At 42.3% G+C, this 144,179-nt stretch overlaps 6 protein-coding genes across 12 annotated transcripts in view; 2 read left to right on the top strand and 4 right to left on the bottom strand.

Moving 5' to 3' along the window:
* Positions 1-880: 880 nt before the first annotated feature.
* Positions 881-7,708, bottom strand: LOC106562284 (interferon regulatory factor 8). Of its 4 annotated transcripts, none has more exons than XM_014127061.2 (9): positions 7,486-7,708; positions 7,039-7,212; positions 4,929-5,112; positions 4,549-4,640; positions 4,188-4,296; positions 3,408-3,455; positions 2,891-3,295; positions 2,578-2,693; positions 881-2,035 (listed from the first exon to the last, which is right to left on the bottom strand). In XM_014127061.2, exons 2-9 carry the CDS (start codon positions 7,210-7,212, stop codon positions 1,838-1,840), a joined length of 1,326 nt encoding a protein of 441 aa, XP_013982536.1. In that variant the 5' UTR covers positions 7,486-7,708; the 3' UTR covers positions 881-1,837. The 4 variants fall into 4 exon arrangements, with proteins under 4 accessions (XP_013982536.1, XP_013982534.1, XP_013982535.1 ...); XM_014127059.2 differs by having other exon boundaries at positions 4,540-4,640; XM_014127060.2 differs by having other exon boundaries at positions 4,549-4,643.
* A 15,492-nt stretch (positions 7,709-23,200) lies between these two features.
* LOC106562285 (dual specificity protein phosphatase 22-A) lies at positions 23,201-59,578 on the bottom strand. Of its 4 annotated transcripts, none has more exons than XM_045689185.1 (8): positions 59,254-59,577; positions 56,886-56,919; positions 55,761-55,843; positions 53,644-53,693; positions 32,560-32,634; positions 32,299-32,470; positions 31,406-31,435; positions 23,201-24,463 (listed from the first exon to the last, which is right to left on the bottom strand). In XM_045689185.1, the coding sequence occupies exons 1-8, from the start codon at positions 59,272-59,274 to the stop codon at positions 24,263-24,265; spliced, it is 666 nt and encodes a 221-aa protein (XP_045545141.1). In that variant the 5' UTR covers positions 59,275-59,577; the 3' UTR covers positions 23,201-24,262. The 4 variants fall into 4 exon arrangements, 3 of the variants coding, with proteins under 3 accessions (XP_045545141.1, XP_013982537.1, XP_013982542.1); XR_006757527.1 differs by lacking the exon at positions 31,406-31,435 and adding an exon at positions 29,039-29,946 and having other exon boundaries at positions 24,212-24,463; positions 59,254-59,578; XM_014127062.2 differs by lacking the exon at positions 31,406-31,435 and having other exon boundaries at positions 59,254-59,574.
* A 467-nt stretch (positions 59,579-60,045) lies between these two features.
* LOC106562286 (cytochrome c oxidase subunit 4 isoform 1, mitochondrial) lies at positions 60,046-67,174 on the bottom strand. Its single transcript, XM_014127068.2, has 5 exons — positions 66,898-67,174; positions 64,349-64,425; positions 63,822-63,986; positions 61,561-61,692; positions 60,046-60,363 (listed from the first exon to the last, which is right to left on the bottom strand). Exons 2-5 carry the CDS (start codon positions 64,422-64,424, stop codon positions 60,227-60,229), a joined length of 510 nt encoding a protein of 169 aa, XP_013982543.1. The 5' UTR covers position 64,425; positions 66,898-67,174; the 3' UTR covers positions 60,046-60,226.
* An 819-nt stretch (positions 67,175-67,993) lies between these two features.
* Positions 67,994-77,287, top strand: LOC106562287 (ER membrane protein complex subunit 8). Its single transcript, XM_014127069.2, has 5 exons — positions 67,994-68,538; positions 68,826-68,902; positions 68,995-69,064; positions 69,168-69,262; positions 76,347-77,287. Exons 1-5 carry the CDS (start codon positions 68,326-68,328, stop codon positions 76,504-76,506), a joined length of 615 nt encoding a protein of 204 aa, XP_013982544.2. The 5' UTR covers positions 67,994-68,325; the 3' UTR covers positions 76,507-77,287.
* A 5,196-nt stretch (positions 77,288-82,483) lies between these two features.
* psf2 (DNA replication complex GINS protein PSF2) lies at positions 82,484-92,468 on the top strand. Its single transcript, NM_001140217.1, has 5 exons — positions 82,484-82,640; positions 82,963-83,077; positions 83,236-83,335; positions 83,484-83,610; positions 90,883-92,468. The coding sequence occupies exons 1-5, from the start codon at positions 82,551-82,553 to the stop codon at positions 91,012-91,014; spliced, it is 564 nt and encodes a 187-aa protein (NP_001133689.1). The 5' UTR covers positions 82,484-82,550; the 3' UTR covers positions 91,015-92,468.
* A 10,077-nt stretch (positions 92,469-102,545) lies between these two features.
* Positions 102,546-144,179, bottom strand: part of LOC106562196 (genetic suppressor element 1) — a 220,292-nt gene continuing 178,658 nt past the window's right edge. The window contains 9 exon segments of the mRNA XM_045689186.1: positions 102,546-105,537; positions 105,883-105,986; positions 106,816-107,148; positions 110,404-110,766; positions 111,008-111,121; positions 112,261-112,377; positions 112,380-112,530; positions 112,609-112,638; positions 112,640-112,722. Of these exon segments, the coding sequence (XP_045545142.1) occupies positions 105,397-105,537; positions 105,883-105,986; positions 106,816-107,148; positions 110,404-110,766; positions 111,008-111,121; positions 112,261-112,377; positions 112,380-112,530; positions 112,609-112,638; positions 112,640-112,722 (1,436 nt within the window). The 3' untranslated portion in view covers positions 102,546-105,396.

Below are 144,179 nucleotides of genomic sequence, written 5' to 3' on the forward strand. Positions count from 1 at the left end.
GCACACGCACACACACACACACAAATGTATCCGAGCCAGTACGGTAGTGTGAATCAGGCACAAGTCAAGTGAAATAGATTACCTAGACTGTTTGTGATGAGAGTGTGCGAGTATGTGTGGCATGTTAGCAATGTTTTGTTGCTGATTTCCAAATAAATAAGTGCTGAATGATCTGAGAACTATAATATCTGTGTGGGTGTGAAGTGGAACTGAGAGTGTGGTGTGGGGGGGTGCGCATGTTTGCGTTTTGTGTAGGTTGTTCTTTTGTACTTGAGTGGTTTCTGATGAATAGAGATGGGAGAATAGGCCATTCTCTAGAAGTTGCCAGCAATAAGAAGAACAAATAATGAATCCCCCACAGAAAGAATGGGGAGATCACAATGACCTTTGTCTCTCTTCTTCTGCTCTCATCCTCGTTTCTCCATCAGCCATGTCTTACTCACTGGGGATGTCCTAGGCACTAGTTTCCTTCCTCTATAGAAAATGTTGGCTGTTGTTCCATCACTAATATACTCATTCACTCACTCAGACACCCGTGATTTCACTTGTGGGATGTAAGTTCACTTGTGGGATGCATGTGAAGGAGTATTGTGACAAAGAGTGCTACTGCCATGGAACAGTCGGTGGTGGCTAGTATGGGTACACTTCTCTGGAAGATGCTTTTTTAGGCTGTAGCTTTGAAAGTATTCAATCAAATACACACACACAGAAATAATATGTAATTTTACCATTTATTCTGGCCTATGGTGTGCGGAATAGTTTTAGCTGTGGTTTTCAAGCCATCATCAAAGTCTCAATCAATGATACTTTCAGTAAGTGACATCTTCATTAATATTGCTGTATAACAGCTCATAAATAAAAAGCGAGCCAAATGAAGAGATTCACTGAAAAGTTTGATATTTATTTCAAAGTTTGAAAAATGAATTCAGAGTAAAACAGTGAGCAGAATACGATAGTAAAACCTATCTATATCAAATACAATCCAAGCAATCATGTTGCTGTTAAACTCTCTCATACAGTATAAGAAAAATATGTTTCTACAGTACAAATAGAACAAATGTAAAAGTGAAGGACATTCTACATATAAAGAAAATAGGTAATCTGGTGTACTTTTAGTTATGCTGGCCCTTGATTGTCCATGTTTAAATGTATATACACTGTGCTATGATGACTAGTATGGCGTATTGGATTGAATATCAATCAAAATTTCCATGATAAAAAATACATTAAAAGCAAGTGAGAAATCTGACAAACAAATCACACAAAAGCTAGTCAATCGATAGACACACAAATTCTAATATAACACTCAACACTTCAGGGTTTATTCAATCAACTTTACTGCTGTAGTAAATTAACCACATGTTGTTTAAATATTAATAGTGATGACCTTGATGATAGTAGGTTTACAAGACAGAATAGTTCAAATCACTATTTATTCTGAATTGTATTACATTTTAACAGTTTTTTTCTGGATTGGGGGAAACATGTGGTGTACTTACTGGGGTGGTACATTTGATGAGTAAACCCTTTAATACCTTTACAGCACCATTTGTAATACAGTTGTATAGTACTTCCCTTTCTTGAAACGCAGTGCCTCTGTAACACCCAAGCTGCATAGCTTTGGGTCCTATCAGTTCACACCTTGCAAGTGTTGGCTTTGTTCTGAGCCTCTATCCCATCTCTTTCTCCATTCATCAAAGTATGTCCTTGCTCACTGGCTCTGAAGAATTGAAAAGCATTGGAATGGTGTAAGCAACACCTGAAAGGTGTGACACCATATGTCATGTCAGTCCTTTCTTGTTATATCAATGAGGGGGAGTGAAGGAAGGTGCTCTGTTCAGGCGGTGATGGGCATGTTGTCCCTGTAGCAGGCTGCCCTCTGGGGGGCGGTGTAGCTACACAGGTCCTGGTAGATCCGGGCCATCTGCTCCCCGGCCTGCAGCTCGTCTGACTGGATCTCCAGGTTTGGACTGCTGTACTGGGAACGACGCATGCTCACCGCATCCAACAGCTGCTGGCAGTTCACTGGAGTGACCTGTGGCCGAGCACAGACAGAGAAAGAAGGAGAGAGGGAGAGAAGGAGAGGGGGAACTGTAAGCTCAGTCTGCCAGCTTCTGACAGTAGACTGGAGTGATCTGAACACAACCAGACAGGGAGAGAAGAAGAGAGGTAACTGTTAGCTCAGTTTGTATTTTTATGGTACACTCTTAGAAAAAAAGATGTTATCTAGAACCTTAAAGGGTTCTTCGACTGTCCCCATAGGGGAACCCTTTGAATAACCCTTTTTAGTTGCAGGTAGAACACTTTTGGTTCCAGGTAGAACCCTTTTAGGTTCCATGTAGAACCTTTTTGTAGAGGGTTCTACATGGATCCCAAAAGGGTTCTACCTGGAAGCAAAAAGGGTTGGGGACAGCCCGAAGAACCCCTTTGGAACCCTTTTTTCTAAGAGTGTAGTGGTGCCCTTTTGACCAAATCACCTTGAAGACTAAAGTTACCTCTATTTACTCAAACCCATTCTGGGACTGTGCAGGGGGATACCACATGTTTCAGTGATCCAGGGGATATAACCTCTGTTACCTGGACGATGATAAGTTTGCTCTTGGCTGTGCTGAGGTTATGAAGCTCCTCCCCAAAACACAGGGTCACAATGGGGTCAGGGGCGGGAAGCTGGCCCTCCTGGTACAGCTGGAGAGCTGGGACAAACAAAGCAGACAGAGAAGAACTTATTACACAGACAGAGAATGCTTCATCATAACTGCACACTGATGAGTGAAGGCATGTACTCCAAAGAGTATATGTCTGTCAGTCAAGAGTACATGTATTCCTGTCCTCTTCAGAGCACAACATCCTAAATCAACAACAAAAACAACATGAGTTCCTTTCTCCTCACCTTGGAGGAACCTTCCTGTGTCAAAAATCTTGACCACAGCATCTCTCTCCAGTTTGCAGGGCCCCCCAGGGCTGTAGTGGGGGCCCAATCCCCCCAGCCCGCTCCAGAACACACGGCTCTGGCACAGCCTCTTGATGAAGATGCCCTCGCGGTTGGCACGGACCAGCACGCCCCTCTCCAGGTGGCCCAGGAGCTTGCGGGTGACATGGCGTTGGCGCTCAACCTCGATGAGTTCAGCGGGAGGGAAACAGACGTTCTGCAGGCTGTCTGGGAGACCGTAGGGGGACCTGTGCTGGACCAAGGGAGGCTGACCCGGAGAGATACGACAGCCATCAGCATGAGATGTCACCACGCTGTCCATCAGCTTCCCGCCATAGAAGAAGTTAATGATCATCTGGGAGAAAGCTGGAAACAGAGGGAGGAAAGTGTTGAGTAAGCCACCGCATTGTCTTCCATTAAGTCTCGCAGAGGAATGGAAATAAATACATCTGTATTTAGAAATACTGAGGAAACATACCGGCATTGAAAGAACCCATCGGCGAGGGATCTTGATGCCCCGGGAAGACTGCAGGGTAATAAAAAGAAAAAGATAACTGACTTTGTGGTATAGATGTTTTCAATTCTGAAATTCAAACATTGCCTTCCTCTTACATATGCAGCATGCTCGTTAAGATGCAATGACCTTGAGTGACCGTGAAAAACATCTGACCCCTCTATCATGTCATGATTTGTCATTTCATCAAAAAATACAGCCCGTCAAGCACAACAGACTCACAGGCGGTGTGACCAAGACAAAAACACCATAGTAAGCAAAGTGCTAAAGGAAATGAGCAAATCCTTCCCCCTCTAGAATTCTAGAATCATGTAAACAAGCTTGTGTTAGAAGCCATAACTGCAAGGTAATGTCGCAGTTTTGCATCGCTATAGATACGCAGTTATTTTTAAAACGTATAAATCTCCACCTGTCACAAAGGAGGAACTGTAGCCTCATGCTGTAGCCTCATAGAACATACCACAATAATGCCCACTTTGATGCAGGACACATAAACATGCAAGTTTCTCTACACAATGTCCTCATGGCAAACAGCTAGACAGATACTTTTAACAAAGGACAATATGATGTATAGGCATTTGCTAACTCTAATTGAATTGATCAGATAATTGACATATGTTCCAGTCGCCACTGTATGAAAGTGTTTAAATGGACATGACACCACTGCATGTTGGCGATACTCCACTAGATTGGATGACACTGCTAAAGAGAAGAACCGTTGACTGAGTGGAGAAGGACCCTTACCACTGACGCTGCCCTGGGACCAGTACTCTGGGCTGGGCTGCATCCTACAGCCATCCTCCTGGGGAGAGTGGCTCCTCTTGATGATGCCAAGGTACTCATCACTGGAAGACTGACAATGGAATGACACACCATGCAATTAGTCTCTAATAACCATACATCAACAACCATACATATACAAGTTGCTTTAGAAACAGAAGAGGTAATAGTTGATAGTGGAGGATAGAGAGACAGAAAAGGAGGGAAAACTTGACAGACATTAAAACAAGAAAACAGAAAAACAGAGTGTGAAGTCGGTGAGAAATATAGACAGAAAGAGGAATGGAAGAAATGGATGGAAATAAGAAAAGCATACCTGTTTTACCTCTTTCATGAGTTCCTCCAGGTCTGCAGAGCTGCAGTCCATGTCAGTAGTGTCACCAGGGCTAGATGTCAAAGCTGCTGCTGCACTTTTACCTGCTGGAGCAGAGAGGACAGCATGGTTGTTAGTCTTATTATCACAGCTATTCTTTCTATTTACTACGGAAAAGGTTGACGGTCAAATGTAAATCAAGTTTTAGCAGAAAGTTGTCTTTGTCCGGATTTCTGAGTTTTCAACTCTGATCAAGGCAACATCCTGCTGCTGAAACATTAGTGACTTTTAATAAATCATTTGCATTGGCGCAATTTGACTCTACATCCATTCAATACAGGTGTTTATAATGTTTATTATTCTAATGTCTCCACAGTGAAATATGAACTCACTCTTCTGCTCCTCCTCGGGGACGATGCGGTACACCTTGTAGGGCTCAGAGATGTCCAGCTGGGACCTGTCTCCCACCTCCTCGAAGTCGGGGCTCTTATTGAGGGCACACCGCAGCCTGGTCTTCCATGTAGCAGGCTCAGCCTTCTCCCCCTCCTTAAACTTCCCCTTAAACACAGCCCAGGCCTGCAGGGAGGGAGCAGGTGCATTAGAACGAGAGCCATAGTAACATACATCCAAACATAACACATACCTGCTGGTGCTATCAACAACTTGTTATATTGAAAAAGGTCTGGAACTGAATGATAGAGATTACAAAAGTCCACGATGAAGCCATGCATAGAAGTAATTACAACTCAACTACTTTGATAGCGAGAATACAATTAATCACATGATAAATACAGGTAGGTTACATAAAACAAAGGTTGAATTGTAATGACATGAAACTGGATAGGTTCTGATTTAAATGATTTGTTAACTGTTAAGTTATAATTACATATAATTACACAAAGATATTAGATTTTCAATGTAATTTTTCTCTGCTTGTCTTATTATGACCATGGGCTCTATTTTAGCTGGCTCCAAGGAGGCGCAAGTGTCAAATGCAGATTAGTTTGCAATTTCATCATGTAAAAACTGGTACACTGGCACTTTCCAGCCATAACGCCAGGTTCAGCAATTTACCTGTCTAAAATCAGCTCACTTGCACTGAGGTAGGAGGGGTGGCAATATTTGAGGTGTGTCCTTAAAAACAAGCGCAAAAGTGACAATTTCATGGAGCGCAAATGGGATGTTAAGACTCACAAAAAGCAGGTTTTAACAGTAACACAGTTGATAATGGCATGGATTTTGAGCGGTAGCCTATCCAGGCATGATGCACAGTGCCCATGGAAGAGAGATGTGCTTTTTATGCCAGTGAATCTCTTATTTAGAAACATAAAAAAACGATTGGTTTCATTTACTTTAATTATATATTTTTTTTCATGAGCATAGCCTAACCTCCCCTTATTCAAGGCTGATTTAGCAGCATTGCATAGATGCATATTTTTTATCCTGGCCATTATCCAAGTAGCCTATGGATAAAGGGGTTTTAAATGGTCTGCTGAGAGTGCGTAGAAATATTTTGGAGGCTTTCGCCCTCATGCTTTTTCATTTTTCACAATTCACATACAATTCACATACCTACGTAGTTCATTTCGCTTGTTCAAGTATCCATCCTCATCTCCACAGAGTGCATTTCATCTGGTTACCAAAGACATGCTCCTCCAAATGTATTTAAATTATTGAGTCCTATAATGCATTATCAAAGGTAGGCCTAGGCTATATTTTGCTTATTGATAACGTGCCTCACACATACAATGCGATTTGCGGGAACCTAGTATTTTTTATTTTAGGAGAAGTGCGAGGCGTAAAGACATGTAGGCTATAAGCTAGGCTCATTGAAGCCAATTACAACACTGGTGACTGACAACATTTCAAACATAGGCTATTGAGCTAACTCTTTTTTTTACTGTTGCTATTACTCATTACTAGCCTATGCTATTTTATGAGCCGTAGTATCAATCCACAATGGACAAGCAGGAATTGGAGTAGATGGCAATGCAAAGATCATCAATAACCTACAGAACTTGAGACAAATGCATGCATTATTAAGCCATGGAATGCGTTGAGTGGCCAAGCCCTTGTCACACCTACAACTTGTTTATTCATCAAAACCCAGCCCTTTCGTGCCACTGCCAGCTATTGTGCTTATAATTCTGGCTGTGAAAACAGCACAAATATTTCTGACACACCCCCAGAACAAGAGATACTGCCAGCACTGAGGTTTAGTATTGTGTTATGTTTGCCCCATGACTCATAGATCAACGTATTGTCAATTATGTCATCATACTCTGCAATTAATGTGTAGCCTACAGGTGGTGAGAATGTGTTAGTTAAACCAACAAAACGTAATTCACACCTGCTCTATTTGTAGGCGCGGAAAAAAAGTGTGTTATATGTGCCTCTCCAAAAGTCGTGCGGAAGGCTACACATATCGGTGATCTAAATATACTCTAAAAATCCACCGCTATCAACACAATCCTCGTTTGAAATTTGTGTCAATGAACCTACCTTGAAGATAGAAGCGTCGACCTCCTGGTTGTAATCCTGCTTCCCAGCATGTTTCCAGGGGATACGGAACATAGTGCGGCTGTCATCCTCCCAGACCAGCCCCGGGTACTGGCCGCTGTGGATCTGCTCAACTAGCCACTGTTTCAGCCTCCGACCGCCCGGGTTTACTGACATCTGTCATAAACATTCATAAGACATGTCACTGTATGAGCTGAACGTTTGTTTTAATTTTATGCTTGTTTGTGATAATTAGGAACTTATTTCAAGAGAGAGCGAGACAGATATAGAGGGAGGGGGGGAGAGAGAGACAAAGAGAGCAAAAAGTAAAACAAGATAATAATGGTTTATTATTTCAAAACAACTATCATTTTCTAATAGCCTACGTTTTTATATAGGTAGCAAAGGGAACACGCTTGAAGAGTTTAAACAAAGACAACTAAATCTTACCTTTTGTTTTTGTATCGATACGTATTTTAGATATCCTTGAGATATCCTTCAAATAGCTTATTGACGACTATTGTTAAACCTTAATACCAAGTCGATGTCTCAGCGTCAATAGAATAAGTCTTTACTCGCATAACAGTTTAATATCTTCTTTCAGATGAATGAAGCATTGACTGCAAGCTGATTGGACGGATGCGTTTGATTTGTATCCAATAAGGTTTGGGAAATACTTATAGACAACCCAATCCGGAAGTCTTGTTCTTCGACGCAGAGGCATTTACAAGAAATCATCTGACAGGAGATATCGTAGGGTCTATGCCACAGTTGGCTACAGACGGCGGGGTATTGAACAATCCTGGATAATAATTAGTAAAGGATAAAGGGGATTTCACAGCGTCATAAAATACATTTTACTGTAAAAGTTGGCCCAACAGGTATTGTTCGTTACTAATCAAATCAAATCAAATTTATTTATATAGCCCTTCGTACATCAGCTGTTACTAAAACCCCACTTGTGCAGGTTTTACTACAGTTTAGGCTACATTCAAACATAGGCAGGGTAACGTTCAGGTTGACTGATATGTACGCTGAAATAGATGCAATTATAGTGTTTATCATGTTACCATGTTAATTCGTTTTTATTTCGTGAGTATAAGAGTGTAAAAAAAAAATAAAATACAAAGTCTCTAATGCCAACGTGCTTATTCATAGGCCTTATACTGAAAGGACTATACACTGAGTGTACAAAACATTAAGAACACCTTCTCTTTCCATGACATTTACTGACCAGGTGAATCCAGGTGAAAGCTATGACCTATAATTGATGTCACCTGTTAAATCCACTTCAATCAGTATAGATGAAGGGGAGAAGACAGGTTGAAGGATTTTTAAGCCTTGCGACAATTGAGATATGGATTGTGTATGTGTGCCATTCAGAGGGTGAATTGGCAAGACAAAATATGTAAGTGCCTTTGAATGGGGTATGGTAGTAGCTGCCAGTTACACTGGTTTGAGTGTGTCAAGAACTGCAACGCTGATGGGTTTAATCTTATTGGCAGATGATCTCTTGATGTACAGTTTAAGTCGGAAGTTTAAATACACTTAGGTTGGAGTCATTAAAAAAATTTCAACCACGCCACAAATTTCTTGTTAACAAACTATAGTTTTGGCTAGTCGGTTAGAACATCTACTTTGTGCATGACACAAGTAATTTTTCCAACAATTGTTTACAGACAGATTATTTCACTTATAATTCACTGTATCACAATTCCAGTGGGTCAGAAGTTTACATACACTAAGTTGACTGTGCCTTTAAACAGCTTGGAAAATTCCAGAAAATGATGTCATGGCTTTAGAAGCTTCTGATAGGCTAATTGACATCATTTGAGTCAATTGGAGGTGTACCTGTGGATGTTTTTCAAGGCCTACCTTCAAACTCAGTGCCTCTTTGCTTGACATCATGGGAAAATTAAAAGAAATCAGCCAAGACCTCAGAAAAAAAATTGTAGACCTCCACAAGTCTGGTTCATCCTTGGGAGCAATTTCCAAACGCCTGAAGGTACTACGTTCATCTGTACAAACAATATTATGCAAATATAAACACCATGGGACCACGCAGCCATCATACCGCTCAGGAAGGAGACGCGTTCTGTCTCCTAGAGATATACTTTGGTGCGAAAACTGCAAATCAATCCCAGAACAACAGCAAAAGACCTTGTGAAGATACTGGAGGAAACAGGTAGAAAAGTGTCTATATTTACAGTAAAAAGAGTCCTATATCGACATAACCTGAAAGGCCGCTCAGCAAGGAAGAAGCCACTGCTCCAAAACCGCCATAAAAAAGCCAGACTACGGTTTACAACTGCACATTGGGACAAAGATCATACTTTTTGGAGAAATGTCCTCTGGTCTGATGAAACAAAAATACAACTGTTTGGCCATAATGACCATCGTTATGTTTGGAGGAAAAAGGTGGATGCTTGCAAGCCGAAGAACACCATCCCAACTGTGAAGCACTGGGGTGGCAGCATCATGTTGTGGGAGTGCTTTGCTGCAGGAGGGAACTGGTGCACTTCACAAAATAGATGGCATCATGAGGCAGGAAAATTATGTGGATATATTGAAGCAACATCTCAAGACATCAGTCAGGAAGTTAAAGCTTGGTCGCAAATGGGTCTTCCAAATGGACAATGACCCCAAGCATACTTCCAAAGTTGTGGCAAATGGCTTAAGGACAACAAAGTCAAGGTATTGGAGTGGCCATCACAAAGCCCTGACCTCCCTCCTATAGAAAATTTGTGGGCAGAACTGAAAAAGCGTGTGCAAGAAGGCCTACAAGCCTGACTCAGTTACACCAGCTCTGTCAGGAGAAATGGGCCAAAATTCACCCAACTTATTGTGGGAAGCTTGTGGAAGGCTACCCAAAACATTTGACCCAAGTTAAACAATTTAAAGGCAATGCTACCAAATACTAATTGAGTATATGTAAACTTCTGACCCACTGGGAATGTGATGAAAGAAATAAAAGCTGAAATAAATCATTCTCTACTATTATTCTGACATTTCACATTCTTAAAATAAAGTGGTGATCCTAACTGATCTAAGACAGGGAATGTTTACAAGGATTAAATGTCAGGAATTGTGAAAAACTGAGTTTAAATGTATTTGGCTAAGGTGTATGTAAACTTCCGACTTCAACTGTACCTGACCAATATTGAAAACTCAATGCACCCTTTGCAAAAAATATTTACATAATATTAGAAAATCTCAGGATATAATATTAACACGGAAAAAAACAAAATAATGGAAATAGGATTTTTTTTTTAAATACTCACGATATACAGCAATACTTTAAGTGCACCACAAAAAATATAAAATACTTAGGATACTTAATAAGTGACAACAAACTACAAATATATACAGATAACTTTATTCCATTACTCAACAATATGAAAGCAGATCTAATTAAATTCAATTGTCTTCCCATAAATCTTACAAGTAGAATAAACTCTTTAGAATGGCATAGCTGACTAAGTTTTTGTATTTATTTTTGGTAATACCAATACAATACCAACCGAAGACGGTCTTAAAAAAAAGTGTACTCAGTCATAACAGACTTTATATGGGAAAATAAAATGCATAGAATAAAAAGGAAAGTTTTACATCTTCCTAAATTTGAGGTTGGTTTTAACCTTCCAGACTCAGTAAAGAGGAAAAATGGGTACATACTGAAGATGCGCATGCTCATCCCCAGAATCTTTTCACGTGTCTATTTTCAAAGAATAAAGCTAAGAACACTATCACAACATGGAAGAAAATTAAACGTATTCTAGAAGAACCAATATCACTTCTTAAAAACACAACCTTATGGAACAATCCTTGGAGAGCTTTTCAGAATTCACAGATAAATTAGTCAACATGGAAAACTAAAGGCATAGAAACCGGAATTGACTTGGTAACAGGAAATACATTTATTTCCATGACAGAATAAAAAATCCATGCAACTTAAAAGTGAGATATCACAAAACGTATATATTTGAAAACTTTTGGGCATCAGGGCAACCTTGAGGGAATCTTATTTGAGTCGGATAAAGGATGTTCATATGATCGGGAAGATAAACGCACGAGGTGGCTAAAAACAGACCTCCCTCCCATCTTCCACCAGCTTGCTACCTATGGCCCGGCTAGCTGTCTGAATCTCACTGGACCCTTTGATCACTCGGCTAAGCATGCCTCTCCTTAATGTCAATATGCCTTCTCCATTGCTGTTCTGGTTAGTGTTTATTGGCTTATTTCACTGTAGAGCCTCTAGCCCTGCTCATTATACCTTATCCAACCTCTCAGTTCCTCCACCCACACATGCTATGACATCTTCTGGTTTCAATGATGTTTCTAGAGACAATATCTCTCTCATAATCACTAAATGCCTAGGTTTACCTCCTCTGTACTCACATCCCACCATACCTTTGTCTGTACATTATACCTTGAAGCTATTTTATCGCCCCCAGAAACCTGCTCCTTTTTCTCTCTATTCTGGACGTCACAGACGACCAATTCTTATAGCTTTTAGCCGTACCCTCATACTTATTCTTCTCTGCTCCTCTGGGGATGTAGAGGTGAATCCAGGCCCTGCAGTGCCTGGCTCCACTCCTACTCCCCAGGCGCTCTCTTTGATGACTTCTGTAACCGTAATAACCTTGGTTTCATGCATGTTAACATTAGAAGCCTCCTCCCTAAGTTTGTTTTATTCACTGCTTTAGCACACTCTGCCAACCCGGATGTCCTAGCTGTGTCTGAATCTTGGCTTAGGAAGTCCACCAAAAACTCTGAAATCTTCATCCCTAACTACAACGTTTTCAGACAAGATAGAACGACCAAAGGGGGCGGTGTTGCAATCTACTGCAGAGATGGCCTGCAGAGTTCTGTCCTGCTATCCAGGTCTGTACCCAAACAATTTGAACTTCTACTTTTAAAAATCCACCTCTCCAAAAACAAGTCTCTCACCGTTGCCGCCTGCTATAGACCCCCCTCGGCCCCTAGTTGTGCTCTGGACACCATATGTGAACTGATTGCCCCCATCTATCTTCAGAGCTCGTGCTACTAGGTGACCTAAACTGGGACATGCTTAACACCCCAGCCATCCTACAATCCAAGCTTGATGCCCTCAATCTCACACAAATTATTAATGAACCCACCAGGTACAACCCCAAAGCCGCAAACACTGGCACCCTCATAGATATCATCCTAACCAACGTGCCCTCTAAATACACCTCTGCTGTTTTCAACCAAGATCTCAGCGATCACTGCCTCATTGCCTTCCTCTCCATCTTAAATAAGCATGCCCCTTTCAAGAAATTTAGAACCAGGAACAGATATAGCCCTTGGTTCTCCCCAGACCTGACTGCCCTTAACCAACACAAAAATATCCTGTGGCGTTCTGCATTAGCATCGAACTGCCCCCGCGATATGCAACTTTTTAGGGAAGTTAGAAACCAATACACACAGGCAGTTAGAAACGCCAAGGCTAGCTTTTTCAAACAGAAATTCGCTTTGTGCAACTCCAACTCTAAAAAGTTCTGGGACATTGTAAAGTCCATGGAGAATAAGAACACCTCCTCCCAACTGCCACTGCACTGAGGATAGGAAACTCTGTCACCACCGATAAGCCCACTATAATTGAGAATTTCAATAAGCATTTTTCTACGGCTGGCCATGCTTTCCACCTAACTACCCCTACTGCATTCAACAGCACTGCACCCCCACAGCTACTCGCCCAAGCCTCCCCCATTTCTCCTTCTCCCAAATCCATTCAGCTGATGTTCTGAAAGAGCTGCAAAATCTGGACCCCTACAAATCAGCTGGGCTTGACAATCTGGACCCTTTCTTTCTAAAATTATCTGCCGAAATTATTGCAACCCCTATTACTAGCCTGTTCAACCTCTCTTTCGTGTCGTCTGAGATTCCCATAGATTGGAAAGCAGCTGCTGTCATCCCCCTCTTCAAAGGAGGTGACACTCTTGACCCAAATTTCTACAGACCTATATCAATCCTACCCTGCCTTTCTAAGGTCTTCGAAAGCCAAGTCAACAAACAGATTACCGACCATTTCGAATCCCACCGCACCCTCTCCGCTATGCAATCTGGTTTCAGAGCTGGTCATGGGTGCACCTCAGCCACGCTCAAGGTCCTAAACGACATCGTAACCGCCATCGATAAGAAACAATACTGTGCTGCCGTATTCATTGACCTGGCCAAAGCTTTTGACTCTGTTAATCACCACATCCTCATCGGCAGACTCAGTAGCCTTGGTTTCTCAAACGATTGCGTCGCCTGGTTCACCAACTACTTCTCTGACAGAGTTCAGTGTGTCAAATCGGAGGGCCTACTGTCTGGACCTCTGGCAGTCTCTATGGGGGTACCACAGGGTTCAATTCTTGGGCCAACTCTTTTCTCTGTATACATAAATGATGTCGCTCTTGCTGCTGGTGAATCTCTGATCCACCTCTACACAGACGACACCATTCTGTACACTTCTGGCCCTTCTTTGGACACTGTGTTAACAACCCTCCAGACGAGCTTCAATGCCATTCAACTCTTCTTCCGTGGTCTCCAACTGCTCCTAAACACAAGTAAAACTAAATGCATGCTCTTCAACCGATCGCTGCCTGCACCTGCCCGCCTGTCCAGCATCACTTCTCTGGACGGTTCTAACTTAGAATTTGTGGACAACTACAAATACCTAGGTGTCTGGTTAGACTGTAAACTCTCCTTCCAGACTCACATCAATCCTCTCCAATCCAAAGTGAAATTGGCTTCCTATTTCGCAACAAAGCATCCTTCACTCATGCTGCCAAACATACCCTCGTAAAACTGACCATCCTACCAATCCTCGACTTCGGCGATGTCATTTACAAAATAGCTTCCAATACCCTACTCAACAAGCTGGATGCAGTCTATCACAGTGCCATCCGTTTTGTCACCAAAGCCCCATATACTACCCACCACTGCGACCTGTACGCTCTCGTTGGCTGGCCTTCGCTTCATAATCGTCGCCAAACACATTGGCTCCAGGTCATCTACAAGACCCTGCTAGGTAAAGTCCCCCCTTATCTCCGCTCACTGGTCACCATAGCAGCACCCACCTGTAGCACGCGCTCCAGCAGGTATCTCTCTCTGGTCACCCCTAAAGCCAACTCCTCCTTTGGTCGTCTCTCCTTCCAGTTCTCTGCTGCCAATGACTGGAACGAACTACAAAAATCTCTGAAACTGGAAACACTTATCTCCCTCACTAGCTTTAAGCACCAGCTGTCAGAGCAGCTCACAGATCACTGCACCTGTACATAGCCCATCTATAATTTAGCCCAAACTACTACCTCTTCCCCTACTGTATTTATTTATTTTATTTATTTTGCTCCTTTGCACCATATTATTTATATTTTATCTCTGAACTTTCTTCAAACTACAAATCTACCATTCCAGTGTTTTTCTTGCTATACTTTATTTACTTTGCCACCATGGCATTTTTTTGCCATTACCTCCCTTATCTCACATCATTTGCTCACATTGTATATAGTCTTATTTTTATTTTTTTCTACTGCATCATTGATTGTATGTTGTTTTACTCCATGTGTAACTCTGTGTTTTTGTATGTTGTCGAACTGCTTTGCTTTATCTTGGCCAGGTCGCAATTGTAAATGAGAACTTGTTCTCAACTTGCCTACCTGGTTAAATAAAGGTGAAATAAATAAAAATAAATAAAAAATATACAAAACCTAGAGAGCATATCCAACTGACAATCTCTTAGAAAAAAATATAAACTGTTGAAACCAAGACTTTAAAAAATTGATGTTGGCACAAAATGGAAGGAAAGTTGGAGCATAACTAATGAAATTACAGCTAACAAAAATGTACGCTTAATCCAGTTTAAGATGATGTATAGAATTTATTATACAAGAGACAAAATTCACAAATTCTACATTACAATGGCAGAATAATGTCTTAAGTGTAAAACGAATAATGACTCAATAATCCATGCTTTGTGGATGGAGCTAGAAAGTTGGCTGTCAGAAGTATTACAATGAAAACTTAATTTTTATCTGTCTGTCTGTATATTTCAAGACATGGCATAGTGAGATACCCGATGGGTGGGACAATTATCTTCTCATCATTCATCTTGAAAAAATGGATACAGAAAACTTGGAAATCAATCAATCCACCATCATTAACACAATGGAAAAATTGAATGATTTATTATTTAAATATTGAAAGTGCGTGGGCTATGGAGGGGGGAAAAATTGTGCAGTTTCAGGCCATGTTGAAAGTGATTCGGGCACTGGAGATGGGGGTGTGTGCTAGTGGGTCTGGCCAGGTCAGGTGGGATGTAGTTAATGTTTGTATGATGTTGTCATTTATGTGTATGTTTTCTATTGTTTATAAAATCTTACAAAAAAAAAGAATGGTTCACCACCCAAAGGACATCCAGCCAACTGTGGGAAGCATTGGAGTCAACATGGGCCAGCATCCCTGTAAAACGCTTTCGACACCTTGTAGTCCATGCCCCGACGAATTGAGGCTGTTCTGAGGGCAAAAGGGGATGCAAGTCAATATTAGGAAGGCATTCCTAATGTTTTGTATACTCAGTTTATATGCAAAAAAAAAGCCTGCCTCACATCAGATAGCCGATTTCATCTGACTAACATTAAAACTTTATTCTACACAGCAATGGTTCAGTGGTTTCAACAGGTACTGCAGGGCTGAATATTAGAGGAGAGGGTTAACTTGTTGTGCCCAATCCTCAGTATTGTGATCACACAGCCTTAGTATGTATCATTTCGAAACTAAGAAAAGCAGTTGTGGTGGAGGTAAGGTCCCATGTCCAGGGTGCGTTTTGAGGATTTGAGCCATGTCGTGGTCTGGCCTCACCTGTACGGAGAGGGGGACTGTTTGGGGAAGCTGGGGGTGGCATGGTCTCTGGGTCAGAGAGGGACTTCTCACTGAGGGGAACAGAACAGAACACTAATTGTTACTACTGTGTCCATGCCAGTCTGGGGTGGCACAGCGAAGGCACTCTGTCTCTGACCAACCCTCCATCTCTGGGTCTTTCCCTAACACATACACAAATCAAATTTTATTTGTCACATGTGCAGAATACAACAGGTGTAGACTGAATAGTGAAATTCTTATTTATGCTCCCTTCACAACGATGCAGAGTAAAAAAAATATATAACACAAGAGGAAAAAAATACACAAGAATGGAGCTACACTACATGACCAAAAGTATGTGGACACCTGATCGTCGAACATCTAATTTCAAAATCATGGGCATTAGTATGGAGTTGGTCCCCCCTTTGCTGCTATAACAGCCTCCACTCTTCTGGGAAGGCTTTCCACTAGATGTTGGAACATTGCTGCGGGGACTTGCTTCCATTCAGTCACAAGAGCATTAGTGAGGTAGATCAGTGATGTTCGGCGATTAGGCCTGGCTCGCAGTCTGCGCTCCAATTCATCCTAAAGGTGTTCGATGGGGTTGAGGACAGGGCTCTGTGCAGGCCAGTCAAGCTCTTCCACACCGATCTCGACAAACCATTTCTGTATGGACCTCGCTTTGTGCACAGGGGCATTGTCATGCTGAAACAGGAAAGGGCCTTCCCCAAACTGTTGCCACAAAGTTGGAAACACAGACTCGCTAGAATGTCATTGTATGCTGTAGTGCAGTGGTTCCCAAACTTTTTATAGTCCCGTACCCCTTCAAACATTCAACCTCCAGCTGCGTACCCCCTCTAGTAGCATGGTCAGTGCACTCTCAAATGTTGTATTTTGCCATCAATGTAAGCCTGCCACACACACACTATACGATACACTTATTAAACATAAGAATGAGTGTGAGTTTTTGTCACAACCCGGCTGGTGGGAGGTGACAAAGTGCTCTTATAGGACCAGGGCACAAATAATAATATAATAATATTCAATAATTTTGCTGTTTATTTAACCATCCTACATATAAAACCTTATTTGTTCATAGAAAATTGTGAATAACTCACCACAGGTTAATGAGAAGGGTCTGTTTGAAAGGATGCACATAACTCTGCAATGTTGGGTTGTATTGGAGAGAGTCTTAAATCATTTTCCACACACAGACTGTGTCTGTATTTAGTTTTCATGCAGTGAGGGCCGAGAATCCACTCTCACATAGGTACATGGTTGCAAAGGGCATCAGTGTCTTAACAGCGCGATTTGCTAAGGCAGGATACTCTGAGCGCAGCCCAATCCAGAAATCTGGCAGTGGCTTCTGATTAAATTCAATTTTCACAGAACCGCTTGTTGCAATTTTGATGAGGCTCTCTTGTTCAGATATCGTTAAGTGAACTGGAGGCAGGGCATGAAAGGGATAACGAATCCAGTTGTTTATGTCATCCGTTTCAGGAAAGTACCTACGTAAATGCACTCCCAACTCACTCAGGTGCTTCACTATATCACATTTGACATTGTCCGTAAGCTTGAGTTCATTTGTATACAAAAAAATCATACAATGATGGAAAGACCTGTGTGTTGTCTTTGTTAATTGCAGACTTAGAAGAGCTCCAACATCTTAATCATAGACTCAATTTTGTCCCGCACATTGAATATAGTTGCGGAGAGTCTCTGTAATCCTAGATTCAGATTATTCAGGCGAGAAAAAACATCACCCAGATAGGCCAGTCGTGTGAGAAACTCGTCATCATGAAAGCGGTCAGACAAGTGAAAATTATGGTCAGTAAAGAAAACTTTAAGCTCGTCTCTCAGTTGAAAAAAATGTGTCAATACTTAGCCCCTTGATAACCAGCGCACTTCTGTATGTTGTAAAAGTGTTACATGTTCGCTGCCCATATCATTGCATAGTGCAGAAAATACACGAGAGTTCAGGGGCCTTGCTTTAACCAAGTTAACCATTTCCACTGTAGTGTCCAAAACGTCTTTCAAGTTGTCAGGCATTCCCTTGGCAGCAAGGGCCTCTCGGTGTATGCTGCAGTGTACCCAAGTGGCGTCGGGAGCAATTGCTTGCATGCGCGTTACCACTCCACTATGCCTCCCTGTCATGGCTTTTACGCCATCAGTACAGATACCAACACATCTTGACCACCAAAGTCCATTTGATGTCACAAAGCTGTCCAGTACTCAAAAAATATCCTCTCCTGTTGTCCTGGTTTGCAGAAGAGGATGTCTTCATTAATTGACCCCCCCATAAATGTAACGGACACATACCTGGAGCTGTGCCAGGCCCGCCACGCTGTTGACTCATCCAGCTGTAATGCATAGAATTCACTGGCTTGTATGCGAAGCAGTAATTGTTTCAAAACATCTTCTGCCATGACACTGATGCGTTATGAAACAGTGTTGTTTGATGAAGGCATTGTCTGTATAGTTTTTTGGGCCTTTTCCCCCAGCATTGTCCCAGCCATATCCACGGCAGCAGGAAGAATTAAGTCCTCCACAATAGTATGGGGCTTGACTGTCCTAGCCACTCGGTAGCTCACCATATAAGACTCTTCTTGCCCCTTCTTATTAATGGTATCTTTTGCTTTTATACATGCCTTACTACTTGAAAGTCATCTTAATTCTCACTCAAAAAACTCCCATGGCTTATTTTTCAAATTGGCATGTGTTGTTTCTAAAAGTCTGAAGGCTTCATCGAGTTGTGAGATAGTACTTTTGCACATATAACACACAGTGGCTGAGGAAAGGCACTACTCCCAATATATGTGAACCCCACATCAATGTAGTTCTTATCATATTTGCACCTCTTCGATGGTCCAACGTCCCTGTCTGTTGTTCGGTGTTTTCCCGGGTAAGGGGGCAGTACTGTATCTCTTCAGCTGCATCAGATTCACAACTGTCAGTGTCCATGCTAGCTGGGCTAACAACAAATGTAGAATTACTGATGCCATCATTGGATGTGCTCGTGGAAGCAGAACAACTTGTGTCGTCGACAGGTGCAGGTGTAGTACTCCTGGTAGTAGCAGTACTACCAGTAGAGCTGGTATGTGTCTGTGGACGCAGGCCTTACTTTTTTTAACCATTTATCAATTTTTGAGCAAACGGAAAGAGCAGCAGCTATGTTTGGCTACATACGGACCGTTAGTGGAATTCCCGCGAGAGAGTAACAGGTAATGTGATTGGATGTTAATTATTTGACTAGGCTACCTGTATTTGATATTGTGTTGTTATTTTGCTGAACACCAGATGGTTTCATTTTATTTTTGGAAGTGAAATGAGGCTACTCAGGCTACTCAGCCAACTGTATAGCCCCGTTGGAAAATAGAAATGGACTGTCTGAAAATGTGAAGAATTATTATTTTTTAATCATTTTTTATTTGGATGATTCTTTTTTTACGTGAATCACATTTTTATTTGGCGTACCCCCGACGGCATTGAGTGGACTGCATACCACAGTTTGGGAATACCTGCTGTAATGTTAAGATTTTTCTAATGTGCCTAGCCCGAGTAACAGCCCCAGACCATTATTCCTCCTCCACCAAACTTTACAGTTGGCACTATGCATTGGGGCAGGTAGTGTTCTCCTGGCATCCGCCAAACCCAGATTCTTCTGTTAGACTGCCAGATGGTGAAGCGTGATTCATCACTCCAAAGAATGCGTTTCCACTGCTCCAGAGTCCAATGGCAGCAAGCTTTACACCACTACAGCCGACGCTTGGCATTGCGCATGGTGATCTTAGGCTTGTGTGCTGCTGCTCGGCCATGGAAACCTATTTCATGGAGCTCCAGACAAACAGTTATTGTGCTGATGTTGTTTCCAGAGTTTGGTACTCAGTAGTGAGTGTTACAACAGAGGACAGACAATTTTTTATGCGCTATGCGCTTCAGCACTCGGCGGTCCTCTTCTGTGAGCTTGTGTGGTCTACCACTTCGTGGCTGAGCCTTTGCTGTTCCTAGACGTTTCCACTTCACAATAACAGCACTTACAGTTGACCGGTGCAGCTCTAGCAGGGCAGAAATTTGACGAACTGACTTGTTGGAAAGGTGGCATCCTATGATAGTGCCACATTGAAAGTCACTGAGCTCTTCAGTAAGACCATTCTACTGCCTTTGTCTATAGAGATTTCATAGCTGTGTGTTCGATTTTATACACCTGGCAGCAACAGATGTGGCTGAAATAGCCGAATCCACTCATTTGAAGGGGTGTCCACATACTTCTATATAGGTTGTCACGTTGGTTGAATAAATAAGCGGACCAAAGCACAGCGTGCGTAGAGTTCGAGATTTTAGTGAAACTTCAAAGCAACAAATAAATAAACTAACGTGCTGTTCGTAGTGCACATAGCACTAAACAAAGACAATATCCCACAAGGCAGGTGGGAAAAGGACCACACTAAGTATGATCCCCAATTAGAGGCAACGATCATCAGCTGCCTCCAATTGGGAACCATACTCACACCAACATAGAAATTAAAGACTAGAACACCCCCTAGTCACGCCCTGACCTAAAACACCATAGAGAACCCCGAGGGCGCGATTTGAATATCCCTTGAAGCATAGACAAGACGATTATTAAGAAGTGGAAGGTGTATGGCACCATCAAGACAGTGCCTGGATCAGGCTGTCCCGCTAAACTTGATGACTGAGCAAGTAGGAGACTGATCAGAGAGGCTACCAACAGTCCAATGGCAACTTTGAAAGAGCTACAGGCTTTAATAGCCAAGACTGGTCAAAGTGTGCATGTGACAACAATATCCAAAGCATTCCACAAATCTGGCATGTATGGTAGGGTGGCATGAAGGAAGCCATTACTCAAGAAAGTCCTACTTGAATCCCATTTGAAGTATATAAAAAAACACTTGGGAGATTCTGTAACCGTGTGGCCAAAATGTTTGTGGTCTGACAAAACTAAAATGAAACTATTTGGCCTAAATGTAAAGCGTTACGTTTGGCGCAAACCCAACACATCAGCCAAAGTACACTATCCCTAATGTGAAGCATGGTGGTGGCAGCATCATGTTATGGGGATGTTTCTTATCGTCAGGGACTCATCAGGATAGAAGGTAAAATTAACAGAGCAATGTACATAAAAGGTGTGATCAATGAAGACATTCTCTACAACCATCCATGCAACAACAAAAAATATAATTACAATATAGGTGTACTGTCTGTAATAAAATGTAAGAAATTAAATGAAACAAATGAAATCAATGAAAATAAAACATAACGTTTAGCACGCATTCATTTGCATCAAGCCTGTCTTGAGCGTTTGGCCATAAATTCCCATCCACATCACAGTGAATGTCCTCATTGTTCATGCACCACGGGAAAAAGCTTTTGGTATGGCAAATCCAAGCTTGACATTTGGTCTGCATTGATGTCATAACATGCCTCATCCATGGCCAGGAGGGTGTCACGCTCATGGGGATGTCATCGTTCTCCTCAATGGCCTGCTTTATTTCAGACAGTCGTATGTCATTCCTGGCCCTCACCATGTCCACCACTGCCCACTCCTGCTGGTCGGTCAGCACACGGCCACGGCCACCACCATGGGGTCTTCTGTCAAGTCTGACTGTAGAACCGAGTATACTGTCAATAGATCATACTGTAAGAATACTGTAACATTTTATGTGAATTTACATGCATTACAATATCAATATCAGCCTTCCCTGTGGCTCAGTTGGTAGAGCATGGTGTTTGGTAGAGCATGGTGTTTGCAACGCCAGCATGGTGTGTGCAACGCCAGGGTTGTGGGTTCGATTCCCACGGGGGGCCAGTACAAAAAAAAAAAAAAATGCATGAAATGAAATGAATGCACTCACTACTGTAAGTCGCTCTGGATAAGAGCGTCTGCTAAATGACTAAAATGTAAATTTACTGTAAACGTAATGGAAAAGCATAGTGCGTATCCTGCAGACTTACCGGTTTTCTTGGCGAAATGTTCTCATTATCAAATTGACAAATTGATCTTTTTAGATCGGGGTGAACTAATTTGGCAGCCTATGCCATGGTAAGGCTTCTGTTTGCCACATGGTCAATGACGATGACCCGGGCTTCATTAGACACAACAGTTCCCTGACGGGGCCCATGCCCACGTCTTCGACCTCTTATTGTTTTAAAAAACAGCCTTTTTGAGATGTTTTGAGTTGTGAAATTTTACCACATATTTGCGAAAATAGTCCCAAAGTGATTAAAAAAATCAGTGTTTCCCAAACAGCTCTAAAGCACTGACACAACAAAGTGTGAAAAAAGTTCAAGGGGGTGTAGACTTTCTATAGACACTGTACATGAAGGCAGGGTAAAGTGACTAGACATCAGCATAGATAATAATGTATTAGAGGTAGATATGTACATGAAGGCAGGGTAAAGTGACTAGACATCAGCATAGATAATAATGTATTAGAGGTAGATATGTACATGAAGGCAGGGTAAAGTGACTAGACATCAGCATAGATAATAATGTATTAGAGGTAGATATGTACATGAAGGCAGGGTAAAGTGACTAGACATCAGCATAGATAATAATGTATTAGAGGTAGATATGTACATGAAGGCAGGGTAAAGTGACTAGACATCAGCATAGATAATAATGTATTAGAGGTAGATATGTACATGAAGGCAGGGTAAAGTGACTAGACATCAGCATAGATAATAAGAACATAAACAACATAGTAGCAGCAGCATATGATGTGTAGAAGTGTATGCGTGTGTGTGTGTGTGTGGCGCGTATGTAAATGTGTGAGGGTTTTGTGTGAGAGTGTCAGTGTAGTGTGTGTGTATATATAGTCTTGTGAGTGTGCATAGAGTCAGGGTCAGTGTGGATAGTCCTGGTAACCACTAATCAACTATGTAGCAGTCTTATGGCTATTTAGCAGTCTTATGGCATGGGGATAGAAGCTGTTGCAGAGCCTGTTGGTCCAAGAGCTGATGTTCCGGTACCATACACTTTCAAGCACAAGCTCTCTCTATCTCTCGCACACACACATGTATGTGTTGACACACACACACACACACACACACACACACACACACACACACACACACACACACACACACACACACACACACACACACACACACACACACACACACACACACACACACACACACACACACACACACACACACACACACACACACACACACACACTAGTTTTGTTATGATTTGTTACGATAATACTTCGGTTTGTAGCCAGCCTTATACAATTGTTGTAAGGTTGCTTCAGCCTCAATTACAGGATGCTGCTTTGGCTTCATAATAGTATTTATTAGCATATTTTTTTGGCAAACAATGAAAGTGTACATTACAATATTAATAAAGCAGATACATACACTATGATACAACATAATTTGTACCACTAAACATTTAACAAAGATCTTAAAAGAAGAAGAAGATTTACAGTAGATTTTAGGAAGACCTCATATTATGGCTTTGGGCTGTAATGATCCTTCATTTTACTAACTGGAATGAGGCATTCATTTTCTATGGCAAAGCTGCTGTTATTTAAAGCTTTATCACATGCAGGTATACAGTAGCTGGATCAGCTTAAATTAGGGCGGAGAGCATCTTATGTTCATTCATATGTCCATTCAACCCTCAACACCAATCAGATCCTCCATCTAACCAGCGGACTGCATTTAACATGATGTAATCATGGTACCATGTAATAACATTTTGATAAACATGTTAATAATAATTGATTAAAATGTAATGTTATGTGCAGGACTTTTTCCTGATCATGTGACCTAACCAGGTCCTAGTTATAGGTCTTAGGCAGATGATTACGAAAAAAAACTGCTAGTCCTACGATTCTTTATCTGTTTGGCCTTAAAAGTTGACCCGTTGGGTTTAGAGATGAGTTGAGGTTATAGGACAGGTGAAGCCTCATGGTAGTATGTGGCTGTAAGGTCAAGGTGTTGAGGTGTGGAGGTGTTTGGACTAAGGCTTCAGTGAGCATCAGAGCTCCTGATCAGGCTGCACTAAGGTCAGTTCAGTGGTGAAGGTGGCGAGGGACATGGGAGGTAGTGCAGTGGTGAGAGAGTCAGTTAGCCAATGCCCCCAAAATAACCCTATGCACTTGGGACCTGTAAGTCTATCAGAGGGCAGGGTGGAGCTATCCCCATATTGCTTAGGACTAGAGTCTGGAGAATGTCTTGGTCAAGTGAAACCCCTGGCCCTACTTACACCCATCCGATCCTTTCAGATCTAAGTGCCTAGGGGTGATTTTGGGACTGGGCCATTGTCTCACTCTCCAGGCAGGCCTGAGCTGGAGGTTGGTGGGACCAGGGAGACTCGAGGCCCCTTGGTTCATCTGTTGCCCCCAGAGCCGTTGTAGGCATTGTAGGGTAGAGGGTAGACACTGGAGGCCTGGTTCATCCAGCCGTGGTCCCCTCCTCTCCTCTGGTTCTCCTGCTGCTGCTGCTCTATGTACTGGTTCAGCAGTGCTCCCACCTGCTCCTGGTCCTTGAAGGGACTGGGGCGGAAACTGGCCCGCAGCCACGCCCGGTACTGGAGAAAAGAAAGAAAGAAAGAAAGAAAGAAAGAAAGAAAGAAAGAAAGAAAGAAAGAAAGAAAGAAAGAAAGAAAGAAAGAAAGAAAGAAAGAAAGAAAGAAAGAAAGAAAGAAAGAAAGAAAGAAAGAAAGAAAGAAAGAAAGAAAGAAAGAAAGAAAGAAAGAAAGAAAGAAAGAAAGAAAGAAAGAAAGAAAGAAAGAAAGAAAGAAAGAAAGAAAGAAAGAAAGAAAGAAAGAAAGAAAGAAAGAAAGAAAGAAAGAAAGAAAGAAAGAAAGAAAGAAAGAAAAGAGACCATGTTCGATGGTTCAGATCAATTAGTGTTCTATGGTCCCCCAAGGGTGGGATGTCAGAACAGAGTGTTCTGGTGTCAGAGAAGAGTGCTCTGGTGTCAGAGAAGAGCAGAGTGGGCTGGTGTCAGAAAAGATCAGAGTGGGCTGGTGTCAGAAAAGAGCAGAGTGGGCTGGTGTCAGAGCAGAGCAGAGTGGGCTGGTGTCAGAGCAGAGCAGAGTGGGCTGGTGTCAGAGCAGAGCAGAGTGGGCTGGTGTCAGAGCAGAGCAGAGTGGGCTGGTGTCAGAGCAGAGCAGAGTGGGCTGGTGTCAGAGCAGAGCAGAGTGGGCTGGTGTCAGAGCAGAGCAGAGTGGGCTGGTGTCAGAGCAGAGCAGAGTGGGCTGGTGTCAGAGCAGAGCAGAGTGGGCTGGTGTCAGAGCAGAGCAGAGTGGGCTGGTGTCAGAGCAGAGCAGAGTGGGCTGGTGTCAGAGAAGAGCAGAGTGGGCTGGTGTCAGAGAAGAGCAGAGTGGGCTGGTGTCAGAGAAGAGCAGAGTGGGCTGGTGTCAGAGCAGAGCAGAGTGGGCTGGTGTCAGAGCAGAGCAGAGTGGGCTGGTGTCAGAGCAGAGTGGGCTGGTGTCAGAGCAGAGTGGGCTGGTGTCAGAGCAGAGTGGGCTGGTGTCAGAGCAGAGTGGGCTGGTGTCAGAGCAGAGTGGGCTAGATCAATCTCTGTGTGTGGTTGGCAAACGGATGGCAGACATTCCTGAAAACGAGGGACTTTCCTCGACAGCTCAGAGAGCCATAAGAGGTCCAACAGCTACGACCCCAACACACTCACTCTGGCTTTAACAACATTGTTTCTGGGCTTTATCCCAACTTGAGTTCTGTGCACGTAAATCATGCATTGATGTCATTGCATGTGTAACTTGTGAAAATTCAAGTTACACATGCTGATCTCAAGATGAGATGTGACCTTCTATGAGGAGTGTAAGTATCATATCCTTACACAGACAATGTCCTCTAAAATGGCCTAGTGTCTGTGTTTTCTGGGTTTAACGGTACACAGGGATTAGTCCTGGTTAGAGGGCCTCGAGGAGGCAGCAGGGGTTGGGTGGGAAACCCCTGGCAGAAGTCTCAGGTCTTTAGCCCAGCGGTCAATGGGTCCACATAGGGACCAGTGAGAGCTGAGGAAAGGGTGGGGAAAGCTAGCTCTGAATCAGAGCTTTACCAGGAACCTGCCTCCACTTCTGTCACTTCTCCTCTGACATTTCTGCTCACACAGTAGCTACAGGGCTCTCAGCAAAAACAGATCTAGGACCAGCTTAGATTGTAGTGACTGTGCAAGTGATGTCTCCCAATTCCATTGAAGCTTGTAGAAAAGTACACTTTACAAAAAAGGACTTAGGCAAATTGCAATTGGTTCAGAACAGGGCAGCACGGCTGGCCCTTGGATGTAGACAGAGAACTAATATTAATAATATGCATGTCAATCTCTCCTGGCTCAAAGTGAAGGAGAGATTGACTTTATCACTGCTTGTATTTATGAGAGGTATTGACATGTTGAATGCACTGAGCTGTCTGTTTGAACTACTGGCACACAGCTCAGACACCCATGCATACAACACAAGACATGTCACAAGAGGTCTCTTCACAGTCCCCAAGTCCAGAACAGACTATGGAAGGTGCACAGTACTAAATAGAGCCATGACTACATGGAATACGTGGTAGTGGTGGAGTAGGGGCCTGAGGGCACACAGTACTAAATAGTGCCATGACTACATGGAATACGTGGTAGTGGTGGAGTAGGGGCCTGAGGGCACACAGTACTAAATAGTGCCATGACTACATGGAATACGTGGTAGTGGTGGAGTAGGGGCCTGAGGGCACACAGTACTAAATAGTGCCATGACTACATGGAATATGTGGTAGTGGTGGAGTAGGGGCCTGAGGGCACACAGTACTACATAGTGCCATGACTACATAGAATATGTGGTAGTGGTGGAGTAGGGGCCTGAGGGCACAAGGTACTACATAGTGCCATGACTACATGGAATATGTGGTAGTGGTGGAGTAGGGGCCTGAGGGCACACAGTGTGTTGTGAAATCTGTGAATGTATTGTAATGTTTTTAAAATTGTATAAACTGCCTTAATTTTGCTGGACCCCAGGAAGAGTAGCTGCTGCCTTGGCAGCAGCTAATGGGGATCCATAATAAATACAAATACACAAGAAATTGTATTTTAACGATATTGTTTTTTATTTCTTCTTTTCATATGTGTTCTATTTCTATGTCAGTCCTGGTGATTCTGTAAGTGTGACACACCATATGTTAATTGAACATTACCCAGCCCTCCTCTTACCAGAGTGGAACCACAGCCTGTGGGACATGCTCCATCTTGCCCTTATAGTAAATCTCTAACCATTTACGTCAACAAGTCCAACAGACCATCCAGATCTGCGGTTTCTGGAGGGAATCCAGGAAATAACCATCTAATCATTTGTTGTGAAACACCATATACAGTGGAGCAAAAAAGTATTTAGTCAGCCACCAATTGTGCAAGTTCTCCCACTTAAAAAGATGAGAGAGGCCTGTAATTTTCATCATAGGTACACGTCAACTATGACAGACAAAATGAGAAAAAAAATCCAGAAAATCACATTGTAGGATTTTTAATGAATTTATTTGCAAATTATGGTGGAAAATAAGTATTTGGTCACCTACAAACAAGCAAGATTTCTGGCTCTCACAGACCTGTAACTTCTTCTTCAAGAGGCTCCTCTGTCCTCCACTCGTTACCTGTATTAATGGCACCTGTTTGAACTTGTTATCAGTATAAAAGACACCTGTCCACAACCTCAAACAGTCACACTCCAAACTCCACTATGGCCAAGACCAAAGAGCTGTCAAAGGACACCAGAAACAAAATTGTAGACCTGCACCAGGCTGGGAAGACTGAATCTGCAATAGGTAAGCAGCCTGGTTTGAAGAAATCAACTGTGGGAGCAATTATTAGGAAATGGAAGACATACAAGACCACTGATAATCTACCTCGATCTGGGGTTCCACGCAAGATCTCACCCCGTGGGGTCAAAATGATCACAAGAACGGTGAGCAAAAATCCCAGAAGCACACGGGGGGACCTAGTGAATGACCTGCAGAGAGCTGGGACCAAAGTAACAAAGCCTACCATCAGTAACACACTACGCCGCCAGGGACTCAAATCCTGCAGTGCCAGACGTGTCCCCCTGCTTAAGCCAGTACATATCCAGGCCCGTCTGAAGTTTGCTAGAGAGCATTTGGATGATCCAGAAGAGGATTGGGAGAATGTCATATGGTCAGATGAAACCAAAATAGAACTTGTTGGTAAAAACTCAACTCGTCGTGTTTGGAGGACAAAGAATGCTGAGTTGCATCCAAAGAACACCATACCTACTGTGAAGCATGGGGGTGGAAACATCATGCTTTGGGGCTGTTTTTCTGCAAAGGGACCAGGACGACTGATCCGTGTAAAGGAAAGAATGAATGGGGCCATGTATCGTGAGATTTTGAGTGAAAACCTCCTTCCATCAGCAAGGGCATTGAAGATGAAATGTGGCTGGGTCTTCCAGCATGACAATGATCCCAAACACACAGCCCAGGCAACGAAGGAGTGGCTTCGTAAGAAGCATTTCAAGGTCCTGGAGTGGCCTAGCCAGTCTCCAGATCTCAACCCCATAGAAAATCTTTGGAGGGAGTTGAAAGTCCGTGGTGCCCAGCGACAGCCCCAAAACATCACTGCTCTTGAGGAGATCTGCATGGAGGAATGGGCCAAAATACCAGCAACAGTGTGTGAAAACCTTGTGAAGACTTCCAGAAAACGTTTGACCTGTGTCATTGCCAACAAAAGGTATATAACAAAGTATTGAGATAAACTTTTGTTATTGACCAAATACTTATTTTCCACCATAATTTGCAAATAAATTAATTAAAAATCCTACAATGTGATTTTCAGGATTTTTTTCTTCTCATTTTGTCTGTCATAGTTGAAGTGTACCTATGATGAAAATACAGGCCTCTCATCTTTTTAAGTGGGAGAACTTGCACAATTGGTGGCTGACTAAATACTTTTTTGCCCCAGTGTATATTGCGAAATAGGATGAACTGAATGTATCTCTGAAAGAAATATGGAATTATGTTCCATTTCAGTAACGCAATATGAATACAAAGAGGGAACTGTAGATTATAAGGAGACAAATAAAATTGTTCACACTAGTGTGAGCCTAATGAACCTAAACATTCAGTTTCTTTTTGCTTCAGTTGTCACATACCTTTTGGCACCTGTGTGTTCACTAATCAAGGTTATGCAGCTTAGATGTGTTCCACACTGCTGGGCTTCTGGTAGACAGGTGTTGAACAGCACATCATGGGCTTCTGGTAGACAGGTGTTGAACAGCACATCACAGGCTTCTGGTAGACAGGTGTTGAACATCACATCATGGGCTTCTGGTAGACAGGTGTTGAACATCACATCATGGGCTTCTGGTAGACAGGTGTTGAACATCACATCATGGGCTTCTGGTAGACAGGTGTTGAACATCATGGGCTTCTGGTAGACAGGTGTTGAACATCATGGGCTTCTGGTAGACAGGTGTTGAACAGCACATCATGGGCTTCTGGTAGACAGGTGTTGAACAGCACATCATGGGCTTCTGGTAGACAGGTGTTGAACATCACAGGCTTCTGGTAGACAGGTGTTGAACAGCACAGGGCTTCTGGTAGACAGGTGTTGAACAGCACATCATGGGCTTCTGGTAGACAGGTGTTGAACAGCACATCATGGGCTTCTGGTAGACAGGTGTTGAACAGCACATCATGGGCTTCTGGTAGACAGGTGTTGAACATCATGGGCTTCTGGTAGACAGGTGTTGAACATCACATCATGGGCTTCTGGTAGACAGGTGTTGAACATCACGGGCTTCTGGTAGACAGGTGTTGAACATCACGGGCTTCTGGTAGACAGGTGTTGAACATCATGGGCTTCTGGTAGACAGGTGTTGAACATCACGGGCTTCTGGTAGACAGGTGTTGAACATCACGGGCTTCTGGTAGACAGGTGTTGAACATCATGGGCTTCTGGTAGACAGGTGTTGAACAGCACATCATGGGCTTCTGGTAGACAGGTGTTGAACAGCACATCATGGGCTTCTGGTAGACAGGTGTTGAACATCATGGGCTTCTGGTAGACAGGTGTTGAACATCACGGGCTTCTGGTAGACAGGTGTTGGATGGAGTGGTAGGTGGCTACTAGTATCAATGCATAGCCACCAATGTGATAGTCCAACAAAAGATTGTAATGCGTATTTATTTAGTGATGTTCTTATAAATAACCTATACACTACTGTAATAAATTATAGGTAAACAAACTAGTGGCACATTATTTACATTAGATGGGTAATCATGATGTACAGTGTAATTTTTACGTTATATCAAAATAGTATTACAGACTTCCCATCATAAATTCAGGAGTTCCAGATGAACCAAGAAAGTTCCCATGTCTGGTAATAGAGAAGAGTTGTGTTGAGGTGTGTCACTGTGAAGTATGTATCCACCCACACAACCTTCAGGTGTCACAGCAACTCCCACACATTACCTCCATCCATAACCAGCCATACAACATACTCAAACCTCTTTACAAGAACATGCACTGTGTTACAAAAATACACTCCAAGGAAGGTAGAATGAACAGTTAGACTACATATGACAAGGACAGACGGGAGACTTGAGTACCAAACCCAGCTTTGAGTCAGACTCTCCACCATCCCTTTATCAGTTTTCACTTCCGGATCATCAATTCATGAGAAAAGGATTACTCAAAATTGGAACAAATTATGTCAATTTCAGTTTTGTTTGCTTGAAAACGCCTCTCTGCTTTGAATCCATTCAAAGTAATTCAAAGTCAAAACTGAGAAACAATGATCTGGACACAACCCCTAAGACACTATCACACTTACTGAACCTTCCGCTCAACAAAACACCCACGTAATAACGCATTTATAATCATTTTTAACAACAGACATGCCTTAGTTGTATCAGTGTTTTAGGCAAAGTGTTGTGAAATAAAAAAAAAATACAATTGATCACCCCTATATACAATACTAGATAAAACTATTGGTATGACAATAGCAAATTCTCTCTAAGACACAGTCATGGGAAAAGCATGATGAAAGGAATCCCATTTCCCCTTTGATCCTCAAAATCACTGTCAACTCAACCAAACAATAAGAACAACAACAAATATTTCTTTCTTCTGTGAAGACATTTTGCAAGCCTCTGACAGTAATTACAGTCACGTGATGGTTAGTACCAGGCTAATGCAATTTCAGCAAGCCCCTCCAGTTCCCCTTCTGTATACGACACACACGTCCTGACTACCACTGGCTGGGTGCATGTCATCAGCTAGAGAGACAAAGCCCTTCTCAGCAACCTCCATACACAGCTCTCTTTGCAGCATGTTCTAGAAACGTGTGTGTGTGTGCATCTGTGCGTGTGCATGTCACACATCATTTCACAGGTTTGAAGTCTGATGTGTGTGGAAATAGCTGCCCCACAACAGGAAAGCCATTTTCTCACACCACTACATCTTCTGTGAATAATATGCAGATGGATATAAATAAACTGACAACACAGATACTCACTTTGAAACCAGCAAACACTTTGGTGTAGATCTAGTGACATGAGAGTGAAGGAGGTTGAAGTCACGGTTAATATACACGATGATGGTACTTCTAATTAAATAACTTATGTATTTCTGGTGGACCAGACAAAAGGCACATAGTAACAGTTTACACAGGATCTAATAGTCTTCTGTTGGCCTCAATACATCGAGGGTTCATAACCCATCTCAGGCATAACAGCAAGTCCAGACAAGCCATCAGCCATCACAGAGATCATCTCCCAGTATGATGAGTTTAGGAAGATCCCTGGTAGGTCATATAAAGTTGAGACAGGCAACCAGGAAGGATGGGCTCCAGGTTTACTGTCAGAGACCCACCTCCATCCACAGAAGTGAAAGTAAACCAAAAGTATGAACCTGACAGGGCAGGAGTGGCCTTGTAAAAAACAGCTGCATCATTAATGAGTGGGAGTAAGTGGGAGTAAGCTAACAGTTTGGCTTCCGAGTGGGTGTTAGAGAAAAGGTGGGCCTTAACCGGCATTCTTCTTACTCACTGAAATTGTTCACCGTTGATAGGCCTGAACTATGCAAGTCTAAATATTACACCTGAGCTGTGTTACAGGCTGTTTTTCTGCCCACATTGAATTGCGGGAAGCTGTAGAATAATAATAATAATAATTTGGGGTTGCTTATATTTGTCCTGTTATTTGTTGCATATCCCAACTCCCCCTGAGACACCCGCAGAGAGTGGGGTCACGTCCAGGGTCACCAATGTACAGCACCCCTGGATCATTAAGGGTTAAGTGCCTTGCTCAAGGGCACAGCGACTATATTTTTGTGGTTAGGGGACATCATTATGTTATCTATACAGGGTGTGTGTATGTATATTGTGTGTTTCAATGTGTATGTAACTACCTCTGTGACTTGGTTCATCTGGTACTCCTGTAGTTGATGTTGGAAGCCATAATTCGGGCCTACGAAGGAACGCACAGCCTTGACAGCCGACAGACACTCCTCCCAGCTGTAGGTGGTGACGGTCATCAGGTAGGCCACCACCATGGTAGTACTACGGGACACACCGGCCAGGCTGCATTATGGGACAGGGAGAGCATAGTCATGAGGGGTCAGGTACGGTCAACAGAAAGTTAGTGGTTTATGGTTAGGTGGTGTAAGTACCAGTGCACCAGACAGGCCCCTCCATTTAGACGACATTCGTGGATGAACCTGATGCTCTCTTTGAAATGCTGTGACCTGCAAAGACAAAAACACATAGCCTTATAGGTACAGAATAAACAGTGTAGTGTAAAAAGTGTATCGCTGATCATATCAGGATGTGGATTGTCTTGTCATAGGTGAGACTAGGGCTGTTAAGATGACCATATTACCGCCACACCGGCGGTCACGAGTCATGACCATTTAGTCACGGTAATTAGGCTTCTCCAAGCTCTGATGCTGCCGATGGTCATTAGTAGCCTACCTAACTTGCTAACTGCTTGGTACTCAGCACTCTTTTGTCCCTCTAATCCCTTTGACATCAATGCAAAATGTATTTGAAAATCTAAATCAAGCACTTCATGACAGCCCATGAGCTCATGTTGTGCAACATTTCTATAGGCTATGCAATTGCATGAGAAAATAGAGTGATGGCCTCTATTAAAAAGAGGAGGATCACATCAGCCTTCTATAGGCTAGGCCTACTATAGTTATTTCTCAACTTTCCTAATACTAAGCAAATTGATTATATTTACAACAGGAGTATAGCCTACCTGGCTGGCATGAAAATAAATAAACCACGAGAAAAGCATCCTCCATTCGCTATTTAAGTGCATAGATTACATGTATTTTTTCCCCCTGCCCCTGTTTCAAGACAGGGGTATGATAAATCAAAACTTCCCACATATATTATTTAGTAAATGTAAAGACAAGATTAAATCAAGAATAGTCTGATGGGTGACAATATTAGCCTATCACTTGTGAATGATTCCCAGATTAAGGCAAGAAACAGTGCATGGCTTTTTTGGGGGACTTTTTCAAATCATAGTCGCACACCTCATGTAGCCTAGCCCATAGGCCTATATGTTTTGATAAGGTTTGCATCACAACTGAAATGGCCAAATAACTTCTTAAAATGAAGCACATTAATCAGTTTTACAATGGGTGAGAGACTAACTGGCATACATATGCAGCGCATGAGTTTCAAGTTTGGGGAAAATAATTTTCACCATAAAAATTTACTTTTATAATAAAAGCATTACATTCATCATCGCATTTGCGGTCACTTTTGAGAATGGTGTTTTCCTGCTAATGGAAGATTTGCGTTTATAGCCTACTACGGTGTGCACATTGCTGCGCTTATAGTGTGAAGAAATAGCCTAATAGTTTAGCAACATTTTAAGCTACATTTTCGGGAGAAGGGAATTATAATTATTATATTCAGCCCAAGGGCACAATGGCCACTGGCTGCAAAATACATCGATTTTTGACATTACAGCCACACAAAGGGGATGCGACCGGAACCTTCTATGTATTATCAAGTGCTTGTCAAATTGTGAATGAGAGACTGGTGAAGTGTGTACAGCTTGTGCAAAAAACAAAGCAGAGCTCGTGCCTTTTTCATGCAACTTTTTTCAAATCATCATTAGAGTCGCATCATGCAGCCTTAGAATGTATTAAACATCAGAACATATAGCCCAATGTTTGTATCACAACCAAAGTTACATAAATAACTCGAAATTAAGTATTTAGGAGTACCTGTTTCTTTGTTAACCACTCAACACAGAATAACTGCATATTTGCATTCCTTTAAAATGTTTGGAGAAAATATCCTTTCTATTTTATTCAGCTATGTTGAATTGTATTCTTCATACTATACAATAATGTAAAACAATGCCGCAGAATTCTAAGCAAATCTTGTCTGCTAAATGAACTAGTGTAGCCCACAGCCATATGGCACAGCCAGATCAGGGCCTAACATAAGGACAACTCAGAGTATGCTATTATGTTCTTCTGAAATAGACTTCATTTTCTTCATATCATGTTTCTTTTGATCTGTCTAAAATACGTAACGGATTTATTGTGATGGTGTAGGCTATATTACATGGATTTATTAGACTTTTTAAAATGTAGATGTTCCAATGGTCTGCATCAGTGTGGAAGCCAGGAGAGTCTAAAACGTGTTTATGTTAATTAACGGTCAATTACTTGACAATCACTGGCTGACAAAATGTCATGACAGTCACAGCCCTCAGTGAGACCAGATCTATAACTATATAAATAGATTTCAGGTCACATTTTATGGGATATGAGAAGGAACAGGAAGAAGTGAAACTAAGGTGTAAAAGTCATCTGGACCCCATCTCTGCACAGCACAAGTTACTTCAATCCGTTTCATCTTAGTCATGACGTCCAGATAGATACCTGTCCTGTCTTATACCCAAGTAACCATGTATCTGTGTCCAATCATCACATCACTGGGAAGTCCCAGGGCATATTTTCTATAGTTCAGTAATTTAGCAGATGCTCTTATCTAGAACATTTACATTTAAGTCATTTAGCAGACGCTCTTATCCAGAGCGACTTACAAATTGGTGCATTCACCTTATGATATCCAGTGGAACAACCACTTTACAATAGTGCATCTAAATCTTTTAAGGGGGGGGGGGGGGGTAGAAGGATTACTTTATCCTATCCTAGGTATTCCTTAAAGAGGTGGGGTTTCAGGTGTCTCCGGAACGACTTACATTCGTGCATTCATCTTAAAATAGCTACTGTAGGTGAGACAACACATCACAATTGGATGAAGTACATTTTTCCCTCAACAAAGTATTTATCAGCAAAGTCAGTGCTAGTAGGAAAAGACATAACGATGTTATGGAGGGCGAAGGGATGGGTAGCTTACTCTGGAGATGGTGGTGGAAGTGATCCGCCCTATACAGTTGTCTTGTTTAGTAGCACTCTCCACTGGACACTACTAGGAGAACCAACAAGTATTTTCTATTCAACTTCCACTGTCATCCAAGAAAGTCATAATATCTCTCATACAACCCGTTGGTTTGTCAATTCAAGCACCTTTGATAGGACTGTGAGGTAATGAGAGTATAGGGGACTCCTATATGGCTTCCCCTCCCAGACTTTACAACCACTATCATTCCATCTTTAGAGATCATCTTTTCATGTAGATCAATACAGCATACACCAACTAACATTCTCCTTCCATCTACCATATACTGTGTCTTGATCTGTTTTTTGGTGTTGGTGTATGACTACCACACCAAACACTATTGGGAAATCGTAGTGAAGCGTTGCGCAATAGGAGAGTCATATGGTGGGGAGCATTGTCCTCTAACAGCAAAGGCTGCTTGGTTACCCAACCAACTCAACAGCCAGGGGCTAAAATAGATGGATTGCACGTTCCCTCCTTCTCACTTGGAGCCAAACTCTTGCTGAAAGATGTCTCCTCAGCACTTTTCAAATTATTTCTGGTCCAGCAGTTTCCGGCTATCTTGTTAAATGTGCAGAAATGTATTAGGTGGCGATTATTTTGTGTTTTGACAGGCTGAACTCCAAATGAAAACAAAAATAATTAGGATCTTACACCGAGTATACAAAACATTAAGAACACCTGCTCTTTCCATGACAGACTGACCAGGTGAATCCAGGTGAAAGCTATGGTCCCTTGTCTAGGAGATACACAATCCGTGTCTCAAGGCTTAAGAATTTTTCTTTAGCCTGTCTCTGCCCCTTCATCTACACTGATTGAATTGGATTTAACAAGTGACATCAATAAGGGACCATAGCTTTCACCTGGATTCACCTAGTCAGTCTGTCATGGAAAGAGCAGGTGTTCTTAATGTTTTGTATACTCGGTGTAAGATCCTAATTCTTTTTGTTTTCATTTGGAGTTCAGCCTGTCAAAACACAAAATAATCGCCACCTAATACATTTCTGCACATTTAACAAGATAGCCGGAAACTGCTGGACCAGAAATAATTAGAAAAGTGCTGAGGAGACATCTTTCAGCAAGAGTTTGGCCATTCAGAGGGTGAATGGGCAAGACAAAATAGTGCCTTTGAAAGGGGTATGGTAGTAGGTGCCAGGTGCACCGGTTCGTGTCAAGAACTGCAATGGGGGGGTTGGTATACTCAGTGTATATTTAAGCAATAAGGCCCAAGGAGGTGTGGTATATAGCCAATATACCACGGCTAAGGGCTGTTCGTGGTATACTGGCCATATATCACAAACCCCCGAGGTGCCTTATTGCTATTATAAACTGGTTACAAACGTAATTAGAGCAGTAAAAATACATGTTTTGTCATACACGTGGTATACGGTCTGATATACCACGGCTGTCAGCCAATCAGCATTCAGGGCTCGAACCACCCATATTAAAATCACAAATGAAGGACAGTGGCAAACTGTATGGTTGTATCCAAACAAAGACTCTGTGGTGCTTTAGTTTTGTGATATCTGGTAACTGAAGATATAGGACATGTCCACCTGATTCTAATTATAATTCTTGGATCTTGAGTGTTTAATAAAACAACACGAAGTGGGGGTCAGGTCCGCATCCTACCACAATCATTTGACACACTGAGACTCATCAGGAGCTCACAGATATTTATTTATTTCACCTTTATTTAACCAGGTAGGCCAGTTGAAAACAAGTTCTCATTTACAACTGCGACCTGGCCAAGATAAAGCAAAGCAGTGCGACAAAAACAACAACACAGAGTTACACAAAGTCCAAGCCCCTAGGGCCCCTAGCTATGTCAGTCCCTGGCCTGGTCTCTAAAAGCGGGGAACAGGGGGACGTGATGAAACCAGCGGGACGACCGTTAGCCCTGTTTTCCCAGCCTAGGGATTGTGACAGAGAGGGACTATAATAGGCCTGGTGACCGTGGCACAGCAGGATGTCACAGCAAGGCTTCCTTCCTGCTGCCTGCAGACCAGTTGGTTGCGACAGGGGGGTCAGAGGCACCCCAACCCAACAACAACATCCCCTCCTCCCCAACCTCCAACCACCCTCATCATTATCATCATCATCATCATCTCTCCTTCTTATTTTCCTCTGAGAAGACAAGTGATTGACAGACTGAGTTATGCTCTGCTTGCGGGAGGTTTAAAAAAAATACTTAGTAGTCGCGTTACGGAGAATGTCTAACACTAGTGTCTGTCTCTTTCTGACTGACTGGCAGACAGGGTGTTTCTGTCCAGGTATGAAAAGCAGGGTAGGACATCCCACCCTGGAAGTTATCCTTACTGCGCTACACAGCGTGCTACAATACTAATGTAATGAGCAGTAATTAATGTGGACAGTGGACACAGAACAAACTCAACAGATGGTGCTGGTCATAGGTACCAGGGGAGTAGCTAGCTCTCTCTTATAGGAGCTCTAATAGTGGTGCGTGGCACAAAGGTTATGGCTAAAGTATGACTAAAGACCAGAGTTGAATAACTGAAACCGGGTTACTGAGATTTACTGCCCAAACCAACTCCCTTTTCCTGGAGTAAATAACTGAGAAACCGGTAGATTATAATAAATGATTTATACGAACAGCATGACGTGAAATGGAACTGTTACATTATATGTGATGTATAAATCTGGCTTCTCTATGGCCTTCTATTTGATATCTGCTGGACCAATCATCTCGCCATGGTAACTTTTTTCTTGTGACAGGTAGACCCTACATTTGCTGCAGCATTGCCTATGGTAGAGTAATATAGGGACTGAATACACATCTAATTTATACATCTCCATCTGGCTTTCGGGGGTCACCAATTTTTTTGTAAAGATTATTTTATTTATTTCTTGCAGCTGCAGGGTTTTAAAACAGCCTATCACTCAAATATCGTTGCTCTCTCACAGTCTCTCTCTCTCCATCAATTATATTCAAATTTCATTTAAAAATAGATAATCCATAAAAAAAAATACACACACACACACACACACACACACACACACACACACACACACACACACTACCAGTCAAAGGTTTGGACACACCTACTCATTCCATGTTTTTTCTTTATTTTTACTATTTTCTACATTGTAGAATAATAGTGAAGACATCAAAACTATGAAATACCACATATGCAATCATGTAGAAACCAAAAAAGTGTTAAATAAATCAAAATATATTTTATATGAGATTCTTCAAAATAGCCACCCTTTGCCTTGATGACAGCTTTGCACACTTTTGGCATTCTTTCAACCAGCTTCATGAGGTAGTCACCTGGAATGCATTTCAATTAACAGGTGTGCCTTGTTAAAAGTACATTTGTGCAATGTTTAATCCTTCTTAATGCGTTTGAGGTAATCAGTTGTGTTGTGACAAGGTAGGGTTGGTATACAGAAGCCCTATTTGGTAAAAGACCAAGTCCATGTTATGGCAAGAACAGCTCAAATAAGCAAAGAGAAACGACAATCCATCATTACAAGATCAGTCAATACGGAACATTTCAAGAACTTTGAAAGTTTCTTCAAGTGCAGTCGCAAAAACCATCAAGCGCTGTGATGAAACTGGCTCTCATGAGGACCACCACAGGAAAGGAAGACCCAGAGTTACCTCTGCTGCAGAGGATAAGTTCATTAGAGTTGCAGCCCAAATAAATGCTTCACAGAGTTCAAGTAACAGACACATCTCAACATCAACTGTTCAGAGGAGACGGTGTGAATCAGGCCTTCATGGTCAAATTGCTGCAAAGAAACCCTGACTAAAGGACACCAATAAGAAGAGACTTGCTTGGCCAAGAAACACGAGCAATGGACATTAGACTGGTGGAAATCTGTCCTTTTGTCAGATGAGTCCAAAATTGAGATTTTTGGTTCCAACCGCCATGTCTTTGTGAGACGCAGAATAGGTGAATGCTGTGGTAGCCATGCTGGTTAAGTGTGCCTTGAATTCTAAATAAATTACCGACAGTGTCACCATCAAAGTACCCCCACACCATCACACCACCTCCTCCATGCTCCATGGTCGGAGCCACACATGTGGAGATCATCCGTTCTGCAGCGATACGCCATCCCAACTGGTTTGTGATTAGTGGGACTATCGTTTGTTTTTCAACAGGACAATGACCCAACACACCTCCAGGCTGTGTAAGGGCTATTTGACCATGAAGGAGAGTGAGGGAGTGCTGCATCAGATGACCTGGCCTCCACAATCACCCGACCTCAACCCAATTGAGATGGTTTGGGATGAGTTGGACCGCAGAGTGAAGGAAAAGCAGCCAACAAGTGCTCAGCATATGTGGGAACTCCTTCAAGGCTTTTGGGAAAGCATTCCAGGTGAAGTCGGTTGAGAGACTGCCAAAAGTGAGAATGCCAAAATGCCAAAAATGCCAAAATCAAGGCAAAGGGTGGCTACTTTGATGAATCTAATATATATATTTTTTTAATTTGTTTAACACTTTTTTGGTTACTACATGATTCCATCTGTGTTATTTCATACTTTTGATGTCTTCACTATTATTCTACAATGTAGAAAATAGTAAAAATAAAGAAAAACCCTTGGATGAGTAGGTGTGTCCAAACTTTTGACTTTCAGGAAATAAATCCAATGCAGTACTAGCTTTATATTTAGAGAATGAATGATGGGTTTATGCATAAGCTTCTAACTTATAGCCTCTGTCTTTGGCGCAATATGTACCTCCGCTCCACTGGCCTCTCTCCTTAATAAAAAACGCTCCTTAGCTCTTGTTGTCCCAGAAAAAGCTTGCCAGACATTTTTGTTGTTGTTGCATTTGTTATATTTGAAGAGGGATGCAAGCTCTTGTTTGCTGAACGTTAAATACAGTAGCCAATAGAACTCACCGGGAGTTTAAAAGAAGAGAGAACAGGCAATGGTGGTAGGCTAAAGCAGTTATTTGTTCAGACCCATAACCATTCAATCTTCGTGAAGAAAAGTGAAAGCCATCTGGATCTGATTCTAGCCCAACATTATTCAAGCATGTCATTACAATGAAGATAAAGACAATGAAACGTATTTCATTTAACTCTTGAAAAAAATAAGGAATGAAGCAACAACAGAGAGAGAGAGAGAGAGAGAAGAGGAGGCTAAAATGCACATCGCACAACATTAGGGGAACTATTATTAAAGGTATATATGCTAATTAAAGAAATTTATATTAGGGCTGTTATGGTGACCATATTACCACCACACAAGTGGTCACGAGTCATGACGGCAGTAAAATTACAGGTGACCGTTTAGTCATGGTAATTAGGCTTCTCCAAGCTCTGATGCTGCTGATGGTCATTAGTAGCCTACCTAACTGCCTGATTCTCAGCACTCTTTTGTCCCTCTAAATCACTCTGACATCAATGCAAATGTAATTGAAAATATAATCAAACACTTCATGAGAGCCCATGAGCTCATGTTGTGCAACATTTCTATAGGCTATGCAATTGCGTGAGAAAACAGAGTGATGGCCTCTATTAAAAAGAGGAGGATCCCATCAGCTTTCTATAGGCTAGGCCTACTATATTTATTTCTCAACTTTCCTAATATTAAGCACATTGCTTCTCTTTACAACATGAGTATAGCCTACAAAGCTGGCATGAAAATGAACCACAGGAAAAGCATCCTCCCTTCGCTATTTACGTGCATAGATGTATTTTTTCAATAATGGTCTATTCTAAATCAAATAAAATGTCACACATATATTATTTAGTATTTGAAAAGACAAAATTAAATCAAGAATAGTCTGATGGGTGACAATAGTAGCCTATCACTTGTGAATTATATATTATCACTTGATGCCCCGCTTAAGTCAAGAAACAGCGCATGCCTTTTTTTTTGTGACTTTATCAAATCGTAGTCGCACACCTCATGTAGCCTAGCCCATAGACCTATAGGTTTTGATAAGGTTTGTATCACAACTAAAGTGGCCAAATAACTTCTTAAAATTAAGCATATTAATCCGCTTTACAACGGGTGTAGAGCCAAACTGGCATACATACGAAGCGCGTGAGTTTCAAGTCTGGGGAAGGTCACCTTCACCATAGAAATGCACCTTAATAATAAAAGCATTACATGCATAATTGCAGTGGCGGTTCTAGTTTGTATGGCTCCCTCGGCGAACCCCCCCTTCAGCACCATTCTGCACTAACTGTCATTTTTTTTAATCAGACATTTGGAACAACACACCTTTTATTTCACCTTTACTTAACCAGGTAGGCTTGTTGAGAACAAGTTATCATTTACAACTGCGACCTGGCCAAGATAAAGCAAAGCAGTGCGACAAAAAACAACAACAACACAGAGTTACACGTGGGATAAACAAAAGTACAGTCAATAACACAATAGAAAAATATATATACATTGTGTGCAAATGGAGTAAGGAGGTAAGGCAATAAATAGGCCATAGTAGCGAAGTAATTACAATTTAGCAAATGAACACTGGAGTGATCGATGTGCAGATGAGGATGTACAAGTAGAAATACTGGTGTGCAAAAAAGCAACAAAAAAAAAGTTAATAAAACAATATGGGGATGAGGTAGGTAGTTGGGTGGGCTATTTACAGATGGGCTGTGTACAGTTGCAGCAATCGGTAAGCTGCTCAGATAGCTGATGCTTAACATTAGTGAAGGAGATATAAGTCTCCAACTTCAGCGATTTTTGCAATTCGTTCCAGTCATTGGCAGCAGAGAACTGTAAGAAAAGGCGGCTAAAGGAGATGTTGGCTTTGGGGATGACCAGTGAGATATACCTGCAGGAGCGCGTGCTATGGGTGGGTGTTGTTAAGGTGACCAGTGAGCTGAGATAAGGCAGAGATTTACCTAGCAAAGACTTATAGATGACCTGGAGCCAGTGGGTCTGGCGACGAATACGTAGCAAGGGCCAGCCGACAAGAGCATACAGGTCGCAGTGGTGGGTGGTATATGAGGCTTTGGTGACAAAACAGATGGCACTGTGATAGACTGCATCCAGTCTGCTGAGTAGAGTGTCGGAGGCTATTTTGGAAATGACATTGCCGAAGTCGAGGATCAGTAGAATAGTCAGTTTTACGAGGGTATGTTTGGCAGCATGAGTGAAGGAGGCTTTGTTGCGAAATAGGAAGCCGACTCTAGATGTAATTTTGGATAGGTGATGCTTAATATGAGTCTGGAAGGAGAGTTTACAGTCTAGCCAGACAGTTGAAGAGCATGCATTTGGTTTTACTAGCGTTTAAGAGCAGTTGGAGGCCACGGAAGGAGTGTTGTATGGCATTGAAGCTTGTTCGGAGGTTTGTTAACCTGTTGGGTCTAGGGGGCAGCATTTGCACGTCTGGATAAAAAAAATGTACCCGATTTAATCTGGTTACTAATCCTACCCAGTAACTAGAATATGCATATACTTATTATATATGGATAGAAAACACTCTAAAGTTTCTAAAACTGTTTGAATGGTGTCTGTGAGTATAACAGAACTCATTTGGCAGGCAAAACCCTGAGACATTTTCTGACAGGAAGTGGATACCTGATGTGTTGTATTGACTTTAAACCTATCCCATTGAAAAACACAGGGGTTTAGGAATATTTTGGCACTTCCTATTGCTTCCACTAGATGTCACCAGCCTTTACAAAGTGTTTTGAGTCTTCTGGAGGGAGATCTGACCGAACAAGAGCCATGGAACGATGATGTCCCATTAGACACCTGGCGCGCGAGTTCATGTTGGGTACCCTCGTTCCAATACGTTATAAAAGAGTATGCATTCGTCCACCTTGAATATTATTCGTGTTCTGGTTAAAAAAGGCCCTAATGATTTATGCTATACAACGTTTGACATGTTTGAACGAATGGAAATATATTTTTTCCCCTCGTTCATGACGAGAAGTCCGGCTGGCTTACATCATGTGCTAACGAGACGGAGATTTTTGGACATAAATGATGAGCTTTTTTGAACAAAACTACATTCGTTATGGACCTGTGATACCTGGAAGTGACATCTGATGAAGAGAATCAAAGGTAATGGATTATTTACATAGTATTTTCGATTTTAGATCTCCCCAACATGACGTCTAGTCTGTATCGCAACGCGTATTTTTCTGGGCGCAGTGCTCAGATTATTGCAAAGTGTGATTTCCCAGTAAGGTTATTTTTAAATCTGGCAAGTTGATTGCGTTCAAGAGATGTAAATCTATAATTCTTTAAATGACAATATAATATTTTACCAATGTTTTCTAATTTTAATTATTTAATTTGTGACGCTGACTTGACTGCCGGTTATTGGAGGGAAACGATTTCCTCAACATCAATGCCATAGTAAAATGCTGTTTTTGGATATAAATATGAACTTGATAGAACTAAAAATGCATGCATTGTCTAACATAATGTCCTAGGAGTGTCATCTGATGGAGATTGTAAAAGGTTAGTGCATCATTTTAGCTGGTTTTATGGTTTTGGTGACCCTGTCTTTGACTTGACAAAACATTACACACAACTCTTGTAAATGTACTGTCCTAACATACTCTAAATTTATGCTTTCGCCGTAAAACCTTTTTGAAATCGTAAAACGTGGTTAGATTAAGGAGATGTTTATCTTTCAAATGGTGTAAAATAGTTGTATTTTTGAAAAATTTGAATTTTGACATTTATTTGGATTCAAATTTGCCGCTCTTGAAATGCACCTGCTGTTGATGGAGTGCACCACGGGTGGCACGCTAGCGTCCCACCTAGCCCCAAGAGGTTAACACAGTGTCCAAAAAAGGGCCAGAAGTATACAGAATGGTGTCGTCTGCGTAGAGGTGAATCAAGGAATCACCCGCAGCATTGATATATACAGAGAAAAGAGTCGGCCCGAGAATTGAACCCTGTGGTACCCCATAGAGACTGCCAGAGGTCCGGACAACAGGCCCTCTCCGATTTGACACACTGAACTCTATCAGAGAAGTAGTTGGTGAACCAGGCGAGGCAGTCATTTGAAAAACCGAGACTGTTCAGTCTGCTGATAAGAATACAGTGATTGACAGAGTCGAAAGCCTTGGCCAGGTCGATGAAGAAGGCTGCACAGTACTGTCTTTTATCGATGGCGATTATGATATTGTTTAGTACCTTGAGCGTGGCTGAGGTGCACCCGTGACCAGCTCGGAAACCGGATTGCACAGCGGAGAAGGTACGGTGGGATTTGAAATGGTCAGTGATCTGTTTGTTAACTTGTCTTTCGAAGACTTTAGAAAGGTAGGGCAGGATGGATATAGGTCTGTAACAGTTTGGGTCTAGAGTGTCACCCCCTTTGAAGAGGGGGAAGACCGCGGCAGCTTTCCAATCTTTAAGAATCTCGGATGATACGAAAGGGAGGTTGAACAGACTAGTAATAGGGGTTGCAACAATGGCAGCAGATACTTTTAGAAAGAGAGGGTCCAAAATGTCTAGCCAAGCTGATTTGTAAGAGTCCAGGTTTTGCAGCTCTTTCAGAACATCTGCTATCTGGATTTGGTTGAAGGAGAGGGGAGGGGAGGCTTGGGCAAGTAGCTGCGGGGGATCCGGAGCTGTTGGCCGGGGTTGGGGTAGCCAGGAGGAAAGCATGGCCAGCCGTAGAGAAATGCTTGTTGAAATTCTCGATTATCGTGGATTTATCGGTGACAGTGTTTCCTAGACTCAGTGCAGTGAGCAGCTGGGGGAGGTGCTCTTATTCTCCATGGACTTTACAGTGTCCCAAAACATTTTGGAGTTAGAGCTACAGGATGCAAATTTCTGTTTGAAAAAGCTAGCCTTTGCTTTCCTAACTGACTGTGTGTATTGGTTCCTGACTTCCCTGAAAAGTTGCATATATCGCAGGGACTATTCGATGCTAGTGCAGTACACCACAGGATGTTTTTGTGCTGGTTGAGGGATGTCAGGTCTGGAGTGAACCATGGGCTATATCTGTTCTTAGTTCTACATTTTGAAAGGGGCATGCTTATTGAAGATGGTGAGGAAATTACTTTTAACCTCTATGGGCTAGGTGGGACGCTTGCGTCCCACCTACTCAACAGCCAGTGTAATCCCGTGGCGCGTTATTCAAATACCTCACCATTTTAAAGACAAGACTCTCGTTAATCTAACCACACTGTCCGATTTCAAAAAGGCTTTACAACGAAAACAAAACATTAGATTATGTCAGCAGAGTACCCAGCCAGAAATAATCAGACACCCATTTTTCAAGCTAGCATATTATGTCACATAAACCCAAACCACAGCTAAATGTAGCACTAACCTTTGATGATCTTCATCAGATGACAACCCTAGGACATTATGTTATACAATACATGCATGTTTTGTTCAATCAAGTTCATATTTATATCAAAAACCAGCTTTTTACATTAGCATGTGACTAGCATGTGACTAGCATTCCCACCGAACACTGCCGGTGAATTTACTAAATTACTCACAAAAAACATAACAATTATTTTAAGAATTATAGATACAGAACTCCTCTATGCACTCGATATGTCCGATTTTAAAAAAGCTTTTCGGTGAAAGCACATTTTGCAATGTTCTCAGTAGATAGCCCGGCATCACAGGGCTAGCTATTTAGACACCCAGCAAGTTTAGCACTCATCAAAGTCAGATTTACTATAAGAAAAATGTTATTACCTTTGTTGTCTTCGTCAGAATGCACTCCCAGGACTTCTACTTCAATAACAAATGTTGGTTTGGTCCAAAATAATCCATCGTTATATCCAAACAGCGGCGTTTTGTTCGTGCGTTCAAGACACTATCCTAAAGGGTAAATAAGGGTGGCGAGCATGGCGCAATTCGTGACAAAATAAATCTAAATATTCCATTACCGTACTTCGAAGCATGTCAACCGCTGTTTAAAAATCAATTTTGATGCCATTTTTCTCATAAAAAAGCGATAATATTCCGACCGGGAATCTGCGTTTAGGTAAACAGACAAAGGAAAAGAAAGGATTCGGTCGATGCGGGCACGCGCCTAAGCCCATAGTACTCTGAGTGGCCACTTGCCAAAAGCGATAAAGTGTTTCAGCCAGAGCCTGCCTCGATATCGTTCAGCTTTTTCCCGGGCTCTGAGAGCCTATGGAAGCCGTAGGAAGTGTCACGTTATTGCACAGATCCTGAGTCTTCAATAAAAAGAGCCAAGATGAAACACTACTTCTCAGACAGGCCACTTCCTGCTTGAAATCTTCTCAGGTTTTGGCCTGCCATATGAGTTCTGTTATACTCACAGACACCATTCAAACAGTTTTAGAAACTTTAGGGTGTTTTCTATCCAAAGCCAATAATTATATGCATATTCTAGTTACTGGGCAGGAGTAGTAACCAGATTAAATCGGGTACGTTTTTTATCCGGCTGTGTCAATACTGCCCCCTAGCCCTAACAGGTTAAAGAACAACCAGGCATCCTCTACTGACGGGATGAGATCAATATCCTTCCAGGATACTCGGGCCAGGTCGATTAGAAAAGGCCTGCTCGCAGAAGTGTTTTAGGGAGCGTTTGACAGTGATGAGGGGTGGTCGTTTGACCACGGACTCATTGTGGACGCAGGCAATGAGGTAGTGATCGCTGAGATCCTGGTTGAAAACAGCAGAGGTGTATTTGGAGGGCAAGTTGGTCAGGATAATATCTATGAGGGTGCCCATGTTTACGGATTTAGGGTTGTGCCTGGTGGGTTCCTAATTTGTGTGAGATTTAGGGCATCTAGCTTAGACTGTATGGCGGCCGGGGTGATAAGCATATCCCAGTTTAGGTCACCTAACAGAACGAACTCTGAAGATGGATGGGGGGCAATCAATTCACATATGGTGTCCAGGGCACAGCTGGGAGCTGAGGGGGGGTCTATAACAGGCAGCAATAGTGAGACTTATTTCTGGAGATATTCATTTTTAAAATTAGAAGCTCGAACTGTTTGGGCATAGACCTGGAAAGTATGACAGAACTTTGCAGGCTAACTCCTCCCCCTTTGGCAGTTCTATCTTGATGGAAAATGTTGTAGTTGGGGATGGAAATCTCCGAATTTTTGGTGGCCTTCCTAAGCCAGGATTCAGACACGGCAAGGACATCAGGGTTGGCGGAGTGTGCTAAAGCAGTGAGTAAAACAAACAAGGAGGTTTCTGATGTTAACATGCATGAAACCAAGGCTTTTACGGTTACAGAAGTCAACAAATGAAAGCGCCTGGGGACACACAGGGCCTGGGTTAACCTCTACATCCCCCGAGGAACAGAGGACGAGTAGGATGAGGGTACGGCTGAAGGCTATCAAAACTGGTCCTCTAGTGCGTTGGGGACAGAGAATAAAAGGAGCAGATTCCTGGGCGTGGTAGGATAGATTCAGGGCATGATGTACAGACAGGGGTATCGTAGGGTGTGGGTACAATGGAGGTAAACCTAGGGATTGAGTAACAATAAGAGAGGTTGCATCTCTGGAGGCACTAGTTATGCTAGGTGAGGTCGTCGCATGTTTGGGAGGTGGGGCAAAAGAGCTATCTGAGGCATGTTGAGTGGTACTAGGGGCTCTGCAGTAAAATAAAACAATGATAACTACCCTAAACAACAGTTTACAAGACATATGGACATTAGAGAGAGACATAAAGCGAGGCATAAAGCAATCACAGGTGTTGATTGGGAGAGTTAGCTAAGACAACAACGGGTAAGACAACAGCAGCTAATCAGCTAAGACAACCACAACAGGTAAAAAGGCGATAGCTACACACAGAGCCTGAGTTTGAGGCTGGGGCCGACAGATGAACAAAATGGAGTACCGTGATTAATGAACAGTCCAGCAGGCATCAGCTAAGTAGCCAAGTGATCACAGGATCCAGTGAACAGCAATAGATGAAACAGGGACGCCGTTAGGCAATCGTTACTGCGCTAGCAAGCTGGAGACACGGCATTCATAAAGTTAGCAGGCCGGGGCTAGCAGAAGCGTCTTCACCGACGTCCAGCAAAGGCCGGTTGAGGGCACATTGGACAGAATTACGTCGGTGGACCAGTCGTGATGGATCGGCAGGGCTCCGTGTCGACAAAGGGTCCAGGCCAATTGGCAAAAGAGGTATTGTAGCTGGAGTAATTCTGTTTGCTAGCCGGGAGATGCGCCTGGCTCGAGGCTAACTGGTGCTAGCTTCGGGACAAGGGCGTTAGCCATTATAGCCACTCGGTAGCAGCGAGGTAAATAAATAATCATAACATTTAAAACTATATAAATATAAAAATACATACAAAAATAAGACTCATAAATATCAAAAAGAAGTAATAAAGACAAATAGAAACAAAATTGTGTTGATTTGGCACTTGAGCATCAATACATAACCCATCCCCCAACACTGTCAACCAAGAGTCAAGACTAAACCAATTCACCTTGGTGGTGTGCATACTTGCTTTTATATTATTCTTAACGATTTCACCACAAACAAGAAACAAATGCTATAAATTGTCTGTGAAACTATATATTCACAGTATTATGAAGGAATTGTGGTTTATTTGGTAGCATTTCGTAGTGTGATTGACTTTACTAATTGCATTAGTACTGTACAAAGTTAGAGGTGCGCTATTTGATAAGATTCCCTCGCTCCCCCTACCTCAGGCTTCCAGTGGGGAGACCTGAGTTCAAACTACGCCCAACACCCTCCCCATCTCGTACTTCTGAGTGGGAGACCTTCCAAGGCAGTAGCCTGCCTAGCTCACAAACGAGAATCAGGGTGCCCAGTCCGACAATGTTAATTGATCCACAGTCCCAAATGGTGACATGATATCATTGACGTGACATGCAAATGAGCGATAGAAAACCGATCGCGCGGCCGGTGCCGCCCCCGGGAAGATGCAGCCCTGGGTGGCTGCCCATGTCGCCTATACCTAAATCCGCCACTGCATAATCGCATTTGCGGTCACTTTTGAGAATGGTGTTTTCCTGCTAATGGAAAATGCGCGCTTATAGCCTACTGCTGTGTGCGCATTGCTGCGCCTATAATGTGAAAAACTAGCCTAATAGTTTCTCAACATTTTAAGCAAAACATTCTGATCAGTTGCGTCAGGCACATTGCTTAAAACAGGTTTTTTTTTATGCTAGTGGTTGGATTCATTTGGGATCTATCACATCCCACAACTGTCCCAGACTATGTTTGGAATATTTATTTCTCACACAGAGTAGGTCAACTTTTGTACTATGGGGATAGTAGATTGACATAGGCTAGTGCTTTTGCTGTTCGTTAGGCCTACTCATCTTGTTGGCTGACGAAAAGCAAATGTGGACAGTTATTCCAATATCTTCAACATGCACCTGGGAATTGGATACGGACGTGCGCAGATGCATCCCAGATGTGTCCATCTTCACTTGTGACCTGTGAGAAAGACCGTCACAGAGCCATGTGAGTGAGAGGTGCTTCGGCAAGCAGAAGGGAATTATAATAATTATATTCAGCCCAAGGGCACAACGGCCACTGGCCGCAAAAGGCATGGATTTGAGGCATGGAGTTATTTGCTTGACAATCACCAGGTGACAAAATTTTCATGACAGCCACATCCCTAATAATAATAATAATAATGAATAATTACAAATTAAATCAAATTCGCTAGCCTATAATTGCAACTTTGTAGGCCACATGTCCTGCACCAGCAACATATGTTCTCTCCCAGCTTCATGGTTTGAACAAGGTGCGTAATTCTAGTCCATATAATACAATACAATACAGTAATACAGTCTACACTCAAAAAGATTACTGGCGCTTGTTTCATTTATTTAGCCAAGAGAGCATAGCTACATCTATCGGCTTATGTTTTTCTGTCCCGCATAATGTGCGGCTATGTATTGGATAACGACACAATCATTTGGGCTTAGGCTCATAAAATGTCTTTAATGCAGAGCTCATAAAATGTCTTTAATCAGGCTCAGGTAGCATCAGGCTTGAATTTTCATGCCGATCAAAGCTCTAATCTATTCCAGACATACTTGCCCAGTGTACAAAATATTGTTCTTTCTATGACATAGACTGACCAAATGAATCCAGGTTAGAGGTCGACCAACTATGATTTTTCAATACCGATATCTATTATTGGAGGTACAAAAAAAGCCGATACCGATTAATCGGCTGATTTTTATACATATATTTGTAATAAATGACAATTACAACAATACTGAATGTACAATGAACACTTTTATTTTAACTTAATACATAAATAAATCTATTTAGTCTCATAAATAATGAAACGTGTTCAATTTGGTTTAAATAATGTAAAAACACAGTGTTGGAGAAGAAAGTAAAAGTGGAATATGTGCCATGTAAAAAAGCTAACATTTAAATTCCTTGCTCAGAACATGAGAACATATGAAAGCTGGTGGTGCCTTTTAACATGAGTCTTCAATATTCCCAGTTAAGAAGTTTTAGGTTGTAGTTATTATAGGAATTATAGTACTATTTCTCTCTATACCATTTGTATTTCATATACCTTTGACTATTGGATGTTCTAATAGGCACTTTAGTATTGCCAGCCTAATCTCAGGGGTTGATAGACTTGAAGTGATAAACAGCGCTGTGCATCCCAACATTGCTAAGAGCTGCTGTTTGAATGAATGCTTACGAGCCAGCTGCTGCCTACCACCGCTCAGTCAGACTGCTCTATCAAATATCAAATCATATCATATACTTAATTATGATATGACAAACACACAAAAATACGAGCCTTTGGTCATTAATATGGTCAAATCCGGGAACTATCATTTCGAAAACAAAACGTTTATTCTTTCAGTGAAATACGCAACCGTTCCGTATTTTATCTAACGGGTTGTATCCCTAAGTCTAAATATTGCTGTTACATTGCACAAACTTCAATGTTATGTCATAATTATGTAAAATTCTGGTAAATTAATTACGGTCTTTGTTAGGAATAAATGGCCTTTCAACAGTTGGCAACGAGCCAGGCGGCCCAAACTGCTGCATATACCCTGACTCTGCTTGCACTGAACGCAAGAGAAGTGACACAATTTCCCTAGTTAATATTGCCTGCTAACATGAATTTATTTTAACTACATATGCAGGTTTAATACTTGTGTATTGATTTTAAGAATAGGCATTGATGTTTACGGTTAGGTACATTACTGCAACGATTGTGCTTTTTTCGCGAATGCGCTTTTGTTAAATCAAGTTGAAGTAGGCTGTGATTCGATGAGAAATTAACAGGCACCGCTTTGATTATATGCAATGCAGAACAAGCTAGTTAACCTGGTAATATCATCAACCATGTGTAGTTAACTAGTGATGATGTGAAGATTGATTGTTTTTTTATAAGATAAGTTTAATGCTAGCTAGCACCTTACCATGGCTCCTTGCAGCCACAAGGTCCTTTTGATGCTGCACTCGCGTAACAGGTGGTCAGCCTGCCACGCAGTCTCCTCATGGATTGCAGTGTAATCGGCCATAATAAGCTGTTTACCGATTGTTATGAAAACTTGAAATCGGCCCTAATTAAATCGGCCATGACCTCTAATCCTGGTGAAAGCTATCATCACTTAATGATATCACTTGTTAAATCCACTTCAATCAGTGTACAAGAAGGGGAAGAGACAGGTGGAAAAATGATTTTTAAGCCTTGTGACAATTGAGACATGGATTGTGTATGTGTGCCATTCATTGGGTGAATGGGCAAGACAAAATATTTAAGTGCCTTTGAACAGGGTATGGTAGTAGATGTCAGGTGCACCAGTTTGAGTATCAAGAACTGCAACACTGCTGGATTTTTTTCACGCTCAACAATATTCTGTGTATATCAAGAATGGTCCACTACCCAAAGGACATCCAGTTAACTGTGGGAAAGCATTGGAGTCAACATGTGCCAGCATTCCTGTGGAATGCTTTCGACACCTTGTAGAGTCCATGCTCCAATGAATTGAGGCTGTTCTGAGGGCAAAAGGGGGAGCAAGTCAATATTAGGAAGGTGTTCCTAATGTTTGGTACACTCAGTGTATATGTTTTACATGCTTTGGAATGACACTTCCGGTTTTGGAGGGAAATATCAGGTGCCCGAGAGAAAAGTGATTTATTCTCGGGATGGAACATTTTTTAAATACCGGGAAAATATTCATCTAAAGACTGAATGTGAAAGTGATAATGGCATGGGTGGAAGGAGGGACACCCACACAGAGCAGAGCAGAGCTGAGGAGAACGCTCTCAGTGCTACAGGGACTCTACCCTCAGCTGTCAAGTCACTTGGAGAGACATCACAGGGTTACCATGTGATGCTAGGGCGACTCTGACACTACTTTTATTTTCAAATAACCACAATGTGTAATCAAGTGACATGAAAGACATGCCTCCAATGACTACAACAACACTAGAGTCGGAGTCCCTTACTACTGAAATGATTCTCGTGTGTTTCAGCATTTGTACTATTATTTTCATGGGTTGGAACCGGTTCAGGGAACAGAACCGAAAACCGGAAAATAATGGCATTTTTCAAGGAACAGAAATGGAACCGGGAATGAAAGTGATCCATACTGTTCTGGAACAGAACCTTTATTTTAAAAGCAAGGACACCCTTTAATAACGTTATTTTACGTTCCAGGCATTTTCTTTTCTTCGGTTCCAACCTGATTAGTTTTTATTTTCAACTGTTACATTTCTGCAACTTGTTTTATGACATTTTCAGTATTTATACTAAATGGTAGTATGCCAATGGCGACCCACCAAACATGAGAGCAGCTTTGAGACAGAGAAGTAAATGTTTTTGTCTGCTGCTATAATGACAGAGGGGGACTTGATAACACACGTGAAGCAGCAGCAGTCTATCTAGCTCATTTCACACAGTGGTGATGGGGTCTATATAAAACTACAGCCATTTAAAATACTGCACCATCTCCACACTCTTTCCTGGTCTGATAGCCAAGCCAGACAAGTCAAACTGAGATGTCTTTCTCTCAGAGTCCTTTAGACTTTCAGGTCTTATTATTATTGATCCCTGACTTGATACTGTAGGTACCTTGTTAATCTACATTTCATTTACATTTTTTCAGTCATTTAGCAGACGCTCTTATCCAGAGCGACTTACAGTAGTCTGTATCTCTACCTGATACATATTGTATGAACCTTTAAAAGACTTCCAGGCTTATTTCAGTTGTTTCAACGACAAAGTGACTAATCTACTCTTCCTGCCTGCGTGACACCCTGGAGTCACAAACTGAAGATTTATGTTCAACTGATGTTGTTGAAACAATATGACACATGAGTCATGTCTTGTTCACAGGAAGAAAAGAGGGACCTCTGACGATGGTACACAGTGGAGTGGCTTGTGTTGGTGGATTTCTTTGACAATGAATGGCGTGTGTGTGTGTGTGGGGGGGGGGTAACTCACAGGTTCTGGCTAGACGCATCAGCTGCGTGGATACACAGGTAGGTCATGTCCTGTGAGAGGTAAACAAAAAGGAGTACAAACACAAAGGTCAGTTTTGTTCTGCACACAACACATACCATCTACATGGATTCACAGTACTGTTTATCAGCTGTATATCATTCACTTTCCGACAATTAGCATAGTAATTAGTAGGTAAGGTGTGTGGTCATCAACTGCACATTGTTGTTGGATGAGTCAAGTAAATGCACACACATACTCAACTGAGTACTATAAATGGACCCCATAGGTCAAATAAAACAAATATTTGATGCTTCAAGTAGAGTGAGGTGCTTTAATGAACAGTTTAAGCTTTGTCTAAAGCAGCGGTCCCCAACCTTTTTCTGCCACGGACAGGTTTAATGTCAGACAATATTTTCACGGACCGGCCTTTAAGGTGTGGCGGATAAATACACCAAATAATATGATACGACCGGCATAAAAACGGTGGTATTTTTTAAATATAATAATAAACGTGAATCCACTGTGTACTCGTATGCACCTTTATTAGCAGCGTCCTCGTAACATCGCACTAACAACATAACATGAGTAACATCCTCTCTGCCCCTAACGCTCTCTGGTCGCTATGGTAACGTTTAAACATGCCTTAAAAATAAGATACAACACAAAAACAAATATAAAGTGCATGAAAAATACAACTCATCATAACGCTAAATCAGTGGGAGCCCTGAGCTTGTTTCTCTGCAACGAGACGGTCCCATCTAGGGGTAATGGGAGACAATGCCACCCGAAGTGTGTTGCTAATGTCCAGTCTACTCCGTCATTTTGTTTTGGTTGCTGTCACTGCAGAAAATCCCGCTTCACACAAATAGGATGTCGGAAATGGCAACAGGGTTTTCAGTGCTGTTGTGGCGATCTCAGGGTATTATGCCATGACTTTAATCCAGAACACCAGCAGAGTCTCGAACATACTTTTAAGGCCGCCGTCATTTGCGATCTCCAGCAGTTGATCTTCTTCTTGCATAGACATGCTGGATTCACCTGGTTTGTTGACAAATGGGTCGCGGATCCATTCCTTGGCAGTTCGTGGGTCTTTTGTGGTTGGGAAGTAGCGCTCAAACTCTTTTAAAAGCAAAGACAGGTGATCGTGCACCAGCTGGGACAATGAAGGCTCGGGCTCAGTCTCTTCCAAAATCCCCGCGAATGTTTGAAACATGTCAAATATACCTCTGTTCACGCGCCGTCCCCACAAACCCAGTTTGGCTTTAAATGCAGCTACTTTATCTGCTAACTTGAAGACAGTTGTCATTTTCCCCTGAAGTGACCGATGAGTTCATCGAGCAGGTTGAATATGTGGCACAAGTAAGCGAGTTTTGCGACCCATTCCTCGTCACTGAAATGTGCTGCCAGCGGTGACTTTTTTTCTGAGAGAAATCTCTGCAGCGGCTCTCGTAATTCAAACACTCTGGCCAGATATCTCCCTCGGGATAACCATGTTATTTCTGTGTATAAGAGAAGGTGTCTGTGCTCCGCGTTCATTTTTCAAAATAAAACATTGTTCAGACTCAGATAATAAATAAAACGGAAATAATGTAAGTTATTTATTCTTTCTCTGCGGCCCGGTACCAAATGACCCACGGACCGGTACCGGTCCGCGGCCCGGGGACCGCTGGTCTAAAGTTCTACAGCCCAATGTCACTGGTATGTATTAAACTGAGACACCACTACCCCCAGCTGGCTTCAACTGTGTACTACAAAATCTATGTTTTCCACTTCTACAAAATGATGTCATACTGTACAGATTTCATTACACTACACAATTTCCATGAATCAAATCCAAGGAACTGAATACTGACCCAAAATGTTATTAGACGTCTCCCTAGAATTTGAGACAAAATCCCATATTCACTGACTGAGTATGAGGAAGTTAAAAATCATTTCAATGTTTAAGTCTGACTCATGTAAGACTTGTTATTCAAGGTTATAGTCAATGATCATGAAATCCCATTTTCAGTTCTTGACCAACTAAACCAGAATGAAGCCTACTCAAGACACAATAATTTATTCAGTCTGTCTGTGAAACTGGCCTTGTGTCCTCTATGGCCGCCTGCCCCACTCACCTCCAGCACGGGTTTAGCATTGTTGTACACAGACAGGATGTGGGTGATGTTGTTCTGGGACAAACTTTCTCTGTTCTCAGAGTCTGGGAAAAGACAAAGGGAGGGAGAAAATGTCTATCAGTGATTCTTCTCAGTGAATTTCTATGAGACCCTCAGTAGACAAAGCAATGCCATAATAAGAGAGGAAATGCATCATTTGAAGTGTTTAAGACCCAGGAGTGGCTTGCCCAGAAGCAGCATCTGTGACTGTGTAGCTGTAATTTGGGTAGCAATCATTTGGCCTTGTCACTTAAAGCTATTTTCACTGTGTGAGCAGTACTTGGACCATCTTGTGAAGCCATCATCAGTATGGCTAAAATTATAGCAGGGTAGATGTCACATTAAGCTGGTAGGGCAGAAACCCCCTTGGCTGAGGAGCAGAAATATTGCCCAATATTGTACATGATGTATGTGTTTGCCTTAAACATTTTGTGACTTTTCTTTTGATTAATCCCCAACATTACCAGAGGGAGTAAATATGCCATATTCTACTGATGGATACAGTATGATGCATGCAGCAACCTTAATTCAGGCCATGCCTTAGTTCATTGAGCCAAAAAGTTATTAGACGTCTTTCTAGAATTTGAGACAAAATCCCATATTCACTGACTGAGTATGAGGAAGTTAAAATTCATTTCAATGTTTAAGTCTGACTCATGTAAGACATGTTATTCAAGGTTATAGTCAATGATCATGAAATCCCATAGCCATAACCTGTGAGTTACACACCCCCCCCCCCACACACACACACCATTCATTGTCAAACAAATCCACCAACACAAGCCACTCCACTGTGTACCATCTTCTACTCTATTTTGATCTATACATAACTATAGTCCACTCACTAGATATTCTTGTTATCTCTCCCTTGTAGCATTTGACCATACCTGCAGGTAACGTATCAACAACATAAGGACAGAGAACGTAAAGCTCACGTGCATCAATAACAGAAGAAAATGCCTGAGTCTCTTTGAAAGCTGCCCTGGATTCAAGCAAGCTGCTGCTGAGTGTTGTCTCTTGGGTGGGATGCCTGACTGTGCAACATATAAAACAACTGAATGGATTTCAACAGAATCTTGTTCTCACCTCTGATATTTCCCAGGTAGAGCCCATCAACAACCTGCAAATAGGAAAACAAAGAGACATTTCACTAGTTAGATATTCACAATTTGAGCATGGCCTTAACCTTAGCGATGCCCCTCATCTATGGTCGTAGACGTATTCAGGTGTCCAGTTTGGTCAAACAGTATTTTCCCAATTGAAAAAACAAACAGGAACCGTTCTCATAGCTAAGTCAAGCCTTATAGGGCATGTAATACATAGTATTGCCTGACATGACTGGGAGTGAGGAGCACTGAACCAACTCTGATGGTTAAGGCCATGTTGACACAAAGCTGTGTAATAAAGCTGTAGCGATCCGATCATGATCTCATCTAGACATTACAAGACTCCTGCATTATTTAAGACTTCAAAATAAAAAGTATATGCCTGCCTATGATGTTGTGTCCTCTGAAATTCAGATAAGCTTAGAGCTTCAGTCAGGGTGGAATTACAGTGGATTCCAGAGGTGCTTCTGGACACTCCCATCACTGTTAACGGGACACTAAGAAGTGTAATATATACAGTACCAGTCAAAAGTGGACACACCCACTCATTCCAGGGTTTTTCTTTATTTTTACTCTTTTCTACATTGTAGAATAATAGTGAAGACAAAAACTATGTAACAACAGATTCTTCAAAGTAGCCACCCTTTGCACACTCTTGGCATTCTCTCAACCGACTTCACCTGGAATGCTTTTCCAACAGTCTTGAAGGAGTTCCCACATATGCTGAGCACTTGTTGGCTGCTTTTCCTTCACTCTGAGGTCCAACTCATCCCGAAACCATCTCAATTGGGATGAGGTTGGGTGATTGTGGAGGCCAGGTCATCTGATGCAGCACTCCATCACTCTCCTTCTTGGTCAAATAGCCCTTACGCAGCCTGGAGGTGTGTTGGGTCATTGTCCTGTTGAAAAACAAACGATAGTCCCACTGAGCGCAAACCAGATGGGATGGCGTATCGCTGCAGAATACTGGGATAGCTATGCTGGTTAAGTGTGCCTTGAATTCTAAATAAATCACCACAATGACACCAGCAAAGCAATCCCACACCATCATACCTCCTCCTCCATGCTTCATGGTGGCAACCACACATGCAGAGATGATCCGTTCACCTACTCTGTCTCACAAAGACACAGCGGTTGGAACGAAAAATCTCATATTTGGACTCATCAGACCAAAGGAAAAGATTTCCACTGGTCTAATGTCCATTGCTCGTGTTTCTTGGCCAAGCAAGTCTCTTCTTCTTATTGGTGTCCTTTAGTAGTGGTTTCTTTACAGCAATTTGACCATGATGGCCTGATTCACGCAGTCTCCTCTGAACAGTGGATGTTGAGATGTGTCTGTTACTTGAACTCTGTGAAGCATTTATTTGGGCTGCAACTCTAATGAACTTATCCTCTGCAGCAGAGGTAACTCTGGGTCTTCCTTTCCTGTGGTGGTCCTCATGAGGGCCAGTTTCATCACAGGGCTTGATAGTTTTGGCGACTGCACTTGAAGAAACTTTCAAAGTTCTTTAAATTTTCCGCATTGACTAACCTTCATGTCTTAAATTAATGATGGACTGTCATTTCTCTTTGCTTATTTGAGCTGTTCTTGCCATAATACGGACCTGGTATTTTGCCAAATAGGGCTATCTTCTGTATACCACCCCTACCTTGTCACAACACAACTGATTGGCTCAAACATTAAGAAGGAAAGAAATTCCACAAATTAACTTTTAACAAGGCACACCTGTTAATTGAAATGCATTCCAGGTGACTACCTCATGAAGCTGGTTGAGTGAATGCCAAGAGTGCATAAAGCTGTCATCAAGGCAAAGGGTAGCTACATTGAAGAATGTCAAATATATTTTAATTTGTTTAACACTTTTTTGGCTACTACATGATTCCATGTGTTATTTCATAGTTTTGATGTCTTCGCTATTATTCTACAATGTAGAAAATAGTAAAAATAAAGACAAAACCTTGAATGAATACATGTGGCCAAACCCTTGACTGGTACTGTATATACAAAATATTTAAACACCCAACGATTGACAGATGACAACACGGGCTTTAAAACAGTCAAAATAGAAGGGCTAAGTGTTTTTCTTCATTTGATACCCTAAATCCAAACCTGTATGAGTTATCACGTTACTATATCAAGTGACAGTGTGTGATGAGTAGCCTACCCTTTGGTTTTATTCAGGGCACTATAGGACTTCAGCGTTGCATGATGTAAATAACATGACAAATAATCTATTCCGCGCATTTCTATGTGCAACGTTCACGCTCCTCGGAGGAAGTGCCTTGCTACAATCAAACGCCATTGAACAGAACAGCTACACTAATAACAAAAACACAGAGGCCCCTACCTTGTTCATTCCATTTCCCATGTCTCTCGCAGGCGATAAAGATTATGAAGTATTTAAAATACAGCTGAGTATTTACGTCTCAATGCAACAACGCAAAATATTGGAAAAGAACATGGACGGACTTTCACTAAGATGAAGGGGTGCGTGCGAATGATTGCGAAATGGTCGGTCGGTCACAAGCGAGACCACTTTGCGCCTCTGTAGATCAACAACATGGGTGTACTTTTGACCGCTTTGTCTTCATTGCTTCACAAGACGATCGCCATAATGCTGCTCTGTATAACCTCCGCTCCATAATCCTCTTCCGGGTTTCCTCCGATAAATGATTTCATTGGTACATGGGACCGTATTGCAAGCCAGTTCGCGCGGGTTTCGTGATCTCAGAGCTGGAAAGGATTATAAATTCATTCAGTACTACTGCTTTGTATTATGTCCTAAAGATATGCATTTTAAGTATTGGAATGATCTGATAGCCTATGCCTTTTTAATTCCTGTAAACCCACAAATGCTAGCCTAATCCAGGACTACAGCGTGCATTTCTTAAAAATGGCAACTAAAAACATGGTGCTTTACCACTTATTGACCCCAGTACGATTTTCACACAATTAGAGGCAAGAAAACAAATCTTGCCAGTTTTAAAAATAGGGAAAACCATGGATGTGGAAATATCACACCTATGCCATTTGTTCCTTGTAATAGTAAGCCCTACACATATACCTGACATGTAGGGCCTACTCCTCCAGTGGCATTTAACCCTCCACATGGTAGTATAACAGCAAAGTGGAGACATACTATTGGGTAAACATAGGAACTTTATTTTGCTCTATAATACATGATAACCTTAAGAGGAAGAGGCCTTCCAAAACGTACTGACTGAGGTAATGTGGACAATAGATAAATACAGACAAGGAATTGGTATGTTTGTACGTTTGTTGGTGTCATGGTATGTAACATGGTCCTCTGGATGGTTGGTTTACTTCTTCCATTCCTTGTTCTCATAGTCCCATTTGGCTGAGAAGCCCTCCACAGGGTTGATCCTCATGTCCAGCATCCTCTGCACCTCCTTCTCTTTCCATTCTGACTCAAAGGTGGGGGGGACAGGTCCGTACACTGCAGCGAGACAGATAGCTTGTTAGGCTCTGCCTCAAAGTTCACCTATAAACATCTATTCTCTAATAGTCTGTATTGAACATTTATCTACCAAGGTAATCATCATTGAGAACATTCTTTTTCACAATACCAACCTGGTTGCTTGTCAGTTAGAACAATTATGGTTGAGGCAATAGATTGGGCAGAGAAGACAAGCAACCCATTTATTTGAAGGGGCACTGAAGGCCAAATACAGTATTTAAATTGTGTCAAATAATATCTTGTATAATTATGTCTGAAAAATTATATATTGTATATCCATCTCACTGCAAAATAATGCTGACTTATTAACAGGTGGGTGGAAAACCATGAACATCAACATACACTGAACAAAAATATAAACGCAACATGTAAAGTGTTGGCTCCATGTTTTATGAGCTGAAATAAAATAGCCAAGAAATGTTCCACAAAAAGCTTATTTCGCTCAAATTTGTTTACAGCCCTGTGAGTGAGCATTTATCCTTTGGCAAGATCATCCATCCACCTGACAGTTGTGGCATATCAAGAAGCTGATTAAACAGCATGATCATTAAACAGGTGCACCTTGTGCTGGGGACAATAAAAGGCCACTAAAATGTGTAGTTTTGTCACACAACAATGTAACAGATGTCTCAAGTTGAGGGAGCGTGCAATTAGCATGTTGACTGCAGGAAGAGCTGTTGCTAGAGAATTGAACATCCATCTCTACCATAAGCTGCCTCCAATGTTGTTTTAGAGAATTTGTCAGTATGTCCAGCCGGCCTCACAACCGCATACCGCGTGTTACCATGCCAGCCCTGGACCTCCACATCCGGCTTCTTCACCTGCAGGATCGTCTGAGGGTGGGTGGGGGATGCCGAGGAGTATTTCTGTCTGGAATAAAGCCCTTTTCTGGGGAAAAACCTCATCCTGATTGGCTGGGCCTGGCTCCCCAGTGAGTGGGCCTATGCCCTCCAAGGCCCACCCATGGCTGCACCCCTACCCAGTCATGTGAAATCCATAGATTAGGGCCTAACTTATTTATTTCAATTGACTGATTTCCTTATTTGAACTGTAACTCAGAAAAATCTGAAATTGTTGCATGTTGCGTTGATATTTTTTGTTCAGTATATTACAACTGAATTATCAGACTCCATCCACAATAAATGTTCCCATTCCTTTTCTTATTAGAAGACATACCAGACTTCCTCTGCCATAGGACAACCAGTCCTGTCATGCCAATAAAGAAGAACATTCCTGCGATAACTGATTTCCACTCCTTTGTGCCCTCGTTCATCTCTGCGAAGCTCTGCTTGAAGCTAATGCGGTACACTGTAGGTAAAAAGAAAATGCAAGACTTGTTAGATAACATTTAACACAGCCTTAACGGGTAGGGATGTGCATCGCTCCTTACAAGCACGATTCAATATGCATCTAGATACATGGGTTCCGATACAGGAACGATATTTGTAGTTTGAAACGATTTGATTTAATTAGTGGAATGTGTCGATGCGATTAACAAGGGCATGAACATATTCATTTTCCATTCTAAATTAATATCTGATTGTGACGGAGCTGAGTTTGATCTGTCTGAGCTGACTTCTCTGAGCTGAGTGAACGAACCATGGCTTGTCGTTGCTGTGTGATAGAAAAGTATTTCTGCCGTGTGTGTAATGTGTGAGTTGATCCATAGGGCAGACTGAGCATCTACCACTATCAGATTAGGGGGGGCAATTTATGTCTTGTCCCCACACTGCTATAACTTGTCATATACCAGATACATTTTGAGCTAGCTCAAAAATCTATCTTAAGAAATTAGCTTTTACAAATATAGCCAATTAATATAACCCAGCTTTTGATTTCACCTGTCTCAAAAGTGAATGGTATTGACCGTTTGGAACCAGAGCTGCTCTCTTCTCCCGTTCTGACCAGTGCGGCTAGCAAAAATGATTGCTCTCCTTGATATGAAATACACCTTTACCCTGTTCATATAAAAATGACCAAATCCATTAACTGTTTAAAGCAGAAAAAAAATATTTTGTATGGTGAACTTGGCAATCGAAAAACCCTAATCAGCAAGATGTGAGTTGTGTCCACTCCGGTAGCCTTCACAGTACCACATGTCAAACTATTTTCTACGTGCATTTGGTAACACAAACCAGGTTTCCATCCAACCTTTTAATGCAAGTAAAGTACATGTCAGAACACAAAAGATTTATGCCATGCCCGATGGAAAATTTGTCAGTAAACTTTCCAAATGTCGACAAAACAAAATATGCTAGACAAGGTAGGATCCTTTAATGGCTGTAAATTAATTATGCTTGAAATGTCAGTGGAAGCGCTTTAATGAGCAAATATTGATATAATAAGCAGTATATCGAAGTAAACTTGGAGTCACGCAATGATGTGTGATCCTCCCACATTAGGACTTGTCTGGAAAGCATGCAGTTTATTAGGATACAGATGAAATAAGTGATGAACTTCACAGGGTGGTGAAAGTGCAGGTTGATGCGCCCTCCCAATAAATAGAGGGTCTTATTCTGGTGACATGATCGTTGACGCTTGGCTGCCGTGACAAAAATAATCTCTCTATTTTGTCCATAATAATCTCATGTAGGCTATACTCACACTGTGTCTGCGACCTGATGGCTACAGTGCACGTGCCAATACCAGAGTGGGTACACTCACTATATTACAATTTTTTTTGTGAGAAAACCATCAGTATAGTTGAAAATGCAGTGGAAACCCATTTAACATGTATTTTCTATTCGGTACGTGGGAATTTAACCACAAAATGTATTTTTATGTGCACAACGCCAGCCTTTTATCCTCAACAAGTCAATTTGATGGAAAATTGTGTGAAGAAAATCTGCATATGGTTTTTATGTAGATTTGAGAATATTCCAATTGGATGGAAGCCTTGCTAAATGACCTAGCAATTACATAGGTTTTATTAATTGAAGGACAACCAATTTAATATTGCAAAAGCCATTTTAAAAACATCTAAATGCTGAAGGAGCTGTGCAGAACAGGGATAGGGTAACGCTAGCTCTTGTTGGAGCGAGCAGCTGCGTCTCCTGCACTGCGCAGTTATCTGACTTGTAGATCTATATCACATGCAGTTACATGCATAAAAGTGTGATAGGCTGAAGGAGAGGCTGCATCAATTCAAACAGATGAGGTATTTTCAGAATAAGGCAACAAAAAAAAGGGCGTAATAAACATTAGTGAACCGAGTCGTAACATTTTAATTGGTTCTTACCGATGCATGCTACATATTGATTGGTTTGGGCTCCCACGGACAGATGCATTCACATCTTAAACATTTGAACCGGGGACCGACGCGTATCGGTGAATCATTATATCCCTACTAACAGAACAGATAGGCAAACAATACTTCTTGTTTTGAGTAAGCAACAAAAACTGTCAAATATTCAACAACAAAGGTGAAAACCACTTACATGCAATCTTCTCCTCATTGGAGAGTGTGGCCCAGGAGCCTTTCTCCTTCTCCTTTAAAGACTTCTGCACTGCGCTCAGCTCTGTCACAAACTGGACGTCTGGGAGGGGGTTCTCCCGCCTGTCAAAGTAGGCTGGGAGAGCGTAGTCATCTACCTTGGCAACACCTGCAGGAAGCTCACCATGTTACTACATAGGACTGACACACAACCAATAGATACATGTATTCAAACCTGCATGGGACCTGCTTAGCAAATATGTGTATATGCAAATACATACTGTGTGCCTTTGGGAGCCGTGTAACTGCCTTTTCAGTTTACCTAAAAAAAACTTAAATCTCTAATTCTACAATAAGCTGGTATTGTCTGATTACTGTACATCTCCAAACCATGCTGGTGTATTTTATCCATTGTTAACATTTGTTTGTGTGCCAACTTTTTAGTGGTAGGTACAATTTACAGAGGGTGGTTTAAAGGTCCATACCATGAAGGTCAAGTATGTGGTGTGTGCTGCCAACATAGTCACTCACCATGTCCCCCACGTACACAGATTGATGTGGAAATGGCACGTTTGCCAACAAAGCTAAGGGCTCTGGTGGCCAGCATTCTGAAAGAAAATAACATGTATGAGAAAACCCTTGATGAAAAATGAATATCGCTAGCTACTAATGCAACAAAACATTACTGACCAAAGAATCTCAAAGAGGTTATTCTGATGACATGGAACTATAGCCGAGCGGCTAGCCATCAGGTCTTTGTAAAACAGTTTATTCTTAATCAATTTGTCAAAAAATAGCAACTGTTCAACAAGATAATTTATGAAACTGCACGCCTCCCTAATCTGACATTTAGCAACTAGTTATGGTCACTGCCCAAGCACACATAGCTAGCAACCAGTTTTTGTAACAAATAAAAATCTAAGAAACAAAACTGGCAAAAAAAATAGGAAAAACTAGCTAGCTATGTTAACCTAGATAAAGTTACCCAGCTAAAATGTCCACGCTAGAAAGTTGCCTAGCAAGCTAAACATAACTAGCCATCCATCAGCAATGAACATTTCAAGCTTACATTAACCAAACATTTCAATGGTAACAGACAGGCTAATAGATAGCTAGCTAACGTCTATGTTGAAAATAATGAGTTATATTCAACCTAGGCTAACGTTAGCTGAACTAGTACCTGGGATTGTGAAGGGGATGAATATGAGATTTCCTCCGACGCCCAGGATCCTTCAGTTCCAAGTCCCATTAGCCAGCTCTGCAAACTTTAATTATGTAAAAATGCGTTCTGGACTCATCAAGTTTCGCAGAACTACTATCGTTATTACTGATGTTACGCATGGCATGCACTTCCAAAAAAGGTCAACAAAAATGTGTTTTTACTTTGACCTTTTTTGGAAGTACAAACCATGCGTAATGGCAGTAATGACGATAGTTGCTCTATGAAACACCATATATTGTTGAGTACTGAACGTTTTGACATAATAACATTTGCAGAACTGGTTAATGGGACTTTGAATTGAAGGATCTGGACTTCAGAGGAAATGTCATCATATTCATCATCTCCTCATGCCCAGGTATTGGTTCAAACCAATCGTCGCAAATTGTATTATGGGGAGCTTCAGGCCCCGGAGTTAACATAATTATACACTTGCAAACTCAACTAAAAACGAGGGCTGCGGGGCTTACGTTGCAAACTTCCCTCGCTTGGCTAATCATTTGGACTGCCCTGTAAGTAAAAACGAATGTAAAAAGGTTAGAAATTGTGCTACTAATGCACATGACAGCACACGCACGTCTCGTAAAAGTAATTTAGCTCAGGGATTCGATCTTGCAACCTTACTAGTCCAACGCTCTAACCACTAGGCTACGCTGCCGCCCCATAATTGTTTTTGTTTGGTTAGCATTTGGAAATTGTAGAAATAAAAAACGTTCCTACTTCATAAAGTTCCAGCTAGGCAGGCTAAAGTTAGTTAGCTAATTAATTTGCTAGCTATCATACAGTAGGCGTATATTCATAATTATATAGTTAATATAAGTAGACATGCAATCATAATTGACTGTAGCGCATATAAAGCACCCTGAAAAACAATTATCTCAGGATGAACAAGTGACGAATTTCCGGGCAAGGGCGGTCCATTTAAAAATCGTTCCTTCCTCGCCCCGAAAGTATACTCGTCAGACGTCATCAGAAATGTCCACTTAATTTGAGGGCTGAGGGGATAGTGTGTCTTAAGTTGTTTGGAATGCAGCCTTTGTAATTGTCATTGAGATGCTTTGAAGCCACCGGTCGGCCATATTGGCACTGACAAGAAGGAGCAGTCAGCAATAGGAATGATTGGAATTCTACAGTATTTCAATGAAATGTTTCAAGGACAAAATTGTATGTATTTAAGTATATTCATTGTACTGGGGAGAGTAACATTAGTACTAAACAAATATCATTTTTGGAAAATGTTTTTATTTGTTTCACGGTCAATGTAAAAGTATGCATGAAGGTGTAATAGAATGAACGTGTCAAAAACGAATGTAGAAATTAATAAATGCATTTCTATTGCTTCCAAAATATTGAGGAGTACCACCAAGATAACTGTGCAGTGACCTCAACACTGTACCCCGTCAGGCATCCGGGGTTTATACACATTGGTCCAAACGATAGTTAGTTAGCAAGCTAACAATGCTAATCATCGCTAACCGGCACAAGGTCAAATACATGGCAGACATCCATCATTGTGTAATATTCCTGTTCCGGTCTAAAATCCACAGTAACACTACACATTACTATGAGGAGGAATACCCACAAAACGTTAGACTACATACAGGAAAAGGGCACCTTGCTAACGTTAGCTAGGAAGCTAGCCTAGCCAACCATTGCCTATTTGCCCCTTGTCTTGTCTGCCTTTCTCTTCAATGTCACATCTCTTCACTCGGCTCTCTCGGAAACATTGACAAATCCATTGCTGATTACACAACACATACGTAGCATGTTTATCTTCATTAAAAAAAACGATATAATATGTTCTATGCTGGCTGTATATCAGACGTCTAATAATTTAGAAAATTCACCCGCCATCTCTTACTTGTTCTCGTTTCGCCGACGCTCCAAAAACCCTAAAGGATGTGTGATTAACCGGAAATACGTAGCTAGCGCGGGATTATGGAAAACTATGGAAGGTCAATCGGTCATATGTAGTCACACTATTATATACATATTAAAATGTGTTTGTAAATTCATGTGAGTGGTGATTCATTTAGCTGTGCAATTGAATTTGAACTTTTACGACAATGTAGCGACAAAACTAGTGTTAATTTGCTACCATGTTGCGCAGCATTGGCATTCTTCCTGTCACGCGGTGTGCCCTGAGATGAACCAAAATGGTGTTTGTAGCCTGCCATATGGTGTGGGATTCAACCCGGGTGTGTGCTACCTTCGTCCCGCCAGCAAGAATAAGCAAGACCTAGCAAGAATAAGGCCTTGACCTCGGAGATTGCCCTTTAAAGTTAAAGTTTCGCAATGAAGATGGTGAAAAATAATACAAATGGTTGAAATTCGTAATATTTTATGAGGAAATGTTAGCAGACTTATAATTTTGTGAAAAAGGAATACAGTTAATCGCCATTATAGCACAAATCATATTATAGCATTGACATTATTGTTAACAGCATTAAAACATATTTTATTTAACTAGGCAAGTCAGTTAAGAACAAATTATTATTCACAATGACGGCCTACCAAAAGGCAAAAGGTCTCCTGCCAGTCACGTGAATTGACTGACAAAAATGGATTTAAGATGACTGGCCACTCTTTAAGTGCCGCCAAATGAACAGCGACATTCCTCTGGGTGTAAACTCTGTGGATTTGGAAACAAGAAGTGCTCCTGGGTAGTGGACCCCCTTTTACTGTGACACAACGTACAAATAATTTTGTAAGGTGCAATAAATGAGTACACACAAAAAATACATTGATGACCATTTCGGCTTAAAAAAAAAAAACATCAACACATAAATGACATGTCTTATATAATTACTTTGAATTATTATTTGTATGATAAGTAGTATACAATATATCGATAATTGTGCACATTTTCCATAATTTTCGCCCTAGTTATTAATTTACAAAGTATACAGGGCTGGATTTTTATTCTGAAGGATTCCAAATATCCGTGACCCAGAAGTACTAAATTATTCTTGCCTGTTTCACAGCGGTGTGTGTGTGTGGTATAGTACCGGTGCAAACCACCAGAGAGAAGCTAAGCAGAGTGAATTTGTAGTAAGATATAACGTTACCGTCGTGACCAACATACAGCATTAATGCACTGTAACATTCACGAAAAGTGACCTTTATATAGGTAGCTAGTTATAAGAGACTCGATTACCGTAGTCAACCTGGCAGAGCTGTCACTGTCTCTCTGGTATCGGGTATGATATCCGTTGGCTAGCTGTCAAGCTAGCAGTCTCCAGACCATCCTTGTACAATTAGGTAGTTTAGTGTTTATCTCGAAATAAGAATGAGTATTAAATTGACAACTCAGGCTTATTGCAAGATGCTTTTGCATGCTGCTAAATATCCTCATTGCGCCGTGAACGGATTACTGGTTGCTGAGAAACAGAAGGAGAAGAAGAAAGACAGCCACTCCACTCCAATCCTCTGTGTGGATTGTATACCACTATTCCACGGCACACTTGCATTGGCACCTATGCTGGAAGTGGCACTTACATTGGTGAGTGAATTGATCGTCTTTATCTTCTATTCACATGTCATGTTTCAAAAATGTTCATGTTACTCCACTGCATGTTCACCACTGCAAGTTACTGGGCCTGTTGAAGTAGAGGTGCATTACCAGCTAGCAGTCCTGCTGACGCGTCAAGCTAAACTCAACATCATAGTGAAGGAAGTTTCTGATAAACTCCACCAATGGACAAGTTATCAGAAACTTCCTTCACAGTGGTGTTGAGTTTAGTCAGCTAGTCAAACAAGCTAATCATTTTTTTATTTTCCAACTTCCAGATTGACACGTGGTGTAAAGAGAACAAATATGTCATAGCTGGGTATTACCAAGCCAACGAGCGCACAAAGGACTTCAGGTAACAAGAGTTTGATACAGGATCCCTTTCATGCTCTGTGGAGAGTTGTGTTGATATGATACACAATGTACTCTGTCTTTTGACTCCCACAGACCTAACCAGGTTGCTGAAAAAGTTGGGGCCAGGATTGCAGAGAACTTCAGCGAAGCAGCAATGATTATGGTAATCCTCTATTAGCTGTCCAGTATCAGAACTGCCACATTACCGAATTCACACATAAGACCTACACTGACCACTGTATTTCTAATAATGTTGTGTTCCTAAGGTGGACAGCACCAGATTCACCATGGGCTGCTATGAGCCCATATTAGCCATCTATGACCACCATGAAAACAAGTGGAAATGCAGGGACTGTAATGCGTAAGTGTTCCTGAGCTTTCCTAATATGTAATGTGGGCTAGATATATCACAGCTACTGAACAGCCATTTATCCAAAAAGATTTGGATGTGCAGACATTTGACAGTCTTAACAGCTATACCATATACACAGGCTGTCGACCTCTCAGAGATCCTATAAAATTACTGATTGGATCAAAAATGAGTTCTAATATGTAATTATATGGTCAGCCTTCCATACCGCATTGCAACACTGCAGCAGTTTTAGACTTGTGGAAGCAACATTTCTTGATGGGTGTCTTATTCCTGTCCAAAGAAAAAATATTTGGAACTACATGGTATACTATGCCAATATCTGTTAGTGAAATAGAACCTAGTGTGGTAGATATTTATTTTACTATTATCATCTATCCTGATGCCTAGTCACTTTACCCTGCCTTCATGTACACATCTACCTCAAATACCTCGTACCTCTGCACATTGATCTGGTATTGGTACTCCCTGTAACTAGCCTCACATTGATCTGGTACTGGTCCTCCCTGTATATAGCTCCACATTGACCTGGTACTGGTACTCCCTGTATATAGCTCCACAATGATCTGGTACTGGTACTCCCTGTATATAGCCTCACATTGATCTGGTACTGGTACTCCCTGAATATAGCTCCACATTGACCTGGTACTGGTACTCCCTGTATATAGCTCCACATTGATTTGGTACTGGTACTCCCTGTATATAGCTCCACATTGTACTGGTACTCCCTGTATATAGCTCCACATTGATCTGGTACTGGTACTCCCTGTATATAGCTCCACATTGATCTGGCACAGGTACTCCCTGTATATAGCTCCACATTAATCTGGTACTGGTACTCCCTGTATATAGCGCCACATAGATCTGGTACTGGTACTCCCTGTATATAGCTCCACATTGATCTGGTACTGGTACTCCCTGTATATAGCTCCACATTAATCTGGTACTGGTACTCCCTGAATATAGCTCCACATAGATCTGGTACTCCCTGTATATAGCTCCACATTGATCTGGTACTTCCTGTATATAGCCTCACATTGATCTGGTACTGGTACTCCCTGTATATAGCTCCACATTGATCTGGTACTGGTACTCCCTGTATATAGCTCCACATTGATCTGGTACTGGTACTCCCTGTATATAGCTCCACATTGATCTGGTACTCCCTGAATATAGCTCCACATTGATCTGGTACTGGTACTCCCTGTATATAGCTCCACATTGATCTGGTACTCCCTGTATATAGCTCCACATTGATCTGGTACTGGTACTTCCTGTATATAGCTCCACATTGACCTGGTACTGGTACTCCCTGTATATAGCTCCACATTGATCTGGTACTGGTACTCCCTGAATATAGCACCACATTGATCTGGTACTGGTACTCCCTGTATATAGCTCCACATTGATCTGGTACTGGTACTCCCTGTATATAGCTCCACATTGATCTGGTACTCCCTGTATATAGCTCCACATTGATCTGGTACTGGTACTCCCTGTATATAGCTCCACATTGATCTGGTACTGGTACTCCCTGTATATAGCTCCACATTGATCTGGTACTGGTACTCCCTGTATATAGCTCCACATTGATCTGGTACTGGTACTCCCTGTATATAGCTCCACATTGATCTGGTACTGGTACTCCCTGAATATAGCACCACATTGATCTGGTACTCCCTGTATATAGCTCCACATTGATCTGGTACTGGTACTCCCTGTATATAGCTCCACATTGATCTGGTACTGGTACTCCCTGTATATAGCTCCACATTGATCTGGTACTCCCTGTATATAGCTCCACATTGATCTGGTACTGGTACTCCCTGTATATAGCTCCACATTGATCTGGTACTGGTACTCCCTGTATATACAGTGCCTTGCGAAAGTATTCGGCCCCCTTGAACTTTTAGAACTTTTGCCACATTTCAGGCTTCAAACATAAAGATATAAAACTGTAATTGTTTGAAGAATCAACAACAAGTGGGACACAATTATGAAGTGGAACGAAATTTATTGGATATTTCAAACTTTTTTAACAAATAAAAAACTGAAAAATTGGCCGTGCAAAATTATTCAGCCCCCTTAAGTTAATACTTTGTAGCGCCACCTTTTGCTGCGATTACAGCTGTAAGTCGCTTGGGGTATGTCTCTATCAGTTTTGCACATCGAGAGACTGACATTTTTTCCCATTCCTCCTTGCAAAACAGCTCGAGCTCAGTGAGGTTGGATGGAGAGCGTTTGTGAACAGCAGTTTTCAGTTCTTTCCACAGATTCTCGATTGGATTCAGGTCTGGACTTTGACTTGGCCATTCTAACACCTGGATATGTTTATTTGTGAACCATTCCATTGTAGATTTTGCTTTATGTTTTGGATCATTGTCTTGTTGGAAGACAAATCTCCGTCCCAGTCTCAGGTCTTTTGCAGACTCCATCAGGTTTTCTTCCAGAATGGTCCTGTATTTGGCTCCATCCATCTTCCCATCAATTTTAACCATCTTCCCTGCCCCTGCTGAAGAAAAGCAGGCCCAAACCATGATGCTGCCACCACCATGTTTGACAGTGGGGATGGTGTGTTCAGGGTGATGAGCTGTGTTGCTTTTACGCCAAACATAACGTTTTGCATTGTTGCCAAAAAGTTTGATTTTGGTTTCATCTGACCAGAGCACCTTCTTCCACATGTTTGGTGTGTCTCCCAGGTGGCTAGTGGCAAACTTTAAATGACACTTTTTCTGAATATCTTTAAGAAATGGCTTTCTTCTTGCCACTCTTCCATAAAGGCCAGATTTGTGCAGTATACGACTGATTGTTGTCCTATGGACAGAGTCTCCCACCTCAGCTGTAGATCTCTGCAGTTCATCCAGAGTGATCATGGGCCTCTTGGCTGCATCTCTGATCAGTCTTCTCCTTGTATGAGCTGAAAGTTTAGAGGGACGGCCGGGTCTTCGTAGATTTGCAGTGGTCTGATACTCCTTCCATTTCAATATTATCACTTGCACAGTGCTCCTTGGGATGTTTAAAGCTTGGGAAATCTTTTTGTATCCAAATCCGGCTTTAAACTTCTCCACAACAGTATCTCGGACCTGCCTGGTGTGTTCCTTGTTCTTCATGATGCTCTCTGCGCTTTAAACGGACCTCTGAGACTATCACAGAGCAGCTGCATTTATACGGAGACTTGATTACACACAGGTGGATTCTATTTATCATCATTAGTCATTTAGGTCAACATTGGATCATTCAGAGATCCTCACTGAACTTCTGGAGAGAGTTTGCTGCACTGAAAGTAAAGGGGCTGAATAATTTTGCACGCCCAATTTTTCAGTTTTTTATTTGTTAAAAAAGTTTGAAATATCCAATAAATTTCGTTCCACTTCATGATTGTGTCCCACTTGTTGTTGATTCTTCACAAAAAAATACAGTTTTATATCTTTATGTTTGAAGCCTGAAATGTGGCAAAAGGTCGAAAAGTTCAAGGGGGCCGAATACTTTCGCAAGGCACTGTAGCTCCACATTGATCTGGTACTGGTACTCCCTGTATATAGCTCCACATTGATCTGGTACTGGTACTCCCTGTATATAGCTCCACATTGATCTGGTACTGGTACTCCCTGTATATAGCTCCACATTGATCTGGTACTGGTACTCCCTGTAAATATCTCAATTCTTGTGTATTTTAATTTATTCATTACATTTAAGTCATTTAGCAGACGCTCTTATCCAGAGCGACTTACAAAATGGTGCATTCACCTTATGATATCCAGTGGAACAACCACTTTACAATAGTGCATCTAAATCTTTTAGGGGGGGGTTAGAAGGATTACTTTATCCTATCCTAGGTATTCCTTAAAGAGGTGGGGTTTCAGGTGTCTCCGGAAGGTGGTGATTGACTCCGCTGTCCTGGCGTCGTGAGGGAGCTTGTTCCACCATTGGGGTGCCAGAGCAGCGAACAGTTTTGACTGGGCTGAGCGGGAACTGTGCTTCCTCAGAGGTGGGGGGGCCAGCAGGCCAGTGGTGGATGAACGCAGTGCCCTTGTTTGGGTGTAGGGCCTGATCAGAGCCTGAAGGTATGGAGGTGCCGTTCCCTTCACAGCTCCGTAGGCAATCACCATGGTCTTGTAGCGGATGCGAGCTTCAACTGGAAGCCAGTGGAGAGAGCGGAGGAGCGGGGTGACGTGAGAGAACTTGGGAAGGTTGAACACCAGACGGGCTGCGGCGTTCTGGATGAGTTGTAGGGGTTTAATGGCACAGGCAGGGAGCCCAGCCAACAGCGAGTTGCAGTAATCCAGACGGGAGATGACAAGTGCCTGGATTAGGACCTGCGCCGCTTCCTGTGTGAGGCAGGGTCGTACTCTGCGAATGTTGTAGAGCATGAACCTACAGGATCGGGTCACCGCCTTGATGTTAGTGGAGAACGACAGGGTGTTGTCCAGGATCACGCCAAGGTTCTTAGCACTCTGGGAAGAGGACACAAGGGAGTTGTCAACCGTGATGGCGAGATCATGGAACGGGCAGTCCTTCCCCGGGAGGAAGAGCAGCTCCGTCTTGCCGAGGTTCAGCTTGAGCTGGTGATCCGTCATCCACACTGATATGTCTGACAGACATGCAGAGATGCGATTCGCCGCCTGGTTATCAGAAGGGGGAAAGGAGAAGATTAATTGTGTGTCGTCTGCATAGCAATGATAGGAGAGACCATGTGAGGATATGACAGAGCCAAGTGACTTGGTGTATAGCGAGAATAGGAGAGGGCCTAGAACAGAGCCCTGGGGGACACCAGTGGTGAGAGCGCATGGTGCGGAGACAGATTCTCGCCACGCCACCTGGTAGGAGCGACCTGTCAGGTAGGACGCAATCCAAGCGTGGGCCGCGCCGGAGATGCCCAACTCGGAGAGGGTGGAGAGGAGGATCTGATGGTTCACAGTATCAAAGGCAGCAGATAGGTCTAGAAGGATGAGAGCAGAGGAGAGAGAGTTAGCTTTAGCAGTGCGGAGAGCCTCCGTGACACAGAGAAGAGCAGTCTCAGTTGAATGCCCAGTCTTGAAACCTGACTGATTAGGATCAAGAAGGTCATTCTGAGAGAGATAGCAGGAGAGCTGGCCAAGGACGGCACGTTCAAGAGTTTTGGAGAGAAAAGAAAGAAGGGATACTGGTCTGTAGTTGTTGACATCGGAGGGATTGAGTGTAGGTTTTTTCAGAAGGGGTGCAACTCTCGCTCTCTTGAAGACGGAAGGGACGTAGCCAGCGGTCAAGGATGAGTTGATGAGCGAGGTGAGGAAGGGGAGAAGGTCTCCGGAAATGGTCTGGAGAAGAGAGGAGGGGATAGGGTCAAGTGGGCAGGTTGTTGGGCGGCCGGCCGTCACAAGACGCGAGATTTCATCTGGAGAGAGAGGGGAGAAAGAGGTCAAAGCACAGGGTAGGGCAGTGTGAGCAGGACCAGCGGTGTCGTTTGACTTAGCAAACGAGGATCGGATATCGTCAACCTTCTTTTCAAAATGGTTGACGAAATCATCCGCAGAGAGGGAGGAGGATTCAGGAGGGAGGAGAAGGTAGCAAAGAGCTTCCTAGGGTTAGAGGCAGATGCTTGGAATTTAGAGTGGTAGAAAGTGGCTTTAGCAGCAGAGACAGAAGAGGAGAATGTAGAGAGGAGTGAGTGAACGGATGCCAGGTCCGCAGGGAGGCGAGTTTTCCTCCATTTCCGCTCGGCTGCCCGGAGCCTTGTTCTGTGAGCTCGTAGTGAGTCGTCGAGCCACGGAGCAGGAGGGGAGGACCGAGCCGGCCTGGAGGATAGGGGACAGAGAAAATCAAAGGATGCAGAAAGGGAGGAGAGGAGGGTTGAGGAGGCAGAATCAGGAGATAGGTTGGAGAAGGTTTGAGCAGAGGGAAGAGATGATAGGATGGAAGAGGAGAGAGTAGCGGGAGAGAGAGAGCGAAGGTTGGGACGGCGCAATACCATCCGAGTAGGGGCAGAGTGAGAAGTGTTGGATGAGAGCAAGAGGGAAAAGGATACAAGGTAGTGGTCGGAGATTTGGAGGGGAGTTGCAATGAGATTAGTGGAAGAACAGCATCTAGTAAAGATGAGGTCAAGCGTATTGCCTGCCTTGTGAGTAGGGGGGGAAGGTGAGAGGGTGAGGTCAAAAGAGGAGAGGAGTGGAAAGAAGGAGGCAGAGAGGAATGAGTCAAAGGTAGACGTGGGGAGGTTAAAGTCACCCAGAACTGTGAGAGGTGAGCCATCCTCAGGAAAGGAACTTATCAAGGCGTCAAGCTCATTGATGAACTCTCCAAGGGAACCTGGAGGGCGATAAATGATAAGGATGTTAAGCTTGAAAGGGCTGGTAACTGTGACAGCATGGAATTCAAATGAGGAGATAGACAGATGGGTCAGGGGAGAAAGAGAGAATGTCCACTTGGGAGAGATGAGGATTCCAGTGCCACCACCCCGCTGGCTCGATGCTCTAGGGGTATGCGAGAACACGTGGGCAGACGAAGAGAGAGCAGTAGGAGTAGCAGTGTTATCTGTGGTAATCCATGTTTCCGTCAGCGCCAGGAAGTCTAGGGACTGGAGGGTAGCATAGGCTGAGATGAACTCAGCCTTGTTGGCTGCAGACCGGCAGTTCCAGAGGCTGCCGGAGACCTGGAACTCCACGTGGGTCGTGCGCGCTGGGACCACCAGGTTAGAGTGGCAGCGGCCACGCGGTGTGAAGCGTTTGTATGGCCTGTGCAGAGAGGAGAGAACAGGGATAGACAGACACATAGTTGACAAGCTACAGAAGTGTTGTTTCTTGTATTATTGTCTCCTGTGTCTTTAGAGAACTGTTTCACTTTGATATCCTTTTTCTTCTGTCCTGATTTTCTCTTTCTTTTCTTCTGTTAACTAGATATTCTTTGTTGTTCTTTATTCCTTGTTACTATTTTATTTTGAAACTCTGCGTTGTTGGGAAGGGCTCGTAAGCGAGCATTTCACGGTGAAGTCTACACCAGTTATTTCTGGCGCTTGTGACAAATGCGATTTGATTTGATTTGTGATTCTCGAAGGTGGAGCTGAGGTTCTGGAGTGTTGGTTGGTTTGTGTGTGTTCCAGGGACTGCTTTGAGGACTGGTGTGAGGCTCAGAAGATCACGTCGGCTCTGCTGGAGGGCAGGTCCTACGAGAGCCTGATTGACTTCGACAATCACCTAGACGACCTCAGGAATGACTGGACCAACCCTGAGATCAACAAGTCTGTCCTGCACCTGTGCTAAGCCTTCCAGTCGAGTGACTGCACTGCACTAGACAAAGACATTGCAGCCAAAACGGCGTTGGACGTGCTAATACTACTGTAGTGCAGGAATGCTAAGTCTTTGTTCCTAGTGAATTGCTCTCACAGGGAAGAGAGCTTTCGGAGCATTGGCCAGTTTAGTTTCATGGGCAAGCAGGACACAGGTACCATTGGGATCTTTGATCCCGTAGTAGGGAGGATCAAGACCTTGGTGTCATTCAATGCAACGTGTTAATTTTCTTTCTCATGGTTTTTGTACGCTAATAGTTAATGAAGATGTATGTGTAATTCTGAATGGTAGGGAAACATGAATATCATATATTTTGACTTATTGAATACTTTAGGTTCTTCAGAAATAGTAGTTACAGAGATGCTAGACATTATAAATTATTGTTCTGAGATGTGACTTATTGAAATATTACAGAATTGTAATCAACGAGATATGTTGTTTTATTTCACTACCTATTAAGTCTTAATGTTTATATTCTCAGATAACTGTTTTCCTCCTGTTTTTCTTATAAGAGATAGCTTAGTATTTATTTGTTAAAAGATGATCTGATTATTCTTTACTTTAATTGCTGAAATAAATTATGCTATTGGATAGGTAATAAACTGTAAATCACTCGGGATTAAAGCATATCCATGTTATTATTATTGATTCATTAATTATATATTTCAGGTTGGATTAAGATAAGTCTAAATAAACACATTTTGTAAAAAAAAATGTTTCGACAGAATGTACAAATAAAATGTAACTTTTCAGATATTGTGCAAGTTTTTAATGCCTTTTTCTAAAATCACTCCCTTACTCTAGCGCTGCCCTACACACTTGAAGGATCCATAGATCTGAATGAGCTGAGTGTTACATTTAGGATGCAGTGTTCCATCACTTTGGGTTGAAACAGCATACAGCGGATATGAATGGAAAATACTTTCCATTTTTATTTATTTTCCCCCCTCCTTTTTAGACCTTGTCTCATTGCTGCAACTGCCCAACGGGCTCGGGAGAGGCAAAGGTCAAGTTATGCGTCTTTCGAAAACATGACCCGCCAAACCGTGCTTCTTAACACCCGCCCGCTTAACCTGGAAGCCAGCTGCACCAATGTGTCGGAGGAAACACCGTTCAACTGACGACTGAAGTCAGCCTGCAGGCGCCCTTCCCGCCACAAGGAGTTGCTAGAGCGTAATGAGCCAAGTAAAGCCCCCCCCCAGCCAAACCCTCCCCTAACCCGGACGACGCTGGGCAAATTGTGCGTCACCCTATGGGATTCCCATAGGAATGCAGTGCCTTAGACCTCTGCACCACTTGGGAGGCCGGAAAATATGTTCCAATCTATGAGGGTCCATCAAGACAAGAAGAAGCTGAAACGTATCAAAATGTTCATTCTAAACAATCTCTGGTCGAAGTAAGGGGCCATGACAAATGGTATGGTGAAAAACTGATTCCTGAAAGAGCACATACCCCGAAGAACTTTCCATAACTTGAGAATATGATGGAACTACTACCATAGGGCCCCATTCCGACAGGAAATGTACACCTTTCTTACACACACCTTTCCTAAGCACTTCTCAGTAGTTAGTAATCAGACTTACCCAGTGCTTGGACTGAAATAGGTGTCCGTACTCATTTTGGGTGCCATTACTGTGTACATTTAGGTGCAGGAGCTCCACAATACTTTTGAACTAATATTCTATAAGATGAACAGGTGCTCAAGCAGTAGAACATTTGAGGTGGTTCCCTTGCATGTGCTGAATACATTTGGCCAACAGATTTTCTTCTGGAGTTTTCATTCAATAGGATTTATAGTACATTTATCTTAAGCCATCCCTTTAAATATGGTGTACCTTTAATTAGAATGTTGTAGACAGACTAGGAAACATGGAGAGAAGGGGCTCAGAATACAGGGATCAATGAAAGAAAGATGTAAATATATGGATATTTTTGTCTCTGTTTCAGCACCAACTGGTAGATTTTATGGTTAGGAAAGTATATATGAATCATTAATAAAACAGGTTTGGAGAGCCTTTATGCACAAAATATATTGATGAATTGAAAATAGTGGTTTGTTTCATCCTGAAAGTTGTCAAATTCGAGTTTAAACCACTAAATATTGGAAGGTGGAAAAAAGCAGACAATAGTGTTGAACAACAGTCCTGTGAATCTACCCTAATCCTCACAAATCATGGAACTGTATGATAATGGGTATGTGTGGTCTGAGTTCCATAATTATTCTAATAGGCTACATGTCCCACACTACTGCACAACGTTACCCTTACGTGATCCACTAATGCTAGCGACCCTCAGTAACAGCTACACAGGCGTGACAGGAAAGAAAGGTCAATGGAATGGAATGATGCAAAATATCAGCTACAAATTGAAGAAAACGAACACTAAAGTGACAGTTGTAAATGTATTTGGGTATTACTGATAGTGGGTCCTGATAGTGGCTAATATTTAACATGATACAAATTGTAAAATAAAATGGCGAAAACTCCAGGTATATAATTAAAACATTCTGAAGCGTATACATCAACTCGGCAGGCTCAGCCCTACAGAAGCTTATAGCTTGGGTCTCCAAATTTCATCCACTTAAATTGTGAGAGCACACAATTACAATTCTGAATAACGGTACAGCTATTTGTAGCCTATTTAACTGTTCGTGTTTATATGATTTTCTGTTTGCTTCCACTTGACTGGTTTCACATTAGTCTCCAAGGATCATAAGGGAAAATCATATACAAAAATTGCTATGTCTACCCAGATCTGATCAATAGCTCTTTTCAGTTGATGAATTACAGTGCATGGAGAATGCTGTTATTTCTATGGGGGAAAAATGAAGTAGATGCTTTTTCCACTAGAAAACGGTAGGTTCGCTTGACCTTATTCATGGTTTCCTAGGGCATAAAGGTGGTGGAATAATGAGGGAATTGTGTCAAAGTCAGAATAGAGCATATCTGTAGACAAAAAGGAATACAGTTAATTGCCATTATAGCACAAATAATATTTTTATTTATCTATTTGTATTTTATTTAACCTTTATTTAACTAGGCAAGTCAGTTAAGAACAAATTGTTATGTACACTGATGGCTTACCAAAAGGCAAAAAGCCTCCTGCGGGGAAGGCGGCTGGGATTAAAAATAAATAAAGAAATAAATAAAATATAAATATAGGACAAAACACACATCACGACAAGAGAGAACACAACACTACATAAAGAGAGACCTAAGACAACAACATAGCATGGCAGCAACACATGACAACACAGCATGGTAGCAACACAACATGACAACAACATGGTAGCAACACAACATGGTAGCAGCACAAAACATGGTACAAACATTATTGGGCACAAACATCATCACAAAGGGCAAGAAGGTAGAGACAACAATACATCACGCAAAGCACCCACAACTGACATGATTGAGTCTTTGAATGAAGAGATTGAGATAAAACTGTCCAGTTTGAGTGTTTGTTGCAGCTCGTTCCAGTCGCTAGCTGCAGCAAACTGAAAAGAGGAGCGACCCAGGGATGTGTGTACTTTGGGGACCTTTAATAGAATTTGACAGGCAGAACGGGTGTTGTATGTGGAGGATAAGGGCTGCAGTAGATATCTCAGATAGGGGGGAGTGAGACCTAAGAGGGTTTGATAAATAAGCATCAACCAGTGGGTCTTGCGACGGGTATACAGAGATGACCAGTTTACACTGGTATACAGAGATGACCAGTTTACAGAGGAGTATAGAGTGCAGTGATGTGTCCTATAAGGAGCATTGGCAGGAAAATCTGATGGCCGAATGGTAGAGAAAATCTAGCCGCTCGAGAGCACCCATACCTGCCGATCTATAAATTATGTCTCCGTAATCTAGCATGGGTAGGATGGTCATCTGAATCAGGGTTAGTTTGGCAGCTGGAGTGAAAGAGGAGCAATTACAATAGAGGAAACCAAGTCTAGATTTAACTTTAACCTGCAGCTTTGATATGTGCTGAGAGAAGGACAGTGTACCATCTAGCCATACTCCCAAGTACTTGTATGAGATGGCTACCTCAAGCTCTAAACCCTCAGAGGTAGTAATAACACATGTGGGAAGAGGGGCATTCTTCTTACCAAACCACATTACCTTTGTTTTGGAGGTGTTCAGAACAAGGTTAAAGGTAGAGAAAGCTTGTTGGACTGTAAGAACGATTTGTTGTAGAGCATTTAACACAAAATCCGGGGAGGGGCCAGCTGAGTATAAGACTGTATCATCTGCATATAAATGGATGAGAGAGCTTCTTACTGCCTGAGCTATGTTGTTGATGTAAATTGAGAAGAGCGTGGGGCCTAGGATCGCGCCTTGGGGAACTCCCTTGGTGACAGACAGTGGCTGAGACAGCAGATTTTCTGACTTTATACACTGCGCTCTTTGAATGAGGTAATTAGCAAACCAGGCCAAAGACCCCTCAGAGACACCAATACTTCTTAGCTGGGACACAAAAATGGAATGGTCTACCGTATCAAAAGCGTTGACCAAGTCAATAAAAATAGCAGCACAACATTTCTTAGAATCAAGGGCAATGGTGACATCATTAAGGACCTTTAAGGTTGCAGTGACACATCAATAACCTGAGTGCAAACCAGTTTGCATACCATAGAGAATACTATAGACATCAAGAAAGCCAGTCAGTTGATTATTGACAAGTTTTCCCAACACTTTTGATAAACAGGGCAAAATAGAAATAGGCCTATAACAATTAGGATCAGCTTGATCTCCCCCTTTAAATAAAGGACGAACCATGGCTGCCTTCCAAGCAATGGGAACCTCCCCAGAAAGGAGAGACAGGATAAAAAGGTCAGAGATAGGCTTGGCGATGATAGGGGCAGCAACCTTAAAGAAGAAAGGGTCTAAACCATCTGAACCAGATGTTTTTTGGGGGTCAAGTTTCAGGAGCTCCTTTAGCACCTCGGACTCAGTGACTGCCTGCAGGGAGAAACTATGAGGCGGGCAGGGGAAAAAGAGGGAGAAGCATTGGGGATAGTCGTATTAGAAGGGGTGGGAGATCAGGAAATGTTGGACGGGCAAGGAGGCATGGCTGAGTCAAACAGGAATCCTGACTTAATGAAGTGTTGATTAAAGCGCTCAGCCATGTGCTTCTTGTCAGTAACAACCACATCATCAACATTAAGGGACATGGGCAGCTGTGAGAAGGAAGTTTTATTCTCCAGGTCTTTAACCATTTTCCAGAACTTCTTGGGGTTAGACTCACAGAGAGAACTGCTCCTTAAAGTAACTAACTTTGGCCTTCCTGATAGCCTGAGTGCACTTATTTCTCATTTGCCTGAATGAGAGATAGTCAGCCTGATTATAACATTGACATTATTGTTAACAGCATTAAAAATAATGATTACTAAATAGTTATCATGGAAATAACAGTTATAAATAACAAAACATTATTTTTAATGGTACTATTAATAATACTAGTAATAACAATATGAATAATATAATAATATAATAATTATAATAATCAACTGTAGAAAACACTTTTAAATCCCATTGTTAATTACCCCATTCGTATTGAACACTGTTCAGTCTTTTTGGAGATATCTCCGCCACACCTTCATTTCTTAGCTCTCCAGCCGGAACGAATAGCGGGTTGAATAGAATCAAGGTTAGCATACACATAGATAGAAAAGTGCATAAAAAGGGAATTAGCCTACATTCCATTTACGCACGCGTAACTCGGGTCGGAATCGACCCCATATTGTTTATTAAACCCATCCAATTATTTCAGGTGGCTACATGAAGTGTTGTTTCTATCTGCAGGTCTTTCTCTACCGTCTCTGGCCATGTTGTGCGTCTGTGCCTCTAGTGTGGGTAAATACTGCCACCCAGTGACGATTGTATGCAATTGACTGATTTGGAGAGGAGGCGGGACTTCCGCGTTTGAAGTGACAACACTCTGAATATTTCGCGGGAACTTGCGAAAACATCGATACACTGTTGCTGCGGAGATAACGTTACACGTAAAACGATAAAAGTAAGGTTATAATGGACCCTTCTGAGGTCGAATTCCTTGCCGAGAAGGAGGTAGTGAAGATTATCCCCAATTTCAGTCTTGACAAAATCTACTTGATCGGGGTGAGTTGGTTAACGTCTTTAGCATGGCTGACCTGTTTCTTGTTTAGTTACGACGTTAGCCTAGCTTGTTAGCTAGCTAGGCTATTTTTCTGGCCTGATCACGGATATTGTTTAATAACTAGCTAATTCATAACTACTAGCTAGTTACATTAATACAGTCCACAGTAATTTACTAGCCATCTAACTAGCTTGTTACACTCCAGACTCCCATGTTTTTCTGCCAGATCCATGGGGATGGCACATGGCTAACTAGCTAACGCGTTACTGATACTGTACGTTTGTTTACTTTCTGTATGACTTAGAAGTGGATTTCTGTTTCCAGGGCGATCTTGGTCCTTTTAACCCAGGGCTACCTGTCGACGTGCCTGTGTGGCTGGCCCTCAATCTGAAACAGAGGCAGAAATGCAGGATAGTGCCACCAGAGTGGATGGATGTAGGTAAGTTAAGGAGACAGGTGTCTCTGAGGGTTTATCATAGTCCTGGTTAAATATCAATATGTATAAATTATGTTTGTTAATATATTCTCTACAAAGATGGTACCTCTACTTAAACCATTGTCAGAGCTGAACTTCTTTAATTTTGCATCTGTGTGCAGAGAAACTGGAGGAGATAAGAGAGCTAGAGAGGAAGGAAGACACATTCACCCCTGTCCCCAGTCCATACTACATGGAGCTGACCAAGCTGCTGCTCAACCAGTCAGTATCATCCTACACTTCCTAACTTTAATCTTGGATATATTTCCTTAGTTTGGATATAGCTATTGATTTATAATTTGACTGGAATTGGAAGGTGGCTCCTAATTGTGTGTGCAATGTGTTGTCATATATCCCTGTTTCTCTGCAGTGCATCTGATAACATTCCCAAAGCAGATGAGATCCGCACACTGGTGAAGGACATTTGGGACACGCGCATCGCCAAGCTCCGCCTCTCTGCTGACAGCTTCATCAGCCAGCAGGAAGCACATGCCAAGGTATCAATCAATCACTGAGGAAGTTCGATTAGAACCGGGGGGCACCGGGTTATGGCCCGTCATTTGACCGGCAAAACCGACGAGGGCGGACCTCCCTGCTCAAATGGAACAGTAGTCAGTGTTAAGTTCATGTTTTAAGTATCCCTATATTTCTGTTATTACGGGGCTATCACTCAGTCAAGAGTGCGCCTGCGCAGGAAATTAGTTCGTTGATGGACCTAGCCGTGAGTGTAATGGCTACCTTGTAGTGTGTTCATACAGTATAGTAAACTTTGTTAAACTGGAACCTTGTCGTTGTGTCATTTCGAGTTAACATTGGTAGCAGAGGATGGCTAATAACTACAATGTGCCACCTCGCTTCGGCGAGAAGAGGTCGTACGAAAGTTGGAAAAATGAACTTGGAATCTGGACACGGGTTACTAATCTGGACGCGAAAAAGCAAGCACTTGCGGTGGTATTATCGCTCGAGGGAAGAGCGAGAGATACAGCACTGGAAATATCCGTTGAGGATTTGAACAATGATGATAGTATGGGAACTTTGATCAGAGCACTGGATTCTGTATTTCTTAAAGAAGAGAAAGACCGTGCCTACGAGGCATATTCAAACTTTGACAGTGTTTCGAGAGATATTTCGGTTGCAATGACGGACTACATCATTGATTTCGAACAAAGGTACAATAGGATGCGCAAGTACGACATGGTTCTCCCGGATGCAGTGTTAGCTTTCAAGTTGCTAGATACTGCCTGTCTAGATGGTAGGGAGAAACAGTTGGCTTTGACTGCTTGTACTGTACTGACTTTTGCATCAATGAAGTCGGCACTAAAAATAATTTTTGGTGAAAAGACGTCTGTCGCGCCGTTAACAGATGGAATGCAAGCGAGTGACGGAGCATATTACACTGAGCAGCAGAGAAAAGGCGCCAAAAAGTCACGTTCTCAAGACAACCTGAAGAGGGCGCCATTTCCCGGAACAAATCCACTGGACAAATATGGAAGGAGATCAAAATGTGCTGTTTGTCAAAGCACTTACCATTGGGTTAAAGACTGTCCTCATAAAAATGAACAAGTTAAACTAACAGAAGAAAATGTAAACACAGATATAGAGCAGTGTAACATTACACTGTTTTCAAATGAATCTGCTTCTGATACTGAGATTTTTATAGTTGAATCCTTAGGATTTGCTGTGATTGATACTGCATGTACACGCACAGTGTGTGGTGCAAAATGGCTTGATAGCTATGTCAGTGAACTAAATATGAAAGAAGTACAAAATATGATTGACACACCAAGCAACAGAGCTTTCAAATTTGGAGATGGGAGAATTGTCCATTCTACCAAGAGAGTTAAGATACCAGCAAAAATTGGTCAGACTAAGTGTCACATTGAAACAGAGGTGGTCCCTGCAGATATCCCCTTACTATTAACTTCTTGGGGCTATGTGGGACGCTAGCGTGCCACCCGTGGTGCACCCTATCAACAGCAGGTGCATTTCAAGAGCGGCAAATTTGAAACCAAATAAATGTCAAAATTCAAATTTTTCAAACATACAACTATCTTACACCCTTTGAAAGATAAACATCTCCTTAATCTAACCACGTTGTCCGATTTCAAAAAGGTTTTACGGCGAAAGCATAAAGTTAGATTATGTTAGGAGAGTACATTGACAATAGCTGTGTGTAATGTTTTGTCAATTCAAAGACAGGGTCACCAAAACCATAAAACCAGCTAAAATGATGCACTAACCTTTTACAATCTCCATCAGATGACACTCCTAGGACATTATGTTAGACAATGCATGCATTTTTAGTTCTATCAAGTTCATATTTATATCCAAAAACAGCGTTTTACTATGGCATTGATGTTGAGGAAATCGTTTCCCTCCAATAACCGGCAGTCAAGTCAGCACCACAAATTAAATAATTAAAATTAGAAAACATTGGTAAAATATTATATTGTCATTTAAAGAATTATAGATTTACATCTCTTGAACGCAATCAACTTGCCAGATTTAAAAATAACCTTACTGGGAAATCACACTTTGCAATAATCTGAGCACTGCGCCCAGAAAAATATGCTTTGCTATACAGACAAACGGCCATGTTGGAGAGATCTAAAATCGAAAATACGATGTAAATAATCCATTACCTTTGATTCTCTTCATCAGATGTCACTTCCAGAAATCCCAGGTCCATAACGAATGTAGTTTTGTTCAAAAAAGCTCATCATTTATATCCAAAAAGCTCCGTGTTGTTAGCACATGATCTAAGCCAGCCGGACTTCTCGTCATGAACGAGGGGAAAAAATATATTTACGTTCGTTCAAACATGTCAAACGTTGTATAGCATAAATCATTAGTGCCTTTTTTAACCAGAACATGAATAATATTCAAGGTGGACGAATGCATTCTCTTTTATAACGTATTGGAACGAGGGTACCCAACATGAACTCGCGCGCCAGAGTCTAATCGGCCATCACCGTTTCATGGCTCTTGTTCGGTCAGATCTCACAGTAAAAGACTCAAAACACTTTGTAAAGGCTGGTGACATCTAGTGGAAGCAATAGTCAACCCCTGTGTGTTTCAATGGCATAGGCTTAAAGGTAATTCAACACATCAGGTATCCACTTCCTGTCAGAAAATGTCTCAGGGTTTTCCTGCCAAATGAGTTCTGTTATACTCACAGACACCATTCAAACAGTTTTAGAAACTTTAGGGTGTTTTCTATCCATATATAATAAGTATATGCATATTCTAGTTACTGGGTAGGATTAGTAACCAGATTAAATCGGGTACGTTTTTTTATCCAGCCGTGAAAATACTGCCCCCTAGCCCCAACAGGTTAAGCAAAGCTTCCCTCAAGAAGGCAGGGGCTGTATTAGACATAAAAAATGACAAGGCAGTGATGTTTAAACAACCAGTGACTCTTGAACTTACTACCTCACGCCACTATTGTGTAAACATTTTAGACAAAGACATCACACAGAGTCCATGCAAAAATGAGATTCGGACGGACACAGAGCACATGGAGATTCTGACAGTCACAGAGAACATGAACACAAAAGAAAAACACAAAGTATTGTTAAAGCTTCACAAACAGTTTGGACATGCTACAGTTGACAGACTTCAGAAGTTACTCAGCAGTTCAGGGAATAATGATGATGAGAGTATTTCCATTCTACAGCAGATAGTTAACAATTGTGAGACATGTCAAAAATACAGTAAACCTAAGCCCAAACCAGCTGTTGGTTTGCCACTAGCTTCCAAGTACAATGAAACAGTGGCTGTAGATCTACATGAGTTAGCACCAAGTGTGTGGTACCTTCACATAATCGACCACTTCACACGCTTCAGCGCTGGAAGCATTGTGAATACAAAGAAACCCAGTGACATCGTCAGGCACTTCATTCATTCCTGGATAAGTGTGCATGGCCCGCCCCAGAAATTGTACAGTGACAATGGAGGAGAATTCAATAATAATGAAATAAGAGAAATGGCAGAGAAATTCAACATGGAAGTAAAGACAACTGCTGCATACAGTCCATGGAGCAATGGACTTCTGGAGAGACACAATCAAACACTCACAGAGATCATGCTGAAAGTTAAGAAAATGGATGTGACTGGAACACAGCCCTAGATTGGGCTTTGATGGCAAAAAACTCAATGCACAATGTTCATGGTTACAGCCCATACCAACTAGTGTTCGGGCAGAACCCTAATCTTCCCTCTGTACTGGTTGACAAGCCACCAGCACTAGAAGGGGCCAGTGTGAGTGCATGGGTGGGACAGCACCTGTCAGCACTACATGCAGCGAGAAAAGCGTTCACTGAAGCAGAGTGCTCAGAATTCGCAGGGCTCTGCGTAAACGGCTACGATCCACCGATGAGAAGTACGAAACTGGAGACAAAGTGTACTACAAACGAGTTGACTGTCAAGAGTGGAAGGGACCGGGAGTAGTCATTGGCCAAGATGGTGTGGTGATATTTGTGAGGCACGGAGGCATCATTGTCAGGGTGCATCACTCAAGATTGCGGAAAGTAAATGATCAACAAGATAGAGGGGCTGTTGCTGAGAATCATCCTAATGAAAAGGAGACAGTAACAGACACAAACCTACCAGATGTCACATCCAATTATATGGACACTGAAACTGACACAGGAAATGGAGCAGAGACCTTCAACCATGCCACAGATAATACTGTTGAGCGTTTAAATGAGGAAAACATTCAACAACAGCCACATGTGTTAAGAGAACATGGTTGTTCCAATCTGAAAACTGGACAAACTGTTAAATACATGGACAGAGAAAGTGGTATTCCACATACAGCAACCGTCATTGGACGAGCAGGAAAAGCCAAAGGAAAACACCAGAACTGGTACAACTTGCAGTACTCTGAACCAGTTACACTTTCTGGTACAACAGGGTCAGCTGACCTGTCACTTGTAGATAATCTCAGAATTGAACCAATGGAAAATCGAAAAAAACAGAATGACATTCAAAATGATGATGTACTTGAAACAAAGGACGTGTCATTTGACTCAGCTAAGCTAGAGGAGCTCAGTAATTGGAGGAAAAATGGAGTGTTTGAGGAAGTTACAGACATTGGCCAAAAATGTGTCTCAACAAGGTGGGTGTGTACCCTTAAAGAGTCCTTAACTGGAATAGTGCCTGAAGCACGTCTAATGGCTAGAGGTTTTAAGGAGCTGGCTGCTAAAGAACTCCCAAAAGACTCACCGACATGCGCCTCAGAGTCACTCAGATTGCTGATGTCAGTGATCTGCCAGAAACAATGGAAACTTAATTCCATAGACATCAAATCTGCATTTTTGCAGGGAACAGAGCTGTCAAGGGACATTCACATCCGACCTCCGCCTGAAGCTAAATGCGAAGGAACACTGTGGAAACTAAAGAAGTGTGTGTATGGACTGGCAGATGCATCACTCTACTGGTACAATAAAGTCAAGGCAACAATGCTGAGTACAGGTGGAAAACTGTCACAAGTGGATCCTGCAGTCTTCTATTGGCTTACATTTTACATTACATTTAAGTCATTTAGCAGACGCTCTTATCCAGAGCGACTTACAAATTGGTGCATTCATCTTATGATATCCAGTGGAACAACCACTTTACAATAGTGCATCTAAATCTTTTAAGGGGGGGGGGTTAGAAGGATTACTTTATCCTATCCTAGGTATTCCTTAAAGAGGTGGGGTTTCAGGTGTCTCCGGAAGGTGGTGATTGACTCCGCTGTCCTGGCGTCGTGAGGGAGCTTGTTCCACCATTGGGGTGCCAGAGCAGCGAACAGTTTTGACTGGGCTGAGCGGGAACTGTGCTTCCTCAGAGGTAGGGGGGCCAGCAGGCCAGAGGTGGATGAACGCAGTGCCCTTGTTTGGGTGTAGGGCCTGATCAGAGCCTGAAGGTATGGAGGTGCCGTTCCCTTCACAGCTCCGTAGGCAATCACCATGGTCTGTAGCGGATGCGAGCTTCAACTGGAAGCCAGTGGAGAGAGCGGAGGAGCGGGGTGACGTGAGAGAACTTGGGAAGGTTGAACACCAGACGGGCTGCGGCGTTCTGGATGAGTTGTAGGGGTTTAATGGCACAGGCAGGGAGCCCAGCCAACAGCGAGTTGCAGTAATCCAGACGGGAGATGACAAGTGCCTGGATTAGGACCTGCGCCGCTTCCTGTGTGAGGCAGGGTCGTACTCTGCGAATGTTGTAGAGCATGAACCTACAGGATCGCTTGATCAAGACTGCAGTGTGACTGGAGTACTTGCCTGTCATGTTGATGACTTTATCTGGGGTGGCTCACAGACCTTTGCTACAACTGTGATTCCACACCTCAAATCTGTTTTCCAGGTCGGCCGTGAGGAGCATGATCATTTGTTATGTTGGCATGGAGTTTATTACAGTTGATGGGACAATACTGATGCAACAGGAGAGCTATATCAAGAATCTTCAACCCATTCACATGGATTCTTCAAGAGCCGTACAAAGGAATTCCCCTCTGTGGAATTGAAGCTGATCAATTGAGGTCAAAGATAGGACAAATTTTATGGGTTGCTAGACAGAGTAGACCTGATGTAATGTTTGATGGTTGCAACTTGGCATCTAACAACACGCCACTTTACAAACCATTCATGAGGCAAACAAAGTTGTTCGTAAACTGAAATCACAACAAGTGACTTTAAAGTTTCAGCATGTTGGAAAAGATGACTCTTTGAAACTAGTTGTCTTCAGTGATGCTTCGCTAGGGAACCTTACAGATGGAGGCACACAAGGTGGACATCTAATCGTGTTAATGGGTGAAGGAGGAAGATTCTCGCCTATCTGTTGGCAGTCAAAAAGGATCAGAAGGGTTGTCCGAAGCACACTTGCTGGAGAAACACTTGCTCTTGCGGATGGAATTGACAATGCGATCTTTCTTGCAACTCTTTTCTCAGAGCTTACCACTGGTGAGACAAAACGGCACATTCTACCTGTAGTTTGTGTCACTGACAACTACTCATTAGTTGATGCTGTGACGTTAACCAAGTCTGTCACAGAGAAAAGACTTCGTCTTGAGATTAGCAGCATCAAGGAACTTATTCAAGCACAGAGAATCCAGTGGATTCTGTGGTCGACCACAAAGCAACAGCTTGCTGACTGTCTGACTGAAAAAGGAGCATCCGGTCTTGTGCTCCTACAGGCTCTCCTCCTACAGGCTCTCCTCCTACAGGCTCTCCTCCTACAGGCTCTCCTCCTACAGGCTCTCCTCCTACAGGCTCTCCTCCTACAGGCTCTCAGTAATGGAAAGTGGCAGCTTGAGTAATACAAATAAAAACTGTCACACAACCCATTTGTAATGGGGAACTTGAATAATACTTGGACATTTAATTATGTTGTTGATGTTTAATTTGTCTTTAAAGAAAAGGGGGAGATTGTTAAGTTCATGTTTTAAGTATCCCTATATTTCTGTTATTACGGGGCTATCACTCAGTCAAGAGTGCGCCTGCGCAGGAAATTAGTTCGTGGATGGACCTAGCCGAGAGTGTAATGGCTACCTTGTAGTGTGTTCATACAGTATAGTAAACTTTGTTAAACTGGAACCTTGTCGTTGTGTCATTTCTAGTTAACAGTCAGCGCCACCGGGTCATATTGTCAACAAGGCAGCATGATAGACGTGGCATTAATAAGATGATAGAAGTAAAGTATAGTTAGATGAATGCATCTGTCTATGAACTTTGTGTAGAAACATGATTTCTTCCCTTATTTACATTCTCCTCTCTTTCCCTCTCCAGCTGGACAACCTGACTCTGATGGAGATCAACACGACACGGTCCTTCCTGCTGGACACTCTCAACTGCATGTACAAGCTGCGCTCCAACCTGCAGCCCGGCGCCAGTGGGGGCAAAGCCCAGGACCACCACTGATCTGTATTTACGGACGAGACCTGCGCCGCAGCCTCTCCTTCTCCTAAGCAAGATGGAGCAGACTTAGGCCTAGCTTTACTAAGCATTTGCACCAGCTGCAAAGTAAAATAAAATCTGCAATACGGAGAACGCGGACGGAATCATGGAATCCAGACATTAAAACAGAATTCAACAACATTCTAAAATGCATTGAACTTAGTAGGGAATCTTATTGAACATGAATTAGCCCAAGTTTATCATAAGACATGAACAGAATCCATCACTGATTTGTATTTCCTGCAACTTTCTGAAGAGTACATTTCTAAAATAATTATTCTGATGTGGTTTAAGCATTCTTGTGGACTTTTCTAGTTAAAAAGTGTTATTTTTTGGAGTGAAAACACAGGAAACCTGGAAAACAAAATGGAAATTTTGAAAAAATCTAATGGAATCAGGCAAAAAGTAAAACAGATTTTATAGTGCCCTAAGTCTGGTCCTAGTGAAGACAGAGCTGACCAGCAGTTCTTATGAAGTGGGAGCACTGATTCCTTAGTACAATGTGTTATCTCATTGGATTCGTTTCTAGTTGAAGCTTCGTCAGTCCTCTTCAACAGGTCATGGACTCCCTGGAGGAAACACCCTGCTTTGGTCTGGCTGATCCATGTATGGTTAGACTTTTCCCCCCCAAATCTGGGTTGACGCCTTTTAAAATATTTGTATAAATGTCATGCTTAGTAGAGGTAGCAGGGATGGTTTAGAGATAGATACCTTGTGTATCAGGTTTCTAGCCCTGTATGATTCTGAATAGACCGGTAAGTCTAGTTTGAGGAAGAGGAACAACATGATTTTATGGATGGAGGGGGGCAGGCCTACATTGGGAAATCAAAGAAGCAACATGTTATGTTTCAGTATGTGTGATTAAATATGTATATATTTTTGCTAAGTGTGTGTTGTGACAAAGTACATCCCCTTATGTTAGGTCAGGGGACACCTCATAACCCTAATTTCTACATGTATGCCCCTCTGGATACATAAGACTCTATGTGAATTCTGACCTTGAATTTAAGTTTGAGAATAGCATGCTAATCATACCGCTATTTGTTTGGGGTGGCGATTAAAGAAAAGAAGGTGTGGTGGAGTTGTGTCTACAGATATGCTGTATTCTACACTGTTTTTTTAACTTAATTACCTCCTAATTCTACCCCCATTACGCGTGATAAAACTAATAAGGCTGAGGAACCTGTCGGTTTCCAATAGAAATAATCCCATCCTCCATGCACTGCAATTTACAAATTGATAAGAGCTAGGTAAATGAGTAAGCCGTTTGGATGATGGGATTGTAGTTAGAAATTACAATTGTTTTAGATCTATTTTACCTTATAATCGCTGGAAACAAAATGTGAAACCAGTCATATGGCAGAAAACTGAAGCATATCAGCTTTTCCAGTTAAGTTTATTAAAGATGATCTGACAGACATTTTGCACTGTTTCGCTATTGGCTGTAGTCATGAATCTAGCAAGAGGTAATATTTTATTATTCTAGCTATGACCTTTGGCTTTCACCTGGAATTGTTTATTTATGTCTGAGGGAGAGAAAAAACACTTTTCATCCCATACGATCAACAACGAAAGTATCATAAAACAGATAGAAATAAAACAATTTGTGAATGAAGTATTTCTGTCTGTAATAAAGCCCCTTTGTGCGAAAAGAAATAATTCTGGTTGGCTGGGCCTGGCTGCCAAGTGGGTGGGCCTATGCCCCCCAAGGCCCACCCATGGCTGCACCCCTGCCCAATCATGTGAAATCCATAGATTAGGGCCTAATTAATGTATTTCAATTGACTTATCTCCTTATATGAACTGTAACTCAGTAAAAACGTTGAAGTTGTTGCATGTTGTGTAAAATATTTGTTCAGTATATTTAGATCTGCCTACTCTAGATAAGTTCAGCGATTGCTTTGCCATGTCTGTGCCATGAAGCAGTCCAGCTGGATAAATGTTTTACCAAGGGCCGCTCCTTTGACATGATGTCGCTGTCAGTAAGTAAAAGTAAAGACACCTTAATAGAAAATTACTCAAGTAAAAGTGAGTCACCCAATAAAATTCTTCTTGAGTAAAAGTCTAAAAGTATTTGGTTTTAAATATAGTTAAGTATCAAAAGTAAATGTAATTGCTAAAATATACTTAAGTATTGAAAGTAAAAGTATAAATCATTTCAAATTCCCTATATTAAACAAACCAGATGGCACGATTTGTTTTTATTAATTTATGGATAGCCAGGGGCACACTCCAACACAGACATAATTTACAAATGAAGCATTTGTGTTTAGTGAGTCCACCAGATCAGAGGCAATAGGGATGACCAGGGATGTTCTCTTGATAAGTGCGTGAACTGGATCATTTTCCTGTCATGCTAGCCATTCAAAATGTAATGAGTGCTTTTGAGTTTCAGGGAAAAACTGAAACAAGTTTGTAGAGTCACAAGCTTGATATAGTCATTGCGTGTTAGGAATATGGGACCAAATACTTAACTTGACTAAATTGAATACACTATAAGTGAATTTCTCAGAATACTTATGACGCATTCAAATGGGGGGACTAGATACATAAAGTGCTTTCATTTATAAACGGTAAAACAGATATGTATGAAAATATCCTCAAATAAAAGGTGACATTCTGTACTGTCACCTCATAGAAAACATTTGATATCAAATCCAAAATGCTGGAGTATAGAGCCAAATGAAAAGTTTTGGCTTCAGTCTATGTCCAAATAACTATGTACAGTACTTTGCCTCAGCGTATGCATTCTTCATAAAATGTCTAGTGTTGCAGTGTTTGTCAGTGTAAACTGACATGATTTCATGTAATAATGTCCTCACAAGAATATGGTTTGCTGCAGGAGAATTACAGACCTTGATAGCGCTAGTATGAACAACACACCTATCCAACTACAGATAACTAGTATGAACAACACACCTATCCAACTACAGATAACTAGTATGAACAACACACCTATCCAACTACAGATAACTAGTATGAACAACACACCTATCCAACTACAGATAACTAGTATGAACAACACACCTATCCAACTACAGATAACTAGTATGAACAACACACCTATCCAACTACAGATAACTAGTATGAACAACACACCTATCCAACTACAGATAACTAGTATGAACAACACACCTATCCAACTACAGATAACTAGTATGAACAACACACCTATCCAACTACAGATAACTACATTTAACATTTAAGTCATTTAGCAGACGCTCTTATCCAGAGCGACTTACAAATTGGTGCATTCACCTTATAATATCCAGTGGAACAACCACTTTACAATAGTGCATCTAAATCTTTTAAGGGGGGGGTTAGAAGGATTACTTTATCCTATCCCAGGTATTCCTTGAAGAGGTGGGGTTTCAGGTGTCTCCGGAAGGTGGTGATTGACTCCGCTGTCCTGGCGTCGTGAGGGAGCTTGTTCCACCATTGGGGTGCCAGAGCAGCGAACAGTTTTGACTGGGCTGAGCGGGAACTGTGCTTCCTCAGAGGTAGGGAGGCGAGCAGGCCAGAGGTGGATGAACGGAGTGCCCTTGTTTGGGTGTAGGGCCTGATCAGAGCCTGAAGGTACGGAGGTGCCGTTCCCCTCACAGCTCCGTAGGCAAGCACCATGGTCTTGTAGCGGATGCGAGCTTCGACTGGAAGCCAGTGGAGAGAGCGGAGGAGCGGGGTGACGTGAGAGAACTTGGGAAGGTTGAACACCAGACGGGCTGCGGCGTTCTGGATGAGTTGTAGGGGTTTAATGGCACAGGCAGGGAGCCCAGCCAACAGCGAGTTGCAATAATCCAGACGGGAGATGACAAGAGCCTGGATTAGGACCTGCGCCGCTTCCTGTGTGAGGCAGGGTCGTACTCTGCGAATGTTGTAGAGCATGAACCTACAGGATCGGGTCACCGCCTTGATGTTGGTGGAGAACGACAGGGTGTTGTCCAGGGTCACGCCAAGGCTCTTAGCACTCTGGGAGGAGGACACAAGGGAGTTGTCAACCGTGATGGCGAGATCATGGAACGGGCAGTCCTTCCCCGGGAGGAAGAGCAGCTCCGTCTTGCCGAGGTTCAGCTTGAGGTGGTGATCCGTCATCCACACTGATATGTCTGCCAGACATGCAGAGATGCGATTCGCCACCTGGTTGTCCGAAGGGGGAAAGGAGAAGATTAATTGTGTGTCATCTGCATAGCAATGATATGAGAGACCATGTGAGGATATGACAGAGCCAAGTGACTTGGTGTATAGCGAGAATAGGAGTGGGCCAAGAACAGAGCCCTGGGGGACACCAGTGGTGAGAGCACGTGGTGCGGAGACAGATTCTCGCCACGCCACCTGGTAGGAGCGACCTGTCAGGTAGGACACAATCCAAGCGTGGGCGGCGCCAGAGATGCCCAGCTCGGAGAGGGTGGAGAGGAGGATCTGATGGTTCACGGTATCAAAGGCAGCAGATAGGTCTAGAAGGATGAGAGCAGAGGAGAGAGAGTTAGCTTTAGCAGTGCGGAGAGCCTCCGTGACACAGAGAAGAGCAGTCTCAGTTGAATGCCCAGTCTTGAAACCTGACTGATTAGGATCAAGAAGGTCATTCTGAGAGAGATAGCAAGAGAGCTGGCCAAGGACGGCACGTTCAAGAGTTTTGGAGAGAAAGGAAAGAAGGGATACTGGTCTGTAGTTGTTGACATCGGAGGGATCGAGTGTAGGTTTTTTTCAGAAGGGGTGCAACTCTCGCTCTCTTGAAGACGGAAGGGACATAGCCAGCGGTCAAGGATGAGTTGATGAGCGAGGTGAGGTAGGGGAGAAGGTCTCCGGAAATGGTCTGGAGAAGAGAGGAGGGGATAGGGTCAAGTGGGCAGGTTGTTGGGCAGCCGGCCGTCACAAGACGCGAGATTTCATCTGGAGAGAGAGGGGAGAAAGAGGTCAAAGCACAGGGTAGGGCAGTGTGAGCAGGACCAGCAGTGTCGTTTGACTTAGCAAACGAGGATCGGATGTCGTCAACCTTCTTTTCAAAATGGGAGGAGGAGGGGGGGGGAGGGGGAGGAGGATTCAGGAGGGAGGAGAAGGTAGCAAAGAGCTTCCTAGGGTTAGAGGCAGATGCTTGGAGTTTAGAGTGGTAGAAAGTGGCTTTAGCAGCAGAGACAGAAGAGGAAAATGTAGAGAGGAGGGAGTGAAAGGATGCCAGGTCCGCAGGGAGGCGAGTTTTCCTCCATTTCCGCTCGGCTGCCCGGAGCCCTGTTCTGTGAGCTCGCAGTGAGTCGTCGAGCCACGGAGCAGGAGGGGAGGACCGAGCCGGCCTGGAGGATAGGGGACAGAGGAAATCAAAGGATGCAGAGAGGGAGGAGAGGAGGGTTGAGGAGGCAGAATCAGGAGATAGGTTGGAGAAGGTTTGAGCAGAGGGAAGAGATGATAGGATGGAAGAGGAGAGAGTAGCGGGAGAGAGAGAGCGAAGGTTGGGACGGCGCGATACCATCCGAGTAGGGGCAGAGTGAGAAGTGTTGGATGAGAGCGAGAGGGAAAAGGATACAAGGTAGTGGTCGGAGACTTGGAGGGGAGTTGCAATGAGATTAGTGGAAGAACAGCATCTAGTAAAGATGAGGTCAAGCGTATTGCCTGCCTTGTGAGTAGGGGGGGAAGGTGAGAGGGTGAGGTCGAAAGAGGAGAGGAGTGGAAAGAAGGAGGCAGAGAGGAATGAGTCGAAGGTAGACGTGGGGAGGTTAAAGTCACCCAGAACTGTGAGAGGTGAGCCATCCTCAGGAAAGGAACTTATCAAGGCGTCAAGCTCATTGATGAACTCTCCAAGGGAACCTGGAGGGCGATAAATGATAAGGATGTTAAGCTTGAAAGGGCTGGTAACTGTGACAGCATGGAATTCAAATGAGGAGATAGACAGATGGGTCAGGGGAGAAAGAGAGAATGTCCACTTGGGAGAGATGAGGATTCCAGTGCCACCACCCCGCTGGCTCGATGCTCTAGGGGTATGCGAGAACACGTAGTCAGACGAGGAGAGAGCAGTAGGAGTAGCAGTGTTATCTGTGGTAATCCATGTTTCCGTCAGCGCCAGGAAGTCTAGGGACTGGAGGGTAGCATAGGCTGAGATGAACTCAGCCTTGTTGGCTGCAGACCGGCAGTTCCAGAGGCTGCCGGAGACCTGGAACTCCACGTGGGTCGTGCGCGCTGGGACCACCAGGTTAGAGTGGCAGCGGCCACGCGGTGTGGAGCGTTTGTATGGCCTGTGCAGAGGAGAGAGAACAGGGATAGACAGACACATAGTAGACAAGCTACAGAAGAGGCTACGCTAATGCAAAGGAGATTGGAATGACAAGTGGACTAGTATGAACAACACACCTATCCAACTACAGATAACTAGTATGAACAACACACCTATCCAACTACAGATAACTAGTATGAACAACACACCTATCCAACTACAGATAACTAGTATGAACAACACACCTATCCAACTACAGATAACTAGTATGAGTCTTCCTCCCTGGTAAGACCATGGAATAGAATCCTACAGGTTTTATTCAAATCAAATCAAATCAAATCAAATTTATTTATATAGCCCTTCGTACATCAGCTGATATTCTCAAAGTGCTGTACAGAAACCCAGCCTAAAACCCCAAACAGCAAGCAAAGCATGTGAAAGAAGGACGGTGGCTAGGAAAAACTCCCTAGGAAAAACTCCCTAGAAAGGCCAAAAACCTAGGAAGAAACCTAGAGAGGAACCAGGCTATGAGGGGTGGCCAGTCCTCTTCTGGCTGTGCAGGGTGGATATTATAACAGAACATGGTCAAAATGTTAAAATGTTAAAATGTTCATAAATGACCAGCATGGTCAAATAATAATAATCATAGTAGTTGTCGAGGGTGCAACAAGCACGTCCGGTGAACAGGTCAGGGTTCCATAGCCGCAGGCAGAACAGTTGAAACTGGAGCAGCAGCACGGCCAGGTGGACTGGGGACAGCAAGGAGTCATCATACCAGGTAGTCCTGAGGCATGGTCCTAGGGCTCAGGTCCTCCGAGAGAAAGACAGAAAGAGAGAAAGAGAGAATTAGAGAGAGCATATTTAAATACACACAGGACACCGGATAAGACAAGAGAAATACTCCAGATGTAACAGACTGACCCTAGCCCCCCGACACATAAACTACTGCAGCATAAATACTGGAGGCTTATTATTAACAATGTTGTGTAGCCTTTCTATTTACTGACAGAATAGATGTTACACCTCAGGAAATGTTTTTCATGTGGGACTGGGCAGCCCTCTCGCATGTTGCACAGTTCCTAAGAAACGATAGAGTGGAGAATCAGACCTCAGCCGACTTGAGAAATGTCATCCACTTTTTGGGGACCACGCTCCTCAATGTTCTCCTGCTGTTTGGGGACCACGCTCCTCAATGTTCTCCTGCTGTTTGGGGACCACGCTCCTCAATGTTCTCCTGCTGTTTGGGGACCACGCTCCTCAACGTTCTCCTGCTGTTTGGGGACCACGATCCTCAACGTTCTCCTGCTGTTTGGAGACCACGCTCCTCAATTTTCTCCTGCTGTTTGGGGACCACGCTCCTCAATGTTCTCCTGCTGTTTGGGGACCACGCTCCTCAACGTTCTCCTGCTGTTTGGGGACCACGCTCCTCAACGTTCTCCTGCTGTTTGGGGACCACGCTCCTCAATGTTCTCCTGCTGTTTGGGGACCACGCTCCTCAACGTTCTCCTGCTGTTTGGGGACCACGCTCCTCAATGTTCTCCTGCTGTTTGGGGACCACGCTCCTCAACGTTCTCCTGCTGTTTGGGGACCACGCTCCTCAACGTTCTCCTGCTGTTTGGGGACCACGCTCCTCAATGTTCTCCTGCTGTTTGGGGACCACGCTCCTCAACGTTCTCCTGCTGTTTGGGGACCACGCTCCTCAACGTTCTCCTGCTGTTTGGGGACCACGCTCCTCAATGTTCTCCTGCTGTTTGGGGACCACGCTCCTCAATGTTCTCCTGCTGTTTGGGGACCACGCTCCTCAATGTTGTCCTGTTGTTTGGAGAAGGTGTCTGATGAATCTATAGACGTCCCAGTTTGTAAAGTACCACCAGGTGAGAAGAGGATGGTTTATCACTACACATTCAATCTAACTCTATCTCTACCTCCCTCCCCAAATGCTCTGTCTCTGAATAGCCTGTTTCTCCCCTCAGATTCTACTGTGAAGCCGCCCACCAGACAGTCTCATGTCAACAACCCAGACACCAGCGACCACATAATACAGTGGGGAGATTGGGGATAGTGGGGACACCATTTGGTGAAAATGATTAATGTAGGAACTTTTGGAGGAAAACAAAGTAAGTATTACTATTACTGGTAGCTATGTTATAACTTAGCTGTTTTTAAAAAAAAGCATGATTTATTCCCGTTTTGTTCTGCAGTTTGGAGAATACTGAGCTACAAGGTTTGCCCCCTGGTACCAAGAGGTCAAACAACACCCCACAGCCAGGACCCTCTAGTAGGAAGAGGGACAGGGGAGGAAGACAAGGTGAAAGGAATGAGCTCAACCAGGGTTCCAGTCAGGTGAGCCAACAACAGTGTCATTGTAGTAGAACAACATCTGGGCTCAAATCTATGAAATACAGTGAGAGGTCAATGAGCTTCAGAGTTTAAATATATCCTCTTAAAAATATTTCATTTACCTGGGGACCCAATGTTAACATTAAATATGACCCAATACCTGACCTTAAAAAATATATACAAAAATACCACATACGGATATCAGAGAATAATCTAAAAAATCGTGCAGAAACTTAAAGCTTGTTAGAGAGTTGAGAGGAGAGGATACTGACGATCTGATCTATTTCAGTTTTATTGACGCTGATACTGTAAGCTTTAACCAAGTGTACAGCTCTTATTTAGAGATAGTCAGAAAGCAGTCTAACACTCACTCTGGCATCCCACCAACAGTGATGTCAAAAGACTATGAGTTTCCTGAGGGGGATTTCAAGAGGCCAAGCCATGTTGACAACGGCATTCAAAATGAGACAGCAAAATACTTCAGTCTAGGCACATACTATCCAGAGCCCAACTTCTGTTTTACTTCTAGATGGGGAGGAAACACTAACAGAGAACTTTCTTGGAAAAGGCAAAACAATGGAGTCACCAACAATGATCAGAAGCATTAAGCAACGTGTACAATTCACAGCAGTCTTTCCCAAGGGCAATCCCATAATTACCTCTGTTCCAGCAAGGTGTAAAGTAAATAAGGATGGCCTGACAACTGCCCAATCACATTATGATCCTAGAGTTTGGGCAACAAGTATATACATACTGTAACGCCCTGGCCATAGAGAGGGGTTTTTTGTTCTTTATTTTGGTTAGGCCAGGGTGTTACTTTGGGTGAGCGTTCTATGTTCCTTTTCTAGGTTTTTTGTATTTCTTTGTTTTGGGCCGTGTGTGGCTCCCAAACAGGCACAGCTGAAGTTCGTTGTTGCTGATTGGGACTCACACATAAGGAGCATATTTTTCCTTTGGGTTTTGTGGGTAATTGTTTCTGTTAGTGTTTTGCACCTGACAGGACTGTTTGGCTGTCGGTTTTCTTATTTTGTTGTATCGTGTTCGTTCTTAAATAAAAATTCAATGATGAACACTAACTCCGCTGCACCTTGGTCTACTCTCTCTCACGACAGCCGTTACACATACATTGTGAGATAAAGATTCAACTAACAGGCCAAGGACATTCTGGTAAATTAAGAAAACTCTTGATGGAACTGCTGACTTGTCCAGAAGTTGAATTTGAGAACAACTGTACAAAACCTCCTGTGGAAAATGATGAGGCATTCAAGAGCATGTGTAATGCAGCTTGTGGGGTCAGAAAATTCAGAAAGGAAGTGAGAGAGGCTGAGCACCAACAGGATGAGAGCAGGCAGGCAAAACAATCAGAGATGTAACACATATGTACTAATGGAAGCTCTAAAGCCTAGACTTATGTTGATATAAACATCTCCAGCCTTACTTTTGTTACGACTTTTATTTTACTGTAATGTTGAAGCACCATTATTGTTTACACCCTGGGGACTTTTATTTTGAAAGCGATAGTATTCCCAGAGGCACCTTTGAGAGGGTGTTGAGAAAAGACACAGAGTGGATGTTGATGACTGCTTGGCTGGATCTCTACATATAATAGTTTTCCATTTTAACCCGTGTTTTATTTTTACTGCCAATCCACAAGTCCTCTGTTGGAGGAAGTGTTTAATATCTACAAGCCGAAATAAGGGTGATACAAATCTATCCAATCCAGAATGAGAATGTCATATCCAAACAAGACATAAACTCAAATGTTGCTAAATGACCTTATGACTGGATGAATCTCTAGTCGTACACAACTATGGGTGCAACCATTTGTGCCAGAATTCTCACCAGAAATCAGCTTTCATGGTGTAGAGGTGAAGAGTGACACACATTAGGATTGAGGGGTGTAATAAGTTAGCCAGGACACCAGGGTTACACCACTTACTGTCACAATAAGTACCATGGAATCTTTAATGACCCCAGTCAGGACATCCGTTTAATGTCCCATCTGAAAGGCTGCACCTTACGCAGGGCAATGTCCCTGTCAGACCAGAGGGAAGAGTGCCCCTTACTGGTCCTCCAACACACCACTTCCAGCCTACTGTGTACATATTTGTTGTGTCCTATATAAGGGCTCCATTCAATCCCTAGCGCTAAAGATATAGTGCGATTGAAATGTAAAGGTCATTTCCGATTCAGTCGATATATTTAGCGTTTACCGTTAATGCAGTCTCCACAAACATGGAACATTGTTTTTCAATTGAAACGCTGTGTTTTTCACACACTGTAGGGTGGACAGGGTTTGATGGAAGAGTAGAGAAACTTATCTGACTGCGACTGAAGGACTGCCCTTCAGGCTGTGATGAGATTCAAATGAACTTTATCACTGAATACTTTGTTGTGAACCTTTTAGTTTTAATCATAATTAATATTAACAAAGAGTTATTGATATAATACAGTGATATATAGCGTGAATGGAAAACACCTTTTAGTTTGCCATTATCATAATGCTAGGCCAGAACTAACCATTTTATAAAAGGATATAAAGCTATGCTATGTAATGGGAAGATTCTTCCTTCCCGAGTCCTAAACTAACAGTTGTGGTTAAGTACTGTAACAATCTACACTGTCATTTTATAACTATGCCATGCATATTCTAACCATCATTATAACCATCACATATTATGTCCAATAATTACAGATAATTAAGTTTTGACATAAGAGTGATTTGATGATTTCCCTATATTTTTTCTGTCCGCTTTTGCCTGCCTCATAATAAACAGATGGTAAATCCAATGTAGTAGAAACACTTAATTGATAATCCCCATCTCTTATCAGACATGTGTGACTTCAATGCAGTCTCACTGTTAAACACAGAGTTAGAATTTTACTCAGATACTGAAAAAGGATGCAGTGAACCTGCAGGAAGATATGGTGCCAAGAGAAGACTTGACTATTCAAGTACATTTTTGAAATATTTTCTTTTATTTTTTTGTCTGAAATTACAGCAATATATTCATAAATACCTAATTACTACATTCAACAAATAATATATTACATTACAATTAATTCAAACAAGTACATTTTAAAATCAGAGTTTCACAGCATCTAGAGTCTAGACATCCTCCACAGAGTCAGGGGGCTATTGCATGTGCGTGCGTGGTAGAGTAAGGAGGCTCTGGGGAAGGGCGTAACGTCCTCCCGCTAACTCATTGGCTGCTTAACTCAGTGGTAGCGCTTGCTGTCTGATTGACAAGTGGTGGTCCTATCGTAGCTCTGCTCTGGTCTGTAAACATGGTTCCGCCTCCCTAACTGGGTGTCCCGCTGAGAGCTCACCAGGAGTGGAACAAAGAGGGATGTAGGGACCAGACCTGCAGCCACCCTCCCCTCCCTGCCATCTCACATCCACAGCATCAGACTGGAGTTCAAACAGAACCCCTTTAGGACTACATACTCAAAGCCTTGTCAACTCAGACTGACAGCACTACAATACCCACGCTGCACTGCGATATATGCTGCCGGAGGTCCTCCTGCAAGGCTAAAAGGCCAGACACTCCCACAGAAGGAAGGTAGGGGAATAGAGAGACTGGGGAACAGGGGTACTGAGACACAGGAGACAGCTATGGCCAGCAGCGAGGTGGACACTGATGCAGGCATGAAAACACACACTATAGATGCACAGTGCAGTTCAGGGCAATGATTCATATACTTGGCAAAAGAGAACCTTTAATTGACTTTGGATTTGAGGGCCCTGAAGTGAAAAAAAATGGACCATTAACCAATTGTTGGCAAGGGATTTGACATTATGATAAGTGGGAACAATGTAGTAATATAATATGTTTAGAAGTGGGATGGTCATTTAAATTCAGGGAGTTAGTTTAATTACTCTATTTGGAGGTTTAAAAAAGTCTCATGATATTTTGTGTGAGGGAGGGCTACTTTTTGGCACTATTTCCTTTTATGGCAAACACAAAGGAGAAGAATCTTGACGTGGTATTGTCTGCATTGTTCCCTCCTCTCTGTGGGTTTAGTGATATGAATGTCTCATCATAATGGGTGTTGTGCCCCTCGTGCTTAATGATAAGGTCCAGAGAGATGGGTCTAGTTATCAGTTCTACTAAGCGCCCATCCCTGGACTAGAGCTGAAGGGGGAAAAAGGAGAGAGAGAAAATAAAGGATGACACAGTAACTGTCACTCACTCTTTCCCATGGGTAACTACGCACACAGGGAGAGTGGTAAAACCTGCTGTTCCTGACAGGAGGGGTTCTGTGTGGGGCTGGTGTTCTGACGGAGTGCATGGATCTGGGAGGCCTGTGGGGCCTGGAGTTAGGTCTTACCCCCATCTCAGTGAGCCTTAGGGGGCCTGGAGGCCAGGGGAGGGAGGGCTGTGGGGCCTGGAGTCAGGTCTTACCCCCATCTCAGTGAGCCTTACGGGGCCTGGAGGCCAGGGGAGGGAGGGCTGTGGGGCCTGGAGTCAGGTCTTACCCCCATCTCAGTGAGCCTTAGGGGGCCTGGAGGCCAGGGGAGGGAGGGCTGTGGGGCCTGGAGTTAGGTCTTACCCCCATCTCAGTGAGCCTTACGGGGCCTGGAGGCCAGGGGAGGGAGGGCTGTGGGGCCTGGAGTCAGGTCTTACCCCCATCTCAGTGAGCCTTAGGGGGCCTGGAGGCCAGGGGAGGGAGGGCTGTGGGGCCTGGAGTCAGGTCTTACCCCCATCTCAGTGAGCCTTACGGGGCCTGGAGGCCAGGGGAGGGAGGGCTGTGGGGCCTGGAGTCAGGTCTTACCCCCATCTCAGTGAGCCTTAGGGGGCCTGGAGGCCAGGGGAGGGAGGGCTGTGGGGCCTGGAGTTAGGTCTTACCCCCATCTCAGTGAGCCTTAGGGGGCCTGGAGGCCAGGGGAGGGAGGGCTGTGGCTGGAGCTCAGGCTGCTGCTACGGCTGCACACATGGCTGGGTCAAAGGGGGAGAGGAGGAGAGGAGTGGAGCATGTTCTCTCTCTCCTTTTCTCCTTCAATCTACACCTCCGAACAGGGCAGTCATGACCAGCAGCAGAACAAACACTAACAGCAAAGCTTTCTGTTTCAACCAAAAAAGCATAAACATATAAAAAAATGGCAGGCTTATTTTCTTCTTCTTAAAAGAACAATGATTAAAGTAATAAAAACATACAAAATTATTTTTAGTCTTAATATTATTTACAATACAAGGCTGAAGCACCTTTTAAATTCTTATTCTCATCTCGAAATAAAACATTTCCTTTATTCATTCCAAAATGTGCATTTTGTAAGTTCTTCCCTAATTTGAACACAGTTCTTTGTCGTAACACAGTACCACCAGGTAGTTCTTCAGGTCTTTCTCTTTAAGTGCAGTTCAAGTTTGAAAGCTGGCCTGACCTGCCGCCAGGAGAGATGCTGGGAGGTTCAGTCCTGTCCGATTGGCCAGAGGTAGGGGCATTGGATTGGTGGTAGATGGCGCTTTGTCACGTGACCACACCCATTCCAGGGCTGAGCTGCTCTCCGGTTGCAGGATTGTCCGTGTGGGAGTGGCTGTGAGGGGAGCCCAGGACGGGGCTGGGACTGCAATGTAAGAGAGTAACTGGTGCCTGCTGAAGAGAATGGTGTGAGTGTGTTCCTCTGTATGTTTGTGTGTGTGTTGACCATGCAGTCCTAGAGCTTTGCCCTGTGTGTGCCTGTTGCTCCCTCTGACCCCAGGGTTAGCACAGACCACTGGCTGGTGGCACCGTCCCTGGCAGGCTGGCAGCAGCCCCATCCATCTATCAATGAATCCATGAATCCATCCCTCTCTCCTGTGGAGCTGTCACCTGGGGGGGTAACCCTTGTAGTGCCCTCCCCTGGCCCAGTGGGGCTGCGGCAGCGTCAGACACTTCCTGAAGTGCTCCAACTCGGCCTGTAACTTCTCCCTCTCCACCGCCAGCTTCTGTCTCTGAGACATCAATTCCTTTAAACAGAGAAGAAGGGCGAGAGACAGAGAGCGGGGGGAAGTAGAGTCAATAAAACCATATTATTACATATTATTACAAAAACGCAGCACACACACACACACACACACACACACACACACACACACACACACACACACACACACACACACACACACACACACACACACACACACACACACACACACACACACACATTTGCTTAGAATTCTGTGGGATTATTTAATATTATTTTACAATATGAAGAATACAATTGAACATAGCTGATTAAAATAGAAAGTATATTTCCTCCAAACGATTTGAAGGAAGCTCAGTGATGATAGATGTAGCAGACAGGGTCTTACCCCCATGCTGTGGGAGAGCTGCTCTGCTGTCAGGCTCAGGTTGTACTGCTGGTTCTCCAGTCTCCGACACTGGCTCTGCAGCACCTGGCGCTCCACACCTTGCTCTGGAAGAGGGAGGGAGGACCGAAGGCAGGGGAAGAGAAAGGAGGGAGTGGAGAAGGAGGAGAAGGAGAGGAGGGAGGCAGAGGAGAAGAGGGAGAGAGGAAGGAGAAGAGAATAACAGTGAGCCTGAGGGGATGTGACCTGTGTTCTCATTAGCATCCACGCTAACACTCCCTGCCTGTCTGTCTCTCCATGTACCAATAACCAGAGAGCAGCACACCGGTAGAGCTACAGCAGACCATACTGCCACAGGCAAGCAGCACACAGCACACAACTCACTACACAAGACTCATTACAGATAGTATGTTTGACTGTTTACAGAGAGTAGTAAAAAAGGATAAATACCACCATCTAGTGTTGGGAATACGCTACATCTACTCGTAACCAAAAAGTCATAAATGTCCATTGGTCTCGAGATTTCAACCATACATGAACCATTCCAAAATCAAGGACATTAGTCATTAAAGGTCCAATGCAGCCAATTAAGTACCTTATTGTGATTGTTTTCAATTAAAATGGTTAAAAAAATAAGAAAAAAAAGCTTCTTAGCAAATAGCAATTTCTCAAGCAAGAATTTTACTAGGAGCGTCTGGGAGTGCTCTAAGTGGGAAGGGGAAAATTGAAAACTATGTTTTATTGGCAGAGAGGTTTGGAACTCTCTTTCTTATTGGTCTATTAACTAATAGACAAAACTTCACCCCACTAAAACAGGCCAAAAAACAATAATTACAATAATAATAATAATATATATATTTTTTAAATGTACAGGCTGAAATTATGTTTTGACTGCACTGGGCCTTTAAATAAACAGAAAAGTGACTGACTGCTTACCTTCAATGTATTCCTGATAGGCTTCAAAGATCGCTTCAATCCCCTGCCACCTGGGTACTGGGGCCTCCTCTTCCTCCTCTTCCTCGTCTTCTTCTGAGTCCTCTGGTGCAGACTGCTCCTCCCTCGCTCCTGGGGGCTCTCGGTGGGGGTGCGGGGGACAGTGCTGCCCATTGGGCTGGGGGAGCGGGTGTGAGTGCGGGTGTTGGATGGAGTGTGCGTGCGGGTGTGTGTGTGGCGGGGGCGGCCGGCTGGGGGTGCTCTGCAGCTCTGGAATGTTGTAGTGCACTGAGGAGTCCTGGAGGTGAGAGGGCGCTGAGATCACTGTGGCTCCACCTAGACAGAGAGGGAGAGAAAGGGATATTTATATTTATTTAATCATTATTTAACTTGGCCAGTCAGTTAAGAACAAATTCTTATTTACAATGACGGCCTTCCCCGGCAACGCTGGGCCAATTGTGCGCTGCCCTATGGGACTCCCAATCACGGCCAGATGTGATACAGCCTGGATTCTAACCAGGGACTGTAGTGATGCCTCTTGCACTGAGATACAGTGTCTTAGACCGCTGCGCCACTCGGGAGCCCAAGACAGCCCAAGGTCCCGTGTGGCTTAGTTGGTAGAGCATGGTGTTTGCAACGCCAGGGTTGTGGGTTCGATTCCCACGGGGGACCAGTACGGAGAAAACATTTATGAAATGTATGTATTCACTACTGTAAGTCGCTCTGGATAAGAACATCTGCTAAATGACTAAAATGTAAAATGTAAATGATATTACATTAACACATCATCACTGTTATTACTTGGGTTGTTCCACGAATAGACAACATTTTGCGCCCCTTTGATATTTAAAGGAGAAATTGTGCACCAATACTAAATTGTATAAGCCTGTTATACTCAATGAAGTGCCCTTTAATATTGACCACATGGAAAATTCAATAAATCAGATTTTTCTTTTGAATAAAAATTTGCTAAGGTGCCAAACTTCAGAACATGTCCTTTGCATGTTTTTAAAGGTCCAATGCAGCAGTTTTTATCTACATTTCAAATAACTTCTGGATAAAAATTAAGGATCGTACTGTGATAGTTTTCATTTAAAATGGTAAAAAATAAACCAAAATAAAAAGCCTTTTAGCAAAGAGCAATTTCTCAAGAAGGAATTTTGCTAGAACTGTCTGGGAGTGGTCTGAGTGGGGAGGTGAAAACTGAAAACTAGCTGTTATTCTCTTTCTTATTGGTCTATTAACAAATGCACCGCCTGGTGATGTCACCAGACAGGCCAAAGCTCCATCCCACCAAACAGCTCTTACAATTCTTAAGGGAATTATCATCCTTTTCACAATATCACAGTATTATCTCAACCTCATTGTGTGGAAATATTTATAAAACACAGGAATATCATGTTTTTGACTGTATTGGGTCTTTAACCCAAAGTTCTTCACATTTTTTACCATCATTGTTAGCCCTAGTTATGTTCTTGTTTGACAAAATCATTTCTGAAGATTAATATTGTTTTAATATGGTGAAACTATTCCTTTTAAAATATGTTTTTCAAAATAAACATTGAGGTGCAGGTGAGCTGGGTTGAAGCTTTTTGGCTGGAAAACCGTGCGAGTCAAGCAAAACAAGTCAACTCTGTTACCCATAGATAGGTAGGCTAGAAATATTTTAACAATACATTTTTGGGGGGGAAACTTGCATTCAATTGACCATCCCTGTTGCACAAAACAAGCGTCCATTCCCTCTGTCACAAGGGGATTTATGGCTGATTTAAGATGAAAACCTCAACCCTGTTACTTTAATGGCAATACATTGGCACTTACGATAGTATTTTTATTTATTTAACCCCTTGAGATGGGAAAACTCTATGACAGAACGTTAAAATCAGGTAAAATGCTGCACAACATTAATGGTCAGGGTTAGGATCTATGGTGGTTCCAACTGGGAGGTGTCTTCACTGACATTTTAACCTCTCCCTGTCTGAGTCTGTAATACCAACATGTTTCAAGCAGACCACCATAGTCCCTGTGCCCAAGAACACCGAGGTAACCTGCCTAAATGATTACCGCCCAGTAGCACTCACGTCTATAGCCATGAAGTGCTTAGAAAGGCTGGTCATGGCTCACATCAACACCATTATCCCAGAAACCCTAGACCCACTCCAATTTGCATACCACACCAACAGATCCACAGATGACACAATCTCTATTGCACGCCACACTGCCCTTTCCCACCTGGACAAAAGGAACACCTATGTGAGAATACTATTCATTGACTACAGCTCAGCTTTCAACACCATAGTGCCCTCAAAGCTCATCACTAAGCTAAGCACCCTGGGACTAAACCGGGTAGGGTAGGCAACAACACATCTGACACACTGATCCTCAACACGGGGGCCCCTCAACGGTGCGTGCTTAGTCCCCTCCTGTATTCCCTGTTCACTCATGACTGCGTGGCCAAGTATGACTCCAACACCATCATTAAGTTTGCAGATGAAACAACAGTGGTAGGCCTGATCACCGTCAACAATGAGACAGCCTATAGGGAGGAGGTCAGAGACCTGGCCGGGTGGTACCAGGACAACAACCTCTCCCTCAACATGATCAAGACAAAGGAGATGATCATGGACAACAGGAAAATCTAATCTAATCAAATTGTATTTGTCATATGCACCAAATACAACAGGTGTAGACCCTACAGTGAAATGCTTACTTACAAGCCCTTAACCAACAATACCGTTTTAAGAAAAATAAGTGTTAAGTAAAAAATAGAAAATAAAAGGAACAAATAATTAAACAGCAGCAGTAAAATAACAAGCGAGGCTATATACAGGGGGTACAGGTACAGAGTCAATGTGTGGGGGCACCGGTTAGTCGAGGTAATTGAGGTAATATGTACATCCGACCACAAGGCACTACAGAGGGTAGTGCATATGGCCCATTACATCACTGGGGCCAAACTTCCTGCCATCCAGGACCTCTATATCAGGCGGTGTCAGAGGGAGGCCCTAAAAATTGTCAAAGACTCCAGCCACCCTAGTAATAGACTGTTCTCTCTGCTACCGCACGGCAAGCGGTACCTGAGCGCCAAGTCTAGGTCCAAAAGGCTCCTTAACAGCTTCTACCACCAAGCCATAAGACTGCTGAACAGTTAGACAAATGGCTATTTGCATTTACCCCCTGTTTTTTTTACACTGCTGCTACTCGCTGTTTATTATCTATTATCTATACATAGTCACTTTACCCCTACCTACATGTACACATTACCTCAATTACCTCCACTAACCTGTACCCCCGCACATTGACTCAGTAGCGGTACCCCCTGTATATAGCCTCCTTACTGTTCCTTTGTTGCGTTACTTTCTTTTTACTTTAGTTTATTTTCTTAACTCTTATTTTTCTTAAAACTGCATTGTTGGTTAAGGGCTTGTAAGTAAGCATTTCACGGTAAGGTCTACACCTGTTGTATTCGGCGCATGTGACAAATACAATTTGATTTGATCTGGAGATTCACAGTATAAGCTGATCCTAGATCTGTGCCTGAGGGTAACTTCCACCTGGAGTATGAACGAGAGCTGCTGCGGTATAACCTGCCTTTGTGCTTCTGCAGGGCCTTCTGTGTGGACTGGAGGACAGACTCGTGGAACTGCTGGGCAAACTCTTCAGCAGTAAAGCTCTCCCAGGGCTTGGTCCGGCCGTTCAGGCTGGGGGGAGCATCTTTAGGCTGCACGGGGGGCCGCAGGCTATTCAGCAGGCTGGACGATGCGCTCCTCTTGGAGGAGGGGCCCTCAGGGAGCCCACGGGTCTTTTCCGGGTAGGGGAGTGGAGGAGGGGGGTCCTTTGGTCTCAGTGCGTCAGAGGAGGAGGGAGGTTTAGGCTGCCCCAGGAGTCCGCCGGGGGAGGAGGGACTGACACTGAGTGGCTCATCTGATTCGCTGAAAAGTGCTGAGGCAGGATCTGTCGGGACAGATGGATGTTACAGTCAGTGAATTGAGACACATTCCCACCCAGATTCATATAAATATACTGTATCAAGATATCAGCAGGCAATCAATCATCTGAACCACAACCCATAACATTACTGCTGTAACATTACTACAGAGATGTCTCTCACACCTGTCTGTTAGATTAAGCACAAACAGCAGGGAAGGAATGAGGAAGGGTGTGTGTTTGTGTGTGTTTGCGCGTGAGCACTTACCTGACTTCTGTGCTGGGGGGGTCTTACATAGGGGGTGAGGGGCATGTCTGATGGTATCCAAGGTTACGCTCTTCTGTTTAATGGCCTGAAGCAACTCTACCACTGTCTCATTATCTGGCAGAGAGAGAGATAGAGAGAGAGGGAGAGAGAGAGAGAGAGAGAGAGAGAGAGAGAGAGGGAGGGAGGGAGAGAGAGTGGGAGGGAGAGAGAGAGAGGGAGGGAGAGAGGGACAGAGAGAGAGGGAGAGGGAGGGAGAGAGAGAGAGGGAGGGAGAGAGGGAGAGGGAGAGAGAGAGGGAGAGAGAGAGAGAGAGAGAGAGAGAGAGAGAGCGGAGAGAGAGAGAGAGAGAGAGAGAGAGAGAGAGAGAGAGGGTGAGGGAGAGAGAGAGAGAGGGAGAGAGAGAGAGAGAGGGAGAGAGAGAGAGAGAGCGGGAGGGAGAGAGAGAGGGAGAGAGGGAGAGAGAGAGAGAGAGAGAGAGAGAGAGGGTGAGGGAGAGAGAGAGAGAGAGAGGGAGAGAGAAAGAGAGAGAGAGAGGGAGAGGGAGAGAGCATTAACATCTCACCCACGTCTCTGTAATCCCTGTTGAACCTCTGCTGTGAGTCTGTGTGTCTGTGTTTGTGTGTGTGAGTGAGTGTGTTTGTGTGTGTGTGTGTCTGTGTGTGTGTGTGTCTGTGTGTTTGTGTGGGAGGCTGCACACTGCCATCTGCAGGCAGCATGCGGTAAATCCACAGGATTAGCACGGGATCGCCGTAAACCTTCCGTTGCCACTCCATGCCTCGCCACAGCAGTGTGTGTGTGTATCTGTTTCTCCTCACATAAAGTCCAGCTGTCACACTGAAGAGGGAGGCATGGTAATGTGTAATGCATGCTAGCAGCAGTGTATTTAATACATAACGTATAATTAATCAATAAAGCACAAGGGTTGTGGTATTTGGCCAATATACCAAGGCTGTTCTTAGGCACAACGCGTCTAAACTGGTTACCAACATAATTAGAACAGTCAACAAAAAAATGGTCATACCCGTGGTATACGGATTGATATACAACAGCTTTCAGCCAAGCAGGAATCAGGGCTCGAACCACCCAGGTTATAATGAACAATACAGATAGTGAAATGTCAGGTGTCTGTCACACTGTGTACATGTCTCCAGAGCACAGTGAACATGATAACCAGGTCCATGACAGGTTTACAGGTAGGGGGTTAGATGGTGAGTAGGGGTTAGGGTGTAGTGTTTAGGATGTAGGGTACATACCTCTCCTCTGCTGTACAGAGACGTGGGACAGACTGAACATGGTGAGGAAGCGTTTCTTGTCTTCTAGTTCGGGGGCTCTGTCCATCTCCTCTGGGGTGAAGTGGGTGCTGAGGGGGGCCGCGGGGGAGGAGGGGTACGTTTGGACAGAACAGCCGGGGGCGAGGGGCTACGCTCCCTCAGCATCCTCCTCCTCTTCCTCCTCTTCTGCTGCACCAGGAGGTCATGTCGTGATACCGTGGTCAGACCAAACACACACAGGAAGTCCACTTTCTACAGGGGGAGAGGAACATATTATAAAGCCAGGAGAAAACAGTGTGTATAGAGTGTGTGTGCAGGATAAACCCGTACCTCCGTGGAGTCGTCCAGTTTGAGAGGGGGGCTGCCCTGCTACCCTCCTGAGGTGGGCCCTGACCTCCTCCTCATCACTCTCATCATACGAGTCATCCAGCTCATAGTAGTAACCTGGAATGACCAGAGGAGGCAGTTAGTACTGACTTACACACAACCTACAACTTCAGTACATACCACCACTACACAAACAGAACCTACAACTTCAGAACATACTACCACTACACAAATTACAACTTCAGTACATACCACCACTACACAAACAGAACATACAACTTCAGAACATACTACCACTCCACAAACAGAACCTACAACTTCAGAACATACTACCACTACACAAACAGAACCTACAACCTCAGTACATACTACTACTACACAAACAGAACCTACAACTTCAGTACATACTACCATTACACAAACAGAACCTACAACTTCAGTACATACTACCACTACACAAACAGAACCTACAACTTCAGTACATACTACTACCACTATACAAACAGAACCTACAACTTCAGTACATACTACCACCACTACACAAACAGAACCTACAACTTCAGTACATACTACCACTGCACAAACAGAACCTACAACTTCAGTACATAATACCACCACACAAACAGAACCTATAACTTCAGTACATACTACCACACTACACAAACAGAACCTACAACTTCAGTACATACTACCACCACTACACAAACAGAACCTACAACTTCAGTACATACTACCACCACACAAACAGAACCTATAACTTCAGTACATACTACTACCACTACACAAACAGAACCTACAACTTCAGTACATACTACCACCACTACACAAACAGAACCTACAACTTCAGTACATACTACCACCACTACACAAACATAACCTACAACTTCAGTACATACTACCACCACTACACAAACAGAACCTACAACTTCAGTACATACTACCACTACACAAACAGAACCTACAACTTCAATACATACTACCACCACTACACAAACAGAACCTACAACTTCAGTACATACTACTACCACTACACAAACAGAACCTACAACTTCAGTACATACTACCACCACTACACAAACAGAACCTACAACTTCAGTACATACTACCACCACTACACAAACAGAACCTACAACTTCAGTACATACTACCACTACACAAACAGAACCTATAACTTCAGTACATACTACCACCACTACACAAACATAACCTACAACTTCAGTACATACTACCACCACTACACAAACAGAACCTACAACTTCAGTACATACTACCACCACTACACAAACAGAACCTACAACTTCAGTACATACCACCACTACACAAACAGAACCTACAACTTCAGTACATACTACCACCACTACACAAACAGAACCTACAACTTCAGTACATACTACCACTACACAAACAGAACCTATAACTTCAGTACATACTACTACCACTACACAAACAGAACCTACAACTTCAGTACATACTACTACCACTACACAAACAGAACCTACAACTTCAGTACATACTACCACCACTACACAAACAGAACCTACAACTTCAGTACATACTACCACCACTACACAAACAGAACCTACAACTTCAGTACATACTACCACCACTACACAAACAGAACCTACAACTTCAGTACATACTACCACCACTACACAAACAGAACCTACAACTTCAGTACATACTACCACTACACAAACAGAACCTACAACTTCAGTACATACCACCACTACACAAACAGAACCTACAACTTCAGTACATATTACCACACTTCACAAACAGAACCTACAACTTCAGTACATACTACCATTACACAAACAGAACCTACAACTTCAGTACATACCACCACTACACAAACAGAACCTACAACTTCAGTACATACTACCACCATTACACAAACATAACCTACAACTTCAGTACATACTACCACTACACAAACAGAACCTACAACTTCAGTACATACTACTACCACTACAAAAACAGAACCTACAACTTCAGTACATACTACCACCACTACACAAACAGAACCTACAACTTCAGTACATACTACCACTACACAAACAGAACCTACAACTTCAGTACATACTACCACCACTACACAAACAGAACCTACAAATTCAGTACATACTACCACCACTACACAAACAGAACCTACAACTTCAGTACATACTACCACTACACAAACAGAACCTACAACTTCAGTACATACTACCACTACACAAACAGAACATACAACTTCAGTACATACTACCACCACTACACAAACAGAACCTACAACTTCAGTACATACTACCACCACTACACAAACAGAACCTACAACTTCAGTACATACTACCACTGCACAAACAGAACCTACAACTTCAGTACATACTACCACCACTACACAAACAGAACCTACAACTTCAGTACATACTACCACTACACAAACAGAACCTACAACTTCAGTACATACTACCACTACACAAACAGAACCTACAACTTCAGTACATACTACCACCACTACACAAACAGAACCTACAACTTCAGTACATACTACCACTACACAAACAGAACCTACAACTTCAGTACATACTACTACCACTATACAAACAGAACCTACAACTTCAGTACATACCACCACCACTACACAAACAGAACCTACAACTTCAGTACATACCACCACTACACAAACAGAACCTACAACTTCAGTACATACTACCACCACTACACAAACAGAACCTACAACTTCAGTACATACTACCACCACTACACAAACAGAACCTACAACTTCAGTACATACTACTACCACTACACAAACAGAACCTATAACTTCAGTACATACTACCACCACTACACAAACAGAACCTACAACTTCAGTACATACTACTACCACTACACAAACAGAACCTACAACTTCAGTACATACTACCACTACACAAACAGAACCTACAACTTCAGTACATACTACTACCACTACACAAACAGAACCTACAACTTCAGTACATACTACCACCACTACACAAACAGAACTTACAACTTCAGAACATACTACCACCACTACACAAACAGAACCAACAACTTCAGTACATACTACCACCACTACACAAACAGAACCTACAACTTCAGTACATACTACCACCACTACACAAACAGAACCTACAACTTCAGTACATACTACCACCACTACACAAACAGAACCTACAACTTCAGTACATACTACCACCACTACACAAACAGAACCTACAACTTCAGTACATACTACCACCACTACACAAACAGAACCTACAACTTCAGTACATACTACCACCACTACACAAACAGAACCTACAACTTCAGTACATACTACCACCACTACACAAACAGAACCTACAACTTCAGTACATACTACCACCACTACACAAACAGAACCTACAACTTCAGTAAATACTACCACCACTACACAAACAAAACCTACAACTTCAGTACATACTACCACCACTACACAAACAGAACCTACAACTTCAGTACATACTACCACCATTACACAAACATAACCTACAACTTCAGTACATACTACCACTACACAAACAGAACCTACAACTTCAGTACATACTACCACCACTACACAAACAGAACCTACAACTTCAGTACATACTACTACCACTACACAAAAAGAACCTACAACTTCAGTACACACTACCACCACTACACAAACAGAACCTACAACTTCAGTACATACTACCACCACTACACAAACAGAACCTACAACTTCAGTACATACTACTACCACTACACAAACAGAACCTACAACTTCAGTACATACTACTACCACTACACAAACAGAACCTACAACTTCAGTACATACTACCACCACTACACAAACAGAACCTACAACTTCAGTACATACTACCACCACTACACAAACAGAACCTACAACTTCAGTACATACTACCACCACTACACAAACAGAACCTACAACTTCAGTACATACTACCACCACTACACAAACAGAACCTACAACTTCAGTACATACTACCACCACTACACAAACAGAACCTACAACTTCAGTACATACTACCACCACTACACAAACAGAACCTACAACTTCAGTACATACTACCACCACTACACAAACAGAACCTACAACTTCAGTACATACTACCACCACTACACAAACAGAACCTACAACTTCAGTACATACTAATACCACTACACAAACAGAACCTACAACTTCAGTACATACTACCACCACTACACAAACAGAACCTACAACTTCAGTACATACTACCACCACTACACAAACAGAACCTACAACTTCAGTACATACTACCACTACACAAACAGAACCTACAACTTCAGTACATACTACCACCACACAAACAGAACCTATAACTTCAGTACATACTACCACTACACAAACAGAACCTACAACTTCAGTACATACTACCACCACTACACAAACAGAACCTACAACTTCAGTACATACTACCACCACTACACAAACATAACCTACAACTTCAGTACATACTACCACCACTACACAAACAGAACCTACAACTTCAGTACATACTACCACCACTACACAAACAGAACCTACAACTTCAGTACATACTACCACCACTACACAAACAGAACCTACAACTTCAGTACATACTACCACCACTACACAAACAGAACCTACAACTTCAGTACATACCACCACTACACAAACAGAACCTACAACTTCAGTACATACTACCACCACTACACAAACAGAACCTACAACTTCAGTACATACTACCACTACACAAACAGAACCTACAACTTCAGTACATACTACCACCACTACACAAACAGAACCTACAACTTCAGTACATACTACCACCACTACACAAACAGAACCTACAACTTCAGTACATACTACTACCACTACACAAACAGAACCTACAACTTCAGTACATACTACCACCACTACACAAACAGAACCTACAACTTCAGTACATACTACCACCACTACACAAACAGAACCTACAACTTCAGTACATACTACCACCACTACACAAACAGAACCTACAACTTCAGTACATACTACCACCACTACACAAACAGAACCTATAACTTCAGTACATACTACCACCACTACACAAACAGAACCTACAACTTCAGTACATACTACCACTACACAAACAGAACCTACAACTTCAGTACATACTACCACCACTACACAAACAGAACCTACAACTTCAGTACATACTACTACCACTACACAAACAGAACCTACAACTTCAGTACATACTACCACCACTACACAAACAGAACCTACAACTTCAGTACATACTACCACCACTACACAAACAGAACCTACAACTTCAGTACATACTACCACCACTACACAAACAGAACCTACAACTTCAGTACATACTACCACCACTACACAAACAGAACCTACAACTTCAGTACATACTACCACTACACAAACAGAACCTACAACTTCAGTACATACTACCACCACTACACAAACAGAACCTACAACTTCAGTACATACTACCACCACTACACAAACAGAACCTACAACTTCAGTACATACTACCACCACTACACAAACAGAACCTACAACTTCAGTACATACTACCACCACTACACAAACAGAACCTACAACTTCAGTACATACTACCACCACTACACAAACAGAACCTACAACTTCAGTACATACTACCACTACACAAACAGAACCTACAACTTCAGTACATACTACTACCACTACACAAACAGAACCTACAACTTCAGTACATACTACCACCACTACACAAACAGAACCTACAACTTCAGTACATACTACCACTACACAAACAGAACCTACAACTTCAGTACATACTACCACCACTACACAAACAGAACCTACAACTTCAGTACATACTACCACCACTACACAAACAGAACCTACAACTTCAGTACATACTACCACCACTACACAAACAGAACCTACAACTTCAGTACATACTACCACTACACAAACAGAACCTACAACTTCAGTACATACTACCACCACTACACAAACAGAACCTACAACTTCAGTACATACTACCACCACTACACAAACAGAACCTACAACTTCAGTACATACTACCACTACACAAACAGAACCTACAACTTCAGTACATACTACCACCACTACACAAACAGAACCTACAACTTCAGTACATACTACCACTACACAAACAGAACCTACAACTTCAGTACATACTACCACCACTACACAAACAGAACCTACAACTTCAGTACATACTACCACCACTACACAAACAGAACCTACAACTTCAGTACATACTACCCACTACACAAACAGAACCTACAACTTCAGTACATACTACCACCACTACACAAACAGAACCTACAACTTCAGTACATACCACCACCACTACACAAACAGAACCTACAACTTCAGTACATACTACCACCACTACACAAACAGAACCTACAACTTCAGTACATACTACCACCACTACACAAACAGAACCTACAACTTCAGTACATACTACCACCACTACACAAACAGAACCTACAACTTCAGTACATACTACCACCACTACACAAACAGAACCTACAACTTCAGTACATACTACCACCACTACACAAACAGAACCTACAACTTCAGTACATACTACCACCACTACACAAACAGAACCTACAACTTCAGTACATACTACCACACTTCACAAACTGAACCTACAACTTCAGTACATACTACCACTACACAAACAGAACCTACAACTTCAGTACATACTACCACCACTACACAAACAGAACCTACAACTTCAGTACATACTACCACCACTACACAAACAGAACCTACAACTTCAGTACATACTACCACCACTACACAAACAGAACCTACAACTTCAGTACATACTACCACCACTACACAAACAGAACCTACAACTTCAGTACATACTACCACCACTACACAAACAGAACCTACAACTTCAGTACATACTACCACCACTACACAAACAGAACCTACAACTTCAGTACATACTACCACCACTACACAAACAGAACCTACAACTTCAGTACATACTACCACCACTACACAAACAGAACCTACAACTTCAGTACATACTACCACCACTACACAAACAGAACCTACAACTTCAGTACATACTACCACCACTACACAAACAGAACCTACAACTTCAGTACATACTACCACCACTACACAAACAGAACCTACAACTTCAGTACATACTACCACCACTACACAAACAGAACCTACAACTTCAGTACATACTACCACCACTACACAAACAGAACCTACAACTTCAGTACATACTACCACCCTACACAAACAGAACCTACAACTTCAGTACATACTACCACCACTACACAAACAGAACCTACAACTTCAGTACATACTACCACCACTACACAAACAGAACCTACAACTTCAGTACATACTACCACCACTACACAAACAGAACCTACAACTTCAGTACATACTACCACCACTACACAAACAGAACCTACAACTTCAGTACATACTACCACCACTACACAAACAGAACCTACAACTTCAGTACATACTACCACCACTACACAAACAGAACCTACAACTTCAGTACATACTACCACCACTACACAAACAGAACCTACAACTTCAGTACATACTACCACCACTACACAAACAGAACCTACAACTTCAGTACATACTACCACCACTACACAAACAGAACCTACAACTTCAGTACATACTACCACCACTACACAAACAGAACCTACAACTTCAGTACATACTACCACCACTACACAAACAGAACCTACAACTTCAGTACATACTACCACCACTACACAAACAGAACCTACAACTTCAGTACATACTACCACCACTACACAAACAGAACCTACAACTTCAGTACATACTACCACCACTACACAAACAGAACCTACAACTTCAGTACATACTACTACCACTACACAAACAGAACCTACAACTTCAGTACATACTACCACCACTACACAAACAGAACCTACAACTTCAGTACATACTACCACCACTACACAAACAGAACCTACAACTTCAGTACATACTACCACCACTACACAAACAGAACCTACAACTTCAGTACATACTACCACCACTACACAAACAGAACCTACAACTTCAGTACATACTACCACTACACAAACAGAACCTACAACTTCAGTACATACTACCACATACACAAACAGAACCTACAACTTCAGTACATACTACCACCACTACACAAACAGAACCTACAACTTCAGTACATACTACCACCCTACACAAACAGAACCTACAACTTCAGTACATACTACCACCACTACACAAACAGAACCTACAACTTCAGTACATACTACCACCACTACACAAACAGAACCTACAACTTCAGTACATACTACCACCACTACACAAACAGAACCTACAACTTCAGTACATACTACCACCACTACACAAACAGAACCTACAACTTCAGTACATACTACCACCACTACACAAACAGAACCTACAACTTCAGTACATACTACCACCACTACACAAACAGAACCTACAACTTCGGTACATACTACCACCACTACACAAACAGAACCTACAACTTCAGTACATACTACCACCACTACACAAACAGAACCTACAACTTCAGTACATACTACCACTACACAAACAGAACCTACAACTTCAGTACATACTACCACTACACAAACAGAACCTACAACTTCAGTACATACTACCACCACTACACAAACAGAACCTACAACTTCAGTACATACTACCACCACTACACAAACAGAACCTACAACTTCAGTACATACTACCACCACTACACAAACAGAACCTACAACTTCAGTACATACTACCACCACTACACAAACAGAACCTACAACTTCAGTACATACTACCACTACACAAACAGAACCTACAACTTCAGTACATACTACCACTACACAAACAGAACCTACAACTTCAGTACATACTACCACCACTACACAAACAGAACCTACAACTTCAGTACATACTACCACCACTACACAAACAGAACCTACAACTTCAGTACATACTACCACTACACAAACAGAACCTACAACTTCAGTACATACTACCACCACTACACAAACAGAACCTACAACTTCAGTACATACTACCACCACTACACAAACAGAACCTACAACTTCAGTACATACTACCACCACTACACAAACAGAACCTACAACTTCAGTACATACTACCACCACTACACAAACAGAACCTACAACTTCGGTACATACTACCACCACTACACAAACAGAACCTACAACTTCAGTACATACTACAACCACTACACAAACAGAACCTACAACTTCAGTACATACCACCACCTACACAAACAGAACCTACAACTTCAGTACATACTACCACCACTACACAAACAGAACCTACAACTTCAGTACATACTACCACCACTACACAAACAGAACCTACAACTTCAGTACATACCACCACTACACAAACAGAACCTACAACTTCAGTACATACTACCACCACTACACAAACAGAACCTACAACTTCAGTACATACTACCACTACACAAACAGAACCTACAACTTCAGTACATACTACCACCACTACACAAACAGAACCTACAACTTCAGTACATACTACCACTACACAAACAGAACCTACAACTTCAGTACATACTACCACCACTACACAAACAGAACCTACAACTTCCGTACATACTACCACCACTACACAAACAGAACCTACAACTTCAGTACATACTACCACCACTACACAAACAGAACCTACAACTTCAGTACATACTACCACCACTACACAAACAGAACCTACAACTTCAGTACATACTACCACACTTCACAAACAGAACCTACAACTTCAGTACATACTACCACTACACAAACAGAACCTACAACTTCAGTACATACTACCACCACTACACAAACAGAACCTACAACTTCAGTACATACTACCACCACTACACAAACAGAACCTACAACTTCAGTACATACTACCACTACACAAACAGAACCTACAACTTCAGTACATACTACCACCACTACACAAACAGAACCTACAACTTCAGTACATACTACCACCACTACACAAACAGAACCTACAACTTCAGTACATACTACCACACTTCACAAACAGAACCTACAACTTCAGTACATACTACCACCACTACACAAACAGAACCTACAACTTCAGTACATACTACCACCACTACACAAACAGAACCTACAACTTCAGTACATACTACCACCACTACACAAACAGAACCTACAACTTCAGTACATACTACCACTACACAAACAGAACCTACAACTTCAGTACATACTACCACCACTACACAAACAGAACCTACAACTTCAGTACATACTACCACCACTACACAAACAGAACCTACAACTTCAGTACATACTACCACCACTACACAAACAGAACCTACAACTTCAGTACATACTACCACTACACAAACAGAACCTACAACTTCAGTACATACTACCACCACTACACAAACAGAACCTACAACTTCAGTACATACTACCACCACTACACAAACAGAACCTACAACTTCAGTACATACTACCACCACTACACAAACAGAACCTACAACTTCGGTACATACTACCACCACTACACAAACAGAACCTACAACTTCAGTACATACTACACCACTACACAAACAGAACCTACAACTTCAGTACATACTACCACCACTACACAAACAGAACCTACAACTTCAGTACATACTACCACCACTACACAAACAGAACCTACAACTTCAGTACATACTACCACCACTACACAAACAGAACCTACAACTTCAGTACATACTACCACCACTACACAAACAGAACCTACAACTTCAGTACATACTACCACCACTACACAAACAGAACCTACAACTTCAGTACATACTACCACATACACAAACAGAACCTACAACTTCAGTACATACTACCACCACTACACAAACAGAACCTACAACTTCAGTACATACTACCACCACTACACAAACAGAACCTACAACTTCAGTACATACTACCACTACACAAACAGAACCTACAACTTCAGTACATACTACCACCACTACACAAACAGAACCTACAACTTCAGTACATACTACCACCACTACACAAACAGAACCTACAACTTCAGTACATACTACCACCACTACACAAACAGAACCTACAACTTCAGTACATACTACCACCACTACACAAACAGAACCTACAACTTCAGTACATACTACCACTACACAAACAGAACCTACAACTTCAGTACATACTACCACCACTACACAAACAGAACCTACAACTTCAGTACATACTACACCACTACACAAACAGAACCTACAACTTCAGTACATACTACCACCACTACACAAACATAACCTACAACTTCAGTACATACTACTACTACTACACAAACAGAACCTACAACTTCAGTACATACTACCACCACTACACAAACAGAACCTACAACTTCAGTACATACTACCACCACTACACAAACAGAACCTACAACTTCAGTACATACTACAACCACTACACAAACAGAACCTACAACTTCAGTACATACTACCACCACTACACAAACAGAACCTACAACTTCAGTACATACTACCACCACTACACAAACAGAACCTACAACTTCAGTACATACTACCACCACTACACAAACAGAACCTACAACTTCAGTACATACTACCACCATACACAAACAGAACCTACAACTTCAGTACATACTACCACCACTACACAAACAGAACCTACAACTTCAGTACATACTACTACCACTACACAAACAGAACCTACAACTTCAGTACATACTACCACCACTACACAAACAGAACCTACAACTTCAGTACATACTACCACCACTACACAAACAGAACCTACAACTTCAGTACATACTACCACCACTACACAAACAGAACCTACAACTTCAGTACATACTACCACCACTACACAAACAGAACCTACAACTTCAGTACATACTACCACCACTACACAAACAGAACCTACAACTTCAGTACATACTACCACCACTACACAAACAGAACCTACAACTTCAGTACATACTACCACCACTACACAAACAGAACCTACAACTTCAGTACATACTACCACCACTACACAAACAGAACCTACAACTTCAGTACATACTACCACCACTACACAAACAGAACCTACAACTTCAGTACATACTACCACTACACAAACAGAACCTACAACTTCAGTACATACTACCACCACTACACAAACAGAACCTACAACTTCAGTACATACTACCACCACTACACAAACAGAACCTACAACTTCAGTACATACTACCACCACTACACAAACAGAACCTACAACTTCAGTACATACTACCACCACTACACAAACAGAACCTACAACTTCAGTACATACTACCACCACTACACAAACAGAACCTACAACTTCAGTACATACTACCACTACACAAACAGAACCTACAACTTCAGTACATACTACCACCACTACACAAACAGAACCTACAACTTCAGTACATACTACCACCACTACACAAACAGAACCTACAACTTCAGTACATACTACCACCACTACACAAACAGAACCTACAACTTCAGTACATACTACCACCACTACACAAACAGAACCTACAACTTCAGTACATACTACCACTACACAAACAGAACCTACAACTTCAGTACATACTACCACCACTACACAAACAGAACCTACAACTTCAGTACATACTACCACCACTACACAAACAGAACCTACAACTTCAGTACATACTACCACCACTACACAAACAGAACCTACAACTTCAGTACATACTACCACCACTACACAAACAGAACCTACAACTTCAGTACATACTACCACCACTACACAAACAGAACCTACAACTTCAGTACATACTACCACTACACAAACAGAACCTACAACTTCAGTACATACTACCACCACTACACAAACAGAACCTACAACTTCAGTACATACTACCACCACTACACAAACAGAACCTACAACTTCAGTACATACTACCACTACACAAACAGAACCTACAACTTCAGTACATACTACCACCACTACACAAACAGAACCTACAACTTCAGTACATACCACCACTACACAAACAGAACCTACAACTTCAGTACATACTACCACCACTACACAAACAGAACCTACAACTTCAGTACATACTACCACCACTACACAAACAGAACCTACAACTTCAGTACATACTACCACCACTACACAAACAGAACCTACAACTTCAGTACATACTACCACCACTACACAAACAGAACCTACAACTTCAGTACATACTACCACCACTACACAAACAGAACCTACAACTTCAGTACATACTACCACTACACAAACAGAACCTACAACTTCAGTACATACTACCACCACTACACAAACAGAACCTACAACTTCAGTACATACTACCACCACTACACAAACAGAACCTACAACTTCAGTACATACTACCACCACTACACAAACAGAACCTACAACTTCAGTACATACTACCACCACTACACAAACAGAACCTACAACTTCAGTACATACTACCACCACTACACAAACAGAACCTACAACTTCAGTACATACTACCACCACTACACAAACAGAACCTACAACTTCAGTACATACTACCACCACTACACAAACAGAACCTACAACTTCAGTACATACTACCACCACTACACAAACAGAACCTACAACTTCAGTACATACTACCACTACACAAACAGAACCTACAACTTCAGTACATACTACCACTACACAAACAGAACCTACAACTTCAGTACATACTACCACTACACAAACAGAACCTACAACTTCAGTACATACTACCACTACACAAACAGAACCTACAACTTCAGTACATACTACCACTACACAAACAGAACCTACAACTTCAGTACATACTACCACTACACAAACAGAACCTACAACTTCAGTACATACTACCACCACTACACAAACAGAACCTACAACTTCAGTACATACTACTACCACTACACAAACAGAACCTACAACTTCAGTACATACTACCACCACTACACAAACAGAACCTACAACTTCAGTACATACTACTACCACTACACAAACAGAACCTACAACTTCAGTACATACTACCACCACTACACAAACAGAACCTACAACTTCAGTACATACTACCACCACTACACAAACAGAACCTACTACTCACTACCACTACACAAACAGAACCTACAACTTCAGTACATACTACCACCACTACACAAACAGAACCTACAACTTCAGTACATACTACCACCACTACACAAACAGAACCTACAACTTCAGTACATACTACCACCACTACACAAACAGAACCTACAACTTCAGTACATACTACCACCACTACACAAACAGAACCTACAACTTCAGTACATACTACTACCACTACACAAACAGAACCTACAACTTCAGTACATACTACCACATACACAAACAGAACCTACAACTTCAGTACATACTACCACCACTACACAAACAGAACCTACAACTTCAGTACATACTACCACCACTACACAAACAGAACCTACAACTTCAGTACATACTACCACCACTACACAAACAGAACCTACAACTTCAGTACATACTACCACATACACAAACAGAACCTACAACTTCAGTACATACTACCACCACTACACAAACAGAACCTACAACTTCAGTACATACTACCACCACTACACAAACAGAACCTACAACTTCAGTACATACTACCACTACACAAACAGAACCTACAACTTCAGTACATACTACCACCACTACACAAACAGAACCTACAACTTCAGTACATACTACCACCACTACACAAACAGAACCTACAACTTCAGTACATACTACCACCACTACACAAACAGAACCTACAACTTCAGTACATACTACCACCACTACACAAACAGAACCTACAACTTCAGTACATACTACCACCACTACACAAACAGAACCTACAACTTCAGTACATACTACCACTACACAAACAGAACCTACAACTTCAGTACATACTACCACCACTACACAAACAGAACCTACAACTTCAGTACATACTACCACCACTACACAAACAGAACCTACAACTTCAGTACATACTACCACCACTACACAAACAGAACCTACAACTTCAGTACATACTACCACTACACAAACAGAACCTACAACTTCAGTACATACTACCACCACTACACAAACAGAACCTACAACTTCAGTACATACTACCACCACTACACAAACAGAACCTACAACTTCAGTACATACTACCACACTACACAAACAGAACCTACAACTTCAGTACATACTACCACCACTACACAAACAGAACCTACAACTTCAGTACATACTACCACCACTACACAAACAGAACCTACAACTTCAGTACATACTACTACCACTACACAAACAGAACCTACAACTTCAGTACATACTACCACCACTACACAAACAGAACCTACAACTTCAGTACATACTACCACCACTACACAAACAGAACCTACAACTTCAGTACATACTACCACTACACAAACAGAACCTACAACTTCAGTACATACTACCACCACTACACAAACAGAACCTACAACTTCAGTACATACTACCACCACTACACAAACAGAACCTACAACTTCAGTACATACTACCACCACTACACAAACAGAACCTACAACTTCAGTACATACTACCACCACTACACAAACAGAACCTACAACTTCAGTACATACTACCACCACTACACAAACAGAACCTACAACTTCAGTACATACTACCACCACTACACAAACAGAACCTACAACTTCAGTACATACTACCACTACACAAACAGAACCTACAACTTCAGTACATACTACCACCACTACACAAACAGAACCTACAACTTCAGTACATACTACCACCACTACACAAACAGAACCTACAACTTCAGTACATACTACCACCACTACACAAACAGAACCTACAACTTCAGTACATACTACCACCACTACACAAACAGAACCTACAACTTCAGTACATACTACCACCACTACACAAACAGAACCTACAACTTCAGTACATACTACTACCACTACACAAACAGAACCTACAACTTCAGTACATACTACCACCACTACACAAACAGAACCTACAACTTCAGTACATACTACCACCACTACACAAACAGAACCTACAACTTCAGTACATACTACCACCACTACACAAACAGAACCTACAACTTCAGTACATACTACCACCACTACACAAACAGAACCTACAACTTCAGTACATACTACCACCACTACACAAACAGAACCTACAACTTCAGTACATACTACTACCACTACACAAACAGAACCTACAACTTCAGTACATACTACCACTACACAAACAGAACCTACTACTACCACTACACAAACAGAACCTACAACTTCAGTACATACTACCACCACTACACAAACAGAACCTACAACTTCAGTACATACTACCACTACACAAACAGAACCTACAACTTCAGTACATACTACCACCACTACACAAACAGAACCTACAACTTCAGTACATACTACCACCACTACACAAACAGAACCTACAACTTCAGTACATACTACCACCACTACACAAACAGAACCTACAACTTCAGTACATACTACCACCACTACACAAACAGAACCTACAACTTCAGTACATACTACCACTACACAAACAGAACCTACAACTTCAGTACATACTACCACCACTACACAAACAGAACCTACAACTTCAGTACATACTACCACCACTACACAAACAGAACCTACAACTTCAGTACATACTACCACCACTACACAAACAGAACCTACAACTTCGGTACATACTACCACTACACAAACAGAACCTACAACTTCAGTACATACTACCACCACTACACAAACAGAACCTACAAATTCAGTACATACTACTACCACCATTACACAAACAGAACCTATAACTTCAGTACATACTACCACTACACAAACAGAACCTACTACTACCACTACACAAACAGAACCTACAACTTCAGTACATACTACCAGCACTACACAAACAGAACCTACAACTTCAGTACATACTACCACCACTACACAAACAGAACCTACAACTTCAGTACATACTACCACTACACAAACAGAACCTACAACTTCAGTACATACTACCACCACTACACAAACAGAACCTACAACTTCAGTACATACTACCACCACTACACAAACAGAACCTACAACTTCAGTACATACTACCACCACTACACAAACAGAACCTACAACTTCAGTACATACTACCACTACACAAACAGAACCTACAACTTCAGTACATACTACCACCACTACACAAACAGAACCTACAACTTCAGTACATACTACCACCACTACACAAACAGAACCTACAACTTCAGTACATACTACCACCACTACACAAACAGAACCTACAACTTCGGTACATACTACCACTACACAAACAGAACCTACAACTTCAGTACATACTACCACCACTACACAAACAGAACCTACAACTTCAGTACATACTACCACTACACAAACAGAACCTACAACTTCAGTACATACTACCACACTACACAAACAGAACCTACAACTTCAGTACATACTACCACCACTACACAAACAGAACCTACAACTTCAGTACATACTACCACCACTACACAAACAGAACCTACAACTTCAGTACATACTACCACCACTACACAAACAGAACCTACAACTTCAGTACATACTACCACCACTACACAAACAGAACCTACAACTTCAGTACATACTACCACCACTACACAAACAGAACCTACAACTTCAGTACATACTACCACCATACACAAACAGAACCTACAACTTCAGTACATACTACCACCACTACACAAACAGAACCTACAACTTCAGTACATACTACCACCACTACACAAACAGAACCTACAACTTCAGTACATACTACCACCACTACACAAACAGAACCTACAACTTCAGTACATACTACCACCACTACACAAACAGAACCTACAACTTCAGTACATACTACCACCACTACACAAACAGAACCTACAACTTCAGTACATACTACCACCACTACACAAACAGAACCTACAACTTCAGTACATACTACCACCACTACACAAACAGAACCTACAACTTCAGTACATACTACTACCACTACACAAACAGAACCTACAACTTCAGTACATACTACCACTACACAAACAGAACCTACAACTTCGGTACATACTACACCACTACACAAACAGAACCTACAACTTCAGTACATACTACCACCACTACACAAACAGAACCTACAACTTCAGTACATACTACCACCACTACACAAACAGAACCTACAACTTCAGTACATACTACCACTACACAAACAGAACCTACAACTTCAGTACATACTACCACCACTACACAAACAGAACCTACAACTTCAGTACATACTACCACCACTACACAAACAGAACCTACAACTTCAGTACATACTACCACCACTACACAAACAGAACCTACAACTTCAGTACATACTACCACTACACAAACAGAACCTACAACTTCAGTACATACTACCACCACTACACAAACAGAACCTACAACTTCAGTACATACTACCACCACTACACAAACAGAACCTACAACTTCAGTACATACTACCACACTACACAAACAGAACCTACAACTTCAGTACATACTACCACCACTACACAAACAGAACCTACAACTTCAGTACATACTACCACCACTACACAAACAGAACCTACAACTTCAGTACATACTACCACCACTACACAAACAGAACCTACAACTTCAGTACATACTACCACTACACAAACAGAACCTACAACTTCAGTACATACTACCACCACTACACAAACAGAACCTACAACTTCAGTACATACTACCACTACACAAACAGAACCTACAACTTCAGTACATACTACCACTACACAAACAGAACCTACTACTACCACTACACAAACAGAACCTACAACTTCAGTACATACTACCACCACTACACAAACAGAACCTACAACTTCAGTACATACTACCACTACACAAACTGAACCTACAACTTCAGTACATCTACTACCACTACACAAACAGAACCTACAACTTCAGTACATACTACCACCACTACACAAACAGAACCTACAACTTCAGTACATACTACCACCACTACACAAACAGAACCTACAACTTCAGTACATACTACCACCACTACACAAACAGAACCTACAACTTCAGTACATACTACCACCACTACACAAACAGAACCTACAACTTCAGTACATACTACCACCACTACACAAACAGAACCTACAACTTCAGTACATACTACCACCACTACACAAACAGAACCTACAACTTCAGTACATACTACCACCACTACACAAACAGAACCTACAACTTCAGTACATACTACCACATACACAAACAGAACCTACAACTTCAGTACATACTACCACCACTACACAAACAGAACCTACAACTTCAGTACATACTACCACCACTACACAAACAGAACCTACAACTTCAGTACATACTACCACCACTACACAAACAGAACCTACAACTTCAGTACATACTACCACCACTACACAAACAGAACCTACAACTTCAGTACATACTACCACTACACAAACAGAACCTACAACTTCAGTACATACTACCACCACTACACAAACAGAACCTACAACTTCAGTACATACTACCACCACTACACAAACAGAACCTACAACTTCAGTACATACTACCACCACTACACAAACAGAACCTACAACTTCAGTACATACTACCACCACTACACAAACAGAACCTACAACTTCAGTACATACTACCACCACTACACAAACAGAACCTACAACTTCAGTACATACTACCACTACACAAACAGAACCTACAACTTCAGTACATACTACCACTACACAAACAGAACCTACAACTTCAGTACATACTACCACCACTACACAAACAGAACCTACAACTTCAGTACATACTACCACCACTACACAAACAGAACCTACAACTTCAGTACATACTACCACTACACAAACAGAACCTACAACTTCAGTACATACTACCACCACTACACAAACAGAACCTACAACTTCAGTACATACTACCACCACTACACAAACAGAACCTACAACTTCAGTACATACTACCACCACTACACAAACAGAACCTACAACTTCAGTACATACTACCACACTTCACAAACAGAACCTACAACTTCAGTACATACTACCACCACTACACAAACAGAACCTACAACTTCAGTACATACTACCACCACTACACAAACAGAACCTACAACTTCGGTACATACTACCACCACTACACAAACAGAACCTACAACTTCAGTACATACTACCACCACTACACAAACAGAACCTACAACTTCAGTACATACTACCACTACACAAACAGAACCTACAACTTCAGTACATACTACCACCATACACAAACAGAACCTACAACTTCAGTACATACTACCACCACTACACAAACAGAACCTACAACTTCAGTACATACTACCACCACTACACAAACAGAACCTACAACTTCAGTACATACTACCACCACTACACAAACAGAACCTACAACTTCAGTACATACTACCACCACTACACAAACAGAACCTACAACTTCAGTACATACTACCACCACTACACAAACAGAACCTACAACTTCAGTACATACTACCACCACTACACAAACAGAACCTACAACTTCAGTACATACTACCACCTACACAAACAGAACCTACAACTTCAGTACATACTACCACACTACACAAACAGAACCTACAACTTCAGTACATACTACTACCACTACACAAACAGAACCTACAACTTCAGTACATACTACCACCACTACACAAACAGAACCTACAACTTCAGTACATACTACCACCACTACACAAACAGAACCTACAACTTCAGTACATACTACCACCACTACACAAACAGAACCTACAACTTCAGTACATACTACCACCACTACACAAACAGAACCTACAACTTCAGTACATACTACCACCACTACACAAACAGAACCTACAACTTCAGTACATACTACCACCACTACACAAACAGAACCTACAACTTCAGTACATACTACCACCACTACACAAACAGAACCTACAACTTCAGTACATACTACCACCACTACACAAACAGAACCTACAACTTCAGTACATACTACCACCACTACACAAACAGAACCTACAACTTCAGTACATACTACCACCACTACACAAACAGAACCTACAACTTCAGTACATACTACCACCACTACACAAACAGAACCTACAACTTCAGTACATACTACCACCACTACACAAACAGAACCTACAACTTCAGTACATACTACCACCACTACACAAACAGAACCTACAACTTCGGTACATACTACCACCTACACAAACAGAACCTACAACTTCAGTACATACTACCACACTACACAAACAGAACCTACAACTTCAGTACATACTACCACCACTACACAAACAGAACCTACAACTTCGGTACATACTACCACCACTACACAAACAGAACCTACAACTTCAGTACATACTACCACCACTACACAAACAGAACCTACAACTTCAGTACATACTACCACTACACAAACAGAACCTACAACTTCAGTACATACTACCACCACTACACAAACAGAACCTACAACTTCAGTACATACTACCACCACTACACAAACAGAACCTACAACTTCAGTACATACTACCACCACTACACAAACAGAACCTACAACTTCAGTACATACTACCACCACTACACAAACAGAACCTACAACTTCAGTACATACTACCACCACTACACAAACAGAACCTACAACTTCAGTACATACTACCACCACTACACAAACAGAACCTACAACTTCAGTACATACTACCACCACTACACAAACAGAACCTACAACTTCAGTACATACTACCACCACTACACAAACAGAACCTACAACTTCAGTACATACTACCACTACACCAGAACCTACATACTACCACTACACAAACAGAACCTACAACTTCAGTACATACTACCACCACTACACAAACAGAACCTACAACTTCAGTACATACTACCACCACTACACAAACAGAACCTACAACTTCAGTACATACTACCACCACTACACAAACAGAACCTACAACTTCAGTACATACTACCACCACTACACAAACAGAACCTACAACTTCAGTACATACTACCACTACACAAACAGAACCTACAACTTCAGTACATACTACCACCACTACACAAACAGAACCTACAACTTCAGTACATACTACCACTACACAAACAGAACCTACAACTTCAGTACATACTACCACCACTACACAAACAGAACCTACAACTTCAGTACATACTACCACCACTACACAAACAGAACCTACAACTTCAGTACATACTACCACCACTACACAAACAGAACCTACAACTTCAGTACATACTACCACCACTACACAAACAGAACCTACAACTTCAGTACATACTACCACCACTACACAAACAGAACCTACAACTTCAGTACATACTACTACCACTACACAAACAGAACCTACAACTTCGGTACATACTACCACCACTACACAAACAGAACCTACAACTTCAGTACATACTACCACCACTACACAAACAGAACCTACAACTTCAGTACATACTACCACCACTACACAAACAGAACCTACAACTTCAGTACATACTACCACCACTACACAAACAGAACCTACAACTTCAGTACATACTACCACCACTACACAAACAGAACCTACAACTTCAGTACATACTACCACCACTACACAAACAGAACCTACAACTTCAGTACATACTACCACCACTACACAAACAGAACCTACAACTTCAGTACATACTACCACCACTACACAAACAGAACCTACAACTTCAGTACATACTACCACCACTACACAAACAGAACCTACAACTTCAGTACATACTACCACCACTACACAAACAGAACCTACAACTTCAGTACATACTACCACCACTACACAAACAGAACCTACAACTTCAGTACATACTACCACCACTACACAAACAGAACCTACAACTTCAGTACATACTACCACCACTACACAAACAGAACCTACAACTTCAGTACATACTACCACCACTACACAAACAGAACCTACAACTTCAGTACATACTACCACCACTACACAAACAGAACCTACAACTTCAGTACATACTACCACCACTACACAAACAGAACCTACAACTTCAGTACATACTACCACTCACACAAACAGAACCTACAACTTCAGTACATACTACCACCACTACACAAACAGAACCTACAACTTCAGTACATACTACCACCACTACACAAACAGAACCTACAACTTCAGTACATACTACCACTACACAAACAGAACCTACAACTTCAGTACATACTACCACTACACAAACAGAACCTACAACTTCAGTACATACTACCACCACTACACAAACAGAACCTACAACTTCAGTACATACTACCACCACTACACAAACAGAACCTACAACTTCAGTACATACTACCACCACTACACAAACAGAACCTACAACTTCGGTACATACTACCACCACTACACAAACAGAACCTACAACTTCAGTACATACTACTACCACTACACAAACAGAACCTACAACTTCAGTACATACTACCACCACTACACAAACAGAACCTACAACTTCAGTACATACTACCACCACTACACAAACAGAACCTACAACTTCAGTACATACTACCACCACTACACAAACAGAACCTACAACTTCAGTACATACTACCACTACACAAACAGAACCTACAACTTCAGTACATACTACCACCACTACACAAACAGAACCTACAACTTCAGTACATACTACCACCACTACACAAACAGAACCTACAACTTCAGTACATACTACTATCACTACACAAACAGAACCTACAACTTCAGTACATACTACCACACTTCACAAACAGAACCTACAACTTCAGTACATACTACCACTACACAAACAGAACCTACAACTTCAGTACATACTACCACCACTACACAAACAGAACCTACAACTTCAGTACATACTACCACACTACACAAACAGAACCTACAACTTCGGTACATACTACCACCACTACACAAACAGAACCTACAACTTCAGTACATACTACCACCACTACACAAACAGAACCTACAACTTCAGTACATACTACCACCACTACACAAACAGAACCTACAACTTCAGTACATACTACCACCACTACACAAACAGAACCTACAACTTCAGTACATACTACCACCCTACACAAACAGAACCTACAACTTCAGTACATACTACCACCACTACACAAACAGAACCTACAACTTCAGTACATACTACCACCACTACACAAACAGAACCTACAACTTCAGTACATACTACCACCACTACACAAACAGAACCTACAACTTCAGTACATACTACCACCACTACACAAACAGAACCTACAACTTCAGTACATACTACCACCACTACACAAACAGAACCTACAACTTCAGTACATACTACCACCACTACACAAACAGAACCTACAACTTCAGTACATACTACCACCACTACACAAACAGAACCTACAACTTCAGTACATACTACCACCACTACACAAACAGAACCTACAACTTCAGTACATACTACCACCACTACACAAACAGAACCTACAACTTCAGTACATACTACCACCACTACACAAACAGAACCTACAACTTCAGTACATACTACCACCACTACACAAACAGAACCTACAACTTCAGTACATACTACCACCACTACACAAACAGAACCTACAACTTCAGTACATACTACCACCACTACACAAACAGAACCTACAACTTCAGTACATACTACCACCACTACACAAACAGAACCTACAACTTCAGTACATACTACCACCACTACACAAACAGAACCTACAACTTCAGTACATACTACCACCACTACACAAACAGAACCTACAACTTCAGTACATACTACCACCACTACACAAACAGAACCTACAACTTCAGTACATACTACCACCACTACACAAACAGAACCTACAACTTCAGTACATACTACCACCACTACACAAACAGAACCTACAACTTCAGTACATACTACCACCACTACACAAACAGAACCTACAACTTCAGTACATACTACCACCACTACACAAACAGAACCTACAACTTCGGTACATACTACCACCACTACACAAACAGAACCTACAACTTCAGTACATACTACCACCACTACACAAACAGAACCTACAACTTCAGTACATACTACCACCACTACACAAACAGAACCTACAACTTCAGTACATACTACCACCACTACACAAACAGAACCTACAACTTCAGTACATACTACCACCACTACACAAACAGAACCTACAACTTCAGTACATACTACCACCACTACACAAACAGAACCTACAACTTCAGTACATACTACCACCTACACAAACAGAACCTACAACTTCAGTACATACTACCACCACTACACAAACAGAACCTACAACTTCAGTACATACTACCACCACTACACAAACAGAACCTACAACTTCAGTACATACTACCACCACTACACAAACAGAACCTACAACTTCAGTACATACTACCACCACTACACAAACAGAACCTACAACTTCAGTACATACTACCACCACTACACAAACAGAACCTACAACTTCAGTACATACTACCACCACTACACAAACAGAACCTACAACTTCAGTACATACTACCACCACTACACAAACAGAACCTACAACTTCAGTACATACTACCACCACTACACAAACAGAACCTACAACTTCAGTACATACTACCACCACTACACAAACAGAACCTACAACTTCAGTACATACTACCACCACTACACAAACAGAACCTACAACTTCAGTACATACTACCACCACTACACAAACAGAACCTACAACTTCAGTACATACTACCACCACTACACAAACAGAACCTACAACTTCAGTACATACTACCACCACTACACAAACAGAACCTACAACTTCAGTACATACTACCACCACTACACAAACAGAACCTACAACTTCAGTACATACTACCACCACTACACAAACAGAACCTACAACTTCAGTACATACTACCACCACTACACAAACAGAACCTACAACTTCAGTACATACTACCACATACACAAACAGAACCTACAACTTCAGTACATACTACCACCACTACACAAACAGAACCTACAACTTCAGTACATACTACCACCACTACACAAACAGAACCTACAACTTCAGTACATACTACCACCACTACACAAACAGAACCTACAACTTCAGTACATACTACCACCACTACACAAACAGAACCTACAACTTCGGTACATACTACCACCACTACACAAACAGAACCTACAACTTCAGTACATACTACCACCACTACACAAACAGAACCTACAACTTCAGTACATACTACCACCACTACACAAACAGAACCTACAACTTCAGTACATACTACCACTACTACACAAACAGAACCTACAACTTCAGTACATACTACCACTACACAAACAGAACCTACAACTTCAGTACATACTACCACCACTACACAAACAGAACCTACAACTTCAGTACATACTACCACCACTACACAAACAGAACCTACAACTTCAGTACATACTACCACCACTACACAAACAGAACCTACAACTTCAGTACATACTACCACCACTACACAAACAGAACCTACAACTTCAGTACATACTACCACCACTACACAAACAGAACCTACAACTTCAGTACATACTACCACCACTACACAAACAGAACCTACAACTTCAGTACATACTACCACCACTACACAAACAGAACCTACAACTTCAGTACATACTACCACCACTACACAAACAGAACCTACAACTTCAGTACATACTACCACCACTACACAAACAGAACCTACAACTTCAGTACATACTACCACCACTACACAAACAGAACCTACAACTTCAGTACATACTACCACCACTACACAAACAGAACCTACAACTTCGGTACATACTACCACCACTACACAAACAGAACCTACAACTTCAGTACATACTACCACCACTACACAAACAGAACCTACAACTTCAGTACATACTACCACCACTACACAAACAGAACCTACAACTTCAGTACATACTACCACCACTACACAAACAGAACCTACAACTTCAGTACATACTACCACTACACAAACAGAACCTACAACTTCAGTACATACTACCACCACTACACAAACAGAACCTACAACTTCAGTACATACTACCACCACTACACAAACAGAACCTACAACTTCAGTACATACTACCACCACTACACAAACAGAACCTACAACTTCAGTACATACTACCACCACTACACAAACAGAACCTACAACTTCAGTACATACTACCACCACTACACAAACAGAACCTACAACTTCAGTACATACTACCACCACTACACAAACAGAACCTACAACTTCAGTACATACTACCACTACACAAACAGAACCTACAACTTCAGTACATACTACCACCACTACACAAACAGAACCTACAACTTCAGTACATACTACCACTACACAAACAGAACCTACAACTTCAGTACATACTACCACCACTACACAAACAGAACCTACAACTTCAGTACATACTACCACCACTACACAAACAGAACCTACAACTTCAGTACATACTACCACCACTACACAAACAGAACCTACAACTTCAGTACATACTACCACCACTACACAAACAGAACCTACAACTTCAGTACATACTCACCACTACACAAACAGAACCTACAACTTCAGTACATACTACCACCACTACACAAACAGAACCTACAACTTCAGTACATACTACCACCACTACACAAACAGAACCTACAACTTCAGTACATACTACCACCACTACACAAACAGAACCTACAACTTCAGTACATACTACCACCACTACACAAACAGAACCTACAACTTCAGTACATACTACCACCACTACACAAACAGAACCTACAACTTCAGTACATACTACCACCACTACACAAACAGAACCTACAACTTCAGTACATACTACCACCACTACACAAACAGAACCTACAACTTCAGTACATACTACCACCACTACACAAACAGAACCTACAACTTCAGTACATACTACCACCACTACACAAACAGAACCTACAACTTCAGTACATACTACCACCACTACACAAACAGAACCTACAACTTCAGTACATACTACCACCACTACACAAACAGAACCTACAACTTCAGTACATACTACTACCACTACACAAACAGAACCTACAACTTCAGTACATACTACCACCACTACACAAACAGAACCTACAACTTCAGTACATACTACCACCACTACACAAACAGAACCTACAACTTCAGTACATACTACTACCACTACACAAACAGAACCTACAACTTCAGTACATACTACCACCACTACACAAACAGAACCTACAACTTCAGTACATACTACCACCACTACACAAACAGAACCTACAACTTCAGTACATACTACCACCACTACACAAACAGAACCTACAACTTCAGTACATACTACCACTACACAAACAGAACCTACAACTTCAGTACATACTACCACCACTACACAAACAGAACCTACAACTTCAGTACATACTACCACCACTACACAAACAGAACCTACAACTTCAGTACATACTACCACCACTACACAAACAGAACCTACAACTTCAGTACATACTACTACCACTACACAAACAGAACCTACAACTTCAGTACATACTACCACCACTACACAAACAGAACCTACAACTTCAGTACATACTACCACCACTACACAAACAGAACCTACAACTTCAGTACATACTACCACTACACAAACAGAACCTACAACTTCAGTACATACTACCACCTACACAAACAGAACCTACAACTTCAGTACATACTACCACCACTACACAAACAGAACCTACAACTTCAGTACATACTACCACCACTACACAAACAGAACCTACAACTTCAGTACATACTACCACCACTACACAAACAGAACCTACAACTTCAGTACATACTACCACCACTACACAAACAGAACCTACAACTTCAGTACATACTACCACCACTACACAAACAGAACCTACAACTTCAGTACATACTACCACCACTACACAAACAGAACCTACAACTTCAGTACATACTACCACCACTACACAAACAGAACCTACAACTTCAGTACATACTACCACCACTACACAAACAGAACCTACAACTTCAGTACATACTACCACCACTACACAAACAGAACCTACAACTTCAGTACATACTACCACCACTACACAAACAGAACCTACAACTTCAGTACATACTACCACCACTACACAAACAGAACCTACAACTTCAGTACATACTACCACCACTACACAAACAGAACCTACAACTTCAGTACATACTACCACCACTACACAAACAGAACCTACAACTTCAGTACATACTACCACCACTACACAAACAGAACCTACAACTTCAGTACATACTACCACCACTACACAAACAGAACCTACAACTTCAGTACATACTACCACCCTACACAAACAGAACCTACAACTTCAGTACATACTACCACCACTACACAAACAGAACCTACAACTTCAGTACATACTACCACCACTACACAAACAGAACCTACAACTTCCGTACATACTACCACCACTACACAAACAGAACCTACAACTTCAGTACATACTACTACCACTACACAAACAGAACCTACAACTTCAGTACATACTACCACCACTACACAAACAGAACCTACAACTTCAGTACATACTACCACCACTACACAAACAGAACCTACAACTTCAGTACATACTACCACCACTACACAAACAGAACCTACAACTTCAGTACATACTACCACCACTACACAAACAGAACCTACAACTTCAGTACATACTACCACTACTACACAAACAGAACCTACAACTTCAGTACATACTACCACCACTACACAAACAGAACCTACAACTTCGGTACATACTACCACCACTACACAAACAGAACCTACAACTTCAGTACATACTACCACCACTACACAAACAGAACCTACAACTTCAGTACATACTACCACCACTACACAAACAGAACCTACAACTTCAGTACATACTACCACCACTACACAAACAGAACCTACAACTTCAGTACATACTACCACCACTACACAAACAGAACCTACAACTTCAGTACATACTACCACCACTACACAAACAGAACCTACAACTTCGGTACATACTACCACCACTACACAAACAGAACCTACAACTTCAGTACATACTACCACCACTACACAAACAGAACCTACAACTTCAGTACATACTACCACCACTACACAAACAGAACCTACAACTTCAGTACATACTACCACCACTACACAAACAGAACCTACAACTTCAGTACATACTACCACCACTACACAAACAGAACCTACAACTTCAGTACATACTACCACCACTACACAAACAGAACCTACAACTTCAGTACATACTACCACCACTACACAAACAGAACCTACAACTTCAGTACATACTACCACCACTACACAAACAGAACCTACAACTTCAGTACATACTACCACCACTACACAAACAGAACCTACAACTTCAGTACATACTACCACCACTACACAAACAGAACCTACAACTTCAGTACATACTACCACCACTACACAAACAGAACCTACAACTTCAGTACATACTACCACCACTACACAAACAGAACCTACAACTTCAGTACATACTACCACCACTACACAAACAGAACCTACAACTTCAGTACATACTACCACCACTACACAAACAGAACCTACAACTTCGGTACATACTACCACCACTACACAAACAGAACCTACAACTTCAGTACATACTACCACCACTACACAAACAGAACCTACAACTTCGGTACATACTACCACCACTACACAAACAGAACCTACAACTTCAGTACATACTACCACCACTACACAAACAGAACCTACAACTTCAGTACATACTACCACCACTACACAAACAGAACCTACAACTTCAGTACATACTACCACCACTACACAAACAGAACCTACAACTTCAGTACATACTACCACCCTACACAAACAGAACCTACAACTTCAGTACATACTACCACCACTACACAAACAGAACCTACAACTTCAGTACATACTACCACACTACACAAACAGAACCTACAACTTCAGTACATACTACCACCACTACACAAACAGAACCTACAACTTCAGTACATACTACCACCACTACACAAACAGAACCTATAACTTCAGTACATACTACTACCACTACACAAACAGAACCTACAACTTCAGTACATACTACCACCACTACACAAACAGAACCTACAACTTCAGTACATACTACTACCACTACACAAACAGAACCTACAACTTCAGTACATACTACCACTACACAAACAGAACCTACAACTTCCGTACATACTACCACCACTACACAAACAGAACCTACAACTTCAGTACATACTACCACCACTACACAAACAGAACC

This window comes from Salmo salar, chromosome ssa11, assembly GCF_905237065.1.
Source record: "Salmo salar chromosome ssa11, Ssal_v3.1, whole genome shotgun sequence".
Taxonomy (NCBI): domain Eukaryota; kingdom Metazoa; phylum Chordata; class Actinopteri; order Salmoniformes; family Salmonidae; genus Salmo; species Salmo salar.

What these genes read in the sequence shown, in the direction of transcription:
- LOC106562284 (XM_014127058.2), bottom strand. Translation starts at nt 7,212, where the DNA reads ATGTCAGTAAACCCGGGCGGTCGGAGGCTGAAACAGTGGCTAGTTGAG. An exon ending in GTCCCAGGGCAGCGTCAGTG is followed by an intron (nt 3,456 to 4,187) that starts GTAAGGGTCCTT and finishes ATTACCCTGCAG; the next exon opens with TCTTCCCGGGGCATCAAGAT. An exon ending in GATGGGTTCTTTCAATGCCG is followed by an intron (nt 3,296 to 3,407) that starts GTATGTTTCCTC and finishes CTCTGTTTCCAG; the next exon opens with CTTTCTCCCAGATGATCATT.
- LOC106562286 (XM_014127068.2), bottom strand. Translation starts at nt 64,424, where the DNA reads ATGCTGGCCACCAGAGCCCTTAGCTTTGTTGGCAAACGTGCCATTTCC. An exon ending in CAATGAGGAGAAGATTGCAT is followed by an intron (nt 61,693 to 63,821) that starts GTAAGTGGTTTT and finishes TTTTACCTACAG; the next exon opens with TGTACCGCATTAGCTTCAAG. An exon ending in CCTATGGCAGAGGAAGTCTG is followed by an intron (nt 60,364 to 61,560) that starts GTATGTCTTCTA and finishes GTCTCGCTGCAG; the next exon opens with TGTACGGACCTGTCCCCCCC.
- LOC106562285 (XM_045689185.1), bottom strand. Translation starts at nt 59,274, where the DNA reads ATGGGAAATGGAATGAACAAG. An exon ending in ATGCTAAACCCGTGCTGGAG is followed by an intron (nt 53,694 to 55,760) that starts GTGAGTGGGGCA and finishes TACCTCTCACAG; the next exon opens with GACATGACCTACCTGTGTAT. An exon ending in GATGCGTCTAGCCAGAACCT is followed by an intron (nt 32,635 to 53,643) that starts GTGAGTTACCCC and finishes TTGTCTTTGCAG; the next exon opens with GTCACAGCATTTCAAAGAGA.
- LOC106562287 (XM_014127069.2), top strand. Translation starts at nt 68,326, where the DNA reads ATGAGTATTAAATTGACAACTCAGGCTTATTGCAAGATGCTTTTGCAT. An exon ending in GAGCGCACAAAGGACTTCAG is followed by an intron (nt 68,903 to 68,994) that starts GTAACAAGAGTT and finishes TGACTCCCACAG; the next exon opens with ACCTAACCAGGTTGCTGAAA. An exon ending in GCGAAGCAGCAATGATTATG is followed by an intron (nt 69,065 to 69,167) that starts GTAATCCTCTAT and finishes TGTGTTCCTAAG; the next exon opens with GTGGACAGCACCAGATTCAC.
- psf2 (NM_001140217.1), top strand. Translation starts at nt 82,551, where the DNA reads ATGGACCCTTCTGAGGTCGAATTCCTTGCCGAGAAGGAGGTAGTGAAG. An exon ending in ACAAAATCTACTTGATCGGG is followed by an intron (nt 82,641 to 82,962) that starts GTGAGTTGGTTA and finishes TTCTGTTTCCAG; the next exon opens with GGCGATCTTGGTCCTTTTAA. An exon ending in ACCAGAGTGGATGGATGTAG is followed by an intron (nt 83,078 to 83,235) that starts GTAAGTTAAGGA and finishes ATCTGTGTGCAG; the next exon opens with AGAAACTGGAGGAGATAAGA.